Below are 143,006 nucleotides of genomic sequence, written 5' to 3' on the forward strand. Positions count from 1 at the left end.
GAGGACACACACACAGTGGTTCTGGGTGGTAGGATGGAGACTTTTTGTCCTAGATCTCTATCACATTCTCTGGACACCCGCCACGGAGGTGATTACTTTGCTCTCAAAATGGATTTTGGCCGTGAGTCAAGAAGAGCTCTCGCTTCCCAGCTAAACGATGGCAAATCAATTTGAGGACTCTGCTGGAGCTGCTGATTAGGGCTGGCAGCCAGGGAGCCCTCTGGCTGTCAGAGCCATGGCAGGACTCAGCTAGGCCTTTGAGAGGAGGTGGCAGGCAGGAGCTGGGACCAGCCTTGGGGTCCAAGAACCCAGCCTTCTCCTGGGGGACATGGGAAGCCTAGATGGGGCTGCTGTCCACTTTGGGAGTGCAATCTCCATTTATTTAGGACAGCAATATTAATAGTATTAGTCATCATTTATTAAGAACTTGGATGTGCTGGGCACTTTAATACATTTGTTGCCATAATTGGGCAATGCAAGTATTATTATCCTTTAGTATGGAGTCCCTGAGAGGTAAAATAATGTGTTCAAGATCAAATGGCTTCCACATAACAAGTCAGGCTTATAACCAGGTCTGCTTGGGAAAAACCCAAATGTTTTCTCATGATGCTCTGTTGTGTGTTCGTGTACATGTCTGGACTCTGAGCTCTCATGACCATATCAGATTCAGGTTTAAAAGGCAGCTCCTATCCCAGTGTTTGGCCATGGGGAGTTTGCTGGAGGAAGAAAGGAATGAGGACATGTTTGCTGAGTGGATGGATGAATGAAAGAGTAGTTGCTGACTAGGGGCAGAAGGTGGGATGAGGTATGCGTTGTGAGGTAGGCAGCCTCCAAGATGGCCTGCAGCCCCCAGTGATCGTCCCTCCTGCTGTTCATGCCCTGTGTAGTATCCTCCTACATTGAATCAGAGCTGGTCTGTGTGACCAGCAGAATACTGGAGAAGCGATGGTGTGACTTTCGAGGCTAGGTCATGAAAGACATTGCATCTTCCACCTTGCTCTCTTGGATTACTCACTCTGGGAGAGACTAGCTTCCCTATCACGAGGACACTTCAGAAGCCCTTTGGAGAGGGAGACTTCTGCCAGAAAGCCAGTGCCAGTTTGGCAGCAATGTGATGGAGGCGTCTTGGAGGTGGATCCTCAAGCCCTAGTTAAGACTTCAGATGAGACCTCAGCCCCAGCTGACATCTTTTTTTTATGTTTATTTATTTTTGAGAGAGAGAGAGAGAGAGAGCGAGCAGGGGAGGGGCAGAGAGAGGTGGGGACAGAAGACCCAAAGCAGGCTCTGTGCTGATAGCAGAGAGTCAGATGCAGGGCTCGAACTCATGAACTGTGAGATCATGACCTGAGCCAAAGTTGGATGCTTAACCAACTGAACCACCCAGGTGCCCCCCAGCTGACATCTTAATTGCAACTTTATGAGAGACCCCAATCCATAAATAGCCATGAAGCTACAACAGAATTTTTGACTCTCAGAAACTGTGAGAGAAAAAGAAATGTTTGTTTCACGCTACTAAGTTTTGGGATAATTTGTTATGCAACAACAGATAACTCATGCATATTGCTAAGTCTTTTGAGCTGATGAGAGCTTCCTGGAATAGGCAGTTTATTCCCTCCTGTCCCCTTTCTCACTTGTGACTCCTGCCTCTCAGTTTATTTTGTATGTATTACAGTAAAAAGACATGAGAGTTGGTTTTAAATCCAGGTTCCCAGTTTACTATTTGGATGACCTGAAGATTTTTATTGAAATTAATTCTTCTCCTTATCCCTTTTTACTTTTTATCCCTCCTTTCCTATCCTTTTTTCTTGTCTTCATCAGTCTTGCCATAGTAAGAGTAGCATTTTGTAGTAATGGCTGTCATTGTTTAAGTAACTGTTATGCACCAGGCACTGTTAGGGGATCCACAGACATTATTTAATTTAGTTCCCTTAATTGGTGGTGGTGGTGGGGTTAGTTATTATTGTATTCTATTATTTTGTTTTTTTATTTTAATTCCAGTATAGATAACATACATTATATACTCATTTATTTTAAATAGATAAGGAGACCAAGGTCCAGAGAGTCACATGCCCAAGACCGGACAGAAAGAATCAATATTCCAAGCCAGGTTTGTCTGCAAACCAAAGCCTATGCTCATTTCCATTATACGTCTCTACTTCTGAGCCCCAGTGTTGTAATATGTAACATGGGCATAATTCTGAGCTCACAGATCCCTGTCAGGATGAGCAAAGGTGGTGCCTTTAGAGCAACAACCCTATTATCGCATGGAGCGAGGGCCTAGTAAGTGGGAGGCTTCCTTGATCTTCCTATTCTCCCCTCCCCACTTATGTACTTTACAATGGGCTATCCTAGCCCTTGTATAGACAGGGTCATGTCATTGCCTGTCACTGCAGTACCAACAGGGAGTTGATGAGACCGATGGGCCTGCCCCAGGGTGGACGGGGTGCATGCCTGGGTCTGGAATCCAAGGAGATGGTAGCACTAGCAGCTCTTGCTCACCCACTGACCCTTACCTTGTGCTAGCCCTGTTCCTGCCCCAGCTCACACAGAGATGAAGGAAGGAAGGAACATGCATTCAAACCTAGGTCAGTACCTGTGGAGAGGCCATTGTGTAGAGATGGCTCCAGCTGGAGGATCCCAGCTGAGAAAACGTTGGGGGGTGGGGAGGGATATTGAATCATCTCTTAGATCAGGCAAGAAATCCCAATTAATTACAAGTGCTAAGTGAGTGGTCTGGAAGCAGACTTTTGCAGTCAATTAAAGGGATGCTGGAGGAAGCTTCATTAACCCCCTGCCTCCTGGCAACTTTTGGTTTAGGAGAAAGAAGGCATCTGTCTGTAATGAGCTCCCCCACACTGTGGGGAATGCAAGCAGAAAGTGCCCTCCACCAAAGATGGCACAAGAGGGACTCCTGGGTTGCATGGAAGGATGGATTCGTGATGTCCTATGCTTTGATCCCTGTGGTAAATGAAGTTGTAAAGACATTGCTCCATTTGGAGGCCAGCCCATGCACAGTGCAGTTTGTGCTTTTCTTGTCCTTCTCCAGCATGGACAGCAGAATGGCCACTAGACTCTCCCCAGGTGCCTCAAACACAGAAGCCCCAAACTAAACTCATTATCTTCCCCCAAACCTGTCTCCGCAAATTTTTCAGATCTTGAAGAATGGAGCCACCCAAGATGGAGACACAGGCTTTGGCCTCAACCCCTTCCTGTTCCATGCCCTACACATTCAATCCTTAAGTCCTGCCAATTTGCCCTCCTATGTAGTACCCCCAGTTTATCTGTTTCTCTCAGGCCCTTTGCCATTGCCTAAGGTCGGGCCTTACCATCTCCAGCCTTGACATTGTACTAGCTCCTTCTTGGGGCCCAGTTCATTCTCCTCCCAGCCCTAATGATCTTTCTCAATCTGCCCACCTGATCATATCACACCTCTGCTCAAGACCCTTCAGTGGCTCCCCATGGTCTGCAGGGAGAGCCCAAGCTCCATCTCCTGGCACCCTGGTTGATGTCCCCAGGCTTTCAGCTTTTCATCAAGAATTTAATAAGCTCCTGCAGATGTCCCCTGCTTCTCCCTCCTTGACACCCACCACCCATGCTCAGACTACTTTTGTCTCCTCCCTGCTTTTGCTCATGCCAGCCCTTCCGCCTGGAGTGCCCTCCTTCTCTACCAGGTTGACTTCTCATTTAAGACTCATCTGAGATATTGCCTCCTCCCGGGAGCCTTCCCCAAGCATCCTGAGTTTGCTTTTATCACTGCACATGTTATGGTGGCTAATTGGCCTATTTATCTGCCTGTCTCCTCCTTTAGCAGGTAGATTCCTGGTAGAAAGGGCTGTGTGATTGGTGTTCTTGGTGCTTAGCAAGTGGTAGGAGCTCAGTAAGTGCTATTGAAGAAAGGGTTAAGACTATGAGGGGAAGACCTTTGGGACTAACAGTGAGAGGATGCTGTCATTTCCCGACTGGGGCACAGGATTCTGTGGGGTGCCACTGAGTGTCAAGGAGGGGCAAAGTGGGCAGAGAGAAGCATCTGAGTGTCTGGGGCTGAGTTGTTTACTGAGGAGGGACCTGAGTCTTGAAAGGACAGTGTCTCATGTGCTGATAGAGCACACAGATGGACTTCTAGGGAAGCCCAAAGATCTTGTGTTCCATTTCTCTCCAATCTTCATCCTTGGAAGGCCCTCAGAGCCTAGCCACTGACTCTGGGAACGGTCTCAGTCTTGCAGAGGCCTGAGGGGAACCAACTGTTGGCCCTTATTCTGCTCTGACACATTTCCTCCTCCACTTGGGACCCTGTGGTAGATGAGGTTTGGTTCTGGCTCCTCTGAGGTCCTGCTCCACTCCTGCTTCTTTGTAGGGAAGGGGGGAGTTGCATCAGGCTCCATGGGGGCAGACCCTAAGATGCCCCCCCAGTGATCCCTGTCCTGTTACATCCTTGTGTAACCCTCTCCCTATGGGTGTGGGCAGGACCTATGACTTCTAACCAATAGAATATGGTAAAAGTGATGGGATGTACTTGCCCAATCAGGTTACATAACATTGAGGCTTCCATCTTATCAGCCTTCTCTGTTGCCTTCTTGGCTTGCACACTTGGATGAAGAAAGGTGCCATGTTGTGAGCTGCCCTAATGAAGGGGCCCACATAGTAAGAAATGAAGGACAGCCTCTGGCCAACAGCCAGCCAGGGACTGAAGCCCTCAATCCAACAGGAACTAAATCTTGGCAACAATCACGTGACCTTGAAAGTGGCCCTTGACATCAGTTGAGACCCAGCCCTGGCCTGCACTTGACTGCAGCTTGGTGAGAGACCCTGAAGCAGAGAACCCTGGCCTCCTGTGAGAAACTGTGAGATAATAAATACATGCTGCTTTAAGCCTCCAAGTGTGTGGTAATTTGTTATGCAGCAGTAGATAACTAATACAGCCTCCCAGTGCACACTGAGCTCCCCTGACTCTGAGAGGCAAGGAGACCTGTTATCCTTAGTGCACTAGCCCAGACTTATGGGGGGATCTGGGAGAAAGGTAGGATGAGTGATGTTAGGGCATAGGAGAGAAAGGGGTCAGGTTCTGCCTCCCCTCCCCCTATTGTCCAGTAGGTGCAGAGAGCTAGAGGAAAAGTGACTGTGGCCACCAAGCAGAGGAGAGGGAGATTGGTCGCTTGGATCCTGAGTTAGCACTGGGGTTCCTAAGGACCCACTACAGGCTAGACTCTGCAGTGGGTGCTGGGAGGCATTGGGGCACCAGACAGCATGACACCTAGAAGAGCTCCCAAGTTAGAGACAGACACTGCAGCGGCATAAATTGTAGTAGGATTTATAAGGTGCCATTCAGTGAATGGTTGGCATGCAGTGCTAAGAGTGTGCATGTGTGACCCCATTTCTTCCTCACAACTGTGGAGGTCAAAACAATTATTATCCCATTTTACTTGCAAGCACACACTCAGAGGGGTTAAGTGGCTTGTTCAAGATCACTCTGCTGGGTGACAACCCTCTGGCAAACCCAGGGCTGCCTGAGAACATAGTTGTGATGCTCTGTGTGTTGTAAGCACAGCAACAAACCCCGCTGTGGGAAGGGGGATGGGGGGCTGTGTCAGGGTGGGCGTCACACAGGAGGTGACATCTTGCTGGATCTTGAGAATTTCAGGAGTACACCAGGGAGGGGAAGGGTGTACCATTCATTCCAGGCAGAGGGGAAAGACTCAGCATGTGCATACCATGTGTGCTTGGCTCAGAGTTGGGTGTGGGTCTAACCTAGTAGGTTGGGGTCATATCTTACAGGGCCATTTTGACGATTTTGCTGTTGTCCTGACCACTGAAGGGTGCTGGGCAGGAGAGTGACATGGTTAAGTTTGTGTTTTGATGAGTCTTCTGGGCAAGGTGGGGTGATGGGGAGAGGATGGACAGAGGGAAGAGGCAGAAGCTGGGAGACTAGTATGTGGGGAATGGGAGGTGCCTAGACAAGTAGAGAAAAAGTGAGGCCCAGCTTAAGGCAGGGCAATGGTGGGGACAGCCGAGGGTGAAAGAAGGTTCTCGTCTTGTCCTGACTCAACAAGGTCTGGGAAGTGTCTGTGTCCAGGAACAATGCTGAGTGGCACCAGCTCCCACACACGGCCTGGCAGAGAGTAGGAACTCCCTCGGTGTTGGTGGGTGACCAGTAACAGACCTTTGCCCACCCACGGTTCTTGGCTTCATGTTGGCACACCATATCCCAGGGAGCTTTCAGAGAAGGATGGCCAGAGATGGGGTGTGGGGTATTGTGACCAGGCTGGAACACCAGCTCTGGGGGGTTTTCGTACAGTTGAACTTGAAGGGTGGGAGGTGAGTGGCGCTGATCTCTGGGGGCGAGCCCTGACTCTGCCCTTCATTTGTTTCCAATGTCCCAGCCAGAAGTCAGGGTAAAATGGGAGGTTTTCTGAGACCTCTTGAACATTGCAGGTCAGCCCCCCTTGCCTTAGCTGGTGCCCCATGTAACCCTGGTGGTGCCAACAGACAGAAAAGGACAGACAGACTAAGTTGCTGTACAAGGTCTTTTCTTTGTTGTCATGGTTGGTTTGGTACATCTTAGCATCTGCGTCATACAAAGGGGGGAGCAACAGCCATGGCTTTTGGTCAGGTTCAGGGGGCATGAGGGGGTGCCCCTCCCCTCCCCCCAGGCACTGACACATTTAAAGAAAGCAGAGCAACAAGGACACAGCACAGATGTGGGAAAGGGATTCCCCCGCGAGAGCAGGATGGTCGTCCTCACCTGGGTCTCACTAGGACCCCCACCCCCATCCCAGGGCCAGTGGGAGCACCTTCCAACCTCTCCCCAGTGAAGAAGGTGGGCAGCAGGAGCAGGGAGGGGAGTAGGGGACATGTGGGGGAAGGCATATCTTCAGGCATACCCTTATCTGAGCCATCTGATCCCCAGCTGCCTGTCCAGTCAAGGGCCTGTGAGGCCCTCGAAGGATGGAGCAGTTGGGCGGTGGGGTGGGCAACCCTGCCATCCAGGGGCAGGACTCTCAGGACTGGGGCTCTGGCCATAGCCTGGTGGGGGTAGCTTCTTTCCTCATCAGGCCACCTGAGAGGGGCCTGGGCTGCTGAAATACTTCAGTTCACTATCTCTCCCCTTCTCTGTCTCTCTTCCCTCTGTGCCCTCCCTCCCTCTCTCTCTCCCTTTCTGTCTTGTCTCCATGTCTCTCTCTCTCTCTCTCTCTCTCTCTCTCTCTCTCTCTCTCTCTCTCTCTCACACACACACACACACACACACACCCATACTTAAGAGGGTCTCTTGACTTCCTGCTTGCCTTTAGAGGAGACCCCACACAGTGTTGCCACTTCCTGGAGCTTCTGAACCTGGAGCTGAGGATGTGCATGTGTGGAAATCCTGGCTCGCTGCCGGCACCGGCATGGGCGATCCAGAGAAGCCTTCTCCCTCCTTTCTTGAGGATGAGCTACCAGGCACGCAAGCCTGGCAGTGGCCTTCCCTGGCAACCACGCATGCCCACATCAGGTGGTGCCCACTCCCTTGCATCTCATTGTTTGCACCATATACAAATGATTGCTCCTTCTTATTTCTCTAGCTGAAGAATGTCTCCCTGGTATGTTGCATGTGTGCACTGAATTCTGGGACTGCTCCCTCCCTACCACAGCCTCCTAAGTGTATCACATGCATTGCCCCATTTAGGTGTGACACACTCATCCCCCTCCCATCCAGTGGGTCACACACACCTCCCACCCCAGGTACATCACGTAAACATCTCTTCCCTGCTAGAGCACACCCCACACATATTTTGTACCCCCTCTCCCTCCACCTGAGTGTGTTGCACACAACATCTTCACTGGGTCACACACTAGCTTCTTTCCACAGGTCTGCATCGGGAATGACAGTCATCATGTCTCTCTGGACCTGAAGTTGATCACCTGGCAGTGGTTGGAGCCAGGTATGCCCCATGCCGAAATTCTCCCCTGCTCCTGCCTCCAGGAAGACCTCTAGTTCTGCTCAGGGGTAGGCCTGAGGATTCTGGAAGAGTCTGGGATGTTTGCCAGACTCATCCAGCCAGCCTGGAGGGTACTCTCCTATGGGAAAAATCCAGAGCCCGCTGGCGGTGCAGAAGGGCTGTGGAGACCACCAGGGACATTCTCTGAGGGGCTGGTGTCCCTCAGGTCCACCTGGGATATCTTGCATGGCTGTGTTCCCCTGCTCATCTGAAGCTCCCTGGGCCTCCGTCTCTGCTGCCCATCTGTCATTTTCTGTGCTCTGGCACCACCTTTGAGATCTGTGGGCCCCTGTCAAGGGGGAGACGTTTTCAAACACTTGGGATCCACATCTGTGTCTGGCTGGGGCTCACACACAGGGTCTGGGGAAGCCTGGGGCCCCTTGACTGCGCCCTGCCTATCTCTGTCCCAGGACCCCAGGGCTCTAGAGAATGACCATCCTGCCCAGGATTAGAGACACAGACAAGCAGACAATAGGGGTGCGAGGTGGCTCCCCATCACAGACACAGGCACAGACACAGGCCCCTTGGTGGGGCAGGACACAAGGGCACAGGGGAGGGGGAGGGGGCGGGGGAGAAGGGCAAGTCCAGGGAGCTAGAGCTGCTGGAGCCCTGCTCCCTAGAGAAGGGACAGACCAGGGGATTTTTCTAGTTCCCTAAACATATGGATTGTTTTGTCTCATCTTTAAAGTATTGCAGTCTAACTGATATGGCTTTAACTATTGGAAACGGACAGAGAAGACACATGTCTGTCTCTGAAATAAAAGCATAAATCCACTAAAATGGAAAACCTGCAGAATGCAAACTGGGGTCAATGAGGCAGGAGCTTCGGGGGCAGGCAAGTCGCCCCCTCCCTGGGCCCTGCTTTTGGGGTAGGCCCCGATGAGGGCCCAGCATGGCTTCTTGGGGCACTGCCAGGGTCAGTCCCAGTGGACTTCTGAGGACCTCAGGCAGGAACCCTCCAAGGGCGGGAGGACTCTAGGCCAAGGACAAGGTCTCCTGTTGGATGTGGCCACCCACGGCCAATGGTTTGGAGGCCAAGAAGGGGGTATGTTACCTATGTTCTTTCTCCCGAAGCACACATTCTGCACACAAGTGCCTATTCAGAGCCACACATGCACACAACACTCTCAGCACATCTGACAGTCTCTCAGACACACACTGTACAACTTCTAACACATACCCATTGCTGCAGACACTCCTGCTATTTTGAAAACACATGCAGATACAGGCTAACACATGCAAACTTGACCACCCATACAAGATGGCTAGAAAACAGATATGACACAATTTCAATTCATACATACCCCCTCAAACAAACACACATACACAAGGCTGCCTAACATATACAATCTCTAACACAAGGGTATGATTAACATACACATACAGTCTCAACACACACACTGACAATGCACCCATATGTACAATCTTTGGACGCACAATTGCTGATGCAGTCTCTGCCACATACACGCATGTGTGCATGCACACACACTTTCCTCTCTCATTTGCTCCGAGGCCCCCTGGTTCTCACACAACTGACTGAGCAGGAGGCCTTGACAGTTTGGGGTGGAGGGAACAAATGCCATTTTCACACATCCCAGAGGAGAGTTTGTTCTTGGCCAATGAGATGAATGGACAGATGCCTCTGTCAAGTGGGAACTGGCTTCTCCCCAAAGGCTTGGGGCTTTGGCCAGGAAGGGTCCTCCTGGGGACCATGGGGCCCTGGAAGCACATGAACAGGATGGGTTGGGGAAGTGGGGTGGATAGGAATGGGGGCAGCTTGGCTGTACCAATGGTGAGGTCCCATGGCATGGGCCATCGCTGCCCAATGGCTCCAAGTGTTTTCTGGGGGGCCTGGGAAGCCCCTTGGCTGAGCAAACTGGGCCCAGCCTGGCAGTGGGGCCCCAGGACCCAAGCAGAGAGCGGGGAGACAAGGGGCTGCTCTACCCTGGGGCCTCTCCACAGATGAGTTAAAGTCCAAAGAGGATCCGTTTGGAGGGACTGGCTTGGCAGGGGCCATGCCTCTTCAGGTGGGGGTTGGGAGAGGAGTGCTCCTGGGCTGGGTGTCATCTCAGGGGGAGGGAAGAAGGAGAGCCCCAGCCTCCTGCCCAGACCTAGGCCTGGCCAGAATACAACAGGGCCTCTCAGGCTGGGCCCTCACAGGGCAGGCTTACCCTGACTCCCTTCCTTAGAACCAGGCCACTCAGTGCCCCTACCCTGACCTAGAGGCCCACTGTGGGTCAGAGGCCAAAGGTCGGCATGCTGGGCAGGGCTGGAATGTGTCATTACTTTGGCTGGCTGGGGACAATGGTCCTCCTGGCAGTGGGGTGCATGAAGGAATGTATGGGGGTTACCACACTAGCATAGACCTTAGGCTTCCGGAGGGGGCCCTCAGTGCCTCTGGCACTGGATTCAACGCCCCCTGCTGGGGGAAGCTGTCTTCCCTTTTTCAAGCAACTGGGAAGTGAGGTGGGGGCTGAATACCCTGGGATGAAGGGGGTGTGAGGGAGTGCTGAGGGGGAGGAGTCCTGGCCAGGGAAGGGGGGCAGAGGTCAACTGAGGTTTTCCCCTTCAGAACTGAGACTTAACTGAATGAAAAGAAAGAACCAAAAAAAAAAAAAAAAGTAACAAGTGGAGTGGGAACAGGGCAGGAGGGCCGGTTACTTCTTGAACATGTCCTGCAGTGGCCCGGGGAGGTATTTGAGCACCGTGTCCAGGATGCTCTCCTCCTCTTCCTCCTCCTCATCCCCGCAGCCTGCAGGGATAGCCTTCTTGGGCCGGGTCAGGCTTCCCTCGCAGGGCTGCTCCAGGGCTGCCTTCTCCTCTGCCTCCTTCTCTTCCTTCTTCTTCAGCCCGTACTGGGAAGGGGGGAGGGCAGACATGAACATGAATGGGGCAAGGAGAGAGCTGGATCTCAAGGTCAAGCTGGCTCATCCGGGGCCGCCACTCATGGAAACTCCCCAAGCCTTAGTCCTCTCATCTATAAAATAGGGATAAGGATGCCTTCCTTATGGGATTGTGCCTGTTCTCGGCAGGTGTTCCAGAAAAGAGAGTCGGTGCGTAGGGTTTCCTTTAAAATTAATACCTGCCCATAATAACTTCTCTGCCCTTCTGACATCCCCCAAGATTTCACATCTGAAAGTCCTCCCATAGGTTTCGATGACAAAACTTGATCTGAGCTGATGGGAGGCTACTTATAGCCTTGTTTTTTTTGCAGTGGTGAGACTAGACATGTATGGAACTGCTTGGCATCAGGTGGCAGCTGCAGACCCATTGAGAGTGACACGTAACAATAACAGGTGCTTAGGGCACTACGGTACTTTCCCCAAATTCCCAAATTCTGGATTGCAAACATTTGGTCTCCAGTCTTGGGCACAAGACTGCGGACCATAGCAGCAAACATTCGGGAGCGCTTATCGTGTGCATTATCTTACTTAATCGCCATAACCCTCCTTTGAGGGAGGTGTTCCTGTGACACTCCTTTCTCCCTATGAGGAAGAAACCTAGTGAGAGTTAGGTCTAAGGTGAGAGCAGGGATTCAGGGGAGCCTGAGGCCGGGGTTTAGGGGGACCGGCTTGACCTCAGTTCCTTACTCTCCCACGCGGACGGATGGGTGATGCTGACCTTGTCTCGGATCTGCTGCCGGACCTTCTCACGCTCAGCCTCCATGCGCGCATGCTTGGCCTTACGCTCCTCCTCCTGCTGCCGCAGTGCTTCCTGTCGCTCCTCCTCCTTCTTCTGCGCGTCTGGATCCTTCTCCTCCTCTCCCCCCAGCATCTTCCCCATATCCTTGGTGGCCCCTAAATCGGGTGGGGTGGGGAAGGAGAGGATGGGGTCAGGGGGGACCAGGGCTGGGGATAGAAGGACTTGGTGCTCTGCGGGCCCCTCCCACCTGGATTGAGACCCAGGTCGGGGAGTGAAGGGTGCGGGACTCACCTCCAAGGGCCTGCTTCATGACGAAGTCCATGACGCCGGCTCTAGTTAGCGTGCCTTAGCTCGCAGCCAAGGTTGCATGCAGGGCTCCTGACAAGGCCTGGCTCAGAGATATGTGTCAACCTGCAAAAGTGGAGTCAGGGATCAGATGGGAGAGGCCTCTGTACAGACAGACAGCAGCCTCACCCTGGTTCGGGCCCCAGGCTGCGTCAGCCCAGGCCAAGACCCAGTCCTCTGGCACTCAATGGAAAGGGGCTATTTCCTGAGTACTTGCTGCGTGCCAGGCACATGTGTGTGGCCAAATATCTTCTGCTTCCGATTTTAAAACCTCATCTTGCCCTTATGGCTTTAATTGGATTGAGTCCAGGAGTGCTAGAAAGAAGGGGGAGTTTGGAGTCAGGCAAAGCTGGGTTCTGATGCCACCCTCATTCCTTATTCACCATGTGACATTCAGCTAGTTCCTGAACCTCCTTAAGCCCCAGTTTCCTCCTCCATAAGATAGAATGGCAGTGCCTCTTTTCCCAGGGCTACTGTGGAGACTGGAGAAAATTCCAGCCTGGGCCACTGGGCCAACCACTAGATGGAATGAGCAGGGGATTAGGGCCCCAGCAAATCAGAGGCCAGTGAAAAACTGAGAACAGTCAGCTTGGATGAACATATCCAGACTTCTGAAATTAGGCAAATGGAGAAATAAGTTACTTTTATTTCAGGAAACATGTAAGTTTTGTGTTTTATAGCTTAATATTGATTTTTATTTTGAATTACACATGGGGGTTGGAGACATGATAATCTTCTTGGGGCTTAGGGCCTTTAAAGTACCGAGCACGGGCCTTGTAAGCACTCAGCTTGTGTTAGTCCTCCTCTTCTCTCTAAATTACCAACTTTCAATTTTTATTATATTTTTTATTCTTTCCTTTTTGGCCTCAGAACATTTTCTCCAAATAAAATCTTAATGAGAATCTCAGTATGCAAGATCCCAATGTTAGTGGGGCGGGGAGGGTAGAGAGCTTGGAAGCTTCCCTCCATCCTTGACCTCCTTCTACCTCGTTCCCCCCACATCCTTGAGAATTTGAACCCTGATACTGTAACTCTGAGAGATTTCCTTTTTATTTTAACCATTCAGTTTCATCACTGGCTTTTCATAGACAAAGCCATCGCAAATCACTTTTTGTGTGTAGGTGGGAACATCCCTGACCTATCTAAAGGGTGATGTGGTCACGTGGGGTGAGGCCTACTCCCCAAGGCCTTTCAGCCCACACAGCCTTGGGGGCTTTATGATTTGCTGGGAGACAAAAGGGAAATGGTGGCAGAGAAGCAGGCTGGCTATCACAACCAGGTTGAGTTCAAGGTCACTGGCTGTTTGTTGATGATTTTCTTCATTTCTTTCAAAATGAGAAGACATATCAGCAGACTGAGATCTTTCGATCAAATGGGGCCCGAGAGTTTATTTGAGGATTTCTACATGATCATACCACCTGACAGGTTGTTTTGAGGAGAGCAAATCATGACGAAGTAGAAAAACATCCCCAGGGGCTTTGGCATCAGACACACCTGGTTAGAAGTCCGGGCTCCCTGGCTGTGGCCACCCTGGGGAAGTGTCAGTTTGCTCCAGGACAGCGAGGGAGTATTAAGCCTACCCTTGTACTGGTGTTTGAAGAAGAGGAGACACTGGTCAAGTGACTGGGTATGTAGCAGCTGCTCCTTAATGTTGGCCATTGCTGACTGCATATTTGTGAGGACGTGTCGGAGCAGGGTTTCCAGGAAATGTAAGAGAACCCACCCCGACCCAGAATTCTGAGTGTGAAGGCGGCTCAGCTCAGTCAATTAAGATGTTTTTGCTGGATTCAAAAACATTGTAAAGAAACTGCATTTCTAAGAAGAGGAAATGAACAATTTAATAATCAAATGATTTCAGGAACTATTGGGTTCCTCCTCTGTGTTTACATGCAGCTCAAGGAATTTGCAGGTGGTAGTAGAGACATGGGACTTTAATCTGAGATGCTTCAAATTGGTCCACAGGGCACCTGGGCTTTAAAAGGTTCAGTCTCATCCCTAATTTGCTGCTCTGGCAAGTCTTTCTCCTGAACCAGATGATCTTCTGGGCCCTCTTCCCAGTGGTTCGGTTGGAGCAGTTTTGCAGCCTTTGAACTGCTGGCCACCCCCACTGTATCCTCAAATCCTTCTCCTGTCTTGGCTCTGTGACTCAGTTCTTTCCTCTCCCCCATGTCCTACTGCTCTCTTTCCTCTCCTAGTGCTCCTCGCCCTTCCCCATCCCAGCTTTGCTGCCTCTTGTTCTTCTCCGCTCTTCAATAAGAGTGTTCCCCAGGACTTTAGCTCCCGTCTCTTTTTCCTCTCTAATGCTTCCCTAGGGCAACTCATCCTTTCTTGGGCTTTAATGATACCTAGACATCTTATGTGGGCTCTAGACCCCTGTAGTCATTTATCCAACAAATATTAATTGAGTATCTCCTATGTACCAGGCAGCGTGTTAGGCACCGGGGATATACGAGTAAACAAAACAAACAAAACCCTGCCCTCATGCAGATTACATTCTGGAGTGTGTGTGTGGGGGGGGGGGTGGGGTGGGCGGTGAGTGTGTGTGTGTGTGTTTGTGCACAGGGAAATAGACAACAAATAAATCAAGATATGCACTTGCCTTCCTCTTGGACACCTCCCTCTGGATGTCCCATGGCACCATTCAAAGTTAACATACCATGTCTCTATCACCACACCATCTCCTTCTCCAGACTCTTCTGTTTCTAAGCATTCATTCAGCAAACATTGATTACGATCCCTCCCGGCCCCCCAATATGCAAAGTACATCTACTCACTTGAGGCCTGAGTCTTCTGGATACTTACATCCCTGTCATTCTAGGTGCCCCCTTACCCTTGTTGAGGCCTGCTAGGATTATTTAGCAGCTTCTTGGGTCCATCCCAAAGTCCTGCTGCTCACCCCCAACGTGGCTCTCTCAGCTGTTAAGTAATTTATTGTTCACCCTGTTGAGGTTCTCCCAACCAATTTCTCAAGGCCCAGGGTCCTCCTACTCTGTCTCCTTCCACAGGTGCATTGGAAGACTTGTGAGCCCTGGGTCAGGCATACCTGACTCCGATCCTGAACCTGCTACTTTTTAGCTGTGAGACAGTAAGTAATTGACTTAGCCTCTTTTCTTCATACAGTGAGGATTACGTGCCACTTTGAAAGGTTAGAAATAATGTGTTTAGCACATGGTGGCAGTGGGGAGCTCAGTACATGGTGACTGCTATCACTCTCAAAATGATTAATGCCAACTAGTATGAGATCTTGCCACTTTCCCTCCTAGCTTCTGAGGACAAGGTCCCCCTCCTTCCTGCTGAAGTTAATCTATCCACCGGTACTGCAGATCTTCTCTCCTTACACCTCCTACGTGATCTTTTCGTGCTCTCTCTTCCTCACATCCTCAGTCTCCTGGATAGGTCTCTTTATCCGCTCCCTTAATCTCTGTCCTCTACCTTTGTGATGAAGGGGTGTCCATTTGGTGTCTCCACTTCTTCAGTTCCAGGTCAGCCCGGCAGCTCTGTGAGATCAGAGATCTGCTGCCTCTGCACTGCCACCGAAATTGCCCTCGTCGGAGTCGCCAGAGGCCTCCAGAATGCCAGATCCTGGAGTGTTTTCACTGCTCTGAAGCTCCTCCATCCATCCCTCTGTAGCATCAGATACTGGTGATGACTCTCCTCTCTCCTCATCCCTCTATTTTTCAGCCCTCTTCTTGAATCTTTTGAATTCTAGGACGGCACTCCTGTGGTCTTCATCCTACTTTTCAGACAAATCTTTTCTCCCCTCTACTGACTTCTTTTCTTTAAAATGTAGATGTTATCCAAGCAATCGCTCTCCCTCTTTCTCCTCCTACTGTCCCTTATTCCTCCACTGTCTCCCTTGGGAATCTCACCTAACCCTATTGATTTATGCCCTTCTTTAGTCACAGACCACCCCCAGCCCCCAGACTCACACATTTAACTTTCTGCTGGATATTGCCACATGGGTAATCTCAAATTCAGTCTATCCAAAGATCGATCTTATCCTCGCTTCCCTCACCCAACCACCTTTTCTCCCAGCATGCCTTGTTCCAATCGCCTCAACTGAAAACTCTAGAGTCAGTGACTTCTTCACTTACTCACTCACTCACTCCCAATATTCTTTGGGTATCTACTCTGCCAGGCACTGTTCTCGGGGCTGGGGCTGTGGCAGGGAACAAGGGAGTCACATTTGTTCTCACAGCATTCAGTTAGCTGGGGAGGTAGACGCCGGACAAAAGACCACACAAGGAATTGGTGAGTTAAAATTGGGATGGGATGCTAAAGAGGAGTCCAGAGACTGTAGCTTCATGGTGCTTCCTGCATCCACACCCTCTTCTCCTACGCTGCTAATGTCTTGGCTCAGGACTTCAAGGTTCTGGATTTGTGCATAACCTCTATGTCTGTCCCTCCCTCAGCTCTTACCCATCCTCCACATGGCTGTCCAATTAATCTTCCTAAAGGGCAGATCTGCTCATCAAACACACCCTGCAATGGCTCCCCATGGTCTTGTTAAACTGGCCAGAGGGTCCTTGTGCTGACCTTCAAATCCTGCACAGTCTAGCACCTGCCTGACTTGCCATTCATTTCTCATCTTTTGCATGTGGCTCTGCTTCTATTTGAAAACCACTGGGTATTTATTCATTTTACAGCCTGGGAACCCCTTAACTTCATCTCTGTCGGTTCTAATCCTGACTCCACTACTTACTAAGTGACCTTGAGCAAATGACTTAATCTTTTTTCATCTGTAAAATGGAGACAATACTGCCTATCCCCAAGACATGTTGTGAGCATTAAATGAGATAATGCAAATAAAGTGCTCAGCCTAGTGTTTGGCACATAGTAGGTGCTAATACATATTACCTATCATCACTGTCATGGTTATCATCATCACTGTTATCATCATCAGCAGCAGCAATATTAATTTTCAAAGAGCCCTCTCAAACATCACTGCCTTTATGAAATATCCTGGATCTCCTGGGTGAGATGTGATGGTGTCTTCCTCTTCTGAGACCCAGGGTACTTTTCTACTGCAGCCTTGCCTGCCTCCAGCTCATGTGCTCTGTCCAGCTGTGTGTGTTTTGTTTCCAGATCGCTCTGAGCTCCCTTTAGGGGAGGGCTTGTATCTTGTTCATTTCCCTTATGCCAGAGTCCACAATATCTCCTGGTTCATGGTAGAGCCTCATGACGTATTTGCTAGGTTGAATTTAATGTTGTGTGTCAGCGCGTATGTGAGAGTCTACGCGTTCAGAGTATGATCCTGCATGTCTAACTCTGAACTTAGGCATCGTGTGAGCCTGCGTGAGCGTGTGTGCAGGCGTGTGTGTAGATATTTTGCCATATGCCTGTAGGAGTGCTGAGGTCGGGCAGGTTGCATGCAGTTGAGGATTTTGGCCAGACCGCCAGGAGGCGCTCCTCAGCGGTTCTGCGGGAAACCTTGGTCTATCCCCGCGCGGGAAGGGTGGTGGTGGTGGTGGTGGTGGTGGTTGTGGGGTGGGGGTGGTGGTGATGCTGGGCTGGGGGAGGGGAGACAAAAAAGGGGAGAGGGAGGGATGCCGCCGCAGCACGTTTCCGTGCCTTTAGCGCGCCCAGGACCTAGGACCCATCTTCAGCTTTCCCTCCTCGACTTTCTCCAGCCTGTCCCAACCCGAAGGCACGGAGGCACCTCCTCAGGCTTGGCCGTCTGAGCCCCAACCGGTTTTCGGGACTGGGCCCCGCCATCCGACAAGCAGATTCGGGCACCTGCAGTGTTTGTCCTTGTGGCTGTTTTTCTGTTCTTATGGCTCAAGTCCAGCCTATATTCACCGCAACTCAATCCAACACTCATTTGCTTTTCGCAGGGGACCCTACGCTAATGGCGATGGCAGAGACAGAGGATGCCCCTTACTTCCCCCTCCACTCCCCCCCCCCCATACGCCCCTGGAAAAGAGAAGCACTGGGGGAGGGGAAGGGGCAGTGGAGGATGGGAGGGGATAGGGAATCGGCTCCCTCAGAAAAGCGGAAGTGGCAGGGACTTAGCGTTCCCTCGGCAGAAGAGGACAGGAATCTAGGCGTCCCTCTCCCGCTCCCCTGCGGAGACGAGCCAGCAGCTCTGCCCTGGAGCTCTCGGTTGGCCGCTGACAGCGCCCCTCCCCCAACACACAAAGCTTCAACCCCAAGACCCAGCCAGGTATCAAACTTTGATGGGGGAGGGGGCAGAGTGGGGCCTGCGAAGGCCTTAGAAGGGACGGTAACTAATTACCCCAGGCAGAGAACGTGCTCTGGCCAAACCTTGGCTCCTCCTCCTCTGAGGACAAATAGTCCCTTTGGCCCCTCACCTTCAGTTGACGTTTTAAGCTTTCTTCCCCTCCACCTTCGGCCTCTCCGCCCCCCTCCTGGCGCCCTCTGACTCACTCCAGGAGCCTGAACCCCTTCGGGGGCGGCTCCCTCCTCCGGGGCGAAGAGGGCTCTGGAGGGTTCCGGGTGAACCACAACCTGAAGTAGTTTAGATCGACTCCCCACCCCCCAATCCCCACCCCCGCGAGCTCGAAGTTGTTCTCTAGGTTCAGACTTGAGTCTCCCGCCGCCCTCGGGGCGGTCCTGGCTCTCCGGGAGCAGGGCTGTTTTGGGGTCTGCCCGGAGGTCTCCGACTCGGGGCCCACTCCTCCTTCCCAGTTTGCCCAGGTTTAACTCTCTTCCCTCCGCTTGCTCGCTCCACCCTCGCGGTGAGCTGTCCTTTCAGCACCACGGCGAGCGCGCCCAGGAGGGTCCCAGCTGCTGCCGCTCAGCCTCCCTTTCCGGCGCCTGGCCAGTCTTGGGGAGCTGTCCCCTCGAAAGCCGTACTCGCCAGCTTCCCAGGCTGCCCTGCAGCCTCACGGCGAGAGCCGGGACCCTGTTGCCCACAGCCCGGCTCCGCCCTCCCGGCCCGTGGTCAGCACCGACCTGGCGGTCCACGAAACCGTCTGAGCCACTGCAGGGCTCCGGGTGTACTCAGCGAGGCGGTTCCTTCTGCTATTCCAGCTCCCGCCGCCGCCTCGTGCAACTCCACCAGGCGAGCTGGGGCCGCGGCTGCCGCTGCCGCGGGCGGCTGCCTGAGGCGCCCTCCAATCACGCCCCTCAGCCAGGCCCTGACGTGCTACCGCTCCCCTTCCAGATGGGAAATTCAAACCTCTCTCTCTCTCTCTCTCTCTCTCTCTCCTCTCCTCTCTCTCCTCTCTCTCTCCCCCCTCTCTCCTCCCTCTCTCCTCTCTTCCTCCTCCCCCTTCCTCTCCCTTTCCCATTCTTCCTCCTTCTCCCCTCTTTTCTCTCTCTACTCTCCTTCCTCCTCCACCCTTCGCTGTCTCCTCCACCCCCGCCCCCAGAAGACACCCCCGCCAATCCCCGCCCCCCCCCCCCCCGCAGCCACTTGTCCTGGCCAAAGCTCTTAGGACCACAAGCTTGTTGCTTCAATGCACTGAGGGCACAGTGATGGGTCAGGGGATGGAGGAAGGGTTCTTTAAAGCAAAACTCAAAGATCACCTGCTTGGGAAAGTCTTCCTGATTCCTCCAGGAAGAATTGGTCCCACTCTTCTCAGGGTTTCTGCCATCCCTAGACACATGCCTGTTTCAGAGGCAATTGTTGCTCTATTTTGGCTTACCTCTTGCCTGTGAGCTCCTATAGGACAGGGCCACCATCAGACCATCTTTACGGCCCCTCAGCATCATGTCCTGCCACAGGAGTACTCAAGAAACATTGATGGATCATGTGGTAAGGCTCCAATAGGGGCTAAGGAGTCCTTCCTGTGGGCCCAGAGGGAGAAGATTGCTGCAAAATTCGCTGATTGCCAATCCCTTGTAGATCTGGTATCCTGTGCAGAATAAGGAATCTGTCGCAAACTTTATTCTAGAAGCCTATTTCTTTCTCTTGTAGGCCCAGGGCGGAAACGGGACCTCCAAGAGGTAGGGCGACATCTGTCCATATCCCTCAAGACTTTCCTCTCCCACTTACACTCATTTCTCATTTTATTACTCTCTCCTAATGAGTCTTTCCATTCTGCCTGCCATCTTTTGGCTCTAAAATGCTTCCTTTAATCCAGACCGATCTGTAAGAAAATGACTTAGGGGAGGAGGGGCCTTATATCATGCCTTTGAAAGATTTGCAAGAGTTTGTGCATCAATCAGGGTTATGTCAGAGTGTAGATGACTTCTGCTTCTGTAAGGGGATGGCTTCCTTCCAAGGAGGAAGCAGCAAGAGCTGCAGAGGGACAGGATTGGGAGAGGAAGGAGGTGTGATTTGTGTGATTTTTGTTCCAAAAGGAGGGGACTATTCCTTTACACAAGTTCACAGCAGAGTCCTCAAAGTGAGGGACTTCCACAGGTCAGAGGCCATTGGCGGAACCACCCTTCTTACCTGGAGAGTCATCTTCTGAAGCTCATCTCTATTCTCCCCTTATAGGCTATGGGGCTTGGTATAGGGAAAGCCCTTCATTTATGGCTGAGTTCTGTTTAACACTGTGTTGGGCCATCAGCATGCTCATTTTTAATTTTTTTCCTTTTCCTGAGGCAGACACTAATGGGGGGGGGCAGTGGGGAGGCTGTTTGATTAGAGTGGCTTAGACTTGCCACTAATGCCTGAGGGGAGTTCTGGGCAGGGAGATCTGATATTATGCCATTTTAAGACTCACAGTCCTCCTCCTCTCTCTCCTTCTCCCTCCTTTCTTCCTGTTCTTCCAGAGCAGAAGCTCAGTGAATGGGACCTGGCTGGCAGCCCTCTACTTACAGTTGGGGTTTTTCCACAATGGGCATTGTCTTTAACATGGACATCAACCAGGATGCCCTGGTGGCTCAGTCAGTTAAGCCTCCTACTTCATTCGGCTCAGGTCATGATCTCACAGTTCGTGAGTTTGAGCCCTGCATCGGGCTCTCTGCTGTCAGCACACAGCCCGTTTTGGATCCTCTCTCCCATCCCTCCCCCACTCTCTCTCTCTTTCTCTCTCTCAAATAAATAAAACATTAAAAAAATAGAGACATCAACCAAGCTGGGATAAACATCCAACTTAGCCCTCAGAAAAATACTGAGCTCAGCTCTGGACACCATACTTTAAGATAGTTTAGGGGTGCCTGGGTGGCTCAGTCGGTCCAACTTTGGCTCAGGTCATGATATCACCGTTCGTGGGTTCAAGCCCCATGTTGGGCTCTGTGCTGACAGCTCAGAGCCTGGAGCCTGCTTCAGATTCTGTGTCTCCCCCTCTCTCTCTGCCCCTCCCCCACTACACTCTGTCTCTGTCTCTTTCTCAAAAATAAACATTAAAAATATTTTTTAAAAAATGGATTCAATAAGCTTGCATATGCTTAGGGAAAAAAAGGGTAGTTTGGTGGCGGGTGTCTGGAAATCATGTCACATGGGTGAAGGTTGAAGGATTTGAGGGTGTTTCATCTGGAGGAGAGAATGCTGACGGGCCAAGTCTTGCTCAGTTTATAACTCTGGCACTTAGCATGGTGCCTGGCAAAGTAGGTGCTAAGGAAATGCTTGTGGTTGAATGAATGACCACTGCAAGCAAAATGGAGTACTATTGTTTTCATCAGCCCTGAATACAGAATTAGGGCAATGGGGGAAAGGTAAAGGCAGGCAGACAGAAGCTCTAAGAGGAAAAATCTTCTGTCAGTTGGAGCTGTCTAGCCATAGCGTGGACTGCCTCATGTTAGGTAGTGAGTTCTCCATTCCCTGGAAAATGACAGTTGGGTGGCAGGTGACAGCTAAAGCCCCCTTTGAACCCAAGCTTCTGTGAATCTATAAAATACTGTATGAGCTGACATGAATCATGTCAGCTGCAGAAAATCTTACTGGTGGATAAAAGGACAGCTCAGTCAAGCCTTGTTGGCTTCATCCTGTTGAATGATTAGGGGCAAATCAGGGCACTTTAGCTACTGATACTTTCTGTTGAAGAAAGATGGCGGACAGCTGAATACTTGCTCCCTGTTCACTCTTGCCAGCCTAGACATAGTTCCTAAATACTCCACTGTCAATGTAGAAAAGTCATTAAATATTATAACCATTTTCTAATGATTATAATACTACTAGTCATAGCAACCATCAGGCCCCCATTATATCTCAGGCACTTAGTTTGGTGCTTTGCATAAATTACATTCTCTCCTTTAGTTCACACAAACCTCTGTTTCCAAGATGAGGAAGTCGATCTCCTGGGAGATGCAGTGGGTCTTTGGCATAGCCAGGATTCTAGCCCAGGCCTGCCTGATGCTCAGCTCTGGGGTCCTTTAGCCCCCCCCCCCCCCCCCCGCTGCTTCTCTTCTGACACATCCCACAGCCTATGGAAATGTAACTTTTGCTCTTCAGATTTTTTTCACATTGACATTTATCGTCCTCCCTGTTCTCCAGTTTCTCACTTAAAAAAAATAAAAACACAAAAAACTGCCTTGAATTCACACCCAGATTAGGGTCTTCGTGTCATGTGGGTTGTCTGCATTTTCTTCATCTCCCGCATCTCTAATCCAGCCCGCTGTGAGTCCCCCTCCCCCAGCCAGCCTCAGGGTCTTGTGGAGCCTGCTCTGTAGACAGCTTCTAAGAGTCACCTGGTAAAATATGGATGTGGCTCTGCAAGGTGTCTCACCCTGGCTTGTGCTGGATCTCCACTTCTATTTGTGAGCCCTGTGGTCTGGGGCAGGGGGCCAGATTCGAACAGATTTTTAAAATTACGTGTACGTGCCTTGACTGTTCACTAGGAAGCCAATCAAGAGAGCTAATGTCAGTACTTTGTGTGAGGATCGAGGAACAGTGTGTGAAGAATGACAACTGTTACAGACCATAAATGCAGTGATCAGTGAGAACGGCGTTTGTCCAAAGGTCAGCCCATTTCTTCCCTGCAGTTGTCTCAGCCCAGAGGGCACTCTGGATGCAGTGTGGGATGTGAGGAAGAGATTGCTGGCTGGGCTGACCTCAGCTGGGAGTTGAGCTGGTGGGTGTAGGGAGGCTTCTGAGTGCTGGAGACGTTGACTCCACAACCTGCCATTCTAGCTTGAGCCTGGAGGGGCAGAATTGGTCTTGGTTTGAGGGGGTGGCTGTGTGCCAGAGGCAGAAAACAGAACTGTGGGGGTGGCGCACAGGGGAAGGGCTCTAGGCCAACTTGCTCATCTGACGAGTGCCTCCCATCTTGTCACTGATAATGGCGAGGGTGCCACGGTCAGGATGTAAGGCCAGGGGCCCAGTCTGTCTCTTTCAACATGGAGTAGCAATGTGAAGGCAAACCTGTTGTTGTGCAATGGTGCATAAGTGCGTGTGCCCACCAGTGTGGGACCGTGTAGGCGGCAGTGGACAGCATCCATGTGGAGGGACATAGGTGCTAGGAGGCCAGATGTAGGTCTGTTGCCATGTGATCCACAGCGTGTGGTGGTGTATCCTTCCGGATGTGGAGTGTCTCTGGTGTGACTGTATCATGGGGTATAAAGCCAAGAGGGTTGTTGTTACAGCGGGATGTGTAATGGCATTGTGTGAAGGTTTGGGTGTAAGACATCGTTGCCATGTATAGCTGTGCAGGTTGTGCAGTGTACAACCACAGAAGGCACTATTCACATAGACTGTGCCAGATGCGAAGGCTCTGGGGACATGCCACCATTTCTGTGTAATGACGTATGTCTAGGTGTCACTGTCAACGAGAGATGATACAGGTGACAGGATGTTACCGTCAACGTGAAATGGTGCCATCATTGGTGGGAAGAGTGTAAATGTAAGTGTGTCACAGTGGACTGGCACATGTGTCACTGTCGTTGTTGGGGCCGTACGGGTGTGTCTGAGCAGCCAGGAGTGTGTTATCCCACTGCGCAGGCATACAGGCGAAATGCGTCACTGAATATGACTGATCCCTCCTTTTCCATTTTCCCCCACCGGAGAGACCCTTGGTAGCCCAACCTGCTAGCTCTTGCCCCATGCAGGAAGCTGCATAAACCTTTGGATTCTCCATTATCCACTTTTGTTTCTCAGAAAGAGGGTTCCAGGCTCCCCATCTGAACCATGACTCATTGGTGTTGCACATAGTGTGTGTGTGGGAATCCCTGAGGAGCCCCTCTCTATCCCAGAGCCCTGCCCCCAAGTCAGAGCTCCTCCCCAGCCCAGCATCCTCCTGCCAGCTCTTTGGAGGTCCTCTGCCACCCTTCATCCCATCCCCACCCGGATCCAGGCACTCATTAGCATGTCAAAGCAGTCCTTTTTCAGCCCACGCATTGTACCCTGGGATATCCCCACACAGTTAGCTCCCTCCCATCTTGAGCTTTCCTGAAACCTTACATTTTCATGTCTGCCACACCAGTCTGCGGTTCCCCCACCATCCGGCACAGGGAGGATATTGTGGTGGTAAATCCTTCCTCCCTTGCCTGGTTCTTTTTCCAGCTCTCTACTGGGACTTCTGCCTCCCCTCGTCCAATCTGAGCCCTTCCAACTCTCGAGGATGTGGTTGGACCAATCTTTCCATCAGAAATTCTTCCCAATGACCCTAGATGCTCGAATCACCCCAGAGCCAGACAATGCATCCCACCAAGCCTCATTTGAGTCTTAGTGCTAGACTTGCTCAGTCATAATAGGTGAAGCATCAAAATTTGTTCTGTGTCCTCAGGAGGTTCCCCTTCCAGAATGTCACTCCATCCTTGTGACACTTGGTCCCTTTCCCCCTCCCCCCATGTGAAGCCCTGCTCAGAAAGACAGTTTTTTACACCTTAGAATCCTCTCCTTAGGCACATGGAAACAGAATAACAGAGCTCCAGAACACTAAAATCATAAGCCAAAGGCCTTTTTAGGAGAACGTTTAGAATCACAGAATCTAGAATGATAGGCTCTCTAACCACTATATGGCCCACTCTTGCTCAGAGCCACTGGGGTGGAGGGCTTGCTAAAAAAATGGCAGACTTTTGGGCATCTTCCCGTGTGGACTGAACCAAAATCTCTGAGATGGGATCCCAGGAGTTTGCAACAGTATCAAGCCCCCCAGGTGGTTTTGATATACCCACTAGTTGGAAAACCCTTGCCTTGGGCCCTAGAATCTGAGAATCATATGATTCCGGGCCGTAGTCTTATAGAAAAAAAAAATACTGAATCATGAAATCATAGAATATTTTAGGATTCACAGAAGCTTAGATTCAACTAATTACACACATTCACTCACAACTTTAGGATCTTAAATTCCATGAATCTTAACGCCTAGAATTATAGAGTTTGAAGTGACCCTGGAGTGCGATTTTGTTCCTGTTCTAGGAGGAAATTTTCTTTTTCAGCCTCATCGCTCCTTTTGGAATGGAAGGCTTTTTCCCCTGTCCCTTGCAGGGCTGCCTCCACGGTGTCGCCTACATTTGTGAAGATAAATGTTCTTTCCATCTTGGTGCAAAGGCAGCTGGCAGAACCCCTGCATTTATGGAGCAAGTGAGTTGGAAATGACTTCTGCTTTTCATTTAGGACCAGCACACCCTGGCCCACAAAATAGATCTTGCTCTTTGATAAAATGAATCTGAGGGGACATTATTGCTGTTTCATATTTGAGGAACATGGACAACAGAGGTTACTAAGCTCATGGAGCTTCTGGTCAAGGAAATGAAACAGAAAGAGCGCCGAGGGATAGCCGAATGCTATTTTGGAGATTGATGGGCATGTGTATGTGTGTGTGTGTGTGTGTGTGTGTGTGTGTGTGTGTGTGTGTGTTTGGAGGGGAATGGAGTGAAGGGAAGGGGTTGAAACATACATGAAAAATCAGCAACGAAAGGGTAACTTCTTTCTGGTCATTTAACCCAGTGTTCTCAATTTACAAGTGGGGAAACAGAGGCCCAGAAAAGGGAAGGGACTTTTTTAATGCCACACAGCTGGTTAATGAAATTCCTAACTCCTGGGTAAGTACTCCTTCTGAGTTACAACTCAGCATACAGCTCCACGCTTCTTAAAACATGTCCAGCGTGCCAAGCATTGTTTTAGGGATGTTACAGATGTCAGCACTTCCAGCTGCACGACAACCCTACGTAGCAGCTATTTTTTTTCACTCATTCATTCATCAAAACATGCCAGGCACTCTCCTAGACAGACAAAGATGTATAGGATGTTTCAGAGTTTCTCTTTCCCCTCTTTAGTCCACAACGAGAGATGCAAATATTCCACAGAGGGATAGCACATAGACAAATTCACGCGCTCAAGATCCCTTCAGATTGGAGCCTCCGATTCGAAGCACTCAGAAGCAAGCGGGGGAGAGATGGCCGCAAACAGTTGATGATAATACAACATGCTAAGTGCTGTCCTAGTGAAGAGGCAGCTCTGGGGAGCAGAATGAAATACACACAGCTTGCAAGCCAGATGGGACTGGAAGCCCGAAGTGGGGAAAGGACAGGGTGGCTGTCTCTGGGGCGGCCAAGTCATCTTGGGCTCTGGCCGCATAGGGACGTGGGTTCAAGCTCAGCAGCTTTCTGTACCCAGCACCACCCTCAAAACCAGACAGTGTGACTTTTCTCTCAGACTCAGTTTCCTCCTCAGTGAAGTGGGGGGATGATCCCGACCTCCCAGGGCGATTGTGAGGCTCAGATAAAGGCACTGTTTAGGAAACAGCAGCACAGTAGTCTCAGCAAACATTAATTCTCTTTCCTTCCAACAGCTGAGTAAGGTAGGCATTTCCTCTGGCGTTTTGGGCAATGCGACCATTAGACAAAACCTTTTAGTGATCTTGGTCAGAAAACTCTGCCTCATGATTTCCTCGAGTTTGTTTAAGTTGCAATGAGAATGAAAAGAATTGGAAGTTTAGAGGAAAATAGGAGAGATATTTCTTCTACCTGTTCGCCCCTTCTTTGGGCTTCCTCCCTTCCTCTGTGGCACACAAGGATTGGGATATTGTGTTCCCAAACGGGAACCGCTTGAAGGAAGCCCAGAGGGGGCTTGGACTTCAGGCCCAAGAACGGGAGGAATTTTCCACCCACAAATCTAAAAATGGCTGCTCTGTGCCACTCAACCTCCAGTTGTTTCTTTCTGGCAGGAAAACAAAATAAAACCAAACCACCTTTTATTTGGCAAACAAGATGTTGGGGAGGTCTTGGGAAGATGAAGCTGGGGGAAAAGAAGGGCTGAAGAGGAAGAAGTTTTCATTCACTGAGCCTCTCGCTGTAGGAGGTGATTCACAGTCTTCATTTGATTTAATCTCCACACCATGCCTCCATTACTTTAAATGTCATTACCTCTACTTCATATTCATATAGGGATATTCAGACTCAGAGAGGTTAAGCACCGTATTCAGGGTGACACAGCCAAGAAGTAGTAGCATCAGCATTTGAGCTTAGTGTAGCTCTGCAGCTGGCCATATTTCCGAAGGGAGATTAAATGGATTTCTGGAAGCTGAGCCTGGGCCTGCAGTTTTGGGGCAACTGGTCCCAGAGTTTGGATGACCCTGCTAGGACGCCTATATGGGGATCTTGCCATAGGCTGGTCCTTAATGAGCCTGAGTGTTCCAGGTCTGAAGGCGATCAAAAGGGATGAGGGCTGTAGCTCAGGACCCCTGAATTATGCCCTAAGGATTTATATAAGAAATCTTCTGTGGTAGCCCTCTGCTCACTTCTGCTCAGTTTGCTGCAGCCTAGCTCTTAAGATCAGCTATCTAACCATTGCTCCTGCCTCTGCTCCTGCCTTGAGATTGACTTTCTAATTGGCTTCCAGAACTGTAGGAGAATCATAGCTTTCCAAAACATGGGTCGGACTGTGGCATTCCCCTCCTTAAAACACATGGTGGTCACAGCTTATTTTGCCACTTAGCACCCACTCCTCCCTTATGTGGCATCAGCTTTGGAAGAGCCAACGTGTGTATTTCATTTGAACCTGTGGGTGGATCACATGACCTGGGCTGAGCCAATCAGCACATATGGTTCCCCTGGTCCCCCAGATCAGTTCAGCAATAAGCACAGGACCAAAATCAGATCAGTCAGGGCTAGAGAGACTCAATTTTGGGACCTGGCTTGAGCTAAGGGAAATGGACTCTCCTCTGAGCTCCACTGTGATGTGAACTGAGGTTCTCAGGAACCATCACATGGAGCCTTAGAATGGGGATCAACTTAGAGCCAGCAGAGTCAAGAAAAGGAGAGCAGGGAAATCTTAGCCTGGTGACATTGTTTATACCTTGGATCAAGCTGTGCCTGCAGCTCTCCTGGGTCCTGTCATTTTTGTGAGCCAATAACTAACCCTTCCCTTTTGTTCTTGTTAAAGCTATTTTGAGTTGTGTTTTTCTTTATGTGCAACCAAAAGGATCTTAACTGATACACAAATCCTTTGATGTGTTCACGTTGCCTTCAGGAGAGAGTTCAAGTCCTTTAAATTGGATTTTAAGGCTCTCGGTGATCAGACCCTGACCTCTCTCTCCAGACACCTTCTATGTTGATCCCTAGACATGCCATCACCTGGTGTTTCTGAGCCTTTGCCCATGCTGTTTGCCCCCTGAGGAATGGCCTCGTCTGCTCTGTTCTCTTGGTAAGCCTCTGCTTTGACCATAAAGGCTCAGCTAAGGCATAAAGAAATCCCTCCTGGGAAACAGGACTGAAGCAGAAGTTTCCTCTTTGCTCCCACGTGGACCTTTACACTGTAGCACCAATGAAACTAAACTTGACACTTAAGGTTGGATTCCTTGTCTGAGTTTCTCCCTAGATTTTGAACTCTTTGAGGATGGAGACTCATTGAGGATGAGGGAGTCATCCATTCAGCAAATATGGACTGAACATCTACTACATGTCAGAGGCTCCTCTAGGTGCTGGGGATAAACAGTGAACAAATGTACCAATTTCCCTCTTGTCTGGCAGGGGAAGCAGACGCCGATCGAGTAAACACAGGGGGTCTGGGTCATTTCAGAAAGCGGTAGGGCTGTGACATAATAAGACAAGGGGATGCCTGCTTCATGGTTTCTGGGCTTGGAGCCTAAAGGAGGGCCAGGCTCCAAGCAGGGCCTCAGGAAGTGACCATTTAATGAATGAATAAGGAACATCCCCTCAGCCTTTCTTTATGACTCTACCAGTAACTCAGGACTCTACCAGAACCTCTTTGATAGTCATTTATTTCCCATTTTCAGCCTACACCCCCTCTTGGGGTGTAGTTATATAAATGACATTTTTTTATGTGTACAACACACCTTTCCTGATGGGAGTTGAACAAAGGCCACATTCTCTTTGACTTCATGGTGCGGCTCCATCCCTGTCTTGGTCTGGCATCAGGAAGCCGTGCGCTCCTCTCCCTGACTTTGATCAAGGCTCCCACTGGCCTTCATCTTTCCAGTCCTCACTCATCTGTCTCCTCCACAGGCCTATTGCCAGCCCTTTGATCAGCTCTGTGACTCTTCTGGGCTTTATCTGGCACCATTAAGACGATGAGACTTCATCCTGTTTTGTGTCACTCCCATGCTCAAAAGCTTTCGATGACTCACTATTGCCTACAGCATCAAGTCCAGACCCACAAGGGCTTCCCTTGATCTGACTTCCGCCTCCTTTGCAGCCTGTTTACCATGACTGCTCTCCTACAGAGCACTCATTTGCTGCGGAGCACTCAACACCTCCGGTGTTCATTTATTCCTCTATTAATTTACATGTCCTTGGATGTCTTCTCCCACAGGATCATAAGCTGTTTGAGGGCAAGGATCATATCTTGCTCATCCCTGAGTCTCCAGCACCAAACCCAAGGCCTTCTCCACTGTGAATGCTCAACAAATCTTTCCAGAGGTGAAAATCTGTGCACGACATTGCCCCACCTGCTTAGGATTGAAGTGGCTTGTCCTGCCGCATCAGTCTTGAGGTCCCCATCTCAGGGCCAGACTTAGTCCCCTTATTGGGGTATAGACCACAATAATAATTCTGGCATTCTTGTTTAAATCTTATACTTGTTCTCGCCCCCCCCCTTTTTTTTTTCATTCTTAGTCCACACACCTAATCCCATGATTTCCTTCCATGCTTTGGCCTCATCAGTGTGGCATTTTGTCATTGGGATATTTTTGGTGTTATTAGCTGTGTTGATATACATTTTTGTCCTGTTTGGTATCTCTTTGGAGTCCCTGTCCTCCCGTACTCTTAGGCTTTATGGTCTGAGTGGAGTTAACTCCATGCCCCACTTCCATGGGTGAGCAATAGACCTATAGCAGCCAATTAGAACATTATTAGTTGTGGCCACAGTGATTGGCTCAGGGAAGGCAAGTGACACAAGCTAAGCCAATGAGAGCCAGCTCTGGGATTTTAGCTAGAACCAATGGGAAAGATGCTTTCTATTTCTATAGGATTTGCAGAGCTGGCAGAATGTGGGCCTGAGCAGCTGGGCTGTTTTGCCGTCACCCAGGGAGAGCCTGCCAGAGGGTGATGCCAACACAGAGAAGAGCAGAGCCAAGGGGAGGATAGGAGACAAATTTCTGATGACAGTGTCTGAGTGCCCAGTTCCTGATGTGCCTTTAAGCATCATCTTCTCCTGTACTTTTCCATTTTGTGATCAATAAATGTTGCCTTTCTACTTAAGTTTTTTTGAATGAGGTTTCTGTCTCTGCCACCTAGGAGAAACCTGCTGGAAACTGTAACTTTGAAGCTGTGTGTCCCTTCCTTCACAAAACTTCTAATCAAGCAGGACCTGACTCTGGAAGGACCCTTCGTTTAATAGTCTCAATGTTCCAAGAAGGAACCCATCATCCTGGTCCCAGTTCTTGATCTCTAAGCCGCCTCCTCACCTGTATAGCATGATTCCATGGTCGTGTTGATTTGAGGGAGAGAAGGGGCTCACACTGTGGGTCCATACTCAAAGCTTTGCCAAAGCTCAAATTTCATATCCACGGATCCCAGTTCATATATCCACATCCCCTCAAAAATGCACATATTTTTGCCAACAGCTCTGCAATTTCACCCTTGAGTGGCATCAGCATTCTTGGGCGGGTGCCATCCATTCCTGGCAATTTGTCTGCATCTTGTTTGTCAACTGGAGTTGGAACATTTGCCCGCCAGAGCAGTGCCTTTGGCGCCCCTACTTCCAAAAGACAATTTGGGAGCAGGAATTGCCCTGAGGTCCTCCTCAGTCACAGCTGAGGCTGAGGTTCTCAGATGTTCTAGATATCTTTTTTTTTCATCTCTGAGCTCTCTCCCAGAGCTGCGATCATCAAGCATCTCAACGGTCCTTTATCTGACCTGCTTTCCATTTGATGGACTTGAAAAATCTCTGATTCTTGGCCCTACAGTCCATCTCAAGGTGACTTTGGGGTGTCTTTGGACTGCATCATTTCAAAGCCTCACTGCCCCAGATAGGCTTCCTGATTCTAAGTCATCAGTTTTTAAAGATTTTCCAAAAGATTCCTTTTTCTTTGTAACAGCCTCTCCTTAGCTTGTTGCTTTGTTTTGTTTTCTTTCTCACTGCTCCCGTCAGACTCTGCTGGCCTGTGGTTGGGGGAGGGAGGAGGTCCTACGCTATCTTGGGATGCCACCATCTCAGCATGTAGGTTCTAGGGTCACTGTGGTGGGAAGAGAGAGTTGGAGTGTCACATAGCTCCCCACAGCCCCGGCTGGGAGATGATCTTACAGGTTAGCTTCTGTTTGCTTCTCCGGCTCTGCTCCCCCCACCATATCTGTGCCCAGGAGGCTGGTCTATATGGACCAATCAACAGGTTCCCTTTGTCCTCTGGCTTCTGGTTGGGTTCTATCAATGGGAGGCCCCAGCAGGGTTTGGAGGCAGGAGGACAACAAGATCAGAGTGTCCCTTGGCTGAAGGCCACTGCTCCTGGCAGTGGTCCTTCCTACACATGTCCCCTCTGCAGGCTTGGCAACCACTCCCTCCTCGTCCTTTAGGCTTAGAGGTGGTAATGGCTCTGCACTAATGCTGGCCCTGGAGAACTGTGCTAGCCTTTGTGAAATCTGCCAGTTCTGCCCGCCCCTTAATGAAGCTCTCCTCAAATGGTCCACATGGAACGTTCCGTGTTTCCTGCCAGGATTCTCACTGATATTGACACTTATGTTCACCATTCATTGGCCAGATCTAGTGCCCTGGGCCAGCTGATTGCAAGGGGCTAGGAAGCACAGAGCCGCTTGCGCTCAGGGAGAGGGTTACGACAGGTGTGGATGTGCTCTGGCCTCCACCACGGGCCAACAGCTCCCAGTCCTTGGCATGGAACACTCTGGGATTCCAGTAAGTTCCTTCCAAATGAGTCCCCACACCTCTTATAGCATACTGTTCTTTGAAGCTCCTCTCCCAGGGCACAGCAGAATGCAAGGAGCTTTAGGTTCCTGTCCTGACTTTGCTGGGTCCTCACTGTGTGACTTCAGGCAAGCCAATCTCCCTCTGTGAGCTAAGTTTCCTCACTTGCAAAAAAAAAAGGGTATTGCCACTTATGTTCCAGGTGCACTGTGGGGCTCAGATAGGGCATGCACAGGCCCTGGCACACCAGAGGCTTGCAGGAAATGGCAGCTAGAATTAACCATCACATCCATGCCTTGGAAAGATCAGCATCTACGCACTCTTTTAACACTGTTCCCTGAACACCTGCTCTGGGCTAGGCATGTCTTGGTGCGGAATACAGAGTGAACAAGACAGAGGAGGTTTCTGCCTTGTGCAGTGTTTCTGGCAGGAGGGGACAGGCAATTGACAAATAAATAGAAAGATAATTCAGGGAGTGGTGAGTGCTCTGGAGAAATAAAACAGGGTGACGTGAGAGAGAAAGATGGGGTAGGGTGCCTGGGAAAGCCTCCTGGAGATGACATTAGACCTTGACCTGAAAGAGTGGAAGAGGCCTGTGTGAAGGTCTGGGGCAGAAGGTTTGGCCCAAAAGGCACTCCCCCAAGCTGGGCGAGAACTTGGTCCATTCCTGGGACAGAGTGAAGCCCAGGATGGGGTGGTGGTGGCGTGGGAGGTGAAGGGCAGAGCGGTAGTGGTAGTAACGGAAGTCAGAGAGGTGGGCTGTCCACGTCCTGCGGGTCCTTGTCAGCCAGGGGGAGGGGCCCTGATGTTATAGAAGTGGAATAAGGGCCATCCATCAGGAGGTTTTAAGGAGCAGGTGCAACACACAGCGAGTCTCTGGGTGAATTCTCCCCATCTCCAGTCCCCAGTTCTCCGACCTCATTTGCCCAGACAGTCTCTTTAACAAATTGCCATTTCTGGAGAATTGCGAGCTTCTGTTGAGGATCCGAGCAGGTTCCGCCCTCAATTCAAGGGAAACGGCGGCCCACAGTCCCAGGGGTCAGGCTCCGATCTACCTGCGGGATCCACCCCCTTGCACCCTGAGAACCTGTAGCGCTCCCGGTGCCCTGCGGAGGCCCTGCGCATGCGCTCTCTCCTTTCTTGGGCTCCCTCTCCCGGGGAGGATGTTGTTGTCATCTCGGTTCTGTAGATGAGGAAACTGAGGACCCAGCATCTCCCACTCCCTGCTCACCTCAGGACGTGTCTCCCTCCTCCCGCAACAGCCCACACGGCACCCTGTAAATAACTGCATGTTCCCAACACCTCTCCTCCTTCTCCTTGGAAACCTGCTTTCTCTTTGGACTCAGGCTGCCGGGCTGTGCGATTCCCGGCTTGGCTCAGTGCGGAGCATGGCGGCAACTCGCATCTGCAGGCCTGGGCGGGCAGGCGCCTTCGTTCACTAGCTGGGTGACCTTCGGTAGGTCACTTCACCTCTCTGAGCCTCAGTTTCCTCACTGGGACTGCGGGGGGATCGTAGCTAAGGTCTGTGATGAGATTAGATGAGGACTTGTACACAGGTGTCCGGCTGAGTGTGGAACACGCTCGCGTGCTTAATGAAACTGGTTCCTCTTTTCTTCCCTTCTCTCGTTCTCCTTTCCCTCTTTTCCTTACCTAATCAGTTCTGCGTCCTAGATGTTTTGGAGGAAGGTCGGGGTCCACACACGCGGATGCCGGTAGGACCAGACACGTGACAGAGAGGGGACACTGCTGGGCTCCTTGTTAACGAAGGGCATGGGAAGAAGCCGGCTTCCCAAGCAGACCTGCACAGAGCCGGTAACCTGGGGGAGGCCCGTCACAGGGAGGATGTGGGCCTGGGTTGTCTAGGGGCCTCTGATGCCTTCTAAGGGCTCCCTCCAACTCAGGGCCGGATGCAGGCTCCCCTAGATTGCAGGAGCCACTTACTTAGATTTCCTGCCAAACCAAAGTTTCATATTTATGTTTCATTTCACCTAGAGGAAGGGAGAAGTCTAATGCGGTCTTTCGCTGGCTTTTGGTAGATCTTCTGGAAGAAGTGGGAAGGGGCTTTACTAATGGGGAGGGGCGAATCAATGTGACCCCTGACGTCCAGAGCCTGTGGAATGACGGTAAGAGCAGGAGCTAACTTTGCTGAGCTACTTTGTGCTATCCGCCCTGTATGCACTACCTTGCTTAAGTTGCACAACAACCTTATGAAGTGAGTAATTAGTATTATGCCCATTTCACAGAGGAGGAAAGAGGCAGAGAGAGGCCATGAATCTTGTCAAGGCCAGACAGCTAGAAGGTGCCATGGAAGGTTTGCATCCAGGCTGTGTGGCCCTCACCTCGCTGTTCTTCTGGGATCAGGAGGTCTGAATGGGAGATGGGACTCACTCTGCAGCCGAGTGGAGGGTGAGGAGACACTAAGTGATTATTGAGCACTCTCTGTGGGTCACTGCCTGCTGCCGTGTGGTCACCCTGTGGTCTCTGTGTAGTTGCTATGGTGGACAAAGGTTGTCTTAGTCTGCCCTGTAGCCTTTCTTCTGTACAGCTCCTTAATATTCCTTTGGAGATTCACCCTCCCCTTATTCTCTGGCCATGTGGTTTGGATAGAGTCCTCCAATTCTCCTTGTTCAAGTTCTACAGACTGGTGCATAACCCAGGCCTAGGATTAAGCTTTGGACATGTGACTTGAGATGGTCCAGTAAGACTCAGTCATGGAAATTATTCTGGAAATGTTAGGAAAATTCTTCTTCTGTTCGAGTTACTGAACTAAGAAAGTGTGAGCCTAGAGCTGGAAGGTCACAGTGTGGAAGGAGCCTGCATAAGGGAGAAGCCAAGCCAGAGAGAAACAGAACTGATAGACAGAGAGAGACTGAGCCCTGAGGATATTGTATGACTCCTGGATCAAGCTCTTCCTGAAATCCAGAATCTGCCATTGAATTTTTTAATTACATGAAGTAATAGAACCCTTTTTTGCCCTTGAAGCATTTTGCTGGCTTTTTCTATCACCTGCATCTATAATAGGATTGGCTGGCATTGTGCTAACTACTCCATGTATGTTATTACATTTAATCCAACGAGGTAGTTGATATGGTGCCCACTATGCAGATGAGGGAACTGAGGTTCAGAGAGACTTCTGCTGGTTAAGGTGTCACAGCCAGTACATGGCACAGCTGGGATTAGACCCCAGGCATTTTGACTCTAGACTGCACCTTGATCACCCTGCTGTATGGTAGGAAGGCTGGTTCCCCCTGCCCCCCAAATACCTCTTGAAATGTCCCCTCTCCAAGTCACATCCAACTGCTCTCCCTGCTTCTACTCTCATCCCCTTTAATCCCTACTTCCTTGGAAGTCTTCTCTGGCTACATCTTCAGACTAAACTCTGTTTCCTGGTAGACATTTTTATGGCCCAAGGTACTTTTCTTCTTAGCTCGACTGAACTTCAATAATGATTTGTTCCAGGTTTATTTCTTCCGCTGGGTGGGAGTCCCACAGGGGCAAAGATGACGTCTGTTTGCCCATTGTTGCAGCACTGAAGCCTGGCACAGTGCCTGGCCCGTGGTGGGCACCTGGTAAATGTTTGCTGAACAAATGGATTGTGCAGTTTTTCACTCCCACTGGGGCCCTGGATCATTGTACACCTGTTTGACTGCAGTGTTATATCATTCTGACACTGCAAAATTCGCTTGTGCTCTGCTGTATTGTAGGGTACCTGTGATCTCGGACGTGCCTTATCCTGGCTCTCCCTGCAAGACAGTGAGTTCTTTGAAGACTGGGGCAGGGTCTCCGACCATCATCCACTGAGAGTAGTAATAATACTAACAATGATACAAGGAATAATACTAATGAGGAGCACTTACTATCTGCCAGGCACAGCCCTGAGGCTTTACACGCATCGCCTTATTGAATCCTTACCTCAACTGCATGCGAATGTCCTGTTATGACCCCATTATACTTAAGGGCAAACTGAGGCTCAGGAGGTTATGTGGCTCTTTTGCTTCTGCCGTTTAAGTTAGGGGTCTGCCTGGTGTAATCAAAAGAGAACTTGTTTTTACCGGTGACTTTAATGGGAGCCTGTCAGGCCGGGCTGGAAGGCAGTGAGTATAGCATAAAGGCTGAAGGAGAGCTAAAAGGTTGACTCAGCAGCTGAAGGCCTGGCTGTGCCCTGCTGAAAGGAGGAGAGTCTTTGTTGCAAAGGTCAAAGAGGGGGGGATAAGCATCCAGGAGAGAGGGGAACCCTCAGGGCGAGGGAGGCGAGGCTGAGGGAGAGTTCAGGGGTGTTGGAGAAAGGGCCCTGGCTGGGGAGTCTGGGCTCCTACTCTGGCCTCAGCACCTCCTGGCTGTGTGGCCAGCTCTGGCCTTAGCACCCCACGGCAAGGCATTGGCACCTCTCTGAGCCCACTTTGCAGTGCTGACGCCAGCCTTGACCTAACACCTGGAAATTGCCTAGCCAGTGCCTGGCAAAGAGTCACGGGCACTGTGTATGTGGCATAGGCTACATGCCTAGGCGGCTGCGGCCTGTCATCTGCCTGAACTTGGGTCATCCTCGCAACAACCCCTGGGAGAGGGCCCCTTGAGGATCCCATTCTGCAGCAGAGACGGGGCAGAACAGGGCAGCCGTTTGCTCAGGGTCGCTCAGCACGTACGAGACAGCTGGATCTGAGTTCTGGCTGTGTGGTTCCGGATCTTCCGCCTTACCATTCTGGCCTTCTCAGGGTTGGAACCTGGTTATCAGTGAGAGACAGTTGCTCACTTTGTACTCTCGCCTCCTTTGGCCACTGTCTGTACTCCTGGTTTTACCTTTGAGGGACCGCTCCCCTTTCTCCCCCGAGCAGGTCTCTGGGGGCAGTAGACAGACATTTGTCTGCAAACCTGTGGTGGTCCGTGCTGGCACCGGGGCACGGCCCGTTCGGCAGGAGATGGGGGAAGGGGTGCCAGCGCCAGGTTTCTCAGGGGTCCCCTCAGCGGACCGTGGTGATGTCGTGCGGGGGGCTGGCGAGGGGCCCAGAGGTAAGGCACCGGCGCCTCGCTCACCGAAGTCACACCTCTGCAGCCTTGCCAGTCTCCACACCACCTCTGCTATTTACTTAACATTGCCCTCTAATTTCACGCGCTTGCAAAAATAAAACCCTTCACTGCGTTGACTTAAAAAGGAAACCTCAGCTGGCTACTTCACACCAGAAAACCAGTGTCACTTGCTGTAACAGAGGGTAACCAGGCGCATAAACACAACGGAAAGGAAACGCGTGCCGACGTCCAGCTCCCCGCTCTGGGGGCCTGACACCCGCCCTGGGTGTCAGGCCAGCACCCTTGTCATTGAAAGGGAGGGGGCTGATATCAGAGAGGTGTTAAGGATCCCCCGGCACCAGCCCGAGACTTCCTCCTGGATGCAACCGAAGTGTTGTAAAAGAACCGAAAAAGAGGACCACGTGTTTCCGTGTTTGACTTGCTGTCGAAAGCGGTACCTGCCAAGCCACCTGGAGCCAGTGGCTGAGGGACCGAGGCTTCCGTGCTCTGGAAAACGCACCCCTTTCCCTGGGGTCGGCCTCACTTCCCCTCCCGCCTGAGCTCTCCTCGGCCTCAGCTCCACCGACGCCGAGGAAGCAAGGCCTTTGTCTCTCTGAGGCTCAGTCTCCCCGTCTAGAAAACACGGATAATGACTTCCTCTTGCCAGGGCTCTTTGGAAGATTAGAATGAGACACTATGTGTCAAAGTGACTCCGCACGCTGGCTGGTACCCGGTACCCGGGCAGCGAGCCTTCCTGCCCTTTGATCCCAACTTGCTCAAATTTAGAAATTCTGTTCGCAGCTACAGCTGTCTGCCTCCATACCCTTTCCTCTCTTGCAGGCTCTTTCTTTTCACCTAGACAGTGTGACAGCTTTGGACTCAGATCTTCTCTCTTTCATCCCCTCCAGGGTCAGATCACCTCTCTGAGCCTCAGTCTGCTCATCTTCAAAATGGGAACAGTCACAGCCACCTCAGCAAGTCACTGTATGGGCAAGGAAATACTTTGTGATTGGTGACGTTTTGCGCACACGTAAGGACTTATTTTTCTGATTTGTGATCCTCTGGTGAGGGAGGGTTATCGGGAGTGTTGCCTGGGTGTGACCGCCTATACCCTCAGGGGAAATTATCTGAGTTTGAGTCCACAAGAAAGACTTCTGGAGTTCACGACAGGCGGCAAGCGGATGTCTCTGTCGTGGAGGGGAACGCTGTGGGCTCCAGCTGAGGCAGCTCTGTTTTTAGCTGGAATCATTGCCGCTCAGCCCCCCATGTGGAAAAAAGGAATGTGGTGCAGAAATAGCCCGTCCCAGGGGCTGCCCAAGAGAAGGGCTTATTTTGACTCAGGATGCTGCAGAAGCTGTGGCAGCCTTGTCAAAATACATCTGCCTCTTCTGGAGCAGCCCACGGCTCCTCAGACTCTCGCCAGGACCAAAGCACGGCTGCCAGACGTGCACATCTGGAACCGGGCCCCTGGGAGCGGAGGACAGCCCTGGCTTTGATTCCAACAATAACCACCTTCCGAGCACTAGAGGGCGGAAAATAGATATCCTATGTCAGTGGCACGAAGGAGCTCAGTTTGGTCTCCAGGCTCATCCGTCCCTGTGGTCCTCCGAATTGGCACGGGGCCTGGCAGAGTCTGGCAAGTGGAAGGGGGAGTGTCCACAGCCCTTCCTCTGTGGAATTTGCAGTGGGCGTTCTCATACCCATTTCACAGGTGGGAAGACCGAGGCCCAGTCCACAGAGTGGCTTCTGGGGATGAGCTCTCACCCCAGCCATGTGTTTTCTCTTCTCCAAGCCCTGCTCTGCACCTTTGAGCTGCTGTGGCCTCTGCCTAGGATGCCCTTCCTCCTCCTAGAATTGTTCCCAAACCAGGAGACCTGTCTCTTCCTCTGGGCACAGTCAGTCCCTGCCTCACTGGGACTCTGTGCAGGCTTCATGGTGGCCCTCATTTGCCTGCCCAGTAACTTGGCACAGCTGCTTGTCAGAGAGGGGGCGGAAGCACCTTTTGGCACAGGGCCAGGCAGGCGCCTGCCCGGCGTGGGCCTGAAACATGTTTAACGAAAGAGTGAATGGCGATGGAGTGTTTCACCGAGGGGCACCCCAGCTCAAACCACCCGGGTTGATTCAGCACTCAGTCAGGAAGATAGGATATAGGACCTCTTTCAGGCTCCCTAACTTGAGGGCAGCTTCAGGGAGACGAGAAAACCGGTTCATGGCTCTCGAGCGGCACAGCCGCCTGCTCGCAGCTCCTTTCATACAAAACGTCCTGAATCGGACTCATTCATCACCCACCAGAGCTATCACAGGTGGGGCTCTGCAACCTCCCTGGCTCCTCAGGTTCAAAGCCCTGGTCAGTGTGGATGTCCAGCTCCAAGTCCAGATGACTGGCCCCAAGCCATCTCCTGTCTCCCTGCCCCCTGCCCGTGGGTTCCTTGGGCCTTACCGGCTCCTCCCTGCACCACCGAGCCTCCCAGTCGTGTCTCCCCACCTCCACCGAGCTCTCGCGGTCCCGTCTCCATTCACATGCCTCGCATGGGGCTGACTCATAGATCCTTTGCGAGCCCAGCTCTGACCACGCAGTTCTGACCCTGCTCAAAAACAGTCGGTAGCTCACCCCTTTCTCTGCTGACATTTTCCAAAGTGGATTGTGCAGGTATTAACGGGGGCTCTGTGCATAGGAGGCCCTCGCTCAGGTGAGTGGGGACTGCTGGGCTAAATGAAGTCAAGCAGATTTTTCCCTTCAGGAGGTTTTGGGGCCTTTAATGTGCTCTTGTGGATGATGATTCTCAGAGAGGTGACACAGAGTGTAGCATTTCTAGAGCTTATCTGATCATGGAAGCTTTCAATGGGGAGCATCAAGGGAAGGGGTGTTCTGAAAAACGCGCTTCGGGAAATGCCGGCTTGTTGGCTGGAGCCTAAACTCCTGACCTTGGCACTCGAGGTCCTTTACGGCACGGCTGAGCCCACCTTTGCCACCGCCGCTCTGCCCATTCCAGTCGCATCCAGAAAGTTCCAGCCAAAAAGAACCTCCGGACGCTCCCTGTGCCTGCTGCTGCTTTCCTGCCTCTGTCTGCCGCCCACTCATCCTCCCGTCAGACTCACTCTTTCCCTCCATCCCAAGCCGCTCTTCCTTCCAGGCCCAGCCCAAATGTAACCCTTCCTCCAGCCTTCCCAAGTGATGGCAGGATGGGAGACCTCCCGCCTTCCTCTTGCCCCATGGGCCCCAGTCTAGCCAGCGTTAGGTCACTGAATGTGACATTATTATACAGAAATCTTTGGACCCACTCTAATTTGCTAAAAAAAATAAAATCACTTGCAAACCTGAGTGATTTTAATCAGCATCAGTGCGGGTCTTTCCTTCATGGTGCGCCTTACCACTGACATAGCTTGATGCAGCGGCTGTGGTCCTGCTGCATGGACTGAGCGTTCCCCAAGGAGCCCCCGAGTCCGTGGCAAATGGGCAGCACCCAAAGCTAAAATGGATGAACATGCTTGGTCCCGTGTCAGCTGCCCCCCCGAAGGGACAATTCCATTAATATTGCAGGAGGGGACTAATGTTTACTGAGCGGCTGCTTGGAACAGAGCACCGTACTCGATGCTTTACACACGTCATGTCCTCTGATGGGCGGAGCCCTGCCGGGGGAGGAGCTCCCGGGAGGAGCTGGAGTCTGGGAGGGCTTGGGGGACCTGCTGGGACCCACCCAGCTGGGAAGTGGTAACACCAAGGCAGGAACTCAGCTGAGAGCAGCGCCAAAGCTATTTCTCCTATTGGACCCCAGTCAGGACTCAGGTCAGAGGACTTCTCCTCCAGGAGCCCACCTCGCCTCTATGCGGGGCCTCCCATGCCGGGCCATTGTCCCCATCCAGCGTGGCACTCCCATGCTTGCTTGGGCAGAGCCTCTGCTTGTGAGTTATCCTCCCCGTCAGCATGGGAGCCCCTCAAGGTCAAGTCTTATTTGTGTTTGCACCTCCGATATCTAGCATGGAGTTTGGCTGCATGCATGAGGTTATGCGTTTGAAGTGAGGCATAGATGTTTTTTGGCCTGAGGAAGATTCTAGGTCTTTGTGGGAATAGCCCTAGGAAGATACAGACTGAGGTCCAGTGCTTTGAAACCTACCATCATGCATTCCTATGGAATCGATAAGTCCTATCGTCTTCTCGTTCAAAGGTGACTCCTGTTAGATGACTAAGCATCATTTTGAGCCACAAACACCCAACAGGAGGTGGTTGGTGACAACAGACAGGTCAGCACTATGCAAACAAGCAAACTGTTGAAATGTGGATGTCATTTTAGCTACACAGCAATACTAGTTGGCATTAAAACACACACCAACACAGTCTCCCTGCAGCATGCAGAGGAATCCTGAAAAAATGCAAAGTAGATCATGTCACACCTCTGTTCAAAACCCTCTAGTAGTTTAGAATAAAACCACCACACTTAGAATGAAGTCCAAAGTCATTTCCTTGGTCTCCAAGGCTCCACATGAGCTAAGCCCCCTCTTCCCTCTATCCTCCTTGCCCACCATTCTCCCCTTCCTTGCTCCACTTGAGCCACAGGCACTCTGTCTTTCTCAAGCTGCCAACCTTGTTCCTGCCTCAGGACCTTTGCACTTGCTATTGCCTCCACCTAGAACACTGTCTCCCCCCACCCCCGCCCCATCCTTACTTAGCTGACTCCTTGGTATTCACTTTCGGGCTTGAATGTCCCCCCTCAAAGAGACTGTCCCTCCTTTACTCTCTAAATTCTGTTTAAACGAGGATGTCAGTTCCTATCTCATTACTCTGTTTAATGGCCTTTAAAGCACTTGCCACTGTCTGAAATTATTTTGTTTGTTTAAATATGTTTATGTGTATATTGCTTGTCTCCCCAATTAGAATAAAATCTGCAGGAGGAGAAAAACCTCATCTGCCCTGTTCACTGCTGTGTCCTGCTGCCTATAACACCCACGGTGGCACAGGAGACTTGCTCTCTGAGTAGGAAGACAAGGAAGTGCTTTAGAATACAGGCTCGGGCTGATGGCTGGGGTTCAGATCCCAGCCCTCCCACTTATTGGTGGATGACATCCCCACTTTACAGATGAGCAAACTGAGGCACCAGGAGGTTAAGTGACCTGCCCGAGGTCACCCAAGGGCACACAAAGCACTCACAAACCCCACCTCCTCAATGCAGTGGACAAGGATCTCTGCTGCTCCCTCCAAGCTGCTTTCCCACCCACTCCCTTAGGCATGCTGACCCGCCTGCGATTTCCTGGAAATACCCTGTCCTTTCTTGCCTCTGCCCTTGTGCACCTGGCCCTCCCTTGGCCTAGAGCACCTTCACCTCCTCTTGTCAGCTGGCTAACTCTTCTATCCCTGGCAAGACTCACCTCAGCACCAGGTGCATGTCCTGACCCCAAGAGGTACGTTGGCCCTGTCAGTAGCGATCCCCACTGTTCTCATCCTTGCCTCCCCCTGCACCTGGCTAAGCTGAGTCCCGCCCACCCACCACCCCCCCCCCCCCCCCACCCCCCAGCACCGTCTCCTGCATCGTCTGTATCTCATGCAGCCCTTCCCGCCCTGCACCCTCCTGGCCTCTACCACCAGCCTGTGGGCTATTTGAAGGCTCGGCCACATCTGAATGTTCAGGGCCTGGCGCGAAGCAAGCATGGAAGAGGATTTGTTGCAGGAAGGGGCATGATGATCAGCCCTGTGAGGCAGCCGCCGGGTGGGACTAGAGCGATATGGCCAGTACCAGGGGCCAGAAAGCTCTCCGACAGGGAGACGCCCTGAGCCTTTCAGGGCAACCACGGATCAGGGACCGGGTGGGGCCGGTGGCCTCCTCTCCTCCGTGGTGGTTGCCTGTGGCTTTCAGCTCCCTCTGCTGTCTCGTGGGGCCTGGTGAAGCTGGGGTTGACTCTTTGTGACTGGTACCAAGTAACAGGCCCTGTCTGTGTCTGGGAAGTTCTGCAGTCAGGCTCCTCCTGGGGGAGAGGGCTGGGGCTGAGCAAGGCTGAGCCTCCCCCCGATCCTGCCCTGGACTGAGGTGGGGCAGGCGGTGCCTGTCTGAGGCTCAGACAGCTTTCCGGGGATGGCCTGTTTCCTCCCAGAGCACCTCTGACTCTGAGTGGAGGGGCACTGGATTTTGGCATCCTACAGCTGGGTTCAAATCCCAGCTTCCCGTTCTCGCTGCCACTCTGAGCTAGACGGGCGTGACAAAATGGGACACACAGGAAAGCACTTTATCATGGCAAAGGTGCTGACGCAGCTTGGAGGAGGAGCAAAGCTTGAGTTTCTCTGGAGCCTGCTGACGGCCCTGGGGTCGTGAGTGCAGTGTGGGTAGGGTAAGAGGGTAAGAGGGACCTCCGCACGCACGCACACCGCTCAGCTTCTCAAATCGCCTCAGATGCTGGAGGGCTGGGAGAGGGGCCTCATTTGCAAGTGTTTTCCAGGCATAAACGCCGCCCACACTCCTCCACACAGCTCCTCCTAGCCAACCTGTACTGCGTTGCCAGAAGAATCTTCCTAAAATACTCCTCACATCATATCACTCCCCTGCTCAGAAACTTCCTGCGGTGACCTCACGTTGCCTGGGATGAGCCTGGCTCCTTTGCTGGCACCCGAGGCCCTCCACAGCCCCCACATCGCTCTGTTTATGTGTTCAGGGTCCAGTCTAGAGTGTCCCTCTTGTATTCTTGTCAGTGAGTCATGTCAGGGTCACCCGAAGATAAGAAGTATCCTTCCTGTGTTATGTATGATGAAGACGATGCTCAGAGAGGTTGACCGACTTGCCCAAGGCCATCCAGGTGGGGCCTAACTGCACCTGGAGACCCCTGAACTTTGGGGTCCCTGAGCTCAGTGAGGCTGCAGGGTGGGGCTTGCCTTGGTGGGGCTCCGAGGACCTCCAGCTGTGGGCGGCAAACCACCCCAGCGACCCTGGAGGGATTCAGTGCAGAAGCAAGCTTTTCAGATGGAGAAGGCAGACGGCCCAACTTACAGGCACGAGGTCGCGGGCATTGAGGGGGGCCTGAGGCAGCGACAACACTTCGGGCAGCTGGGGAGGAGAGAAGTGGCAGACTGGTGCAAGCCCCAGCTGTGCCACCCACCAGCCGTGAGGACAGGCCTCTGTCCCTCTGCACCCAGGGCTGTAGCCATAGGTTTGCTGTGAGAGTAAAACATGGTGGTGGTATACAGCAGGTGTTTAATAAATGCCTAGCATCGAAAAAATTCTTTTCTTTTTTCTCTTCAGAGCTGGAAGAGTCCTCAGAGATTCTTAAATCCACCCTGATTTCCTTTTGCAGATGAGGAAACTGAGCCTTGGAGGAGGGGAGTGCTGTGTCCAAGGTGACACAGCTGGAGGGAGGTGGAGAGGGCTGGGGCCTGTGTCTCTCACTTGCTCATCCAGCTGTCTGTGTCCCACCGACCACATGTGCCCTTGAGCTCCTGGGAACCCACAGGCGTGGCCAACTGGTGTGATGTGCTTGTCCAGTGGAGTTGCAGACTGGGATTCTGGTGGCCCCGCGCCTACCCCCAAGGAGGACCGGCCAGGCACCGGGGTGAGGTGTGGGTGTGTGCGTGCACGCTCAGTAGTGAACGGCTGTAAGCCGAGCCTCAAAATAAAAGAAGAGCCATGACAGCCACGTGGCTGGCATGATTGTCTGAAGTCTGTCCTCCCCTGATTTCAAGAGGGCGAGACAGGCCATCATACCAGTCAGACTTCCGAGGATGAACACACTAGTGACTCCTTTCCCCTGGTACCAGCACCACCATCCTGGGTTCCCTCGCACTACCAGAGCCCTAGATTTCTAGGGGGGACATTTAACATTTCTAGCCCTAGGAGGCCAAAGGCCAGGGTGCAAATCATGGCTCTGCTGTCTACCTGTCATGTGACCTTGGGCACATCACCCGTGCATTCTTTCCATAAATATCCCCTGGGCTCTTATTCTGTGCTAGGCAGTATTAATGAGATCCCTACCCTCAGGAGGCTCACAGTCTAGAATGGGTAACAGATACTTAAGCAAACCAAAGACGAAATAATTCAGATGTCAATAAATATGCTGAAGAAAATAACACAGTGTGAGGTGGTCAGAGGAGGAGATGTGGGGAGGGGTTACTCTAGAGGGAGCAGCCCTCATGGGAAGGTGACATTTGCATGATGTATAATCTGCCAAGGAGAGGGAGAGGCAGGTGCAAAGGCCCTGGGGCAGGAATGAGCTTGGTGCTTTGGAGCTGTAGAGAGAAGGCTGATGTGGCTGGAGCTGGGGGAACAGGGGGCAGAGTTGGGGAAATGAGCTGGCAGAAGCCTGCAGAGGCCAGGCCACCCAGGGTCTTGAGGGTCCCAGTGCGGACTGTGGATGTTAGTCTGAGAATAGCAGATCTCTGCAGAGCTGTAAGCAGCAGAGGAACGGGTTCGACTGACATTTAACAAGACCCCTCTGGCTGCTGCGTGGAGGGCAGATTAGGGGAGAGGGCTGAAAGTGGGGGATGGGCTAGAAGGGTGTAGCTGCTCCCCCAGGGAGGTGATGGTGTGGACAGGGCAGTGGAGACATCAAGAAGTGTGCAGCCTCTTAACATCTTGGAGCTTACGCTCTGTGTTCTGGAAAGGAAAGAGGTCTGGAGTGGACTGTCACGCAGAATGGCATGAAGATGAAGGGAGAAAACCTCCAGGAGGGTGAGCTGCTGGCTGTGGAACCTGCAGGCATATTCTGTCATGGGCGCTGGGAAGGCCTCCTGGAGCCACTGCGCAGGCCTGCCTGGGGTGTCCCCATCTCTGATCCTCATCAGGGCACGCTCTGGGCAGAGGGGTGGCTGGGAGCCCACTGAGACTTGTCTCTGGGGTCCTGTCTCTGAGGCTGCTGATTGAAACGTGCTTCCCTAAAGGACAATCCAGCCCCCAAACAGAGGCCCATCTTCCTAATCCCTGCGGCTGACAAACATCCCATTGGTTCTCTTCAAATGCCCTACGTAATCTGGTGCCTTCCTCCCTCTGCAAAGGCACTTTTCTAGCCCCCTCTTTTGTTTTTAAATGTTTATTTATTTATCTTGAGAGAGAGAGCGAGAGAGAGAGAGAGAGAAAGCAAGTGGGACAGAGAGAGAGGGAGAGAGAGAATCCCCATCAGACTCTGTGCTGTCAGCACGGAGCCCGATGTGGGGCTTGAACCCACAAACCCTCAGATCATGACCTGAGCCAAAACCAAGAGTCGGATGCTTAACTGACTGAGCCACCAGGTGCCCTCTACTCTCCCCTCTTTTTAAGTCACTTGTGTTCTTTCAGCTCGGAGGGGTTTTGTTCCCTTCCTCTATGTGTAACAAGTTCATTCCCACCTCAGGGCCTTTGCATTTGCTACGCCTGGGCTGTTCTTTTTCTATACCTGGCTGGTAGCTTCATGAGAAGTCTGCAAATTGCCCCCTAGACAGCATTGCATATAACCCCATACCTCCTCTTAACAAGCTCATTAACCTTATCTCATAGATGAGGAGACCAAGGTCAAGAGAGATGCTGAGTGTGCCTGAGGTCAGGAGGGTGGTGAGGGTCATTTCTAGGGTGGGCACACAGGGCCTCTGCTCTCAAATCTGCTACACAGGTAAGACCTGAGATTAAAACACGCAGTAAAGCAGGGACTCCTGTGCAGGGAACGGTGCGGGGAGGCCTTAGAGGGTGAGGGGCTCCCCAGAGTCCTGTGCTCCCAGAAAAACCATCTTCATCACTGGTTTGATGAGAGGAGCCCAGATGAGAGGAAAAATCGGTATAATTTTGAAGAGTCACTGCTTAGCTCCCAAAGTATGTGACCTTGGGCCCCAGAGAGCCAGCTACCTGCTCCCTCGTTAACCCCTTGCTGGTGAGGAATAATCCCTTCCCCTGAAGGCTCCCTCAGTCCCCTAAGGTGACAGACTAGGCAGGGATTAGGGTGTTCCCTTGCTCAGAAACCCCCTCCACAGGGGAAAACCTGAGTGCCTTCATGACAAAATGTGAGTAGGAAGGAGGCAGTTAAGTGTGCGTGTGTGTGTGTGTGTGTGTGTGTGTGTGTGTGTGTATCTGCATGTGTGCTTGTGTGGACATGCATCACCCTCTGTGAGTACGTGCGTGTGCAATATTACACAATACGTGCGCGTGTGTATGATGGGTGTGTGCATGACTCTGAGTATGTGCTTATGTGTGACATTACACCATGAGTACACATGTGTTTGTGTATGTGTGTGCGTGTATGTGTGTGTGTGAGAGACAGACAGAGAACACAGTGTGTGCTCCTAGGGGCTACGGTTTCACTGTTGACAGCTCAGGGCTTTCTGGCTGATGCTCTGAGCTCCCGTAGGTGTTGAGGAAGGTCAGGCCATCACAGCGATGCCTTTGAGCTTCTTGTGTTCCCCCAAGGCTCACGGGGAGGCAGAACTGGGGAGAGAGGCCTCGAGGAAGGTGGGAGCCAAGTCCAGCTTGTTGAGGCCTGACCAACTGACCCCCCTGGGCTGATTCAGGCTGCCCGCCTGACACTAGGTGGCTGACGATGTCTGCCTGGCTGGCTGACCCTCCCAGTCACTGGCTGGCTGAACCTGTGAGGCTGGGTGACTCATCTCTCCCAGCAGCCTGTTCTCCGGAAAGCCTGCCTAAATCCTAGCTCAGCCTGTGGGCTATTAGCTGTTTGGAGCCATGACTCCTGATTCCCAGGATGCAGTGAGAAGGATCTTTAGGCCTTCAGACTCACTGCCTCCCCAGACACAGCCTCTGGCACTCATCTCTGGGGCCTCTGGTTTTATTGCCTTAGTCCCTCTGTGGAATGGTTGTCACAAGGTGGGTGTATAGTGAGGGTTTAAGAAGGGCGGGGCCAACAGATGCTCAGGCTGCTTCAACACCCGGAGGTGCAAGCCTGTGCTGTGGCCTCCGCAGAGCCATCTTGCAGTTGCACATGGGCAAGCCGGGCCACTGAGGCAGAGGGCTAGGCAGGGCCAGAGGAGGAGAGTTGGGAGCCAGGGAGCAGTGACTCCATGGCCATCCTTCCCCAGGCACTGCGAGTCTAAAGAGATGTTGGTGGTGAGGATACAGTGTGGCTTCCCGTGAACCGGGGAGGAAGCACCGTCGGGTTGTGGGGGGCTGTTTGTTGCAGTGGCTGGGAGAGGGGAACACGCGGAAAGAGCTCAGAGTTTGGAGTCAGGCTTGATTCCGATGTCGGTGACCTTGAGCAGGTCACGCCCCTTCTCTTAGTTTCCTTTTCTGTAAGATGAGATAATACTAGCTTCTTGGCTATGTCGTTGGGAGCAGTGATTCATCAGACAGGAACGTGTATGTAAAGCGTCTAGGCACACAGTGGGTGTTCAGTAAGTGTCAACACTGGGAGTGGTTGAGGAAGTGATTAGCAAGGGCGCTAAGACACCTGCTGTTCTTGATGGAAATGTGGCCCCTGCTCTGGGCAGCCTGCTCTGCCACTTCTTGCTCTGGGCGCCCATGTCCCCCTCCTTCACGGCACTATCTGCTGGACTGTCATTATCAGTCCATATCCCATATCTTCTCCGTAATTCCCAGAGTTCCTGGAAAGGAGGGACCTTGGGAGGAATGCTTGTGGCTGACTGAATGATGCCAGTCCGAGCAGTGAGCACTGGAAGGACTAAGGCCAAGGGGAAGATAATGAACATGTATTCCGTTCTTACTAGATGTTCTACCTACTTCATCTCATGTCTCACTAAAACTTTGTTTCATATCCCCATTTTGCTGATGAGAAAATTGAGGCTCGGAGAGAAGAGAGACTAGTTCACGGTCATTCACAGCTGGGCAGGAGTCCCACCCAATCTGTGGTTCTAGTCACTGTTCCATTCTGGTCTAAGGCAAAGAAGGAAGACCACTGCCCTGGCCCCCATGCCTGAGTACCAAGGTGCTCCCGGTGTCTGAGAGCCACTTTGGAGGATGCCTCTGCAGTAGAGGTGCCCATGTGTCCCTGCTGGTGGGACCTGGATCCTTTGGAACCTGCAGGGTAGAGGAGGCTTGGGGGCCCTGGAATCTAGGGCTTAGAAATAGGATTTTTGCCAGCAGCAGGAGCTTGGACCCCAGAAGCCCGCAGCACAAAGCAGGACCATAGTGGCTCCGTGCTCAGGTTTTCTCCACTAGAAGGCTCAGGCGTGTGTTCCGGATGCATCTCCTGTGTGTAGCTGCCGTTTCCATGTGTGCACCCGCTCCCTGGGTGGACCTCTGTGCATCACTGTGTTTGTACCCACATGAGCACGTGTGTAAGCCTACGTGTGCACCTGCTGGGGTTTGCACAAAGTGCGCACCTGTGCAGCCATGAGTTCTGACTGTGCATCTGAGCGTTTGTATCCTTGTACAAGTTTGCAGTGTAGGGGGGATGCGTGTGGTTGTGGCGCGGGGCGCGGTGGGGTGGCTGGGATGTAAGGTGAGAAGCTGCCAGAGGAGACAGGGGTGTCCAGCAGCCAGAGCCTCACTGTCCCCTCAAGATCTCTGCTTCTAGAATCATTCACGTAATGAAATTCAATGCTTTCCTTGTCTCTACCTTAAAACATTTCTGGCACAGACTTTGTAGTTAGAGAGTTCTCAGCTCAGATCCTAGCTGTACCATCTGCTGTGCGGGAGGCTGGTGAGTTACCCACTTTCCCGGGCCCAGGGTTCCTCTGTCACACTGTTGTAACGACCGGAGATGACACCTGTGTGCCCAGTGCACAGGAGTTTCTTTGAGCTGAACGTGCTATAGAAAGAAGTCTTGTCAAACCATGTGTGTAAGCAGGGGCTATTTCCTTGACATCATTACAAGACAGTCTCCTTCCTTCCTGGCCATGCTTATCCTTTTCTCTGGCACCAACTAATGCAGAAGAGGCGAGATCCTCTCAGACCTGCTGCATGACTCAGAATAACTGCACACCTTGGCATCGGGACAGCATGGCTTGTGTGGGCTTTCTAGACTTTGCCTTGAGATGAATTGTGCTGATTTTTCACCCTCCGTGGAAGGCTAGACACTAAGCTCTTAAACTAAAAAGGGAGGCATCTCCTATTTTAAAATGAATGGAATGCACAGAATTTTTGAAGCTGTAGGCTTTATAAAGTAAGGTGTTTGTTTTGCAGATCTTGTGGTCTTTTCAGGCAGGGCCCACCTGGTGGTGAGGTTGGGCATTGCAACCCAGCTCTATTCAGTTTAAAGCACGCCTGGGTGGCTCAGTGGGTTAAGCATCGGATTTCGGCTCAGGTCATGATCTTAAGGTTCCTGAGTTCGAGTCCCGCGTCAGGCTCTGTGCTGAAGTGCGGAGCCTGGGTCCTGCTTCAGATTCTGTGTCTCCTTCTCTCTCTGCCCCTCCCCCACTCGTGCTCTGTCTCTGTCTCTCTCTAAAATATAAATATTTTAAAAATTAAAAAAAAAAAAAAAGCCCGAGTGCCTCCATGGAGCCGAGTGTTGCACTGGGTTTGTCACTGTGTGGGCTCACTTCCCCTGGTCAGACGGCAGCCCATTTTATAGGTTAGGCATCCAGCCTGCTCAGGGCCACCTGCTGTTAAGCAAGAGACTCGGATTTGAGTGTTGGCCTTCTAACCTCAAGTCACCTTCACCAAGACGGCTATTTTTCCACCTCTTTTTTTTTTTTTAAGTTTATTTATTTTGAGAGAGAGAGAGAGAGAGAGCGAGCAAGTGGGGGAGGGGCTGAGAGAGAGAGAGAATCCAGAGCAGACTCCGTACTATCAGCACAGAGCCCAATGTGGGGCTCCAACTCATGAGATTGTGACCTGAACCGAAGTCAGATGCTTAACTGACTGAGCCACCCAGGCGTCCCGTTTTTTTCCACCTCTTTTAAAGAATGGAATCTAAGAAGGTTAGGATGAGGCTGCTTTGGCTGGGGTGAGGGTGATGGGCCTGAAAACCCCTGGGTGGGGGCCCTCTCACCTCCGAGTAGCCCCCAGGGGACTGTTGCAGAATCTTGTGGCTTCAACCGTGCTTCGCTGGAAATGCATGGCCCCAGCCCCAAGCTCCAGCTGCACAGGAAAGGCCCCGCTCTGTGGCCTGGGTGGGGGAACAGCCCTGGAGGCCCTGGGGAAGCCCAAAGGTGACTGACAAGAGGAGGATGTGAGGGGGTGAGAGGTAGCTGGACAGTGAGGGTGGGGCGCAGCTGGTGCCCTGTATTAGCCAGGATGCGTGAGGGCGCCCCCTTCCCCAAAACATTCCTGGACCCAGGATTCTGTCCGCTGCATTCATTCCCTCCACTTGGGAACGTATCTCTCATTTCTAAATGAACATTGCAAGAAAGAGAAGAGTCATTTCCCTACCCAGAAGCATTTCTGAGGGGTATTGTGGTTTAAGAAATATGTTTACAAATTGTTTGCCAACAACTTCACGATCACCAGCTGCAATTATCTTGTCTAATCTGTCTCCCCAACTAGACTGTGGGCCATGAGGGAACGGGAACCTTGACTGTCACACCCAGTGTGGGCTCCCAAGGCCCAGCGCAGCGGGGGGCACATGGGGGGTGCTTAGCAAACATTGGTCAATGAGTGACCGGAGCAAAAGGGAACATCATTTCCATTTCACAGATAAGGAAACCAAGGCTCACAGAGGTTAAGGCAGAGCATGATTAAGCAGCTGGTAGACAGCCAACCACAATTTGGATCCAGCTTCTGGCTTTATTGTTAGCTGTGCGGCAGCAATGAATTGGATGAATTTATTCACCCACCCCTATCCTGCTGAGTAGAGATGGAGACTGACCAAATTCTGGCCCAGTAAGCCGGGAATCTACCCTCCAGCCTCCCCATCCAGGTCCCATCAGTCTGTCTGCAGAATGGGGACACAAAGACAGGATCTCTCTGGGGCCTGGGGAGGATTAATCAGCAATTAGTGTGCAAAAACACTTTCCAGACAAATGTTAAGTATTATTAGTATTTAAATTTAGTTTCATCTTCTCCTGCAACCCAACAAAAGGGAACAGATGGTCCTGGCTCCAGGTGGAGAAGGGGAGGGCGGGGCCGCTGGGCACCAGCGGGAAGTTTTCAGCTCTCTGGCTTCCAATTAGCCCCTGCCTGATGCGAGAGCCCGGGGCGTTGTGCTGTGGGGCTGTGGGGAGGTCTTTCTCCTAAAAGCCAAGTGAGGTCAGGGGAAAGCACAGCTTGGGGGCTGAATTCCCCTTCCTAGCTGTGTGAACCTTGAGCAGGTCACGGCTCCTCTCAAAGTCTCAGATCAAGGATATCTTGTGACAAGGAGTACAAGAGACCCAACTGAGAAAGCGCTGGCCCTGGTGCCCCAGCCATGGTAAGCGCTCAATGAACAGGACTCCTTTAGGACACCCAAGCTTGGGGTCTCCTTTCCTCTGGAGAGACTCTCTGAGAATTAAAAACACCTTGGGGGGGGGGGGGGCTGCGGCACCTGGGTGGCTCAGTTGGTTAAGTGTCTGACTTCAGCTCAGGTCATGATCTCATGGCTCATGGGTTCAAGCCCCGCATCCGGCCCTGTGCTGACCGCTCACAGCCTGGAGCCTGCTTTGGATTCTGTCTCTCTCTCTCTCTCCCCTTCCCTCACTCAAGCTCTCTCTCAAAAAAATAAATAAATAAATAAACTTAAAAAAATTAAAAACACCTGGGGGTGGCAGCATCTTGCAGATCTGAACACAAGCTAAGGCTCCACCCCTTGTGTGACCTCCTCACGTTCCTTATCTGCAAAATGGGCAATACTGTGGTGCCCTCTCTGCCAGGCTGGAGATCAGCTGAGGTGATGGCTTTGGAAACTGTAGAGGGCGGTACACATGGGAATGACTGCTTCTACTTCCTTCTTTCTTCTGCCCCATGGTCTGTCTTTTGGGCTGTGGAGGGGAGGGGGAGTGTGGAGGAGATAGCATGTGCGGACAAATCCACCTGTAGCCCACCCTGGCTGCGCCCCACTTCTGGGCTCCGTCCTTGCCTCTCCTCCTGCCCCCATTCAATTAGGGAAACTCACCGCAGACCTGGGAGAAAGGCCTCACGTGCCCGAAATACCGGGGGAGCAGAGGGACCACGGGGCATGCTGGCGATGTGCAGAGAATGGGCTTGGGGAGTCAGGCAGCCCCGGGTTCATCTCTGGAATCTGCCCCTTTTTATCTCTGGGACCCTGGGCACAGGGCTTTACCTCTCTAAGCCTCAGCTTTCTGACCTGTACAATGGGCATTATAGCACCCTTCTAGAAAGGGCCATAGCAAGGATCAAATTAAATGAGAGAAAATATTGAACCCAAAGCCACAATGCCTCCTGGGACGACTTGAGCTTTCTCAAAGGAGAGCAGAAGGGGAAACAGCTACTAACTTGGTGGATTCTTCACCTCCTATTTTTGGTCCCCCTTCTTCCAGTAACAGCCCCTTGTTGTAGCAGCTGGGGAACTGCCGGAGCTCTGCGGTCAGAGAGCGAGATCGCTGTATTCCTCTGGTCGAAGGAGGCCACGTGACCTAAACCAAACCAATGGGAATGAAGTCTAGGACCTTCGCGGGTGCTACCGGGAGAGAGGTCCTGCCTTTGCAGGTGACTTGGAGCTGTTGGACGAATGGTGCCAATGGCGACATCTCGCCACCCCATGGAGAGAGCCTGCCCGAGGACACTGGACAGCCCAGCGGAGGGCAGGGCTGAGAGAGGCGGAGGGAACTAACTTCTTGATGACGCCATGAGGACCCAGGACCCAGGTGTGCGTGAGTCTTAGGCAAACCACCACCTTACCTTTTTCTTGTTACTTAAGGGCGGTTGGAGCTTTCAAAAACCACTGGCAACTTTTTGTCTTACTGACTCACCCACAATGAATAATTTGGTTCTAGCAGAACATTTTTCAACAAGGGGGATATGGCAGCCTCTGGGAATAAGGTGCAGGTGTTTATTTAGACTTAATTTGCTAACATTTGGTGAACATTTCTGTGTTTGTGTTGTTGAGGGATATCGACCTCGTAATGCCTTGTCTGGTTATGGGATCAAGCTGATGCTGACCTTGTAAAATGACTGGGAAGGTTCCTTCCTGAAAGATGTTGTGCCGAATTTGTGTTATTTCTTCCTTAAGTGTTCGGTGGATTTGCCAGTGAAGCATGATGCAGATTTGTGATGCTATAAATTATCTTAAAAAACGAGGAGCTGTTTTGTTCATGATTTCTGTCTGAGGTGGCTGAACTATTCCCCAACAATTTTGTGACCTGAATTCTTGTTGTCAGCTGCTCCTGCCTCTGATAACGTAATACAATCTAAATTCATGTGTCATGGTTTGTGGTTTTTACTTAAAAAAAAAAAACAAACCCAACAAATTGCCATCTGTTTTTTTTTTTTAAATTGACATAATGCATTTAATATTTATCTTCTCTTAAAGCTGACATACCCTGCTTAATTTTCAGCTCCATCCACCCCTTCACCTGCCTCCCGGCTTGCCCCTGCTTTGCTCTGCCTGGAGCTCTCTTCCCTGCCCTAGCCCTGGTTTGCTCCATTGGGATACCACTTCTACTAAACTTTTCTGGCTTCCCAGGCTGGGCTAGGTGATGCACCTGGCTCTGCCCACTCCCGGGCTTCCCCCTACCCAAGCTCGAGTCATATTATATTGAACTTGTCTCTGTTTGTCTCTGTCCCAGACTGCGAAGTGCTTGAGGGCGGACCCTGCATCCACTCAGGTCGTTGTTAAGATTCCAGCTCTGAGCACAGAGCCTGGCACGTGGGCCCTTGATAAACCCTTGTTGAGTGAATAAACATTTGTCGCTCTTTTGTGTCCACAGCCATAGCGATAATAAGCACCCCTCTACGTGCACACCCCTCTGAATAGTTTGCAAGCGTTTTTCATGTGCTTTGTCTCATTTGAGTCTCCACAATAATTCTGTGCTGTTGGTGGCATCACCCCATATTATATTTATGGGGACACTGAGGCCCCAGAGAAGCACAGGGACTTGCCAAGCTGTGCCAGTGACAGAGCTGGCATGCCAAGGTGGGTCTCCCTGACTCCAAATCCAGTGACTCCCCTTCCTCTCAGTCACATGCTGAGATGCTATTTGGAAAATGTTTTAGCATTTACCCCTAAGTGAAATCTTGTGCTGAAACTGTAGCCACTGAGAGAAAGGAGTGTTGGGCCATGATGGGGGCTGGAGCCACGTGCCCTGCAGAAGCCTGGGCTCCCAGGTTGGATGGGTCCACAGCTTCCCAGGAAAAGAGACAGGGGGCAGGGAAACTGGATTGGACAGCAGACGGCAGGCAGCGGCCCAGCCCAAGGTCTGGGCGGGGTTTCCAAAGCAGGGCCTGACTATGGTAGGAGTGGGTAGAGAGAGTTCCCTCCGGTCTGGGGACCAATGGACTGTGGATGTGGGCTCAGCTATCCCCTCCCCAGCCTCCCGTCCCCACGCCAGATCCTTGCTGCCAAAGCTTTCCCCAACACACTGACCTAATGCACGTATGAAACCAAGGTTCCTAAGAGCTCATGGAGTGGGGTTTGGGGCTTTGGGCTCAAAGCTTTCTTCCCTGGCTTACCATTTCTTCCTGTTTCCATTTGCCTGCCTACCTTTGACTCGTTCTCAGGTCTCAGCTTAGATGCCCCCTCCTCCAGGAAGCCTTCCCTGATTCTCTATATAGGAAAGGAGTCCCACTTTCCCGGCCACACTTCTTTTTATCACAGACTTAAATGCCTTAGAGGCTCACTGTGTGTTCATGTTTCTTGACTCTGCTTCTTTGAGAGCAAGGACTGTCTTCCTCATATCCACATCTGTAGTATGCAGTGCTTCTCATCTGTAAACTGGAGGTGGCAATTCCTAATCATGGGGTGGATTGTGGAGATTCAGTCGTAAGCGAGATTTCAGAAACCTCATGTTATAGCTGACATGCAATGTAGCATGGTCATTTTTTCTTAGCTGAGGCTAAAGAGGGCTTCCTCTGGGGCAAGCAGAGTCTCAGCACACACTTCCTTCTGTTGGTCTGAGCAGTGAAGAGTTTGGGGCAGAGGTGCTTTTCTGGAAGGTGTGGAAGACTGAGGGGTCCAGCCATGGGGACTGTGTCCCCAGTCCCTCCACACTCAGACTCCAATCTGCTGGGTCCACACTGGCTCCTCAGAGAGGGGCAGTTTGACCCTACCTTCTTTGAGCCCGAGGGCAAACACGCCTCCTGCTGTCTAGGGCCTTCCAGCTAAGCTGACATTTCCAGAAGGAGCATAACTGAAAGCTTAGGAGCCCAGTAAAAAGACAGCAACAGGCAAAAAGAACAGTAAAAATGGCAGTTTCCAAAGCCCACGTTTCTGATTGTGCAGGGAGGCAGCCGAGCCCAGTAGAAAGAACCTGGACTTGAGTCCCACAGACCTGGCCTCACTCTTAATAAGTTAGTTCATCTCTCTGAGCCTCAACTTTCCTGGAAACGAGGCAACCAGGACCTACCTTTCTGTGTTGTGAGGATGTGTGCCTGCAAAGCAGGGCACTCAAGAGTCTTCTCATCTCTCATGGCACTGAGCACAGGGCCAGGCACACAGAACATAAGGAGCCATGGGTGGTTGACTATTAACTACTACCATCTCCCGCTCTCAGATAGAGACAATGCTTGATCGCCATCTGTATCTCCTATACTACTTTTGGGGCCAGGTACATTTTGGTCTCTAGGACACATTTGCTGAAGGAACGGGTAAATTCCAAATGGTGGGAAAAACAGGAGCACAGACAACAGGTATGAAAGGAAGACTAAGCAGGGTGTTAACGGTAGACCAGGAAGGAGCTAGATTTTGCTAGAACAAACTATCAGGAAAGTGGGAAAGATGCCTTTGCATGAGTTGTGCCCCAGCTTGCAATCCCTTTGGCTTCCATGTCTGACATAACTTATCTGTCTCTTAAATCTCAATTCAAATGCCACCTTCTCACTAGCTCTGTTTTACCCTCTGGGCCAATGCCCTTTGGGATTCTGTACCTGGGGCGCCTGGGTGGCTCAGTCATTAAGCATCTGGCTCTTGGTTTCAGCTCAGGTCATGATCTCACAGTTCATGAGTTTGAGCCCCGAGTCGGGCTCTGCACTGACAGTGCTGGAGCCTGCTTAGGACTCTGTCTCTCCCTCTCTCTCTGCCCCTCCCGTGCTCACACGTGTGTGCACATTTACTATCTCTCTGAATCAATAAATGCATAAAAACTTAAAAAAAAAAAAGGATTCTGTTCATGCCTCTGTTGTGCACTTTTAATCCCAGGTCATAATTCTTGGTTTACCTGACTGACCTCCTGCCTGCCTGTGGGTTCCCTGAGGGCAGGGACCATGTCTGGCCTGTCTCAGGATCTCCATGGCTCTGGGACTCTGCAACCAGTAGGCTCAGCTCATTCTCTTCCCCAGCAAAGGTCTGTTGAACTAATGAATGTTCTACTCAGAGCCCAGAACAGAAGCACTGTGTCTGGATACTTCCTCCTTCTCAGCAGCCAATTCAAAGCCCAGTGGAGATGACAGGCCCAGATGGCCCTGCGTGCATGGCGCCCCGGAGGCTGCAGCTGCTGGCCTTGGAAGTGGAGTTTGTGTGGGGCGACTGTGTAGAAGGGCGGCTCTGACAGCCAGGAAGCACACTGGGTTCCAGTTCTCTCTGCCACTGCCCGACCCTGGGGTAAGTCCCTTCCCCTCTCTGGGCTCTTGACTTCTCCTTCTGTGACTAGAGGACTGGTGACAGAAGAGGACTGTCCTCGAGAGCTAGCTGGTGTTCCTCCTCCTTCTAAAGTTCTATTCATTTATCTCCTGGGCTTCTCAGAGACTGATAGACACACGTAAACACTCACGTGTACACACACCTACGTGCAGGAACAGACACAGCCTACCCAGATACATGCACACACACATACACACAGAGATTCACATCAATATACTGACTTTCAGAGACCCAGGACGCACAACGGCCTAAATGTCACGCTTGCACGGGATATGGAGACATTCGGGCTGCTGTGCACACACATCCCCCAGATACATGAGACTTGACTTTTCAATACTCACACAGATACGCAGTCTCACTGGTACCTGCAGGTGCGTGAGCACAAGCACACACGTTCCCTTTGGGGATCCAAGCTGCTTGCAGTGGGGGTGACTTGAGGTAGGACACGTATCTCTGCCCTGGCGGTGACATGTCTCTCTGGCCTCTCTCCCAGGCTTGGGCTGGGCAGACTAGCTGCTTGGCCTCGGGGCTGAGAGGTGAGCAGGGGTGAACTTGCCCTCGGCCTGCAGGGGTGAGGACTGGGCTGGGTACTCATCTCCCAGGTTACTGCCCGCAGATGCCGCTTTTAAAAATAGCTTCCTGCTGCTTCCAGGAAAGCTCTGGGGAATAAGGACTCCAGAGATTGGATTTTGCTTGTTCCTTGCTTGCCCATGGAGCTGTGTGCAAGTGTCTCCCCAGAAGACCACCAGCGCCGCCCAGACTCCCTGGTGGTGCCATGTAACCCGCAGCAAGGAGGAAGACACCTAAGGTGGTTGCATGGTTGAGGCGGGTCGGGGGTAGGGGGATTGCTTCCCAGCGGAACCTTCCGCTCCCAGAGGAGAGCTGCTGGCTCAGCCATCCTGGGTGGGGGCATCACGCACCTCCTGGATGGGCAGCATGACCTATTAGTGGTTTATACGTGGGCTGTGCCGCTCCCTGGCTGTGTAACCTGGGACAAGTTGCTTTATGTCTCTGAGCATCATTGTTTTCAATTGAAAAATGGGGCTAATCACCTCTTTCTTTCCCGTTGAGTTGTGAAAATTAAGCCACAAAAGGTAGGTGCAGACGTCTCTCTCCTGTTTGGCTGTGGGTCTCCCCCACCCCCCTGCCCCTAAATAAGGAGGGCCCTGGCTCACGTGGACATCCCCCAGGCCTGCTCTCCCTTATGTCCTTCTTTCCTGGCCTCCTCTGCCCATAGTGCCTCTCTCCTGGATAACCAGGAATCGTGTATTTCTGTATTGGAAACCCCAGAGAGTATAGTACAGAATGCAGCTGTGTGTGTGCGTGCGCATGCATGGTCGTCGTGGTGGTAGGGGGGGTCATAGGGACCACCAGGCAGTGACATGGTACTACCTCAGCACCTTTGATGGTGCAGAAATGAGGCTTCAGAACAGCTCTGGGATGGGGAAGCTGGCGGTGGGTGGCGCCCAGGCTGACAAGCGCATTGCCGGCTGAACCTTCCATCTGTGAAGCCTGTGGCCGCAGGCCCTGGGCTAAGTCGGTGCGAGTTCTGGGCAGTCATGGCCAGGATGTAAGGATCTGGGCCTCCTCCTTGGCTCTGAGACTTTCTGACTGTGTGCCTTTGGGCACAAGATACAGCCTCTTGTTGCTTCCACTCTAGAGTGGGACCTCTGTCATCATGTCTCAGGGGACTGGTGAGGGGGTGGGGGTGTGGGGGTGAAAGATGCTTCTGTCAGCCTGTGTACAGCCAGAAGGCATTATCCCCACCCAGATTAAGACCTGGAAGTAGTGTGGTCTCTCCAAAAGCTCCAGCAGAGTTCAGGGGGCAGGTAGGACTCCGGGCCCACCCAATCCTCTCTGTCCTCTGGCAAACACCGACAGAGGGACTGGAAGGTCTGATCTGGCTCCAGCCAACTGTCCTGGCCAAAGGGCACCCTCCTAGAAGGAGTTGATGCCTCTTGCCGGAGGGTGAGCTTCTGAGCATCATAGGAGGGGCCACCGTTGGGGCAGGTGACCTGGCCCAGTGCCCTCTCCAGTATTTACTTGCTGGCTGGCTTCAGACCTTCACCAGCCTCTCTGGGCTTCAGGTCCCTGACTTGGAGTGGTAATCCCTCCCTTGCAGGGCTGTTGTAAAAATCAAATGAGAGAAGCCTAAGGTCACCCTTGGAAAGATCCGTGGGAAGCACACTTTCTACCTCCTTGATGTTGGTGTCTGCATCTGCCTTTGCTGCCCTTTGCCCGACCTGGTGAGGTGAGGCCAGTTCCCAAGATCATCTGTGGATGTGGGCCAGTCCCAGGGCAGGGAGATGATGCAGTGTGGGGGGGCCCAACCAGGTGCGCGTGGGTGCATCTTGTCTTGGTGGCTGGTTTCTTTCCCTAGACCTCACTGTCTCCACCTGTCAGATGGGGGAGGCATCCCCATGGCTGTGAATCACAGTGTCTCTAGGAACAGAACATGCCTCACACCTGCGGGTTTTCGGGGCTGCTTCACTTAGGGATGGGAGCCTTGAAACATGCATGGGACAGAAATCATCTGAGTGTGCAGAGGCAGGCGTGAATGCCTGAGGAGAGGCATTTAGAAAAAGTAGGAGCTACAGGGTTATCTAGGTCACTGCGACTCAGAGAGGGACAGGGCTTACCCAAAGAAGACAGTGACTTGTTCACGCAGCAAGATTGTGACTGAGCCAGAGCTACAACCCACGGTTCAGGAATCTCTTGGATGGAAGAGGCTGAAATCATTTGGTTTAACCTCCCTGCTAAGAGTCTGTGCTTATACACCTGCTGGGACAAGAAGCTTACCATATTTTGTGGCAGCTTATTAATTTGTAACAGCTCTGGTCCTTGGACATTCCCCACTCACATTGAACTGAAAACCTACTCCCAAGCACTCCAACCTAGGCCCTCAGGATCAGTATGCATCGCTTCTACAGGTAGATATTCACCAACAGAGATCACACGCCCCGAATCATCTGCTGTCAGGACTCCCAATTTCGCAGCTCCCTGTTCTAACAGAACAGATTCTGGACCCTCGCCCTCTTGGTTGGTGAAGGCACCACCATACCTTCTCAGGACTCAGATTCAGATTTCCAAAGAATAAATCATGAAAACACCAGAGGCTGCCTCAATGAGAATGTTCAATAACTGTAATAGCAATTAGGAATTTTTATTAGTGAAGACAAAATTGACTCAGAGGTAAAAGGGAAATTTTAAAGGCCTTTTCAATTTGTGATTTTCATGGGAGGCAGTTAATCTAAAAGCAAATAAAAGCATCTGAGTGCCAGAAAAAAAAATATGCAGTGAAATGTATTTTTTGGAGAGTAAGTCTGACTCTACTTAATTATCAGAGAATTATTCCTAAAATAGATTCTACTGACCGTGAATCCCTCGGGGGCAGAGTCTAGGTCTTTCTATCACTCACAGCAGCCAGAGCTGGCTAGGACACACAGGAGATGAATGAGTACACAAACGAACAGGTTCAGTTTGTTGTTATTTGAATGTACAAAAGGTCAAGTGCCTCTCCCTGCTCATTCACCTCTGGAGTCTTAGAGGTATGGTAAGTGCTCCTGGGTTTAAGACCATGGTATGGATGTTAAACACTGGAAGGAATGGCAGCCATTCTGGACAGCCCCAGGCTACTGTGGGAAGGAGATGGAAAGGATAGCTCGTGGTTTTGCATTCCAAGCATCCATCTTGCTTTTTTAATAATGCCACCCAGTTTTCTTTGGGAGAACTGCTCCTACCCCAGTCTCCTTCCATGTGGTTTAGGCTTGTGTACTGAGCTCCCAGCCTGGGGATCCAAGAGGGCACATGACTAGGGTTTTACCAATCAGTGCAGTCCTCTGGACATACGATTGGCTCAGGAATGCGCATGTGACCCAAGAAAGGCCAATGAGACTCAGTTCTGGAATTTCTGCTGGAGCTGTGGGAAAGCCTCCTTTTGTGGCAGGTTGCTAAGCTAGCGGGATCTAAGTCTGGAGCTTCAGGAGCCACTGTCAGAAAAGAACTTGCCTGAACACGAAACCAACACAGGAAAGCAAAGCAAAGACGTGGAGAGAAACTGAGTTTTGCTCTCCTCATTTGAGCTGTGGGGGAAACCAATCATCCTTGAACCTTTCATCACTATGCCAATAAATTGTCCCTCTTGCTAAAGACGCTTAGAGTTGAGTTTCTTTCACTTGCAACTGACAGTGTGTTGACAGGTAGGAGAGTACAAGAGGCAAAGTTCTTCAGTATTGAGGGAGAGAGCTGATAGGAAGCTCTCCCTCTCCATGTTTCCCTGGGAACCTGGGTGGGGCTGCTTATCAGTGCATTCTGTCTTCCCACCCACACAGAGTAGAGGGGCAGGTAGGGCCCAAAAAGCATGTTGAGATTCCTTCCTCTCTCTCATCCACACACCCTATCAGCCACCAAATTCAATCCATTCACCCTCCTTAAATGCTATCACAGGGTCCTGTCTTTCCACCTGTCCCACTATCTGAAATGGCTTTTTTCTCACCACCTTCAGCATAAAAGTGCGTCTTCTGTGAAGCCTCCTCATGCTTCTCTCCCCACTCAGTCAGTCCTACCCTCCCCTGCATTCCCACAGCACCCTCCACATCCCTCCATCACAGTCTCCCAGTGGTCCTAGCCTGTGTCTTTGTGTCCATTTCTACCCTCGGCACTGGGAGCTCCTTGAGGGCAGAGCCAGGCCCCATTCATTGGGAGTCCTCGGCACTTAGCCGGTGCCTGGCACAAGGTGCCTCACAGACCTCTGATTCACTTCATTGTGTCCAGGGAATTGCTTAATGCTCCATCTCACTTGCCGAGTTTTTTTTTTTTTTTTTAAATTTTTGGTACTTATTCATTTAAAACCACTTCCAGGGGAAATGGGGACCACAGAGTCAGTTATTCAACCTCTACCGTGTCCAGAGGAGCAACTGTGGCAAGTCTAGGAGGTCACCTTCTCTAGTTGCTGGGAGCTGAGATTTCCATACTACCCTCATTAGGCTGCCTTGAGGAAATGAGTTTCCAGGAGGGCTGTGGGAATTTTCAAGGCATCCTGGTCCCAATGCCAACAAAACCAGATGTGGAAGCAGATGGTGATGACCAGGAGCACATCCCTGCTGGAGGGAGAGCCTCATCCAACCCTTGGCTCTTGTCTTAGAATTACTGGACCAGGAGAGGACAGTCCCTTTAATTAATAACAGAGGGAGAACACGGCAATGTTTTCCTTATCCCCAGCCCAGGAGATCCCCAAAGACATAAGCAATCAAATCTCTCATCCTGGCTTCTGCCAGCTTGGAGTCTTTTTAACAAGGAGAGGGGAGACGAGAGGGAGAAGGTGCCATCCCTACAACCTGTGCTGGGTGCCTGACCCCATCATCTCTCCTTACCCTTCATGATCACTCAAGGAACAAGGTGCTATCCCCATTCCCAGGTGAGGGACTGGAGGTTCTGAGAGGTGAGATCATTAGTGAAATTCACACAGCTGGTAAGTGGTGAGCAAAACTTCAAATCTGGTCTACATGACCACCTCACCTTCATTCCAGCCAGGCCAGAGAGGTGAAAGGAGTGTGCTTTTGGTGCTCTTGGCAAGCCTGCTGGAATCCTGGTCCTCCACTTTCTGGCCCAGTGGATTATGTAACCCACAAAGCCTCTCTGATGCTCAGTTTCCTCATATGCTCAATGGGAATGACAGTCCCACCTCTCATGGCCCTTGTGTGAGAACAAAGTGGGAGAATCTGGCTCATAGTAAAGGTGCAGTGAAGGTGCTGGCTCTGATGGCTTTTTTCTTGTCCTTCTCTGGACTTTCGGATCCCGTGGATGACCTATCAGAGCTATCATGTTATTAAGTTCTAAGTCAGTTGAAACAGGAGAGGTCAGATCTCAGCCTTCAGATCCTACTGATCCTGTGACCTCAAGCAAGTCCATTCACCTTTCTGGGTCGCAGTTTATCTTCTCTGAAATGAGAGTGCTGGGCAGGATCACTGTTCCCCAACCTGGGGTCTTCCAAAGACAGTAATGAATGGGGATAGGGAGAGAGGGCATTTTCGAGTAGCAAGGTGGGCCTGGCTAACAGTGTTGTCATATTCCTTAGCCTTGGTTGGAGTGATATCACCTCATGGCTTACCTCTTGCTGATCAAAGCTCTGACTGGCAGTTAAGTGTCTTTGATTAATAAAAATGGAGGAAATGAATTAATCATGACTTAAATGCAGTGTGTTTGGGAAACAGAATCTTTAAAAACTCAAATCCATGGGGGCCAGGAGGGGGGAAAAAAAAAGGTGTCCTTGATGGAGAGAGGTTGGAGATCCCTGTGGTGGATGTCCATGGAGCCCTCCAATTGTGGACAGAAGACCTGTGTGGCCAGGGGTCTGTGGGTGCCACCACTAGGGATAGGAGGCTTGGTCCCTTTAAGGCTCTTCTCCCTGCAACCAAGCCCCAGGCCTCTGCGGGGGAGGACATGCATTATTGAAAGCGCATTTCAATACCTATTCACTCTCCTCCTCCTCCTGTGGGTGGCAATCACAGTTTACATAATCTGTCTCTCTGTCCTCCCAGGCAGCTGCTCCCTTCTGGCTGAGTGTTTTGAGGAGGGGGAGGGTGGGGAGAAAGGAGAGACATTAACTGTGTGCTGCCACCTCAAGTAGTGGCCCCGTTGCCTTGGAATGAAGGAATGAGATCAGGACTTTGACATTGCACAGCCTTGGGTTCAAGTGTCACTTACATGATGTGTGACCTTGGGTATACAGTTTTGCCCCCTCCCTAGTGATCTTGATCCGTTCCCATGGCTCTATTATAGTCTCCATGCTAATAGCTCCCAAACCTCGGTTCCAGCCCAGACCTCTCTCCTCAACTCCAGGTCCACCTGTCAGCCTCTTGAGGGATAGCCGTGTTTGTGTGTTCACAGGGAGCCTAGGCTTGGTATGTCCCAAACTGATCTTACCAATTTTCTCCACACCATTCATCCACCCAGCATCCATAGATCCATCCATCCCATTACCAGGTCATTCATCAGGCACACCAGAGCCAGCCAAGCAGCCAGCCAGGCAACCAGCATCCAGCCAGCCAGCAGCAAGCCAGCCACCCACCCAGGCAGGCAGGCAGGCACCAGCGAGCCAGCAGGCAGCCAGCCATCAACCAGCAGCCAGCAGCCAGCCATCCAGCCAGCCATCCACCACATTCAGGCATTCATTCATCACCCATCTAGCAGCCAATCATCCATCCATCCAGCCATCCATCCATCCATCCACCCATTCATTCATTCACCCATCTAGCCATCCAATCCATCCATCCATTCAACCATCCATCCATCCATCCATCCTCCATCCATCCATCTACCCATTCATTCATTCATTCACTCACCCATCTAGCCATCTAATCATCCATATCATCCATCCATCCATCCATCCATCCATCCATCCATCCACCATTTCCTAGGTGTCTAGCATTTGTCAGCATTGTGGGTACAACAACATGCAAGCCAGGCACTGTATCTGACCTCCCATACTCTCTTGTGAAGGAGACAGATGAGTAAATGGAAATGAGAAATAAATGCGATGAGTATGATGATAAGGGCAGTATAAGTTGCTGCAGGAGAACAGAAGGGGGTACTCAACACAGCCTTGGGGGATCAGAGACTTTTTGGAGAAGACAGATTGCTTTGGATCTGAGAGATAAGAAAGTGTAAACCTTCTTTCCCTATGTGTTCCTTGTCTTCATTACCCAAGGTGATTGACACCCCCTCACCCATTCCTTCTTGTAACAGTGTAACAGCACCTCTTTGGGAGTACCTACCCCTTTCCTACTCATGACCCTAATGGATTGGGTGGGAGGGCCATGTTGTTACCAGCTCCAGGGTGGGCGTGTGACCCAGGCCTGGCTATGGGGACAGATTAGGGCTCTGTCCACTGAAATTCAACCCCAGAACTTTGCTGGCACCATTGGGGTTGCAGTATTCTATTTCTACTAGACTTGCTCAACTTGTGGGCAAGTAGTTGCTGTGTTTCTCCTCTGAGCAAGAGAGTCTGCCTGAGAGTAGAATCGAGAGACATAGAGTCATTTAAACCCCTGGATCCAGGTGTGCCTGATGCCAGCAATGTCAGACTTTTCTTTTTATTTGAAGTCGTTTTGTGTTAGGTTTCTGTCACTTGCAGTTGAAAGAGCCCTCATTAAGAGTAAAGAGTCTCATTAACAGTAGGAAAGCATTTTCACATCCTTTGTCTTATTTGATTTTCACAACAGCCCTAGAGGACTGTTTACAGATGGTGGAACGAAAGCTCAGAGAGTTGAGTCTGTGGGACGCATGCAGGTCTGTAAGACACCAAAGTCCATGTTTTATTAAGGGTACTTTGGAGATTAAACAAGAAGGATGCTGGAGAGTAGGATTTAGCTTTGAGTGGAGAGGGCACTTGAAGAACTCATCCACAGGAGAGGACCTTCCTCTGCACAGTCAGCCCACATTCCATTGCATGACCATGTTTCAACATCTGACTGAAGAGACACCTCTTCCATGAAGCCCTCAGAAAACCCCCTCCTTGATACTCTTGAGCCCCCATCGTCTCTTTTATAGCTTCAGTCACTTTCAGCCTCTCCATTTCACTTCTTTCCGTGTATGACTCATCTTCTTTTCAGGGAGGTCTATGCTTTACTCATCTTTGATTAGACCCAAGCTCCTTGCCCCATGCCTGGCACCCAGTGGGGGTTCAATGCATTTTTTTAAAGTAAGTATTTGAAGTAAATTAACGTCCAGATAAGAAGTGCATTTAGGATGTGAATCAGAGTGATAGGGAGACAGAGGGAGGAAAATTGAGATGAGACACAGAGACAGAGAGAGATGCACAGAGAAAGAGAATGAGTCAGTGAGAAGGTGAAAGACAGGGATAGGGGAGGCCTGAGAAGGAGAGCCAGAGAGAGAATTCTGGGGGTGGAGATCTGGGGAAGTCTGCCAGCCTTGACTAAGGTTCAGATGACCTTACTCCTGGTGTTTTTTGTTTGTTTGTTTTTAAATGTTTATTTTTGAGAGAGAGAGAGAGAGAGAGCACAAGGTGGGGAGGGGCAGAGAGAGAGGGAGGCACAGAATCTGAAGCAGGCTATAGACTCTGAGCTATCAGCACAGAGCCCCATGCAGGGCTTGAACCCACGAACTGTGAGATCATGACCTGCGCTAAAGTTAGATGCTTAACTGACTGAGCCACCCAGGTGCCCCTGTTTTTTTTGTTTTTGTTTTTTTAAGGAGAGAAGAGCTCTGTCCTCTCTTTTTCTATGTATGTATGTATGTATGTATGTATGTATGTATTAGAGAGGGAGAGAGACAGCATGTGAGTCAAGGAGAGGGGCAGAGGGAGAGAGAGAGAGAATCCTAAGCAGGCTTCACACTGAGTGGAGGAGCCTGACACGGGGCTTGATTCCATGACCCCGGGATCATGACCTGAGCCGAAATCAAGAGTTGGATACTCAACCGATTGAGCCACCCAGGCACCCCACTCCTGGTATTTTGTAAGGGACCCATCTGGAAAGGGCGTGGCTTGGTCAGAACCCAGTAGGGTTGGAGGACAAACCCTATGGGATGGGTGGGGAGTAGCTGGTAAGTCAAGGAAGCGTCATGTGACCCCTCTTGCTGCTCAGGAGGTGGGAGAGGACAAGACAATTGTGCGGGCTGCTGGATCTGAAGGATCTGGCCGGGCCTCTGCAGGGAGGGAAAGGAGGGGGTGGGATAGGTGGGGGTCAGGGCAGCTAGAAGCTTGTCCAGCAACCTCCTGGGACCTCCTCTCCAGTGGTAACTATGCTGTGACCCTTCCCTCTAGGAGCTGACTTTGGAGCCCAAACCCGAGAAGGACACACCCCTGCCAGCAGCAGGCCTGTAAATTTCTCCACTCTGTTCGGGGACAGGGTGGTCCATTACAGCTTTGGACTTCACCATCCATAACCCTGAGCACCATCCCAAAGTGATCCTATGTCTTGTATCCATCTGCTTGTTTCTTACCCACCTCCCCACACCCTGCAGGGGAAGCCCCAGAAAGACAGGGACCTTGTGGGTCTCCTAGGGCTTAGCAGGGTGCCTGGGATGCTCACCAAATACCGTGTAGATTAATGAATGGAAGATCAGGCAGGATGGCAGTGTGTGGTGTGTGTGCGGTGGGGGTGGGGATGTTGCTCGGAGGTAGCTTTGACAGAGCACTTTACCAAGCAAGGCTCCCAAAATAAAGGGTCTGGGCTCTGAGATGAGAGCCCTTGAGAAGAGAAGGCCCTTCTGGGGCGAATTGTCTGGCTGTTGGCCAGAGTGCAGGGCAGCTGCAGGGAGGTCCTGGGGGAGGGGTGCTCTTCCTGCCCCTGCCACACCTGCTCTCTGGCAGTGACCGAAACCGCTAGGGGCCTGCTGTCGCTGCATGAGACAAAGGGTGCTGCCTGCTACTCAGGGAGGAGAGAGCCAAGGACAGGGCCTGCAGGCAGACAGGAGCACACCAGTCCTGGATGTGGCCAGGGAGGGAACGAGCATGTACCAACTAACCAGGGGCTGCTTTGTGCCAGGCCCCATGCTGGCTCATTGGCTTCTCTCCATAGGCTCTGAGGAAGGGACTGTTGAAACAGATAAAGAGTCGAAGACCCAGGGAGGTAAAGTGACCGGTTCTGGGCCACGGAGTGAGTGGTAGCAGGTCAGGCAACTCAGGTTGGCCCCAGTCCTCCCTTCACATCACTGGGCATCCAACAATAATGGGGTTGGGGGTCACTAGGCTTCTGATGGCTGTTCACCTCTGGTAGGACTTTTGGGGAGAGGTGGGGAGAGGGGAGGGAAGAGGAAGGAAGAGAGGAAAGGGAGGGAGAATCTCCTCTTGTGAGATAAAATATAAGAGTGCGATAGATGTTCTTGGCGCTGTTTCTTTACCTTTCTTTTGTTCCTTTCTCTTCTATTCCTTCCCAGGCTTCCTGCTCGTGTCTGAGATTAACGAGGAAGCAAACCCAGGGCTGAGGCCCCCCATGCTGGGGCTCTACACTTAGCTCCGATTGTGAGACTTTGTACAAGTAATTTCCCAGTCACCTCATCTTTGAGGTGTTGAGATGTTGATAACAATTAAACAATGTTTTAACATTTATTTATTCTTGAGAGAGAGAGGCAAAGAGAGAAAGAGAGGGGGAGACACAGAATCCAAAGCAGGCTCCAGGCTCTGAGCTGTCAGCACAGAGCCCGACGTGGTGGGGCTCAACCTCATGAACCGTGAGATCATGACTTGAGCTGAAGTCAGATGCTTAACCCACTGAGCCACCCAGGTGCCCCTGTTGGTAACAATTTTGACCTCTCAAGGAGGCTGTAAGAATTTAAAGAGGCAGAGGAAGCAGATGAAGCCCTGTGCCTAAGTGAGATGCCATTGGTATTAGCCAGAGGTTCAAGAGAATCTACTTCTACAATCCCAGTCACCCTACTTAGCCGCCTGAGATGACTTTCTAAAATAAAATGTACACCTTGTTCCTCAACTTCCAGGGACATGAACAACCATGTCAGGAAAGGGAATGTCCAAATGGCCAGTAAGCACATGAAAATGTGGTCAACCTCACTAGTCATTAGGGAAATGCAAATCACCACTGTGCACTCACCAGAATGGCTAAAATGGAAAGGACAGAAAATGTCAAATGTAGGGGAGGCCATGGAGCTTCTAGACCTTTCATACAGTACAGTGCAGAGTGTAAATTAGGACCACCATTTTGGAAAAAACATTTGACAGTAGCTGCTAAAGATGAACCCACATCCCCTATAACGTACTGATTCTACTCCTTGGCATAACCCCCACAGAAATGTGTATATATGTTCATCCAAAGACACAAGCAAGAATCTTAATGGAACCATTTTTCACGGGTCCCAAGTTGAACACAACCCAAATGTCCATCAACACTAGAATGGATGAATGCATTTTGGTGTTGTCAAATATGTTATGTATTAATATTATAACATAATATATGTAATTCCAAATATAATTATATTTGCAATACAATTTAGCCATGGGAATGAATAACATGAGAGAATGCCACACATAATGAGTGAAAGAAGTCAAATACCAAAGAATGCGTGATTTCATTTGTGCGATGTTCAAAAATAAACCAACTAATCGATGAGGTTAGAAGTTAGAATAGTGGAGAACAGTGGTTCTTTTTCAGGGAGGGGGCGATGAAGAGAGGAGCAAAGGGGCTTTCTGGCAAGCTGGGAAGTTTGTTTCTTGATCTGGGGCTGGTTACATGGGTATGTTTACTTTGTGAAAGTTCATTGAGCTGTAAATGTATGATGTGAGTACTTTTATGAATGTAGGTTATATTTCAGTAACAAACATAGGTTTGTTAGGAATGTAGGATATGTTTTTCTGCAACCTCCCCCCCTCCTCCCCCCACTGCCTATGGCTCTCTCCTAGCCTAGGCCAGGGTGCCAGCTCCCTGGCAATTCAAGGCCCTCTGCTGCCTGCTCTGGCCTCCCTGTCATCACTTCCTGCCTTAAGCAACAGGACAGTGGGTAGGTCTTCCCACATGCCAGGCTATTTCTCATCTCTGGGCCTTTGCCCTTGACCCGCCATCCTTTTCTTCCCATTTTGTCTGCCCCCTCATCCTTTCCTGAACACCCCACCTCCAGGTAGGCCAGGTACCCCTTCTCTGATCTCCCATAGTCTCCATCCTGCACTTTATCTCAGCCATCCCCATATGGGTTTAATATTATTATTACATGCCTGCCCATTCACCCAAGCTCAGGGCCTGTGACTGATTAGTCTCTCTGTTCCCAGTGTTCAGCATGGGGCCTGGCACAGTAGACAAACTGTGAATGTTTGCAGAACGAATGAGGGAAAAGACATTCTTTTTTTTTTTTTAATGTTTTTTTTTAACGTTTATTTATTTTTGAGACAGGGAGAGACAGAGCATGAACAGGGGAGGGTCAGAGAGAGGGAGACACAGAATCTGAAGCAGGCTCCAGGCTCTGAGCTGTCAGCACAGCCCGACGTGGGGCCTTGAACCCACAAACCGCGAGATCATGACCTGAGCCGAAGTCGGCCACCCAGGCACCCCGGGAAAAGACATTCTTATTTGGGGATCTTATTTGCCCCTCTGTTGCCCCCCTCATTTAATCAGGCTGGACCTCCATCACTGTCCTGTGACAGTTTCTCAGAGACTCTTCTCTGGGATAAATGTCTCTGGTTCTGATCCTATCTCCCATGTAATGGATTTCTGTCTTCATTCTATGAACCAGAAATGGACACATATTCCCCTACCCTGAATGCCTCACCTCCTTCATTCTACTTCACTCGGTTCCCCAGACAGCTCCTGGGGGTCAAGGCAGTGATTGGTCAGCCAGAGGGGTGAATTGGGCCAGGCACTTTCCTCAAACACTAGTCCCTAGGGACATCGGATCCTGTCACCACAAACACCATGGGAGTGGTCTGAAAGCGAAGCAGGATGGTTTGGGGGTGGGGGTGGGGTGGTGAGCTTCTTGTCACCAGCAGCATCAAATGGAAACTAGAGGGCTGCAGTTGGGGGTGCCATTGGCTGAGGTTCTGGGCAAGGCTGACAGCAGGGGTCAGGATCCCTGAGTGCACTGGCTTTTGATCGCAGCAGAGAGGCCCTGTGAGCAGCTGCAGTCACTCCCAGGTCGTCACGGGGCCAGGTGGCGATTTCACTCTAAATGGTTTGCTCATTGGCATTTGACCTCAATTTTTCCATCAACTTGATTTTCATTTCCTAATGTTTACTGATTGGAAAAATAAGGAGAGGTGGAAAGCTCAAGCTGGTGAAATTCTCTCCTCACTCTCGTCCCAATTTTCCAGATGTCTTGAGTTAAACATGACCTGTGGAGTCCTGCTGCTTCCCATGAACGATGGGCCTTGGCTGCCTCTGCCCACCAGCAGCTGGAGTCTACCTGTTGGACCCTGGGGTTCCTTAGCACTGTCGCCTGCAGCCCAGGGTTTGTGCCTCTTGGAGTGAGACGGGTCATGGGACTAGTTCTGGCCAATGTTCTGTGAAGGGAGCCGACAAAAGGCACTTGTAGGCTGAGGTTTGGAGTGTGTGGGAATTCTCTGCTCGCTCTCCTCCCCTGCCACCGAATGGTGGAGGCAGCCTGGGTCTCCCAGTCACCGCTTGGCAGGAGGCTACCCAGAGACCTGCTGGGCCCACAGCAGACTTTGCATGAGGGACGCCCACTTTTGTTGTATTAAGCCACGGAGGTCTCAGGATTAATTTTCACCATTGTTTAACCTAGCCATCTTGACAACCGCAGTCCCTACAGTTGTGCCCTGTGCCTCGAATGTGTCAGGCACTATGCTGGGCATAGATGTCAGATGTGGTGGGCACCCTCACCCTCTGGGAAGCACAGTTAAAGGGCAGCAGATGGAAGCAAAGGAGTTTGTATAATGCAGAGTGTCGTTACTGTGATAGGAGGAAATATTGGGTCTGTGGGAATCCAAACAGAGGGTGGCAAGGCAGAGGGAGGGGCAAGTCACAGAAGGCTTCCTGGAGGAAGTGACTTCTTAGCTGTTGAGGTGGATGAAGAGAAGTTAGTCTAGTGGTCACAAACTGGTGGTTTGCATTGTCTGGTCAGCACAGTATTTAAACTTTTTTTCGGTAGTTAACAATACTTGGAAAGGAGGAGTCTCACAAAAAATCTGGATTTGGGGATTTACTTAAATTGGGGTGCCTGGGTGGCTCAGTTGGCTGAGCGTCTGACTCTTGATTTTAGCTCAGGTTATGATCTCATGGTTTGTGGGATTGAGCCCCAAGCAAAAAGCCTGCTTGAGATTCTCTCTCTCTCCACCCCCCCTCCCCTCATGAACAGGTGCATGTGTGCTCTCTCTCTCTCGCTCTCTCAAAATGAGTAAATAAACATTAAAAAAAATCAGGATATCGATCAACACTGGGGCCGTGAGTCTGTATAGCAACAGTTGGCTGGACCCAGCAGGGGCTGCCCCTGTAGACAGGCATATTCCAGATCACCATAGTTCCTTTCATGTATTGATTTCTGGCCAGCCCTGCAGACAGTGAGTTTGTGGCCCCTGAGTGAGTATTCTCATTAGACTTCCTCAACCCAGCAGATCCTTTTCAGCTCTGGGGTCAAGGAACAGCCTTATCCAACTTTCTCCCTCCCTCAGCTAATTGGAAGATCCAGGAACGCCTCACTGGAAGTCTGATGGGCTTCTGTCTTGGCTATGGCTGCCTACTGGCCCTAGGTCAGGACAGTGACCTGGCCCTACCAGTGTGGGGAGAAAGGAAGCCCCAGGGATGGCTCCGAAGAGTCAGGCCCGGGGGACCACACCGCCTGGTCCTCCCTGGCTCCTCATGGTAGACATTTGCTGGTTGGGATTCTGGCTAGAATCATTTCTCCTCCTTTAATAACAGTCCCTTGATTTTCTTTTTGAGAATCACCCCTTCCTCAGTGTTCAAGTCTTGGAGGGAATCTGATCAAGCTCCATGCTCTCTGCTGGCCAAGAAGGAGGACACAGGGACCCAAGCCATGCCAGCTAGTGCCCCTCCTGTGGCTGTGAATCATGCGTAGAGTGATGCAAGGAGGAACAAACACTGTAGCTGATGCGTCCCCACAGGGGAGACTTGAAGAAACTGGCCTCATTCCTGCTACCAGACCCCAGGTCTGCTTTGGTTCCTGTCCCTTTCCTGAGCCTGATCGCAGGCTTCCTTTTGTTTCTGGGTGTTATCTGATAACCTCTCAATAACCCCTGCTTCTGTTTGATTGGGGCAGATTTGGTTTCTGTTGTTTGCTACTAACACCGATGCACAGCACCTCTCATAGGCTGGTGTGGACTGTTTGGGTTCACACTGGATTCCCCTGAATGCCAGGCCAAGCTTGCACAGGCTACAGAGTCAGCTACAGAGAAAAGCTTTGGCTTTTCCTTACCCTCAGCTCCTTCCTCCCCTTCTTCTGGAGCTGCTGGGTCATCCTTTGCAGCCACCAGCCTCGCCAGAAACCAGAGGACTGAGATTTCTTCCAGACACACCCTCTGGGGGCAGCCCTGACCATAATGACTGCTGCTGGGCCACTGTCGTGGTCCCTGGACTCCCAGCTCAGTCTGGAGGCTCCAGGTCACCTGCACAGCAAGCTGGCTCCTTAGGATGGGGCCACCTTTGCCTCCCCAGGACAAGGCTTGACCTGAAGCCAGCGGATGAGTCTGGAGACATCTTTGTTGTGGGCTCAGCATGGGCCCTGGAGCTGCAGGACCCCTTTCCATGCTTCTGCCAGACTGGCGTTTCTCTCAGTCATGATCACCTTTACCTTGTTTCCACGCATGTATTCTCTTGTACGATTACTCACTTTATACTGAACAATAACAACACCACTCACTTCTTAACCTTTAATACATGTATTCCTAAAAGGAACATGACATCATTCGCAAAAACAAGAAAGCTCTATCCTATTCTATAAGTGGAAGGTAATGGTAAAAACGAGGACTGGAAAATACAACATGTGTTACGTTAATTTCAGCTAGAAGCTGCTAGAAACTACGGCTGGTGCCCACTCTGTGGAAAACATTGCCTCTTCAGCCTGTGCCTGCTGCCGAGATCCTATGGCTAGCTGCCCGTCTGGACTTGACCATGGCTGCCCGCCTGGACTTGGCCATGGTTGCCCACTCGTACCCACCATACACTGTATTCCTGGCTGACTAGGCTTGGGGGCCTATCTTGTCCCAGTGGACGAGCTTGGTTCTAGGTCCAGCCATCTCAGGGAATTGAGAGAAGGATACAAGAATTAACTCTTTAGAGCCCTTCCTGAGTGACAGACATGGATAGGTATTTTACACAGATTATCTCAGTTTTCCCCACATTTCAGTCATTCCTGTACCCCCTTCATGATTCTGCCTATAACTACTATTTCATTTACTTTTGTAGTTTTCTTTAAATTGATTTTGCCTTTTAAAAAAGCTCTGAATTTCTTTTAAAAGGAAATGCTATATTATTTCCATAAATCACAGAATTTGGTGTGTCAGTTATATTTTTCTAACATGCACAATTGTGAGCTATTAAAATAATAAATGTTCATCCATCTACTACCTAAAATCATCGTGTACACCATCAATCACCCATGTACAGCCCTTGGGACATACTGTAGCTCCTTAGTTAATTCTCACCTTTTTCTAGAAGGATGGTTTATAGATAAGAATATAGAGGCTCAAAGGGGTCCCTTCCTAAAGTCCCATAGGTGGAAAGGCTTGAGGCTGAGATTTTAATCCAGACAGTCTAACTCCAAATGCCAAGGCTCTTTCAACACTAGTCCTTTCCAAATAGATTTTTTAAAAATCCAATGAATCTGTTAAAAATGAAAATGTGTTTGGAAATCTAATATATGAAACAGATAAAATTGGAGCTTTTAAAAATTATTCAAATAGGATTGTTGGGTGCAGAGATTCCTTTTTAAAAACTTCTCTTGACCAAATCCATTCTACAATGGCCCTTGAGAACTGTCTCAGAAGCCCAGGACTCTGAGGAATGTTATTTTGACCCATGGCATCACTCTGTCTCTTGACTTCATTTAGTCCAACTTTCCCTGTGAGCCAAACTCCTGAGGGGCAACTTCTGGGTCTATGTTATCTTTCCTGGCTGGCATCTCTCTCTTGGACCTTTGCCATTTTAAAATCTTAAAATTTTCCATCTTACTCTCTTGAAATCTTCCACTGGCATTGTAAGGCTTACTCTGACCTAATTATTCATTCATCAAACACTGATGTCTAACCTGTACCCAGATTTTTAGATGACACAAGAAGAATAGATGTAGTCCCCTTGATGGGTTCCCAAGCCAGTGTAGGAGACAGACAGACACAGCCAAATGCAGTAAGGATTGGAGCAGCCCCTGTTGACCTGAGTCTCATTGTTGCCTCTGTTCCTGGCTCCTTTCGGGACCTGGTTGCATCCTGTGATGAGCAGTGCCTGAGATGGGGCCAGTGAAGGGACCCCATTGGTGCCAGAGGTCTTGTCTGATTCCTCATTATGATTCCTGGGTCACCGTTCCCTTCATCAACTGATGCCTGATGTAAGTCTGGACTTTGAATCGTACCTTAATCAGACCCCCAAACCCTTACTCCAATAGAAGGATCAATTTACAATTGTGTCAGCATCTGCAATATGGAGCTCTGACTGGCTCCTGTCAGGCTGCTTTCTCCCTTCATGGCAGCCTATGCCCCCAACCTAGAGATCTTCCACTGAAGTGGGTACCACTAAAGGGCCCTTCTCTGCCATGAAGAGAAGAATCTGTTACTCTAAAGATAAAGTAAGATCCAGTCCAAATTCTGATAAATTTTAAAGATTTCTAAAGGAAATTCAGCTTTGTGGTGCCCCCCACCAAGCCAAGGTTTCTACCTTTTTTCTCAGTCCTATCTATGGTTCTGGTTATCTCTGAGATACCTCGATCTTTGGAAGGCCCTGAATGTTCCCAGGACATCATCCTTGGGGTCTCCCCTGTGCTGTGGGTCCCAGTCTAAGCTAAGCTTGAGTTCCAGGAAGCTTCTCCCTTGGTAGGTCCTAGAGTTGGGTCCATTAGCAAACTCAAACAACTCAAGTCAATTAAAGCCAAGTCAACTTAGCTCAACTCAACTCAACTCAACTCAACTCAACTCAACCCAATGCATACTTACTGTGTATCTCTTTGACTATACATACTACCCTATGGGTAGGGTAGTTTTGGAAGAGGTAGAATACAACAGCTGCCTATCCATCTTTGCCTATCTGTACTACCCTATGGATAGGCTCTAGTTTTGGGAGAGGTAGAACCCAACAGTTAACAGCACACAATGCTTATTCTCAAGGAGCTTTCTGTTTTCCTAGATTCCAGACTCTGACTTTTCTTTGAGCTGAGGGAACTCCTTGTACAAGGAGCTGGAGAAAAAGCTTCATTTTCTGGCCTGGAGACATCCCAACCAACAGGGTAATTCTTGGGGTCTGCTCTTCAAGACTTCTCAAACTACCCTTCTGGGGTTGTTTGATTTTAATATTTCAGATTGCAGAGTCAGTTGGTCCCTTACTCTTTAGGATATGGTTCATATGGGTCCTGAGTCTTGCATTTATTCACAAACTTGCACTGAGCCCTTACTATGTGCCGGACACTTTATAGATTATCTTATTTAATTTTTATAGCAATCCGTGTGGATGCAGGGCCAGTATGTGGTCAGTTGGAATTTAACCCAGCCCTAATTCCAAAGCCCATACGCTTTCCATGTTATTCCATGGTCTCTTAGAACAACTGGATAAAATCCATAATAAAGAATAGAGATCACCGAATGTTTAAACGAACATATTCCATATGGAAGGAAGGAGTGGATTAATGAATATTTTATGTAAAGCAAAATCTCATCTGACCAGTTTATTAGAATTCTTTGAGAAGAAAACTATATAGGGAGATAAAGGGTGACTTTCACAAAAAGCCTTTGTCAAGTTTCTATCCTAAAGCCTATTAATAAAATTGATTCATTATAGAATTGGGCAGAGGTGGGTGGTGAGTGGGAGGGAGTCTATTTTTGCATGGATAGAGAACTGGCTTAGAGACAAGAAAGAGAGGGTGGGGATAAATGGGTGCTTTTTCAAATGGAGAACTAGGGTTCCCCAGGAGTTGGTGCTGAGTTTGGTCTTATATACCCAATGCACATGTATTGAGTGCCTAGTGTGTGCAGTTCCTGCAGTAAGTATTGGGGATAACCCCCAAACCAGACTTAGTTCCCCTCCTGGAGGAGCTCAAGGAAAGAGGTGCTCAGTGACATCTCCAAGGTTTCAGAAGACAGGAAGCTCCTGAGGGGCTGAAATGCCAAGACATTGGAGATAAAGCTGAAGAAGGTGGCTGGGAAAGGGGAAAGAGCCCCAGGCAGCAATTAGAAGTTTCGAGCTCTCGGACCAGCTCTGTCACTGACTCGCTGTGTGACCCTGGGCAAGGCCCTTCCCTCTCTGGGTCTCAGTTTTCTCTCCTATCTATACAAGGAAGGAATTGGACTAGATGCTCTGTAAGGGTGTGGTGTTCTGGATGGAGGACAATGATTTGAAATAGAACTTGGTTATGAGAAAGTCTCTCTTTCCTGTGGCCAACATGTCTCCTTCTGTCCCTGCACTGAGATGGGGGACCACTCTCTCTCTCTGTCTCTCTCATTTGTGAACAGTGAGGATGAGGCAGAGAGCCATGAGGTCTGTGATGCTGGGGCTCAGAGCCCAGCCTGGAATCCCTCAGTGGCATTCATTGCGAGTGACTCAGCATCATAAATAGCTCCCATCTGGATGAGCAACGATATCTATAGCGATCGCGATCTCTATATCCACACACCTCTCTCTGTGCAAATATGTGGCTCACTGTATGCTAAATACGAGGTGGCCTGGAGACGTTCCTCCTCTTAAAAGACTATTTGGTATGAAACTCAAGACTGTTTATTTAAAGAAACAAGTTTACAACTATGCACATTGGATTACTGGTAGTGGGTGGTGGGGAAGAGGCGATGTGGATGAAGGGCTGCTGGGTGTGATCCACGCTTGGGGGCCACCCGACAGAGAGGCTGAGGCCAACCACTCCACCTTTATCCTTCTGTCTGCAGCAGGAGGGGTAGTGGACACCACACATGAGATGCTTGAAATCCTGGGGTGGGGGTGTAGGGATTGGTATAGTGTTGAGCTCATCAAAGCAGAAAGCCACAGTTAGCAGAAAAAAACATAGGAACTGGGGTAACAGGAGAGCCAGATTCCAGCCTGCTCTGCCCTGCCATTGATCTTGGTCAGTTCATTAATTCATCATTCATTCATCAAGCATGTAGCAAGCACAGACAATATGCACAGGCCATATGGGGATAACAGACAAGAAAATGTAGGTTGGAATTCAGGCTTAGCCACCTGCCAGCTGTAAGTGCTTTCCCCTCTCTGTGCGTCTGTCTCCTCATCTGTAAATTGGGGATAATACCCCCTAAGGTTTTTTTGGGGGGAGCATCATGGAAGGAGATAATGCACAAGAAAGTGTTTCTCTGTTGTAAACAACTCTGAAAATGCAAGCTAGCACCATTCCACCATATTGCCCAGTTGATTCAGCTCCTTTCTAATTAGGAGTGGTCTTGGTGATCACAGAGGGGAAATGTCATCATGACCCCTTCACTGGGGCCCCAGGAGTGGGGAGGCCTGAACACCATCCATGGAATGACCCTGGACAGTACTCTTACCTTTGCTTCGTGGCTGAGCTGAGATGTAGGGGCCTTCAGTCAATGAGCAGAGCAGGTAGCATGCCAGAGATGCACAGATCCCTGGAAGAGAAGAGAGGGTGTTGAGGGGTAAAGGGAGAGGACTTTTGGGGTGGTTGGCTTTCTGAATGGGCACTGAACCCCAGGCCCCACTAAAGACATACTCTTGCTTCTCCTGAGGCCACTACTGATCCCCTGGGTTTCATCAAGGGGCTGGGCAAGATGGGACTCTACCTGGCATCAGACCCAACCCCGGGCCCCACCTCACCTACTCCCCTGACACCAGTTGCCCATCTCGGTCACTGGTTCAGGCAACTCTTGTATGGTACCACTGACCACACTGCTTTCTGGCTTAAATGTGATCTCTGACTATGTCAATGGATGGGATTTACTGTCAGTCATACTTGGGTTTGAATTCTGGCTTTGGGAAAATCCATTACGTCTCCCCAAGCCTCAGTTTCCTTATGTATAAAATGGGGCTACTAACTGCACCAACCCCCTACATTAAATGCCGTATAAATGCTGGTTGTAATTACTGTTGTCAGTGTTGACTAAAAATATCTGGGAAGATACCTATTACATTGCAGACCCTCAAATTTTAGTTACCTGCCTCTGCTTTCTCCTAGGAGGCACCAAGCATTCAAGGGTACATTCCATGACTGTATCCCGAGCCTTGCACAAGTCCTGACAGAAAGTGGGCACCCATTAGACATTTGTTGACTGAGCGGTGCTCAGCAAGTTTGCTAGGTCTGCTCTCACAAAGCTAGGGCTAGTGAAGTTGATGTTGTCCCATTTTACAGACGAGAACACAGGCACACAGAGGGGAGGCCATTCTGCTCCACCTCCCACCAGGGGAGCCTGTGGAGCCAGATCAGAACCCTCAGTCCCCACTCTGCCCCCTGCTGCAGTCAGGGCCTCTCCTGGCCGGGCACCAAAGCCTCGGCAACTTCAGGGGCCTGTGTACAACCTGGTGCCACCTCCTCGACTGTTTTCCCCCTCCCGTAACCACAATCCTGCTGTGACTCAAGAAAGGGGAGATTCTTGTCGTTTCCAGAGGTGGGGACTGAGGATTTGCCCTGGATGATAGACACAGTATAGGTAAAGCAGGGACTCCAACAATCAGCCCACTCAAGCCCCTTTCTGTGACCGGTCGTCTTCTGGGACCACCTGGGACCACAGTACCTAGCCCTTTGGCCTCCACTGCTCCAAGGCATTGCTGCCTCCCGACACAATGTCCTCCACCCCCAATCCCACCTCTAGAGTAGGAGCTCAGCGAGGCAGGGCCCCGCTGATTCCCAGGCCTGGCACTTAGCGGGACTTGACAAATATCTGGTGGGTGAGTGAATGAATGAGTAAATAGTGGCTGAATGGCTGTGTCAGGCCATGTTCTAAAGCTGGGGACACCGCAGGGAAAAGGACAAGCATGCTCCGGCTCTCAGAGCTGAATTTAAAACGAGCAACTGGATTAGAAACAGGGCAGATGTTACTGTTTTCTGACTGGCTAGGCGGGGAAGTGGGCCCCCTGACTGCCCACGGAGCATCTTAGAGCAAAGAGTGACCTCCCTGGCCTCAGGCAGGGCCACAGGCACGCCAGGTGGGGAGGCCGACCTTTAGAAGGCCAGGAGGAGAACGGTGGCACAATTAAGTATTGAATGTCTACCTACTGCTAAGTTGCAAAACAGCTGGCACATTCCTGGCCCAGAGTAGATACTCTTTTGTGCAGTGAATGAACCCGTTTGTTCAATGCCTGGGCAGAGAGTATGTCAGGATGACTCAGGTCTAGTGGGCTGGTGGGAATCAAGGGTGCTGACGATCAGAATGATGATGATGTACACTTGAACGGGGCTTCACTGTTCTCGGAGCCCTTTTGCACAGCGGTTACTATTCTCCCGGCGCAGGTGACGGATACACTGAGCGTGCACGTGTTAGCGAGCACGCCGGGCTGGGCACGGGCGGCACTGACATAAACAACAGGGCAACGGCCGCACTTTTGCTGTATCTGTGATGTACCAAGCCCTTCACATCCACGATCTCTAATACTCCCATTAGCCTGGCAAGGCCAAGGTCACAATCCCCATCACACAGAGGAGGGCACAGAGGCTCAGAGAAGTCTTGATCTTGCACAGTTGGAACCTGGGTCTTGCTCTAGGAGTGAGATGTAAAAAAGCCCACAGTCTAATGGGGACACAAACAGGAAGAGGATAGTTAACACACAAGGTGACATCCCCGGAAATGCAGGCTCGTCAGAGGTGCCTCACTGCCAGAGGCCTCAGGGAGGGCTTCCCTGAGAAGGTGAGTCTGAAGCTGAGGCTTAGAGGACAGAGGAGCAGGAAAGGCTTTGCAGGCAGAAAGAACAGCATCTGCAAAGGTGTGAGAGAGCATGGTCCCACTTGGAGGAATTTGGCTTGGCTATATCCTTGGGGACAAGATGAAGCTGGGAGGTTGTCGGGGTCAGTTATGAGGAGCTTTAGGGGACATGGACTTACCCAGAGGGTGATGGAGAGCCACTGCAGGGCTCAGCTTGTGCCCTAGGGAGCTCCTCCTGAGGGCAGGGTCTGGATTGGGGGGATAGGTAGCAGGACCTGTGCTTGATGAGGTCTGGGGTTAGAGGGAGAAGTAGACTCTGCCTCGCTGGGTGCGGTGCATAGAGGTGGAAGGTCTGCGAGGACTCAACTCTCCCATTGGCTGACCTACCCCGCTGAGTTAGAGGTCCTCCTCCGGGCCCCAGTGAGGAGCCTGTCCTGACGACAGGTCCTCATCTTTACCCCAGGCTCAGCAAAGCCCTCTTCTGCCACCCTGACTGCCTCCCGAATTGTGTCCTAGCAACCTCACAGCTCTCACCTTGGCAACACCAGCTTCTACACTACCTTCCTCTGATTAGGCCTGGAAAGGAAGGCAGTAATGGGATGCCTACTGTCCAGCAGACATGCCCAGGGAACCAGCCAGGGCCGCCACAGTGGTGCCACTGGCTTCATCAGGTGGAGCCTGGCCATTCAGATTCAGGAGGTGGGTCTGGACACAGGACGGGACTCTGGACAAGAACCCTTGTGAGCTGGCTTCTGACCCAGGGCTGTTGCTCTGTCTGAGTGACCTTGGACAAGTCTCTTCCTCTCCCTGGGCCTCAGGTTTCCCTTCTGTAAAATAAGGGGGTTGAATAACACTATCTCTAGAGCATAATATTATCTTATTCCATTTTTAACCTTTCCCATGGTTATTGTTAGATGCTCTGTTGCTGGCACAGATTTTGGTTTCAGACCCTAGGGGTTTACATCCTGGTTTGCTTAGCCAAATCACTACCTCTCTGAGCCTTGATTTTTTTCCTCTGTAAAATGAATATATTTCATGCTATGTTACCCAGGGAGTTATAAGAGTCTGTTTGAAACGGTATAGATGAAAGTGCTTTATAAATGGCAAAGAGCTATACAAATGTTATCTATTTCATCATATGGGCTGTACTCAGTAACCATTACTGAACCCCCTCCACCCCTCTCACCACCAGCAACAATCGCAAGCAATTTTATTGAACACTTACTACGTGCCGAGCTTTGTGCTGAGGTTTTACCTCATATTATCTCATTTTATTTTCACAGCAACCGTATAAGGTATTTGCTATTATTTTTCCCATTTTCCGGATAAAGAATGGAGGACCTAAATGGTTTTGTATAAGAGCCCAGCCAGAACTCCCTGGCTTTACAACTTGACCGTTTAAAATGTACTGAGTTGGCCACCTCGGGATCTCTTCTCCCTTCTTGGGTTTTTCCTCTTGCCTGAAGTCAGGATCTAAATCAGGGGTGTGGGAGCAAAGGGGCAGCGCTATCATTTATTGAGCATCTTCAAAGTGCCAAGAATTGGCCAGCTTCTCAGGGCTTTTACATGCTTGCAATCCCTTGGGGTCTCATTAAAATGCAAATTCGATTCAGGGGTCTGCCCTGCGGCTAAGGTTCCGCATTCATAACAAGTCCTAGGAGACGCTGATGTTGCTGGTCCAGGGACCACACTTGGGAGTAGCAGGTGCTAGAGGGCTACAAATCTTATCTATGACTCTTGGGGACCAGGTCTTCTTAGCCTGGGGTCACAGATGGGGCAGATGAGACTTGAGAGGCACTGAGACTCACTCAGGGTCCCAGAGCATACAAGGGGTGAGTTTGAACTTAGGTCCACTTGGGGTACGTGGCTCCAGGGCTGCCTGCCAAGCCGACACCTCCTGGCTGTGGGTCCCCGCTTGGGTTCTTCTGTCCCCACAGCCGGGATGGAGTGTGGTCTCTGAGGCGCCTACTGGGGACTGTTCTTACTTTCAGTTTGTCATGAGCCGTCCCATTCTGGATGCTGGCTTCCGGTGGGAACAGGGCCCCGGCCCAGGAAGTGTTCCTGCAGTTGAGCGAACATCTCTGGGTCAGGATTAGATCCTGCACGTGTCTGATTCACCCCATTTGTCTTACCCCCGAGCTGGCTCTTTTAGAATCCTGTCCTCATTTAACATTTTAATATTTTCTTCATTATGGATTCTTTGGCTCCAATTTTGTTTATAAAAAATACCGCACAACATGTTATTTATCTTGACGGCTGCATTTTTTGGCACGCTTCTACATTTTGCACCTGATGCAGGTGCCTCTCTCCCTCGCCTCACCCCCATCCAGCGGCCTTATGTCTTCTCCCTCCCCTCACTGCCTCATAGCATTAGGGATGCCGCCTGCAAGGTACGGGGCAGTGCCCACCCAGCAGCCAGCCAGCCGACCGATGTCATTTATTTCCCAGCAGGGGAACCCATCACTTTTTTGCCCTTTGGCTGACTGCTCTAGAGATGGCAGCAGGAACCGTAGGCCTAAAGGGGTCCAGGTGATCACTTTGATGTGGGCTTTGCCCCAGCAGGCCCCGTACCGGTGATGAGATGGAGGAGAAGACTCTTACTACGATTTAGATGATGCCACCCCTCTGCTTCACCCAGTCGTCAAGGCCCTGCCTGCTCTGGCCCGGTTCACCCTCTCTGCCCTTATCTCTACCACCCTTTCCCTTGCTGGCTCGACTTCCGTCATGCACCTTTGTCAAGCTTCTTCCTACGTCAGGGACCTTTGCACTTGTCCATAGCCAGCTGCTTCTCCTTGTCCAGATGTCAGCTTTGATGCCTGTTCCTTCAAGCCCTGCCTGCCTTATGTAAACAGCCCAACAGCCCCTGCCTCCTTGACACACCCCTCTCTTATTTCCTTCCTAGCACTTATATAACTTGGTGAAATGATTTTATTGTTGACTTGCTTCTTTTCTGTCTCTCGAAAGAACGTGAGCTCAGGGACAGCCTGGACCTTATCTTGTCTGTCTTATTCTTCGTTGTCTTTCCAGCTCCTCCAACAGCTACTGGCCCATCACAGGTGCTCAGTGAGTATTGAGGAACTGGTGAGCCATACCCTGGGCTTCAGTTTCCACATTTGTGAAATGGGATTACAACCCGAACCCCACATGGTCAGAATCAAAAACAAATGACCCAGTGGGGCCAGCGGTATATCCCCATTTTTTAGATGATGGAACTTGAAGCTCAGAGAAATGATGGGACTTGCCCAAAGTCACCGGCAGGATGTGCTGGGGCTGGGGCTCTCTCCAGGATGCGCCGGGCCCCACGCCCTGCCTGGAGCAGGCAGGCATTCACGAATGGATAGCTGCATCCGAGTTCCTCTGAGTGTCCTGCCATCTGCTGCTTGAACTGCAAGACCCTCCTGCCCACCAGGCTGTCACAGCTTTCGTGACGAGTCAGAGACAGGAATTCTAATGGCTGTTTTTCTGGTGGAACACAAAGGCCTGCCTCTTGCAAATGTAGAGATGCATTTTCTCCGCAGTGGCAATTACCACACTGGATGTCTGGGGAACGCTTTTCATCTTCCAGGCACTTCACCAAGATTAACTTCTGAACCTATGCAGCAATGCTCGTTGTAGCTTGAGTAGGTGTCTGGGGCAGCGTGGGCGCAGTGTCTTCGGTCACAGGAGGACCTGGGGTTCAGAGGGCTGGAGGCCCCCAGGTCAACATCTCTAGGAGTTTGGTCTGTTTTCTCGAGAGCAGCTTCTCCACGATCCAAAACGCATTGACCTTCTTGGGAATCCAAGCTTCTGACTTTCCCTGCGTGATTGTATTTAGTCGTGTGCTCCACAAACACTTACTGTGAGTTACCGAGGCCTCCTTCTAACCCTGAGAATGAACTGGGGAACAAAATATGTACTGTCCTTCCCTTGCTATGATATTGAATCAGTCATGGAGACCGAGGACAGCATCCCTCCTATAACTGGCTGTGTGACTGTGGGATAGGTCCCTTTCCCTCTCAAGGCCTTTGGGCTTTAGCTTATTCTCCTCCCCACGATCCCCTGCTTAAAGTCCTTTAATGGCTCCTTGTTGCATACAGAAGAAGGTGAGCATGCCTGGCCTGGTCTTCAAGGTCCCTCAGAGCTGGGCTCCTACTAGACCTTTTCCACCAGAGGCTCCTGCTCTCGGACGTGCTCCATGTTTATTTATTCATATGTCACTTTCTAGGTGCTTTCCAGGCACTGTCTAAGTGCTTCCCAAATTTAACTTGGCTAACCCTCACAGAAATCCCTTGAAATTAGTATTGTGATTCTCATCGTCTCCACTTCAAGATGAGGACATCGAGACACAGAGTAGTTAAGTAACTTGTGGAAGTGCACACAGCTACTGAATGGCAGGGTTGGATTTGAACCCGGACAGTCCGGCTCCCATTTCAGGCACTCTGTTGCTGGTAAGTTGCCTTTCTTGTCCTGGGCACCAGCCCTACCCTCTCCTTTTCTAAGTGCAATCCAACAGCCATGGCCCACTTCCACAAACCCCTGCCCAGTGCCATCCCAGACTGAATGAGTTCTTCTTGGCTCTGTGTTCCCGTAATGCCTTGCACATCCCTCCCCATGGCCGCCCTTCCCGCAGGGTTCTGCATTCTGGTTTCATGTCCTGTCTCCTCTGCTGGATGCTGAGCATCTCAAGGGGTGAAGCTGTGTCTCACCTTCTCTCTGCCTGCTCGATGCCCAGCCCAGCATACTTGTATCACCCATTCCTCAATGCAGTAACCAGAGGTATCTTTTTAAAGCAAAAGCAGTTTTTTATCACGCTCCTGCTTAAAATCATCCAGTGATAATCCACTGAATTTAGAATAAAATCCCAAATCCTGACCATGGCTTAGAAGACTCTGCATGATGGACTGGTCCCTGCCCCCTCTCCACCCTCATCTACACTGGCCCTCTGCCTGTCCCAAAGAGTCCAGGCTCACATTTAGGGCCTCTTCCAGAGCTCTTTCCTGAGCCTGGAATGTTTGGCCCCATATCCTCATGTGATTGACTTCTTATTATTTGGGCCTTAGTTTCATGTTTGCCATTTCAGACAGACCTTCCCTATCTGTCCTTCTGTATGCTTAAAGTCTTCACACTTACTTTTTAATTGTTATTAATGACTGTGTCTACTGCAAGTTTATAAGCCCCATGGAAGCAGGGATCTGAGGTGTCTTGTTCAGTACCTGTAACCATGCCTGACAAGAATAGCCACTCAAAGAGTAAATGTTGGAGGAAGTATAAATGCTTATCTGTTGAAATTCACCTAGGCCCAGATAATATAATACAGGTTTCCCCTGCTATTTGAAAGTGGAGCATTCTTATGAAACCTTTTTAAAACCCAAATGGTGTAAAGCAAAGAAGCAATTATCTTTCTGTAAAAGTGAAATCCTTTCAAATTCTTTTGGCTAGTGAAAACAGGTACTAACATAGGTCTTCCATAAAAGTGATATGACATAAAGTGAACTTTCAGAGAGTGTGGAAAAACCTGTATTAATAATATAATATAGTATAATATAATATAATATAATATAATGCAATATATATAATGATATATATAATATAATATAATATAATATAATATAATATAATATAATATATCTGAACTGGTCTCACCTCAGGCTAAAAGCTGGGATAATTTCATAAGCTGAAATTCACTATCTTTATCACTTTGCCTGCAATCATACTCCCAGACATAAGGCAATTTTATTGACCATTCTCTGCTGACTTCCTTCACGAGGGATGCTTAGAACTCCTTACATGTGCCTTAATTGTCCACCTAAGACTCAGGGAAACTTGTGAGATACTGCCTTCCCCATTTGCAGGCAGGGACATCCCTGAAAGCAAAATGCTGACTTGTGAAGTGCCCAGAGCCTGATGGGAGCACACATACCCGTCACATCCATCACATTTCATCAGTAACAAGAGAGACTTCATGCTCCAGAAAAGGCACAAGAATTCTGCGTCCTGCCAGGACTTGGGCCAAACACTGCTCATATCTCAGAGAAATGGCGGTCTGTCGCTAAGAGGAATGTGCAGCCCAGTTGGGGGCAGATGGAAAAGAGACTTCATATTCATCTGGTTAAGACAGGCAGGATGAGCAAAAATGCAGAAATAAGGTTTGGGTGTCTGACTGCAGAAATGTGTTAATGAGAACCAAGGGGAGAGACAGGAGATGCACGCAGTGGCCAGAATATAGATACCACCATTGTAGACTTTCTGTGAAAGGATATGGAAGGGCAATGAGTCAAGGTATCTCAAAGACCAACTGCCACACATTGTCATCCTCTTGAGAACCAGGAAGGACATTTCTTGCCCCACTTTCCCTCCTCCTTCCAGCCTCTTTGAGCTCTGGAAGGAAATGGCATCCCAGTTTAGGGGCTGAGAAACTCTAAGACCTAATCTTCTAGGCAGAATGGTGAACTGACAAAACTCTGGATTATGAGTTCAAAGGTCTTGGCTGTGGTCTCAGCACTGTGGAGCTTTGGGCAAACTCCTTCCTATCTCTGGACCCTTGTCTTTCTCATCTGTAAAAAGTGGCCTGTTGGGTTTGATGATTTCCAAATCCAGGATTTCCATGACCTTCAAGCCTTCTGTCCTTATAAGCTTATAGTTTCAGATTACTTTGAAAGAGAAGCTCTCACTTTTGTCTTTTTCTTTATGGGCTCAATTTGTCTTTTGACTATTGTCTTGCAATAGTACTGGCCTCTAGTCACAGTGTAGGCAGTGGAGATAAACATTCTGGCTTTGTAAAATCTGTTGAGGGCTGATGTACCCTCCATTTTTTTTCTGAAATAGTTTCTCTAATGCACACTGGCTTATCATCTTAGGGTGGATCTCTCGCAACCACTTTTCTGCTAAGGACAGGGAATGTTCAGAACAGATTGAGGAATGAAAGTCAGAGTTTGAGGTAGAGACTTCTAAGGTAGAACAACATTTGAATGCAGGTGTTGTTGTTGATGGTAAATCCTTCTGCACTAAGTGATATGATGTCTTGGGTTTGCTTCAAGATATGTCTCTCTCTCCCTCTGTGTGTGTGTGTGTGGTGTGTGTTGTGTGTGGTCTGAGTGTGATGAGAGTGGGCATGGGTAAAGATGAAACAAATTGGCCACCGTTGAATGCTGGATGACGGGTATGTGGGGGTTTATTATAACTATTCTTTCTATTTTTTAAAATATCATTGAAATATTTCATCACAGAAGAAGGGCCCTTTGGAGACTGGCTTCAGCTTTTCTCTCTACTCTCATTTCACACTCCCCATCTTAAGGACTTTCTGGCGCAGTGACATCACCCTGGTGGCTCTGATCTCACACCTCTTGGCCTTTACACACAGTTGCAAGTGTCTGAGGTACCTTTCCTCTCCTTTCCCCACAGCTCATCAACTCCTGCCTCTGAGATCCTATATAGCCTTGTGTACTCACCTTGGTATAGCACTTATCACATCATATTGCAACTGTTTTCTGCTTCCTTTGCTGCTCTGTGTCCTCCTCAGGACACGTCTCTGTCTCCCCAGTGCACAGCCAGTGCACATAAGAAGTCTTCAGCGTATGTTTACAGAGGGAATAGTAGCAGAAAGGATAGCTCATTTTTGAGTACTTATTATGTGCCAGGCACTTCCCTAAGCTTATTATATAGGGTATTTCATTAAATCCTCACCACAAGTGGGTACTATTAACCTGTCTTATCAGAAGGTCACTCTCCCAAGGTCACATGCTAGTAAGTGACAGAGCTGAGATTTGGACTCAGAATGAAACAACTCTGCTCTTCTCCTGGCATCTGGGGTTTTAAAACACTTCCCCATGAATGTTATACAACAGGCCCAGGATTTGGGAGCTCGGGCTTTAGGCCCAATTCTACTTAATTGCTAAGTGACCTTGGGCAAATCACCTCTGCCCCCTATACCGGGACTCCCGGGTCTCTGGTTGAGACTACCCGGGATTGAGAGGGTCACGTGAGGCAAGGGCCCTCCCAGCTTCAGCTCACAGAGAAAAGGTTTCCTCTTCCACATTTGGTTTTCTCCCGCTGAACTGGCTTCTCTGTTTGGGAACCTCCCAGCTTCTCATGTTCCTTCAACCTCTTTTCTTACTACTGCAGCCTCCCAGAGCCAAGCCTAGTTCACAACCTGCTGCTTCTGGGGTCTCTCCCTTCCCCCATTCGTTCCTCTCCGGCATCACTCCGGAGGTGGGGAGCGGAGTAGCTGCCCAGTTCGTGAGGCTTCCCCGCGGTTTCCTCGGCCCCCTCCCCCCACGGAAACTCAGCCTCACACTTTCTAGGGATGTTCCAGGGACAGCCTGAGTCAGTGATTGCAGCTGTCAGCCTCGGGTAATCTGTGTTAGGCTCTCTGAAGGAAGTCCATGGTCCTGAGTTAGGGTGGAAGTGGGGGTCTGGAGGGAAGAAGGGGCAGCGCACTCCTCCCTTCTAGCCTAGGCCCAGCCGCCCACTGGAGTCCTGGACCCTTCTGTGCCTGTCTCTCCTTCCACCCTCTTTCCGACTTCCAACTGGACCCGCCATTGCACGGCCAGGCCTTGGTGAACTGCAGACCCAAGCCAGAGACCGCGCGATTGTGACTGAGCTCCCCTCCCCAGCTCGCCCCAGACACTGCTCTGGGGAAGCCGAAATCCCCGATCGATGCAACCACCCACCCGCAAGGAACGCGGGAGGCCCCAGCCCCTCGGCTTTGTTCGCGGCTCGCCAGGAAGCAGGCGGCCGGTAAGAGCTGTCTGCCACCGCGGTGTTGACGCGGGGAGCGGAGTCCACGGGGACGAGGGACTGTCCTCGGAGGCCGTGGCACTGAACCCGGACCCAACGAGGAGAGGAGCCGGCGGATGGCCGTTGTAGGCAGGTGCAGTGCTGACCTGAGGAGAGGACCCAGCTGGGCGAGGGGAGCTGTCCCCGAGGTGGTGCTGAAGCGAGAAGGGGCCCGTGGCTCCCTCCGCCTCTCCCCGGAAAGAGCCGTGGCGGCTGAGAGCTACCGGGAGAAGGAAAGAGGACCGGAGGGAAGCCACCCTCAGGGAGCTCGCCGGCGCGGGGGCCTATGGCTAGTGTCTCTCCGGCGAACCTGCCTCCAGCGGAGGAGGTGGCGGCTCAGCAGCAGAGAGCGAGCGTGCGTTCTACGAACCTGTTGGAGGCTGCAGCTCCTCCGCGGCCGACCAGGGCGCCCGGGACCGAGATTCTGGCGCGCGTCCTCTCCTTCCCCTTCCTGCACTCCTCCGCGGAGGCGCTCCCTCCTGCCTGGGCTAGCACATGTGCACACCGGGGGCGCCCAGCCCCTCTTCGGTCCGCCCCGAGTGTCAGCCGAGCTGCAGGGCACAAAGCCGAGAGGCCTCCCCCAAGGGCAGACCCGCTCCAGGGAGACCCAAGCTTCCTGAGATAGGAGGCGGGGGCTGGCGACGGGGACCAGAGAGGGCGCCAGCAGTGAAATCAAGAGGGAGACATGGGGGGAGCTCTCCATAGAGTCAGTTCTGCCCTGAAGTTTGGGAACATAGGGTTCTGTCACTTAGAGAACAAAGGGCTTCCTGCCTTGGAAGTCTCTCTTCCCTGCCCCCCTTTTCTGTGACCAGTTAACCAAAGGCAGGTTTTGTACTTGCTCTGTTGAAGTACCTGTAGTACCATGTCCTAGAGAGGGCTTTCCAAGCCTTCCATATGTACACCGCATTCATAAAAAATACAAACTCTTTGGTGTGGTACTGAAGATCCTTCACCAGGAAGACCCAGGCTGCCTTTCCAGCTGTTTCCAAAAGGACAGAAAATCACTTATTCTGAACAGGTTCACCCCAGTGCCTTATCATCTGCTGCTCCCTGGGGCTGGAACATTTTTCCCCCTTACTACTTACACTTATTTGTAAGTTAAGTGTCCTCATTCTCAGTGAGAACTTCCCTGATTCCTAAGGCACAGTCACTCCCTCCTTAATCTCCCTCAGCCTTTACATCTCTCTAGGAGACTTCTTATCATATTGTATTTAATTACTTAGGCATCTATATTCTCAGTTACCAGGCTCATAAAAACTGGTTCCATATTTATTTTTCTTTGTATCTCCAGCTCCTAGCACAATGGCTGACATACAAGAGATGTTGAATTGTGTCTGCTGAATATATGCACACGTGAGAGGCAGAGGTCAAAGTAACTTCCTTTCCTTCAGTGTTCATTTGATTTCTCCCAATCTCATCTCTCTCTCCCTCTCCCCACTCCCATGTCTCTTTTAATCACAGCCTGTAAACCTCACGTGGGAGCATCTCTGTCTAACCCTCCTGCCTCATCACTACCAACTCTCATCCTGACTTAGTAATTCCATCTGCGTAACCACCATTTTGTACCAAGTGCTTAATTTTTTTTCCCCCTGTTTCTCTACTTAGGACTCTTTTAACCTTGGTCTTTACATGGCTAAATCCTTCTTGTCTCTTGGATTTTGGCTCAAATGTCAGCTCCTGAAAAGACCTTTGGCCACCCTATATAATATTTGCTCCCCCAATTACTCTGTAACATTATCTACTTCTTTTTGTTTAGTAATTACTACTCTCTGAAATGGTTTTATTTATGGATTTATTTGGTTATCATTGGCTTTCCCTCAACTAAAATTAAAACTCTACTGGGGCAAGGATCATGTCTGTCTTGCTTGCTGCAGTATTCTCAGTGGCTGGTATCCTGAGAGGAGCTTACCTCACACCAGGGCATCTATAGTCCCTCTCTCCCTGGAAAGGCTGGAGCTATTATGCAGGTCATTGTGGGATTTACTATTAGATATACACCAAGTAAGAATGTTTGAGGAAAAAGGGTCACACTGATATTCTATGGGATGAAAAAGAAGAGGAAATGGAGGGCCACAGGTATGTGGCTGTGACATGACAGCCCCTTCTCACCCTGGATGGAATGGCCATAACGACGACAACTCACTTCACAACATGCGAAACACTTTCACATCCATAATCTCATTTGGTATTCACTGAAAACCTCTGAGGCCAAAAGAGGCAGGCCGACTTGACCAAGATCACACAGCTTGCAAGTGGTGATGCTATTCTCAGAACTGTGCTACGTGCTGGGCATCTAGAACTAAGACATGCCTCCTGCCCTCCAGGGCTCACATTAGTGAGAGACACAGGTGCATAAACAATGGATTATAGTACAATTTGATGAATACTCAGCAATGATTCTCAACCTGGAGATGGGTAGGGTGGGGAAGAAATGGATAGGCTGCCAGGGTCAGAATAAACCAAAATTCTTTCAATAACCATTACAATTTGTACACTTCCCAGGTGTCAGGTGCTGTACTAAGTGTTTACATACTTTGTCTTGACCGATCATTCCTTCCTATTTCTATTCCCACTTTGTGGAGTTAACAGAACCTTGAGAAGGTTAAGTAACCTGGGCAAGGTCATGAGGCTGATAAACAGCTAAGGTTGGGCTTAATCTGAGTTTGTTTGACTTGAACCCTGAATTCTAGCCATTAATGCACCCCAAACATACTGAATCCAGATGGCTGGTGAGCAGGGTTGGCACAAGATTTGAAGGTGATTCTTAGGTTATTCTGTTGTATCTTAACCTCTACTGAGAAACAACCATACGGAGAGTGCTGCAAAAAGGAGAAGAGGGAGAGATAAACCTGCATGGAGGGAGGAGTTGCAAGAGGTTGGAACTGGATCTTGAAGGATTAAGTGGGAGTTTGTAGGCAGACAGCAGGTGAAGAGTATTTCAGGACAGAAAAAAAATGGAATATTCAAGGGCCTCGGGGTGTGGAAATAAAGGGACTCTCAGTGGTTTGGTGAGTATGGAGTATGAGACTGAGGTAAGGGATGGGGGCTAGGAAATGAGGCTGGAATCCAGTTTGGACTTGGCTTATGCCTTTATCCTACAGGCAGCAGACAGCCACGTGAAAGGCAAGAGCTCTGTTTTAACAGCTGCTATCATACCTTGATTATCCTACAGTAGCAACATTGGACCAGTGCTTACAATTTGTAAAGTGCTTTCTAGTAACAGAAATATCACTCTGGAGTGATGTGGACCTGAAGCTCCACGAGGGCATCATACCTATGGGTTTGTTCTCATTGTTCCCCTAGCACCCAGCAATGACCACGGATGTAGGTGCTAAGGAAGTATTTGTGGAAGAGGAAGAAATTGGAGGAGTTCAGTTTAGAGGCTGCTGCAATAATTCAAATAAGAGAGGGGCACCTGGGTAGCTCATTGGTTGAGCGTTCTACTCTTGATTTTGGCTCAGGTCATGGTTCATGGGTTCGAGTCCCACGTTGGGCTCTGCGCTGGCACTGCAACGCCTTCTTGGGATTCTGTCTCTCCCCTTCTCTCTCTGCCCCTTCTGCACTCTCTCAAAAAAAAAAAAAGAAACAACTAAAAAAAATAATTCAAATAAGAGAGAAGTGATGAGAAGTATAACTTAATCCAAGAGTGCAGAATTCTTGACTACTGACTCTGGAAAGTAAAACCTTATTGCCCTCTACCTTGGAGCACCTTGGGGAAGCTGGAATTTAGCCCTCCAAAATGGTTGCTAAATAATTGCAACAATTTTCTTCTCCAACGTAAAGAAAAGCGTATTGGCCCCCAGGTGGCCAACACCCATCCAAGCCAGGATTTCCTCTGTTGTATGCACTTTATGTCTTTTGGCTCTTGGAGGTTTTGTCCCGATGGTCTCTATTATGTGGCAATAACATTATATGCCGTCATTTGTTTCAGTGTTTTAAAGCTCTTGACATATATTAACCCTATGAGGAGGGTATGATTCTTATCCCCACTTTACAGATATAGAAAAGAGAAGAGACTTGCTGAAGGTTGCATGCTGACAGAGGCAGGTTTAAATCTGGCTGTTTGACTTGAGTCTGCAGGCTCCAACACTTTATCTGACTGTCTCCTGGGTACCGTCTTCCCATTCTGTTTCCTCCTAGACCTGTGTAAAGCCTGGATAAATAATTTCATTTCTGAGAGCCTCAGCTTCCTTTTCTGTAAAATGGGGATAAAAAATAGGTACAAGGAAGGTTCCTGGGTGAAATAAATGAGGTAACATATGAAAGTATATCAATGGTGCTGATTCCTTTCCTGGTCTTCCTCATGTGGGCGATTGGTTCCACATCTGCCTAGACACTGGGGCCACAAACCCAGGGGGCAGTATAGAATTCCTTCCTTTCTCTCAGCATCCAATCCGTCAGCAAATCATTTAAGCTCTTCCACCAAATACATCCTAACTTAGTCTACTTCTCTCCCTCTCCCCCACATTCCTCCCTTCCATGCCATCATGATCTCCTGCCTGGACTGCTGTTAAGTTTCTTAAGTGGTCTCTCTGGTTTCATCTTGCTTCTCAAAGTGATTTTTAACCTATATATCTTATAAAGAAAGAGCACAAGTCCTATAAACAGTTTAATTAATTATCACAAAATGAGCACAATTGTGCAACCAGCACCCAGATAGTAAAATGGAACAGTATGAGTCCTCATCATGGCACCCCAGTTGCTACCCCCTTACTCCTCCTCAGAGGTAACACAGTTTTGACTTCTGACACTACAGATTAATGCTACTGATTTACGAAATCATGGAGTATGTATGCTTTTGTGTGTGGCTTCTTTTGCTGATATCGCATTTGTGAGATTCATTCATGTTGTTGCCTGTGTCAGCAATGTCTTACTTTTTATTACTGTGTAGTATTCCACTCTATGACTGGATCTCAGTGTTTTGATGATTTTTGGGTTGTTTCCAAATTTGTATAGATCTTTTGATACATATGGGTAAGGGTTTTTGTTGGGTGTATTCTAGGAATGGAAATAAACGGGTAAAGTGTGCATATATACAGCTTTAGTAGACACTTTCAAACAGTTCTCTGAAGTGGAGGAATACCAATTTGCACTCCCATAAGCTGGATATGAGAGTTCTGTTTTTCTACATCCTCACCAACATTTGGTATGGTCAATCTATTTTACTTTTAGTCATTCTCTGTATGTAGAGGTTTAACTTGAATTTATCTGATGACTAATGAAGTACTTTTCCACATGTTTAATGACTATTTGGAAAACTTTTTGTGAAGCGCTTACTTCTGTCTTTTGTCAATTCTTTTATTCTGATATGTTGCTTTTTTATTGATTTGTAGGAGCTCTTTGTATGTTCTGGGTAGGAATCCCTTGAAGCCATATAGATTGTAAATATCTTCCCCCAGGCTGCGGCTTACCCTTTCCCTTTGTTGTTGGTGTCTTTTGATGAACAGAAGTTGCTACTTTTATCATAGGTCAATGTATCATTTTTTTCCTTTACAGTTAGTGCTTTTGTGTTCTGCTTAGAGAACTTTTGTCTCTCCAAGGTCAAAAAAACATTCTCCTTGTTATCTTTTAGAATCCTTATTGTTTTACCTTTTATATTTAGATTTACACTCCATATAGAATTGATTTTAATGTGGGTATGAAACAGGGATTAAGATTAAGTATATTTTGGCCATACGGCTACTCTATTGACACAGCACTCTTTATTGAAAGGAAAAAAAAAACTACCCCCCCCCCCACCAACTGTTCTGCTTGCTTTGTTATAAACTAAGTGTCCATATTCATTTGGGTCCAATGTAGCTTTTAAAAGTATAAAACAGGAGTGCCTGGGCGGTTCAGTCAGTTAAGGGTCCAACTCTTGATTTCAGCTCAGGGCATGATCTGGTTTGCGAGTTTGGGCCCCGCATTGGGCTTTGTGCTGATAGTGCAGAGCCTACTTAGGATTCTGTCTCCCTCTCTCTCTGCCCTTGCTCACTCGCTCCTCTCTCTCAAAATAAATACATAAAAAATTTTAAAAATAAAATAAACTAAATACAAGTATAAAACAGATCAAGTTGTTAGTCTGCTAAACTTCTAATGGCATCTTTCCTGTTGAACTCAGAATAAAACTCAAACTCCCTTTAAGGTTTTTGCACCCTCTGGCCCCCACCTATCTATATGATGGTATATTCTACTGCTTAACCTGTTACTCACTCCACACCAGCCACAAAGTTTCTTTTCATTCCTTAAACACACACCACTCACTCCTAGCTAGAGGCCTCAGCTCCCAGCTTGCAGGCTTTTGTGCCAAATGTCTTGTCACACAAGGCTTCTCTGCCCACATTCTCTAAATAGCCCCTTCTCTTCCCAAGTTACACTGTAGATAGATTACCTTGTTTTGTCTTTGATAACACTTGCTCCTCTTTGAAAACATCTTATTTATTTATTATTTATTTATTTATTTATTTATTTATTTATTCGTTCTGCTTCTCTCACCGGAATGTAATCGCCGTGAAGACAAGGATTGTGTCGATTGTGTTTTTCACTGAAACCACAGGGCTGCGGAAAGTGGCTCAATGAATGTTTGTTGAATCGGTGAGAATATGGCACCTCTCCACTCTGTTTTCCGTATCGTCTAGCTCTCATGTCAGAGCAATGCACAGCATCTCAAAAGTTGCAGAATTATGTGACACACTGAGTAGGTAGGTAGACAATTCCAACATTATCAATTTCATACCTGACTTCTTTTCCCGTTTTTATTGATGTTAAGTCCCAGTTGTCATTATTTCAACAAATCAATTTATATTAATTTTGAGAGGAAAAGAAGGAAAACCGATGTTTCTTGAACTTTTACTATATTTCACTCAATCCTCAAAACAGCCATTTGAAGGGAAGTGTTATCACCTCCAGTTTATAGATGAAGAAACAGGGACTCAGAGAGGCAAGTATGGCATGTGCTCATAAAAGTAGTTCAATCAGATTGCATAAGATTACTCTAATGACACCAGTTCAGGCCCCCAGCAGAATATCCTACAGAAATCATGGCATATGCCATTGAGACATGTAGCAGAGAGTTTAAATATTGGCTTTAGGGAATAGAACTTGGTCCTCCGTCTGGTCTTCCCCCTCACCGACTTTGTGACATTGGGAAAGCTGCATGAAACCAATTTACTTGCATGAAATAGAAGCTATTTTTAAGCTTATTGAGAGGTTTAAATAGTAACAGGCCTGTAAAGTGCTTGCATATAAGAAGCTCAGTAAATGTTGGCTGCTCGTATGATGTTGTTGTTTTACATAGTAATTCAGTTTGCTCCTTCAAGACATTGTTGAGGAGACGCCCAAAGGGGATAAAATGCTAGAAGTAACTGATGTAGAGCTTTGCAGTTGTGAGCACAGTCCTTCAAACCAGAGCTTTGGAGAGTGATCCTCTTCTAATGTGGAAGAACATTCTTAGCATGTCTCCATTTCCTTGTACAGAGAAAAGTAACAGGTTCCGGGAGGTGAAGTGGTTTGTCCAAGGTCACAGAGCTTAGATCCAAACGCAAACCCATTTGACTCTCGAGATTTGGTGCAATTCAAGTCATGAATGTTCTGGTTATTCTGGGTTCTGAAATCGTAGCCCCTTCCCCTCTCCGTTGTGCCTGCCACAGGGATAGAGAAAATCCACAGATAATCCCCTAAACCTCATTTGAGGCTAATAATCACAGCATTTATCTCCCACCAAGCTGCTTATCGAAGCGGTGGACAAGAGGTCCAGCTGATCAGGGTCAGCAGTTCCTCTGGGTGCTGCCTGGTTGGGGTTAGAGAACTGGGTGAGAGGCGGAATCCTACAGAGAACACAACAGACTACCGGATCCTGAGAACAGCAATACCCATATCGCTCTAGGGCAACTGAGAGAAGAGGACTTGTGAACATTTCTAATCTCAGAGGCCAGAGAGGAAGGACTCTCTGAGCCTTAGTTTCCCTATCTTCAGAATGGAGATAAAGACATCTGTGTTGCAGGGTCATGTGAACATTCAGTGACATGATGTATGTGTAATAGGGTGTCAAAATGGATTGTTTCTATCTTAGTTTCAGCTAAGGCCACAGAAGCCAGAAATAAATATAGGTGCCAGGTCCCCTTAGGCAAAGTGAGGCTCCATTCTACCCATGAAGGTTATACTAATCAATTCTGAAGTAACCTTGATCAGCCTTGAGGGCATAAAAAGGTTGAAGTTAAAGAGGAGGAGAGAGAGTTTGTTTGAAGTTACTGGTGTTCTGGTTATCACCCCGCCCTGCCACTGTCATGGGGGAGAGAGAGGAACACCTTAAGAATGAGAAGGGCTCTGAGGACACCCCCCTGGAAAGTCTTGTCTGAGTCTTCTGACACTGGGGGGCCTTTAGGTTGGTATTCATCCATGTCTGGAAAACTCTAAAGGCAAGAGAGTGTGGCTAGTTGGCTGTGTTGATAGCATTCACTATTTCACAAATCTTTATTGAACGCTTGCTATGTGCCAAGAACAGTTCCAGACTCTTAGAATCAATGAACAAACAGATAAGATCCCGGAATTTGAGGTACTCACCTTCTCGTGGAAAGGGAGACACAATACAGATATAAATGTGTAAGACATTTGACGTGATAATTATTATGGAACCAATTAAAACAGAGATGAGATTAGGAAGTGCTGGGGATGTTGATATTTTTTTTTCTGAAGGGTCAGAGAAGACCTCATGATAAGGTGATGTTTAAGCAGAAACTCAAAGGAAGAGGAAGTCAGTGAAGAGAAGTGGTTGGAGGGAGGTCAGAGAAATAGAGGTAGGGGAGCTTGATTGCTATGGTGAGGACTTTGGGCTTTAGTAGATATTTGATTAACATTGGATGAGAGAGGCAGGAACAGAGGAAATGACGGCGCTGGCTTGGATACGACCAGAGAATCTGCCCAATGGGAAACATTAGTACTGTCCACAGGGCCGTAGGGGGACTATGTCATCCCCTTGTCTCACAGATGGGGAATTCAGGATTTCCAGAAGCATGAACATCATAAAACAGGCTGTCCTGGTGGGCCTTTTGTTGTACTGAGTTGGAGGGTTAAGAACCTGGGCTTGGACCGTGTTTTGCATTTGGGGGCAGCTTTGAATATGCTTTCTAGAAACTCATCTCCTAGAAGTCAGTGGCATTACCATGAAGAAATACAGAATTTAGGAGTTCTGCCACTGACCAGTTATGTGTCCTTGGCCTGAATCTCAGTTTGCTTATTTGGACATCAGGATTACTAATATTTATCTTTCAGAGAAAATGTGAAGCTCGAAGGAAGTAATGGATGGAAAGAAACTGGCAAATTGTGAAAAGGTGTGCAGACACATATCGTTATTGCCATCTTGGGGACAGTTAAGTACCTTAATATGCCCTCCATCCAGGAAGTATGTGGGACTTGTGGTCTAGAGTCTGTTTTTAGCCTTCCAACATCCATTCTGCCTTCCTAAGAGTAGCTTGCTTCTCATCCATGTGGCTTAGTTGGCATTGACTTCAACATCAAAGGGTGGGCCCAGTTAGCTTAAACCAGACAGTATCTCTCATTTTTCTGGCACAGAGATTACAGGAGGATCAGCCAATGACATAATTCAAGTCAGCCAATCAGGGCCAATTAGACTCACTTCTTTGTTGTGTTGTTGTTGTTGTGTTGAGCAATCCCACCCCTTGCTCCCCACTTTTATTTATTTCTGGAATTTTTAAAGTTTATTTACTTTTTTTTTTTTTTTTTTGAGTGAGACAGAGAACACAAGCAGGGGAGGGGCAGAGAGCAAGGGACAGAGGATCCGAAGTGGGCTCCATGTGGGGCTTGAACTCACAAGCCGCAAGATTATGACCGAAGTTGGATGCCCAACCAACTGAGTCACCCAGTGCCCCTATTTCTGGAATATTTTAAAGCAAACCCCAGATATCTTTATCATTAGAATAAATGAAATCAAATAAATAGAATAAATAAATCAAATAAAACTATCATTGATTTGTCAGTATGTACCTCTTAATCAATAAGGACTTTTTCTTGCTTTTAATATGACCATAATACAATGATCACAACTAATTAAATTAACAATAATTTTTAAAAGGTTTTTTTTTTTTTTTTTTTTTTTTCCTTTTTTTAAAAGCAGATTGAAGCACTGGCAAGGGATTACAAATAAAAATACTGGTGGTTAGGAAGCCTTCCGATAAATGCTGATTGCTGATTTGAAGTTAGATTGTTCTGAGATGGTACCATTAGAAATTGTATTGTAGGGGCGTCTGGGTGGCTCAGTTGGTCGAGTGACTGACTTCGGCTCAGGTCATGATCTTGTGGTCTGTGGGTTTGAGCCCCGCATCGGGCTCTGTGCTGACAGCTCAGAGCCTGGAGCTTGCTTCGGATTCTGTGTCTCCCCCTCTCTCTGCCCCTCCCCTGCTCATGCTCTGTCTCTCTCTCTCTCTCTCTCTCTCAATAATAAATAAACGTTAAAAAAAAAGAAATTGTATTGTAAGAGAATATTAATTAACATAGGGAAAAGTTCAAAGTGAATGTGTAAACATTTTGTTGTGTATAAAGTATGTATACACGTGAAACTAATATTGTGTGTCAACTATACTTCGATTAAAAAAGCATAAACTACATATAACGGTTTTATGTATAATCATATATAATCAACCTTTCTCTGTATCTAGCACATATAGATATAAGTATATGGATAGTTTTAAAAGGCTGAAAAAACATTCTAATATGCCAGGATTATCTGAATGGTGAGTCAGGTGTTTGTATTTTGATTTTCATCCCTGTATTTTCAGGGTTTGTGTGCATGTATGCTTGGGGCCAGGGCAGAGGGGCAGAGAGTATTGGGGGAAGGATCATGGCCTCTCTGGTAAGCCTGAATTAATATAATGATAATGACTCATTTCTGAGACTTGTGTTGATCTGTTGGTAAGTGGACTTCACTGACTTTTGGAGATACTGACAGCTATCTTGTGGCCAGCTTTAGAGTGAAGATACTGTTGTACTAGGCAGAGGAGAGATAGAATAAAACTGGATTCTTGGTGGCATCAGTTGAGCGTCTGGACCAAACCTTACCTGAAGCTAGGCCTACCTCTGTCCTTTTCAGGTATATGAGGTAACAAATTCCTTTTATTGTTTAAACCAGTTTGAGTTGGATGTTCGGATACCTTCGACACAAGGAATTCTAACCACTAGGACGTGGCTTCTGAGCCCCAAAGTTTGATGAAAAAAAGATTGCATTTGAAATTTCCTGGTGGGAAGTCCCATCCACAAGCTTCCCTCCCCAAGACCCAGCTCCCCAAAGGAGTGTGAGGTTTGTCAATCTCAGTTGCCTTTGAGAATGGGTGGTTATTAATCGCTGCTTCTTTCTCTTGGTGATAAATGAGGTGAGTCTGGCAGAAATGCTGGCGTTATGACCTGGTGTCGGGGACCGAGTGGCATTGGTCTGGGCTATTTCCTCGAAGAGGCTGATATAATCCAAGTATCCATCTGGAATGAAGAGGAGAGCAGAGGACAGCAAAGGGAAGAGGGTGAAGAGAGACAAAAACCAAGGAGGTGGAGACACATGGAAAGGCACGGTGGGAGGTGGGGTGAGGTAGCACTGGTGTGGTTGGGCCTATGGGAAGAAGCAGCAGCCCTTGATGCCTTTTCTCAATGGGTGCAAGTTGAGTCTGGTAATTTACTGCAGAATGGGCAGAATGGGGCAGAAGGAGATTCTGGAAGGTTGGGGAACATTCCCCTTCTTCTGGCGCTAAGGCAAAAGTAAGTCCAGCAGTGAAAAGACACAACATTGACATGGTTATGGTCCAGACATATAGAAGAGAATCTCAGTTTCCTGAGAATAATTGGGGACCAGAAAAAAATATTCCACTCAATATGAACCACTTCAAGGACGGACTATAATTTTGTCATAAATGTAAGTTAATAGCTTTGATTTGGACTTTGTCAAGAGTTTAAAAATGAAATAAAATTGATGATAACCTATATTTAACAAACCATAGGTCATAATTGAAACTATGTACTAATTTTAAGGACAAACAGAAATTGAATGAAGTATTCAATTTTTTCAGGGTGTATGTTTTCCAGTAAAATTGGACAGCTCATTACAACATTTGTTATTTTCCATTTGACTTTTGCAGTACATTTATCAAGAGGTTTCTTTAGAACAAATATTCATGGATTAAAAAAATTTCCCCGAGGTGTCTCTTAATACTTTGATATCAAAATTATTCTCTTTTGAAGTGCCTGTGCACCCATTTGCATGGTGTTCCAGCTACTTTTGCTACATAATAAAGCACTCCAAAACTTAAGCTGGTTCAATCAAATTAATCTGTTAGAATTATGCTAGGAATTCTGGGACAAAGAACTATTCTTTCCTTCTGGCTATAAAAGTGGAAACATAGAGCCTGGGAGCTACTTGAATCTATCTTGGGACCACTAGGGAAACAGCTTTGGGATGAGGTCAACATTGAGACAACAGAGTTAACAGGGGGAAGAACCAGATCCTTGGAGATGTCACTGAGCTGCTAGATCTTGCTTTGCCTGAAGCTTGAACTACTTCTGGATTTTTTGTACTGGCCCCTCAGCCAACACATTTATGTGGTTTTAAAAAGTCAGTTTGAGTGAGCGTCTCTGTTTCTGCAACCAAAAGTTTGCTGATATACTCATCCAGTGAAGATAGCCAGATAGGAACTCAGGATATAGGCCAAGGATAGATTCCAGCGATGAAAACAGGTCCTAATGTCAGGGGCAGAAGTGTGGTACTCTGTGTGATGGGGTCTGGGGTTCTTTCAAACTTCCTGATTTTGTCCACAAACTGGAGCAGAACTGGGTCCACAGAGTGGTCGTCAGGGGTCTCAGCTATGAGGAGATGAGGAGAGTAAAGCTGGGGTCTGGTGCAGGTGAGAGCAGAGCCCATGACTGGGGCAGGTCCATCTCAGGATGCAGAGACAGGATGAAGGCAGGGACTGAACAATTTCTGGGGGCAGGCAAGCAGAAGAGCCTCAGGCTCCCAGAGGACCTGCCTGAGTGCCAAGAGTCTTCTAGGCACAGAATGATCGTGGAAGAAGCCACGCGGGGGAGGAGTGGGTCACAGGAAACACACAGGTGAGACACTGTGACCCTGTCACGGTGGTGACTGTGGCGTTGATGTGCTCAGGATGTTGTTTTGGGAGCCATATCCAGGCAGTATCCATTGCCCTTTTTATCTGGGACAGCATCTGGATTTTCCTTTGGATACTTCTTTCTCCACAGTCAGTCCTTGTTATCTGGGTGGAGGTGAGCCAGCCTGGAATCCAGCATTCTAAACATGGACAAATGGTCCAAGCTGGCCAGTGGGAATAGGGTATCTCCCTGGCCACAGTGACTGGTTGAGGGGTGGACTTTAACCTAAAGAGGGCCAAGCAAAACCCAGTTAGAGGCAGTCTTAGAGGCAGACCACTGGTAAAGAAACACTCCCTTTCTGCTGAGGTCGAATGTAAGCCCAAGGCTGCTTCAAAGGAAGATTTATATGAAAATAAAGCAATTTTGGAGGACAGTGGAAGAGGAGAGAGGGAGAGCGAGAGTGGGAGAGGGAGAGGGAAGGGGGGCAGATTTCTGATGTTTGTTTGAGCACCTGGTTTCTGAAGTTAGTTTCACCCTTCAACTTTCCAGCACACCTCGAACCAATAAATGCCCCCTTCTTTTTTCCCTTAAGCTGGCATTCAATGAGTGCCTGTCATTTTCAATGAAAAGGCTCCTAATTATGTGTCTCCTATGCAATCCTCACAAATGTGAGGTAGACATTTATTATCCCTCTTTTGTAGTTAGGAAAACTGAGGTTCAGATTGAAAAGTAACTGCCACAACCCATATGGCTGGCAAAGGGCCAAGTTCGCTGAAAATCCAGGCCTTTTCTTGTTCCAGGTTGAGCGAGTTGCACATCCCATGCCCTGGATGAGTTCCACGTTCCTTCCCAGCTCTCCGATTCTCTCTGCCCTCCCCGCCTCGCTGTTGGACAGGTGCCGGGTCAGGGGCAGCAGGTAGTGGACCAGCTGCCGCCTGGGTCAGGAGCCCAGCATGTTCTCAAGGACACAGATGGGCTGGCAGCCTTGTGCCTGGGCAGGGAGCCTAAGGCGGGGGTGGACACTGGTTCCTGGAGAAAAAGCTCATTCAAGACTCACCGATGCCCCTCACTGGGCTCTAAGCCCCCAGGGCACAGGTTTGGCGCGACTTTTCTCTATGTGCCCAGTGCCCAGTGTGGACTGTCTGTTTAACACAACTCTTCAGAGCTCCTACGCAATTGGGGGGAACCCCCCTCCTTGGTGACCGTGACTGTCTGTTTGGGGCGGGGGAGGGGAGAGAAGACGGCAAACTCTGGAAGCTCCTCCTAAATTCTCAGCGCCTATCACAGGCCTGGGAACCCAGGAGAGCCCCACAAAGTCGTGTTGAACTGAGATGAATACCATAGCTCTTTCTCAAATCCCTTGGAGTCACTAGACCTTCCACTCTGGAATTGCAATTTTTTTTTTTTTAATTTCTGTAGGATTAATAAAATAATAGACGGTATTTTCTAAATTACAAGAAGATGCCTCCGCTAGTTCTAGTAACACCATTTACTGAACACCTACTATGTGTCAGGCACTAGCTTGGTGCTTACCTCCACCGTCTCGTTTGATTCTCCGTATAGCTCATGAAGAAGGTACTTTTATGCAGTTCCACTTCGCAGATGACGGAACAGAGCTCAGAGACGTGAAATCACACATCCAAAGCCTCACAGGACGCATACCAGCAGAGTTAGGAATTTCTGCCCAGATCGGGATGATCTCAAAGCCATGGCTTTCGCCACCCTACCTGTTCTGCTGCCAGTTATTGAGGCCAGTTACGGCCTCAAGACAGAGGGGTGCTTTGCACCTGATTCAAGCAGCTAGAGCAGCTCGTTTCCAAGAGCCGTCCCCTCAGTAGGTCTGAGTGTCTCTGGGCTCCTGGAATTCTCCTTCTGGCAGCCTCTCAAACAACACATGCCCAAATGGCCAACACTGAGGGCTTCATCTTGCTCGAATTCCTGTCTTCTTTGTCTCTCTGGGTGGGGCCAGTTGGCCCAGACACACACCTAAGCCTCGTCAAGAGTCTTTTTCTTCCTCATTCCTCATGTCTAATCCATTGTGAGGTCTGGTCGCCACCTGCCTCCCACCTCCACCTGGGCTCCCCGTATTAGTTTAGACCCAGGTGACTGTAGCAGCCTCCTTGATGGTCTCCCTGCCTCCATTCTCCACATCGACTGTCCGAGTGACTCTTTCTATAGCACAGATTCAACCTCAGTCACTCCTCATTGCCCGTAGGATCAAGTCCGGATGCCTTAGCCCGGTGTCCAAGATCTTCACAGACTGATGCTTGCCCACTTTACACCTGTATCTTCCACCGGGACCTCCTCTCTTGCCATCTCCTTGCAGCAGATGCTCTTATGACTTCCTGTCACCAGTACGAGACATGAGACAAGAGCGGAGAGCACGGGAAGGGAAAGGAGAGAGAGGGCCGTGGCAACGAGCTGTCCCTTTCTGGCACAGTGACCCAGCCCACTAGGAAACTTAGTATGTTCAGCGTCATAGGATCTTGCTAGTTAATTCCTCCCTTCCTTTTGGGAGAACCAGAAGGGGGACGAGGAGCAAGCTAGAACACGAACAGGTCCCCACCCCTCATGGACACTGTGGGAGGGGGCTCGGAATAGAAAATTGTCTCTTTATGGCCTCTACTCACCTGCCTGTCTCGATAAATGACACTTCTTTATCCCCTGATGCTGGGAGCAGGTGGAAGACAAAGGCCGGTAGGTTGCTCTCCAGCGGAGGTGACACAAGTCTTTATGCTCTGCCACCTGAGCTGCAGTTTACAGGAATCAGTTATATTTGTTGCCTTGCAATAACTCATATTTATGGAGTATTTCCAAAGCACTCAGCTGAGCTTTCTTCAGAACAGCCACCTTCTCTTTTTTTTTGTGCTCATGTTCCATCGGTTCACATCATACTTAACTAAATAACATAATTACAATCATGCGTTCAATACAAGTAAAATATAGGAAAGAAAGCTCTATTTCCATGAGAACTAAGTTGAATGCTTTGAAGACACTCCATAAAGGTCAGCGTTAAAAAAAATTCTGTCGAATTACGTGTGGATGAAAGACCCGTGAAGCATTAGGGAAATGAGCATAAAAATCCAGAAGGATTCTGCACTCAGGCTGCATTTTCTTGTTCTACTTTGAGGATGTCTGAAGTGTAAATGTTAGATGTCTTGTGGCTGTGTTTTGTTGGGAAAAAAAGAGAAGGCAGAACTCCATCAACAGACCTCCTCTTAAAGGCCTCGAAGGCTTCCATCCAAATATTGCTCAGATTCGTGCACATTTACATGCTTTATGTTAGAATAGGATGTTTAGGTAGTGCTATGTTCTGAATATTTGTGTCCCTACCAAATATTGTGTCTCTACCAAATACCAGATTCGTATGTTGAAATCCTAATGCCTAATGTGATGCTTTTAGAAGATGGGGCCTTTGGGGGAATGTTAAGTCGTGGTGGTGGAGCCCTCATCAGTGGGATTTGTGTTCCTATAAAAGAGACCCCAGAGAGCTCCTCTGCCCCCTTTCGCCAAGTGAGGACACAGAGCGAAAGTGCTGACCACGAATCAGGAAGTGGGTCCAATACTCATGACCTCTCTGCACCTGAGCTATGACCTTCAACAGGAACACATATGAAACTCAGAACAAATAAATGGCAGCTGTTATAATCCTTCTTTGTTATGCAACATCTTATTATTTTGCATATTTCCGTTGGTGCTGTATTTTCCTCTGGAGATCCCCCAGGGCAGGACCATGCCTTGTTCAACTTTGTATTCTCAGCACCCCTGGATCAGAGTAAGAATGCATTAAGAGTTTGTGAAGTTAAATCATCTTGTACTTTTCTGATGTAGGTAACTTTTGGATCATGGTCAGATGCCTTGGGGCTGCTTCCTTGGAAGTGTCAGGGGTGGTGAGAGGTAGGAGAGAGGAATCAGAGTTGAGAGAAGGATGGGGGAGAGAAAGAGAAAAAGGCAGGACCTGGCGGGTTTGGGCTGGGCCCGTCCCACCCCCCCCAGTGGTCTTATTAGGTCTCTGTGTTGGGGAGGCTGGGCAGGGAGGCTGGGGCAGGACCGTGGAGAAGAGACTGCTCTGTCAGCCAGGATGTCAGGGGCCGTCAGTCACGCAGGTCCCTCCGGCTGGGAACGAAGCTGGTGCCAGGCTCCCTAGGGGAGGCAATGACAGATGCACCGATGGGGCAGGGGAGGGAACGGTGGCATTGTCGGAGCTCTCGCTGTGCTTTTGGCACGGTGTTGGGCACTTTTACACCCATCCTCATTTCCTGCTCACAGTGACCCCAAGGACTAAGGCAGTAATTAGACTGCCAAATTAAATAGGAGAACCTGAAGCCCAGAGACGCTCAATTCCAGCCAAAGTCACACAGCAAGGCAGAAGGTTTGAAACCAGATCAACGTGAAGCTGTGAATGAGCCCCCCCCCCCCCCCCACAAGATGTCTTCCAGTCCCTCTGTTTGAGCAGAGCTGACCAAGACCACAGTGTTCTGTTGAATGGAACAACCTTAGGACTCTTATAATAGACAGAGCACTGACCAAGTCAGGAGCCCAGTGCAGAGGTCCCAGCCCTGCCATTGTCAGGCCGTGTGACCTTGGCCTAGTCATTTTACATCCCTGAGCCTCAGTTCTGTCATCTGTAAAATGAGGGCAAAGGTACCTATCCTGACTACCAAGCAGGCATGTTGGAAAGATGGCAAATATTAACAACGACAGTTATGGAACACTTGTCCCGTATCAGTAACTGTGATACGTCCCTGCGTGCATTTTCCCATTTAAACTTCACACCCACCCAGGGGTAGGAGTTATTGTTAGCCCCATCTAAAAGACGTGGAGATGAGGAATTAGAGTGTCATATGACTTTCTCCCCAATCATAGGTAGTCACAGTTGGAGCTGGGCCGTGTTGCCGACAGTCTACTCAGAGCCCAAATGCTCACCCTGGCCTGTAGTGTATGTAAGAAGGGCTTTTCGAATGTCAAGGAAGAACAGAAATCTATTGCTTCGTAGGGCTGTAACAGGCAGGGTCTTCTGCTGTGGTTTCACATACATCATCCCATAAACTCCCCATCTCCAGTGGCCCTGGGAAACCAGAGCCCGGCACATTGCAGCTCAGAGGGGCTGGTTACCTGTCCAAGGTCACACAGCCAGAACTCGCAGAGCTGGGCTATAGACCAGGGATGCCCGACCCCAAGACTCTAGGGATGATGCTGCTACTGTTGATAATGATGGCCAACGGGCTGGTCCTGGGGTACCGGAAATACAGAAGGGGGCCCTCCTGGGCACTGGGATGAGTTTGTGTCCTCAGCCGCGCTCCTATACTCCCGCCTGGGTGTCTCTGTTGATGCTGTTGCTTTGTTTTCCTTTCTGTATTTTCATGAATGTTTCAGCTCAGCTTTTCTGTCCCGAGGCGCTTTAATCACCAAGGGCCCTGTTCCAAACGTGCGGTGCATAAATAATGAAGGAAATAAATAACGCCTACTGCTTCCATCACAAAGCCGGAGCCCCGGGGCAGTGTGGTGGGGAGCCCAGGGGGTGGGAAGATGCAGAAATTTCCCAGGGTTTGAACCCAGCTCTGCTTCTGTCCTGCTGCGTGACCTCTGTGACCTCCAGAAGGCCTCTTAAGTGCTCTGTGCTCCAATATCCTAATTTGCCAAAGGAGGGGAAAAGCTGTTTGGCAGTCCTCATAGAGATGGCCAAATCACATGTTCCGGAAAATGTGAGAAGGTGAAGACGGCGGGTGATGTCTGTTGACTACCGTGCAGCTTAGTTACATGACATGCAGCTGCTCCTGGCCATAATCCAGCAAGGAAGCACTAACAATCCATTTCTTGAGGCTCAGAGGGGACGTGTCCCAGGAACACCCCAGAGCTGGGATCGTGGGCCATACCTTGTGTCTCTAAAGCCGACGCTCTTTTCCGTGCAGAGGAAACCCATGGAGTGCGGGTACCTGAGGCCCTTCCTCACAAGCCCAGCTATTCTCCCAAGGAGGAGGGTATTCTTTTGAGCCGAAACCAGCAGACCTGCAAAGCTCCCGCCTGCTCAGGAGACAAACAAGGGTTTGTGGATTTGGAGTGGGAAGGGCCTGCTGCCTCCCTGAGCCCTGCACATGTAAAGCAGGCATCCTTGGTGACACTCGGGGTGGATGGGGGTGGGGGTGGCCTCGGAGGCAAGTGTGCAGCAGCTAGGCCCACTGTGAAATGAGCAAGAACCACCCAGGACCTGTGGGTAGGAGGGGTTGTGGGACAGGAGAGGCCCTAGGAGAGCATCCCGGTGCAGTGTCAGACCTTGGGGGTCCTGGTGTGATCCAGCCACACCCCCATGTTATCAGGATTGCAGGCTCTAGAGGCTAGTAGTCTTGGGATTGAGTCCTGGAATTGTTCCTTCCTAACTGTGGCCTCGAGCAAGTAAGCTAACCCTTCTGGGCTTCTCTTTCGTCATGATGTCCCTGCCCCATGGACTGGTTATGGAGATTGGGTGAATGGTACATAAAGGCCTTGGTGCCATGCCTGACAAGCAAGAGAGCACTCAAGCAATTTCAGCTGTTATTAATGTTTGCAAATCAGAGTCTGTATGTCTACCCATCCATCTAACCATCTACACATTCATCCATCTGTCCTTCTGCCACCTGTCCTTCCATCTACCTGTTCTTTGTTCATTCATCTTTTTACTCAGAGAGCTTTCACTCGGTAGGCTCCCATACTGAGAGCATGTTCCAGGTGCCATCAGTGCTGACCCCTGGGTATCTGAGATTAAAACAACACCAAACACAATAAAAACACACAGCCCTTGCACTCAAGGACCTCATAGTTGAGTGGCAGGGACAGATCTGTGTATCAGATCAGGGCCCTGTCAGGGTCCCCTCAGGAAGGGCAGCCGAGGAGGGCTTGGTAAACGGTGAATGGAGCATTTACAAGGCGGGAACCAGGTTAAGGTGCTAACAAGAGATGGTCTGGTGGCAGGGAAGCTGTTACTACCCTCCTGGGGACAAAGGACAAGCTGTTACTGGATCCCTGCCAGAGCTGTGGTTGAGGAGAGAGGCTGTGGCCTTAGTAAGAGGACCTGAGGCACCGGGGCGCCTGGGTGGCTCAGTCGGTTGAGCGGCCACCTTTGGCTCAGGTCGTGATCTCATGGCTTGTGAGTTCGAGCCCCGCATCGGGCTTTGTGCTGACAGCCCGGAGCCTGAGCCTGCTTGGGATTCTGTGTCCCTCTCTCGCTCTGCCCCTCCCTCGCTCATGCTCTGTCTCTCTGTCTCTCAAGGGTAAATAAAACATTTAAAAACAAAACAACAACAACAAAAAAAAACAGAGGACGTGAGGTCCTGCGGTGGGCGGGGTGCCAGGTCTCAACACCCGTCTCACTTTCCTCCCTGTTCCATCCACTGCACTCACCGAGCCTACCCGATTCAGAGGGCCAAGCAGCACAGCTGAGAGCAAGGGAGAGAGGGGTGGGTGAGGAGGGGCGGTAAATGTGGAATATGCACCGTGGTTTGTAGACAGGCGAACGTGATGTATGTGGTGAACATGGAGGGACGATTCTGTGGCATTGCAGCAGAGGGCCCTGCAAAAGCTGGTGGGAGGGAGGGAGGGCTTCCTGGAGGATGCGACACCGGTGGCCAGTGGGGAGTAAGAGTTTGCCAGGCAGAGGAGGGACAGACGGTGCTCCTGACAGAGAGCTGCCTGAGCATGAAGGTTTGGGAGCAAAGCATGGAGAATGGAGGAGGTGGAGTGTCAGGGGCTGATGTGGGTGCAAGAGGAAGGGGAAAAACAGAGGCCCCCTGAGGAGTTGGGGAGGGCTTGGTGGTGGTTCTAGAGCAGACAGAGAAAGGCGTGGGATCAGACGCTGGTCCTGGGGCCAGCCAGGCCTCCTCCCTGTTCCAGGACCGAATTTCCCAGCGAGAGCAATTTTTGAAAAATTAATTTTTAATGACACCAGTGGGCCCTGAATACATTCTCCTTGTCAAAAATGAAACCGTTACGATCCATCACTCTCACCGCACAGCCCATCCCCCACGGCTGGAGTTTGGGGTACGACTTCTGGTCCTTTGTCTGGTGGTTCACAACTGGGAGTGATTTTGCCTTCCAGGGACATTTGGCAATGACTGGAGACATTTTTGATTGTCACACCTGGGATTTGGTGCTACTGACATCCGGTAGGTAGAGGCCAAGGATGCTGCTGAACATCCTATATTGCACAGGACAGCACCCCCCTACCCCCCAGCAAAGAATTGTCTAGCCCAATATGTTAACAGTACAGAAATTGAGAAATTTTGGTCTAGGCTAGGAGTTCTTAACTTTCCACCCTCCCCCCTCCAAATATTGCCTTTCTGAAGAGTCTTTCAGACAATTTTTTCCTAAACACAGCTTCCCAATGAAGTATTTTAATACTATAGATACATCGATTATTTGCTTATGCACTCTGTATATCTGTGCTTTATATACAGGAAGGGTAAGATTTCTTAAGTCGTGAAGAATCAACTTTTGACCACTTGGAGGCCATATAACCACCATTGAGGATGTAGGGTGTGGGTACTAACCCAGGAAACACACTGTTTATGTGTGTACATTTTAACACTAATGGCACCACATTGTATAAAGAGTTCTGCAACATGGCAGATCGTTTGCAAGTCACAGATCGTTTTTCTTTTGGTTCTGCACACTATTCCATTTTACGGCTGACATTATAGTCAACCATTCCCCTACTTAAGAACATGTAGCCATTTCCAAGTTTTCCCTTCTGAATATGAGCAATGCTGCAAACAGATTGTTTTTTAAATTAAACTATTTATTTTGAGATCATCGTAGATTCACATGCATTTGTAAGAAACAATACAGGGAGACATCACGTACCCTTTACCCAGTTCCCCCAATGGTAACATCTTGCAAAATTACAGTACGGTATCAGAACCAGGATGTTGACATTGATACAGTCGAGATACAGAACATTCCATCACTGCCAGGTCCCTCATGTTGCCCTTTTATGGCTACACCCACTTTCTTGCTACCCCCACCCTACCTTAAGCCTCCGCAATCACGAAACTGTTCCCCATTTATAACATTTCTCATTCCAAAGATGTGACATAAATGGGAGCATACAGCATGAAGTCTTTTGAGATTGACCTTTTGCACGCAACAAAATTCTCCGGAGATTCATCAGTGTGTCTGTAGTCGGTTCCTTTTTTATTGTTGGTAGTTTTGCATGGAATGCATGGATTATAGCTTAACCCATCACCTATGGAAGGATGTCTGGGTTGTTTTCAAGTTTTGACTCTTATGAACAACGCTGCTATAAACATTCATGGGCAGGTTTTTGTGCAAATGTACGTTTTCATTTCTCCAGGGTCAATGCCTTGGAGTGTGATGGCTGAGTCATATGGTAGCTGTACGTTTCGTTTATTAAAAGGAATCGCCAAACTCTTTTCCAGAGTGGCTGAGCCATCTTAGGCCGCCACAGCAGTGAATGAGTGGTCCAGTTTGCTTTGCATCCTCATTCGCGTTTGGCATTGCCACCGTTTTTATGTTAGCTCTTCTGATAGGTGTCTAGTGATACCTCGTTGTGGGTTTAATTTGTATTTGCCTGACGGCTAATATTGAACGTTGCTTCACGTGCTTGTTGGCCACCTGTATGTCTTTTTTGGTGAAACGTCTCTTCATGTCTTTTGCCTGTTTTCCAATTGGATTGTTTATTATTTTACTGGCAAGTTCTGAGAGGTGTTTGTTTGTTTGTTAGTTTTTGGTTAGGTTTACTGAGGTAAAATTTACATATAATAAAAGTTCTCTTTTTAGGCATACAGTTCTTTGAATTTTGACAAATGCAAACAGTCATGTGACCACCACTACCACAATCACTATGAAAAACAGTTCCATCACTGCCCAAAATTCCCTCAATCCCTTTCGTAGTTAACCCCACTCCCAGCAACGACTGACCCATTTTCTACCCATATAGTTTATCCTTGCCTTTTCCAGAAATTCATATAATTGGAATCACAGAGTATGCAACCTTTTGAGTCTGCTTTCTTTCACTTAGCATAATGAATTTGAGTTCTAAAAATACACACACACACATGAATGTATATATAAACTATATCCTAGTGTGTGTATATATATATATATATATATATATATATATATATATATATACATACAAGATACTAGTCCTTTGTTGGATACACGTGGTTTGCCATATTTTCTCCTAGTCTGTACTTGTCTTTTCATTCTATTAACAGGGTCTTTCATAGAGAAAAACCTTAAAACGTTTAATGAGACCCAATTTATCAAAGTTTGCTTTTATGGATTGTACTTTGGTGTTAAATCTAAGAACTCCTGGCTAGCTCCAGACCTTGAGGTTTTCTTCTATGTTTTTTCCAAACAGTGTTATAGTTTCACATTTAATATTTAAGTCCATGATCTTTCTTTCTCTTTGTCCCTTCCTTCTTCAAGAAGGGGGGAAGGAAGTGAAGGAAAGGAAGAAAAGGGAAGCAAAGAAGGAAGGAAAGAAAGAAAGACAGGGGGGAAGGAAGGAAGGAAGGATAGAAGGAATGAAAGAAGGAAGGGAAAGAAAGAAAAGGAGAGGGGGAAGGAAGGAGGGAAGGCAAGGAAAGAAGAAGGAAGGAAAGAAGAAAGAGAAGGGGGAAGGAAGGAAGGAAGGAAAGAAAGAAAGAAATGGAAGGAGGGGAGGAAGGAAAGAAAGAAAGGAAGGAAGAAGGAAGGAAGGAAGGAAGGAAAGAAGGGAGGGAAGAGGAAAGGAAAAGAGGGGGGAAGGAAGGAAGAGGAAAGAAGGGGGGAAGGAAGGCAGGAAGAAGGAAGGAAGGAAGGAAGGAAGGAAAGAAGGGGGGAGGAAAAGGAAGGGACGAGGGAGGAAGGAAAGAAGAAGGAAGGAAAGGAAAGAAGGAAGGAAAGCAAGAAACGAAGGAAGGAAAGAACGGAAAACCTTGGTTCCTATCCTGTCCTTCCTTCCCTCCTTCCCTCCTTTGTTCCTTCCTTCCTTCCCTCCTTCTCTCCTTCCTTCCTTCCTTCCTTCCTTCCTTCCTTCTCTCTCTCTCTCTCTCTTTCTCTCTCTCTTTCTTTGCCTCTGGATGTTCACTTGCTTCAGCACCACATGTTGAAATCCATTGATTGCTTTTGCACCTTGTCAAAAATCAGTTGGGTATATTTGTGTGGGTCTATTTCTGACTCCTCTACTCTGCTCCACAGATCTACATGTCTATTCCCCCCACCAATCCCACACAGTCTTGATTACTGTAGCTTTATAATAATTCTTGAAATCAAGTAAGACCTATTCCTCCCACTTTCTCCTTCTCTTTTTAAAAATTGCTTTGTCTATGGGGCACCTGGGTGGCTGAGTCAGTTGAGCGCTCTACTCTTGATGTTGACTCAGGTCATGATCCCAGGATTGTGGGATCAATCCCTGCTCATGCTGTCTCTCTAAAACAAACAATAAAGTAAAATTACATTATCTATTCTAGTTCTTCTGCCTTTCCATATAAAATTCAGAATAATCTTGTCTATATTTGCAAAAAGCATTGCTTGGATTTTGATAGTAATTTTGTTAAATCTATGTATTAATTTGGGGGACAAATTGGCCTCTTTACTTTGCTGAATCTTCCAATCCATGAAGAGAGCATGTCTTTCCATTTATTTAAGTCATCTTTGATTCTGTCATCAATCTTTTGTAATTTTCAGGATGCAAATCCCATACATGGTTGTTAGATTTATACCTAAGAATTTCTTTTTTTTTCTTTTAGTGCTTTTACTTGGTATTGAATTTTCAGGTTTACCAGCCACGTGTGCATAGTTAATATATAAATAAATATATAAAACTAAAATTAATACATAATTTATTTAGTATATAATTAGTAATATATAATATATATTATATATCATGTAATATAATATATATTATATATGATATTATATAATTTATTAATATATAATTAATATATAAAACTAAAATTAATATATAAAACTAAATTTTGCATGTTCATGTTCATTTGGTATATCCTGTGATCTTGCTGAACTCACGTATTAGGTCTAGGGCGTTTTGTTTTGTTTTTGTAGGTTACTTGGAATTTTTTTTACATATGCAATCACATCATCTATAAATACTGACAGTCTTATTTATTCCCTTGTGGTCTGTATGCCTTTTATTTCCTTTTTCGTTTCTTTATCACACTGGCTAGAACTTCCAACACTAGGTTGAAGAAGACTGATGAGGTCAGACATCCTTGTTTTTTTTCCTGATCTTAGAGGAAAGCATTCAATGGCCTTTTGCCATCAATTATTATGTTAGCTGTAAATTTTGTGTAGATGCTTTTATCAAGTTGAGGATATTTCCCACTTCTATTTTTCTGGGAGTTTCAATCACAAATGGCCGTTGAATTTTCTTAAATACCTTTTTTGGGGGGGCATCAATTAACATAACATGTATTTTTCTTCAATCTATTATTACAGTGGGTTTCATTGACTGTTTTTTAAATATTAGACTAATGTTTCATGGCATTTAATTCTTTTCATATATTGCAAATTCTACTTGCTAATATTTTATCAAAAATTTTTATGTCTATATTCACGAGATATACTAGTCTGTACATTTTTTTTTGTACTGTCTTTATCTGATTTTGGTATCAGGGTAATACTTTATAAAACAAATTGTGAAGTCTTTATATGTTCCTTTTCTATTTTCTGGAGGAGATTTTGTAGGATTGGTGTTAATTCTTTAAACATTTGGTAGAGTTCTCCAGTGAAGCCATCTGGGCCTGGAGATTTATTTTTTGGAAGCTTCAAAATTATGAATTAAATGTCCTTGTGACTAATTATGAATTAAATAGCCCTAGTTTTAGGGCTATTCAAATGTTCTATTTCATATTAGTGAGTTGGGGGGAGTTTGTGTTTTTCAAGGAGTTGATCCATTTAAAAAAAATTTTTTTTTAATGTTTATTTATTTTTGAGACAGAGAGAGACAGAGCATGAACGGGGGAGGGTCAGAGAGAGAGGGAGACACAGAATCTGAAACAGGCTCCAGGCTCTGAGCTGTCAGCACAGAGCCCGACGCAGGGCTCAAACTCATGGACCGTGAGATCATGACCTGAGCCGAAGTCGGACGCTTCACCGACTGAGCAACCCAGGCGCCCCATGATCCATTTTATGTAAGATATCAAATTTATGTGTGGAGAGTTGTTGTAGTATTCTCTTATTATCCTTTTATCCTATTATCTCTTATTATCCTATTATCTGAAGGATCTGTGGTATCCCTAGTTTCATTCCTGATATTAGAAATTTGCGTCTTCTTTCATTTTTCTCTGTTAATGTAGCCAGAGTTTTGTCAATTTTATTGATCTTTTCAAGGAAACTGTTGTTTCATTGAATTTTATTTATTGTTTTACTGTTTTCAATTTCATTGATTTATGCCCTTTTGCTTATTATTTCCTTGCTTTGGGTTTATATTTGCTTTCCTGTTTCTAAATACTTGAAGGGCGAGCTTCAATGATTGATTTAAGACTTTTCTTCTTTCCTGGTGTATGCATTTAGTGCTATAAATTTCTCTCTGCCTTAGTTGTGCTCCCAAATTTGATATATTCTATTTCCAATTGCACTCAGCTCAGTGCAATTTTTGATATGAGATGAGACCATCTCTTTGACCCATGGATTATTTAGAAGCATGCTGCTTAGTTTCCAAATGTGTAGAGATTTTTTCCTGTTATCTTTTTGTTACTGCTTTCTATTTTTACTTCATTATGTTTGGACAGCATACTCTTTATGATTTCAGTTGTCTAAAATCTGTTGGCTTTTTTTTTAATGGCCCAGGATATGGTATATGTAGTGTTCTGTGGGCACTTGAATATGTATTCTGCTGTCATTGAGTAGAGCGTTCTATAAATGTTCATTAGATCTTGCTCATTGTTGGTGATGTTCTTTAACATTCTTGCTGCTTTTCTAATTGTTCCGTAAGTTATTGAGAGGGTATGTTAAAGTCTCCAAGTATAATTGCAGATTTAGGGGCACCTGGGTGGCTTAGTCAGTTCAGTGTATGACTCTTGATTTCGGCTCAGGTCATAATCCCAGGGTCATAGGATAGAGACATGCACTTAGCGTGGAACCTGCTTAAGATTCTCTCTCTCTTCCTCTGCTCTCTCCCCAACTCGTGCGCACGATCTCTCTCTCTAAAATAAAAACTAGGGGTGCCTGGATGGCTCAGTCAGTTAAGCTTTGGCCAGGTCATGATTTCACGGTTCGTGAGTTCGAGCCCCATGTCAGGCTCTGTGCTGACAGCTCAGAGCCTGGAACCTGCTTCAGATTCTGTGTCTCCCTCTTTCTTTGCCCCTCCCTTGCTCATGCCCTGTCTGTCTGTCTGTCTCTCTCTGTCAAAAATAAATAAACATTAAAAAAATAAAATAATAAAATAAAAATTATTAATACGTTTGGATTTGGAGCCTGGGTGGCTCAGTCAGCTAAGCATCTGACTCTTAATTTCGGCTCAATTCATGAGCTCATGGGCATGAGGTTGTTCTTAAACCCCACACTGGGCTCTGTGTGGGCATAGAGCCTGCTTAAGATTCTCTCTCTCTCTCTCTCTCTCTCTCTCTCTCTCTCTCTCTCCTTCTGCTCCTTCCCTGTTCATGAGCATGTGCGCTCTTTCCCCCGATAAAATGAAATTAAAAAAAATAATTGTTATTTATATATTTTTTGCCCTTCAATTCCATTATGTTTTGCTTTATATATTTTGTAGTTGTGTTTTTTGGTATATACACAAAAAGCCTTCTTCTTGGTGGACTTACTCTTTTATCATTATAGGATATCCTTCTCTGTCTCTCATAATTTTTTTCATTCTGAAGTCACTTTGGTATTGTTATCACCACTCTTGCTTAACTTAGAAAACTCGACAAAAGAAAAAAATGTATATTGTATTTACCCATAATTTTGCTTACCCTGCTATTCCTTCCTGATGTTTCAAGATTTCTTCTTTTTCTCCTTCTTCTTCTTCTTCTTCTTCTTCTTCTTCTTTTTAACGTTTATTTATTTTTTATTTATTTATTTATTTATTTTTTAATTTTTTTTTTTCAACGTTTTTTATTTATTTTTTTTGGGACAGAGAGAGACAGAGCATGAACGGGGGAGGGGCAGAGAGAGAGGGAGACACAGCATCGGAAACAGGCTCCAGGCTCCGAGCCATCAGCCCAGAGCCTGACGCGGGGCTCGAACTCACGGAGCGCGAGATCGTGACCTGGCTGAAGTCGGACGCTTAACCGACTGCGCCACCCAGGCGCCCCTCATTTATTTATTTTTGAGACAGAGAGAGACAGAGCATGAACGGGGGAAGGTCAGAGAGAGGGAGACACAGAATCTGAAACAGGCTCCAGGCTCTGAGCCGTCAGCACAGAGCCCGATGCGGGGCTTGAACTCACGAGCCGTGAGATCATGACCTGAGCCGAAGTCGGACACTCAACCGACTGAGCCACCCAGGTGCCCCTCAAGATTTCGTCTATCATTTCCTAACTGTTTAGGAAACTACCTTTAGCCATTCTTTTTTTTTTTTTTTTTTTTAACGTTTTTATCTTTGAGACAGAGAGAGACAGAGCATGAATGGGGGAGGGTCAGAGAGAGAGGGAGACACAGAATCCGAAACAGGCTCCAGGCTCTGAGCTGTCAGCACAGAGCCCGACGTGGGGCTCGAACTCACCGACTGTGAGATCAGGACCTAAGCCGAAGTCGGATGCTTAACCGACTGAGCCACCCAGGCGCCCCTAGCCATTCTTTTAAGGTAGCTTTGCTGGTGGCAATTTCCCTTAGTTTTCCTTTATCTGAGAATGTCTCGATTTCCCTTTCCTTCTTGAAGAACATTTTTGATGTATATGGTTTTTTCCCTCCAGCACTGTTGTGCCTTTTCTTTCTTATACTGTCATTAAAACTGCTTTTCCTCTATGGGTAAAGTGCTATCTCTGATTTCATTCCTGTGTCTTGTTTGGGGTTTGGTCAGCTTCTTGAAATTGCAGGTTTATGTTTCTTGCCAAGTTTGCCAAGTTTTTACCCATTATTTCTTCTAGTCCTTTTCCAGCTCTGCCCTCCTTTTCTTCTCTTTCTGGGACTCTGCTGATGTAAATGTTCAGTCTTTGTTTATAGTCCCATATGTCCCTGAGGTTCCGTTAGTTATTTTTCAATCTATTTTCTCTCTGTTGTTCAGCCTGGGTAATTTATATTCTATTTTCAAGTTCTCTGACTCTTCTGTATTTTAAATTCTGTTGACCCATTCACTGAGTTTTAAATTTCAGTTATTGTATTTTTTTGATTCTCAAATTTCCATCTGATTGGTTTTTTATACTTTTAATCGCTTTGCTAAGACTTTTAATTTCCTTGCTCAACTTTCTATTTTTTCATTTACTTCAAGCATGTTCACGATTGCTTGTTGAAACATTTTTAGGATAGCTGCTTTAAAATCCTTGTCATACGATTTCAACATCTATGTCATGTTAGTGTTGGCACCTGTTGACGACTTTCCTTTTTCAAGTTTAGATCTTCCTGATTTTTAGTATGACGAATAATTTGACTGAAACTTAGAAGTTTTGGGTATCATGGCATGAGACTCCACATGTTGTTTAAACCCTTTATTTTAGCGGACTTCTTCTGAAGATTCTCTGGCAAGGGAAGTGGGTGCTGCCTTGTTATTGTCAGATGGGAGTAGAAGTCCAGATTCCCTATCCAGCCTCCTTTGATACCCAAGGGGGAGGGAACTCCCCATTACCGCTAGGTGTGTAGGGGTTTCTGGGTTCCGATGTGGTCTACACTGACACCTCCACTGACCCATGGGGCAGACAAGGGGTTCATAAATGCTCCCTGCGTGGTCTTCTCTGACATCCCCTAGGGTTGATGGTTGGAGGATTGGACACCTTCTTCTCAACTGGTGAGGACGGAGCTCTAGGCTCCCCACTTGGTCTTTGCTGGTATGGGTGAGGTAGGACTACAATGTTTATGGAATAGACTGGTTATTGTCTAAAAGTTCTCTGTCTTTCTAGGTTGCCCATTTCCTGATCCTTTAGCTAGAAAAAGCAAGCTTTTGTTGGACCTTTTTTGGTTTTGGTTTAGTGGAGTTTGTAACTTCAAGGCTATGAAGCTAAAAGAAAACCCCAGAACTCACCACTCTGTTGCTCCTTGAGTCTTGAGGTCTCTCACCAGTCTTCTTTCTTCTCTCCACCTTTCAGAATCTTTTAATGTAATATATATAAATATATATTTAATGTAATATTTCGTGCATCCAGAGAAAAGTACACGTACTCCCATCTTCCTAGAGCTGGAAATCCTCTTTTATTGATTTATTGATTCATGTTTTTTAAGTTATTTATTTGGAGAAAGAGAGAGAGAGGAGGAGGAGGGGCAGAATGAGGGAGAGAGAGAATCCCAAGCAGGCTCCATGCTGTTAGCGCAGAGCCCGACGCGGGGCTCCAACTCACAAACTGCAAGATCATGACCTGAGCCGAAGTCGAACGCTTAACCGACTGAGCCACCCAAGCGTCCCTTATTGATTTATTTTTTAACATTCCTCCTTGTGCAGACCTGAAGATGAATTTCTAGGGTAAATAATGAACGGCGAAATTTCTGTGTCATAAGCTATGTGTATTTGTATGCGTGTGCACGTGCATGTGAGTGAGTGAGGGGAAGACAGAGAGGGAGACAGGGGATCTGAAGCTGGCTCTGTGCTGTCAGCACAGAGCCCAGTGTGGGGCTCGACCTTACCAACTGTGAGGTCATGACCTGAGCTTCACTGACTGAGCCACCCAGGCACCCTTAGGCTCTGTGTATTTTTAAGTTTTGAATTAGCCTCCAAGATGCCAATTTTTACTCCCACTAGCAGGGTGTGTGTCCTTCTCCCTCCCCATACTCTTGCATATGTATGATTCAAAATGGTACTTTAAAAATTTTACTAACTTGGGTGAAAAAATAACATTTCATCGTTTAATGCTGCAATTGCTCTGGTTACTAGTGAGGGCAAGTATTCTTTACATGGACTTATTGACTGATTACATGGATTTTACATTATAAACAGGAAGAGAGACAAAAAAACAAGCAAACAAATTAATCAGGTATTTTTATTTTTTATTTATTAAAAAAAATTTTTTTAATGTTTTTATTTATTTTTGAGAGAGAGACACAGAAACAGAGCATGAGTTGGGGAGGGGCAAGGAGAGAGAGAGAGAGAGAGAGAGAGACAGAATCTGAAGCAGGCTCCAGGCTCCGAGCTGTCAGTGCAGAGCCTGAAGCGGGGCTCGAACTCACGAGCTGTGAGATCATGACCTGAGCTGAAGTCGGACGCTCAACCGACCGAGCCACTCAGGCGCCCCAACCAGGTAATTTTAAAGAATGGTAAATATTATGAAGAAAATCAAACAAAGTAGTGGGTAAAAGTATAGGGGGCTCATCAAAGGAAAAAATACAACCATGAGAGGTAGTAACACATCAGTTTTTTGGGTGGCGCCAGGGTTGCCTAAGGGGGAGATGTCCCTCATAGCAGGAGTCTGTTCAGGGGCTAATGGAGAGGGGGCCACATCCAGAAGTGGGGGAGTAGGGGGCCGGAGATGGTGCTTACATGTCTAGGTGGTGTCACTGAGCAGCCCAGAAGGGAGTCTTTAGGTCCGAACTCTGGAGAGCAGTAGCAACTTGGGGTCTTATAACCACAGTTCTCTTATCAATGGCCAGCAAATGCTGCATGTAGTTTTGTGGGGTATGCAAAGCAGGCAGGTCCTAAGTGATGGAAAGTCTGCTTGTTTGGACTATTTAAATTGTTTTTTTTTTTTTTTTAAGGTTTTATTTATTTTTGAGACAGGGATAGACAGAGCATGAACAGGGGAGGGTCAGAGAGAGGGAGACACAGAATCTGAAACAGGCTCCAGGCTCTGAGCGGTCAGCACAGAGCCCGACGCAGGGCTCGAACTCACGGAACACAAGATCATGACCTGAGCCGAAGTCGGCCGCTCAACCGACTGAGCCACCCAGGCGCCCCTTGTTTGGACTATTTAAAATTTGAGTTTGACGCTGGCAGGCTTTTGGGCTAATGAGTCTCAACCTGCTGTGAAGAAATGACCTAGAAGCCAATAGACAGGGGCATCTTTGGGTCATATAGATAGCAAAGAACTATGGGGGTTGGGGAGAGGACTGCTTTAGATGGAGCAGTCAGGGAGGGCTTCTCTGAAGAGGTGACGTTCGTTCAAGCTGACACCCGAGGAATGATGAGGGGGCAGGTGTGGGAAGGTACAAAGGCTTTGGAAGTAGGAAAAGCTTAGCATGTGTGTTCAAGAGACAGAACGAGGCCAGAGGGGCTGGAGCTGAGTAAACAGAGCAGGGACTGCGATTGGAGAGATGAGGTGGGGGCAGGGGCCAGATGCTGCTGCCATGCCAGAAAAAAGGGTGGATTTCTATTCTAAGCTCAGTACAAAGCCATTGGAGGATTTTGATTAATATTTTAAATATTCCGGTTTATATTTGGCAAAACTCAGGCTGTCATGTGGAGGGCGGAGGAGTGGGGGGCAAGGAAAACAGGGAGACCAATGGGGAAGCTCTAGGGAAGAGAAAATGGCGGTCTGAATTGGGAGGTCGTGTGGAAGTGGAGAGAAGTGGGCAGATGGTGGAGGCGGAATGGAGCTAGCTAGCATCCTTGGTGATGGATGGGATAGGAGACGTGAGGAATGGAGACAATTAAGGATGGCCCAGGGGGGTGGGGTTCCATTTCTTGAGATGGAGAAGACCAGGAGAGGAGTGAGTTCGGAGGAGATTAAGAATTGCCAGTGGGAGTCTCATCCGCTCTGTGGGGCCGAGGTCAGAGGGCCAGATGATCCTGTACTGGGCCGTCTGCTCTAGAGATGACCTACTCCCGTTTGTAGGTTTAATGGGGGCCTTTTCACTACGTGCAGAAGACTCCAGGGGACTCTGTGTAGCCAACCAAGAAAATGAGAAACCAGACTTTAAAACGTCATTTAATCAAGGAGCAAAAATAAATTCTTAATTAGCCTCCGCTGACTGCATATCAATTACAGTTCTATTTAAACAGCTTTTTCCTGATTGCAGGGTGGTGGCGGGTGGGTGGGGGAGAGAGAGAGAGAATGAGAAGTGGACGTGCCATGCGCGGTGGGGGGACATTCCCTCGTCTTGCTCTCCTTGCAAGTCCATCACTGTAGGTGCCGTCATCCTCACCTTACAGATGGAGAAGCTGAGTCTGACGAGGTGAAATGACTTGTCCAGGGTCTCACAGCTTATAAGCAGCAAAACCACGATCAGACTGTGGCTCTTTGGACTCCAGAGCCTCCTGCATTATTCTGCCACTCCTCTCATGTGACTGCAAGTAGATAGTTCTTCCTTTTCTTTCCAGGGACTTAAATTAAAATCCAGACCTGACAGACCAGAAGGTGTCAGCCGTTAGGGAAGCAGCCTCCCCACGGGTTTAAGGCAAAGGCCATACCTTCTCAGGCTTTGCCAAGGCCTCTGAGAGGTCCTGCCTTTGGCATCGGCGGTGCCGACCGGTCACCACAGAGATGCTCCAGGCTCCGGCAGAACTCACGGTTTCCATACCGCTCTCAGTTCTCCCAGCTCTTCACTCACCCATCTTTGCCTTCCCACCCTGCCTCAGCCTTCCTGCAAGTCAGGGAGCCGAAAGTTGCGACCTTGTTTGAGACGCGGGAGGAGAAAAAACACAGGTACAAAGCTCAGACGATTATCTCCATCAATTATCCTGAAACACTTCTCACCCCCCAGCCGGGGCTGAGGCTCTCCCAGGTTCTGGGGCGTAGCGTGTTGAAACATGTCAGAACAGCCCACACTGATAGCAAGCCAGGGGGTTTGTTTTCCTTTTGAACGTTTTATTATGGAAATTTCAAACTTCTGCAGAAGTAGAGAAATAGTATAATAAACCCTCATGTGTCCATCATCCCTGTTTCGACAGCTCCCAGCCAATTCTGTTTAATCTATACCTCCACCTACTCTCTCCCTTCCATATCATCTTGAAGCGAATCCCAGGCATCGTATCACTTCATCCATAAATATTTCAGTTTGTGTCTTTAAGAAGGAAGGAGAGAAAGAGTTTTAAATGGAGAAAAACATCCCAACTGAAAACCGTTGCTTATTTGAAAATGGGAGACTGTGACCCTACGGTGAGGGGTGAGAGATTCCAAGCTCTTCCTGGCCCGGCCACAGTGCATGTCAATCAAGTCTTGTCCCTCACTGCTTCCCTTTCCTCATAGCAAATGCAAATGGGGGTCCTCACTTCAGAGAGGAGAAAACTGAGGCCCAGAGAGAAACAGGATTTGTCCAAGGTTGTATCAGGTTTTATAATACATGGGTTAGCTGGAGACACGTGGGTCACTTGTGCAGGTTAATACACCGGGTCCTTTCAAGTCAGTATTTTCTAAATATTTGGTCAATGTTTATTTAGAGGTGAGGCTGGGTACTGCAGGGGGAGAATGGAGAGAACAGAGTCTTGTGACAGCCTCAACCAGTCCCCCATTCTTGCAATTCCGCGCTGGTCCCAACTTGCACAACCCGCAGAACCAAACCCTGAAGTTAACCTGCCCACTCTCCTTTGAGGCCAGTTCAGCAACCAATCTGTTGTTACTCGGTTTCCCCTCGGAGGTGAGCGGGGGGGGGAGGGGGGACCGTCTCACTTTTAACCCGGGCTGCTTCTTCAGTGATTCCTCCCAACCCCACCGGGTTTCCTCACAGAGATGAGTTGGGGTGAACCAACCAGGACTCATCCAAGTGGCACTGAGGAAACTCAACTACCTCAGCAAAAAGGGATGTGAGTCCCAAAGATTCTCTCCTCCAGGAGTGGCTGGATCCAGGGGAAATCTGTACTCCCCTTCTTGGCCTTGCTTAGCCGGACGTCAGCTACCTTCTCAAGCAGGCTCTGCCCCCGTGGTGCAAGACGGTGGTCAAGTTCTGGCCTGTATTGTCTCCTTTTATGAGCCCAGCAGGAGAGATTCTCTTTCCTGACTCTCATTGGCTCGCTTTGGGTCACGTGCCTATGCCTGAGCCAATCATCATGGCCCGGAGTTGAGATACACCGGTTGGTTTAGAGGCAGGTTATCTGGGGTGGGTCAGCATCTTCCGGTCCCCGGTGGAGTGAGACTAGAGGGGTTTTGGCTCCCCGGGGGAGAATCAGTAGACTGTTACTGAAAACGGGAATGGGTGATGAACTGGCAAGCAACAGATTTCCACTGTCCAGTTATATTTCCTGGGATATTTAGGCGTCCCTTAGTTGTGCTCTGGCCTTGGCGATCACCAGCTGTTTGTCCCTGATTGCAGCAGTGTTCGTGTCAGAGGGCGTGATTTAGAACCCGAGGCTCCCGGCTCTCAGCCCGGGCTCTTCATGTCATTTCCGTCCCACGCTCTGTGGTGTGGTCAGTGGACCAACTGCCCTGTGCCTGCATCCCTGGGGCAGACCTGCCTCCCATCTTGGCCAAAAGCAACTCCCTGCCTCCTAGCCTGAGGATCAGGAGCCGTTTCCTACGGGATCAGCCATCCTGTTTGCCTATGATCTCGAGCAGGCTCTTCGTGTTTCTGAGCCTCAGTTTCATAGTTTGGAGCATCTGTAAAATGGAGCTAATGGTGATGCTGACCTTCCAGGGCTGTGAGAGGCTGAAATGAGCCTGTGACTTGTAAAATGAGTATCACAATGGAAATAATAATACGATTACCATTGATTGCCCCCTGCTTCTTCCTCTGAGGAAGTATCCTTTTTTTTTTTTTTTTTTTTTCTCAATCCCCCTTCTCCTCCATTCCTCCCAGGGGAGCAGCGACTTGCTCAGGGCTTTGATGGAGATGAGTGTTGATGGCTTGGAAGCTTTCAGAGCCGCCCACTCTTCCTCCTCCCATCCTGCTGAGCTGACAATTTCGCATGACATCAATTCCTCTGACAGCCGTGTAAACAGATGGTGGTCCCTGCTGCCCGGGGTGCTGGGGAGCGATACCATGGTAACCTGCTAAACCGTGACAGGTGCCAGGACGGTGGGAAATCCAGGACCTTCAGACAGGCACACACATGGCTCAGGCAGCAGGGCCTGAGTTGTGAGTTTATCTCAGACACCGTGGGCCAAGCCTGGGCTGGTGTGGCAGCAAGGCCGTAGGCTTGAGTATGGACTCTACTCCTTCTTAGGTGTGTGACCGTGACTGAATTTCTTCCTCTCTTCTGGCCGATGGTGGGTACTTAGCCCCACCCCAGAGTAGCAAGGATATGGGCCTGGAAGTGCCTTGCTCCAGGATGGGGCGTTGCTGGTGCCCAATAAATGTTTGTTGAATGAATAAACAAATGAATGAAAGGGACCTATAGGATCAACTCCCTGGAAGCTGGCTGGAGACAGGGCCCTTGCAGGTCCTGGTTGGAAAGGGTGCCAATGGGATCTGAGAGTGCAAGATGCTGGGATAGCAGCTTCCAGGCACCACCCCTGCACCTTCTCCGAATAGTTGGGACCTAATGATTTGCAAGTGGTGGGCTCTCCATTCCCAATCCCCACCCCTCCCCCCTCCCAGAGCAGGGAGAGTCAATTAGCACTCCCAGCTGGGAAACTGGTGAGTGGACTTGTGGAATCATAGCTTTCACTAACTCTGCCTGCTTGCCTCAGTTTCCCCAACTGTCCTCTCATCCCTGCTGGACTTGGAGCTCTGGTTTAAGCCGTGGTCTATTCCAAGTTCAGAACGGGACAGTGACTTGACTAAGGCCATCCAGTTATCCATACAAACCAACTGGGGAAGGGGCAGCCTCCAGCTTCTGCAGTTAGGCCCTTTTGCTGGAAGGGTCCTCCCCAGCTTTCCATCAGCTTCGTGAAAGCTGCTCTGTCCCATGGCTGCCCCAGACCATCCCTACTCCCTCTTCTTTCTCATTGTCCTCCTCTTATTCCACATGCCTTGTGGCTGGGTCTGCCCCCTGCTGAAACAGGAGTACTTCAAAAAAACAAGAAGGCTTGGTCTGCCACTCACTGGCTCTGACCTCGGGCAAGTGACTTCACCTTTACAAGTCAATTTCTTCATACAGCAAAGGGGAAAGTTGATTTGGATGGATTAAATGAGATAATATCTGCAAAAAAAAAGTGCATAAAAGAGTGCCTGGCACATAGCAAGCTTTCAGTAAATAGTGATTTTTGGTATTATGCAGAGGAGGTCCTCATCCTTTATGGGAAGATTGCTTTCCACAAATGGGATTGACTTCAGGCAAGATTCAGAGTGGAAAAAGCACTGAAAGGTGTGGGAGGCAGCTGGATATGGGTCAAGGTGTATGGCCCTGGATGAGCCACTTGCCTTCTCTAAGCATCTGGAAAATGGGGCTAATGAGCCCCAGCTGCAGAGCTGTTGAGGTTGGATGGGCACAGGTTGGGTGGGCATCTGGAGCAGGGTCTTGGTACGTGCTAACTTGGTGTCGGTTGTAATAAGCTCTCCTGGAATAAGGATTATTTCAACGCCCCTGAGTGCCAAAACCACCAAAGGCAAGGATGGCTCATACTGCATTCCTGGAAGGTGGCGGTTTGACTTCAGCTTGCATACCTCTAATGATGGGAAACTCATTCCTGTTGAGTTGGAAGCTCTGCTAGAAGCTCATCTTCTGTGGAGTCCAAACTTGCCTCTGTGTAGACTTCCTCTCTGGAGTCTCCAGTTCTGCCCTCAGGGCCGCCAGGACCAGCTTTCCCTCAGCTTTCTCGCTTGGCAACCTGCTCCTCTGAGCCAAGGAGAACCAGAATGAAGGAGATGGCCCAAGCAGCGTCCCCACCCCCTGTCTCCCAAAGAGCTTTCTGACCTTGTTGGCCAGGCTGGAAGGTTTAAGAGCTGGCAGGCAAGCATGAGAGATTGTCCTTGGGTAGGCTAAGTGGGCCATCTGTCCTGGCTGAGTCCCAGGGCGGACCCACGGTGGAGGACCAAAATATGGCTGGGCCCAGCATGGAGACCAGAGCGTGAGCTGTCACAGTCTCACAGGCCCAGGTGTGGGTCCAGCTCCCCTGATTATGGCTGGGTGGGGGGCATGACACCAATTTCTGCAACGAAGCGTTCTTCTAAGAATTAAATGATCAGAGATATTTTAATATCTCACATGGTTCTTGGAATCCCCTAATAATCATCTTTTTTGGAACCTGTAATCAGTGAAAGGGTTAATGTGTTCCAGAGAGAAGCTTCAAATGAGCCAAGCTTTTAAACATTCATTATTACTCTTTTAGCTTCAGAGTTGTTTTTTTTTTTTTTAATTATTTTATGCTTCTTTCAAAATTCATCAGTTTAGGGCAAGTTGGCTGTCTTCATAACAGCGCTAAGAAAATGTTGATAAGGTTCTTCTAATAACAGATACTTCTCTGGCAGGGAGGCAGCAACAAAACCATTTCTGGAGCATTCTGTCTTCCCTTTTGGCCTTCCAGTGAGGTCAGCACCTCTAGACCTTCTTCCATGGCTGTATTAGCCACCCTGATGTCTTATGGCTCCCGCCTTCCCTATAGGAGACAGAGCTACTGAAAGGGCTGCGAAGACCCCTAAGAAAGAAGGAAGAAGGCTGTAAACCCACCCTACCTGTGTCCCAGGTTTGGATACTATTTAGATGCTCAGACTATTTACTTTCCCCACTTTTGTCCTCATTTCTATTATACATTATTAAACTCACAGGCATCACAGGAACAGAGACAGGGGGACACATGGATGGAAGAGGATAGGACTCCCAATCCTTTCTCTTCATTCTGGTCCTGAACAAGCTAGGGAATCCTGAACTTGGAAGAGAGCCGAGAGGCTGTTCAGCTGAGCTGGCTGCCCGGGAGAGGGACGCTGTGGTTTGACTGTTTGTGTCTACCCTAAATTCACACATGGAAATCCTAATCCCCAAGGTGATGGTATTGGAAGGTGGGGCCTTTGGGAAGTGGTTCAGTCATGAGGGCACAGCTGTCATAACTAGGAGTAGTGCTCTTCCAAAAGAGACCCCAGAGAGTTCCTCATGCTCTTCTGCCATGTGAGAACACAACAAGAACACTGCAGCCCAGAAGAGGGCCCTCACTGGACCATGCTGGCTTCCTGCTCTTGGACTTCCAGCCTCCAGAACTGTGAGAAACAAATGTTTGTTGTTTATAAGCCCCCCAGTCTGTGGTATTTGGTTACAGCAACCTGGGTGGACTAAGACAAAGGATCACTGCCAGAGAGGCTCCTGGAGGGGGTATGGTCAGCCAGGGCCTCCTGACCACTGCCTCATTTCCTTGCAAAAGGGATCAGGAAGATAGGAAAGATCACAGGCAAAAGTGAAGAAATGAGCGCTCTAGTCTTGCCTGTACTGCCCACTGGCTACAGGACTTTGGACAAGGGGCTTCCCCTCTCTGGACCTCCATTTGCACACATGTCAAATCGCAGGGTTGGACTAATTGATCCAACCTTAGGTTAGGTTGGACTAATCTAGAAGTCATTGTTATTTGCGTGCTTTGCATGGACTGGATTCTGCATTAAGTGTACAACATAAATGATCTGTTTTTATTCTCCCACCAAATCTAAGTTTCTTTGGAGAATCCAACTGTCAATAAAGATCATATTAAATCTTAGGCCTTTTGTGTATCTGAAAGTTATTCTAGGCACACTTTTGTATATTTGCAGACATCAGCCTCTTGACAGAGAACAAGGAATTTCCAATTAGATACACTATCAGTTAGGATTAGGTGTTGCTGTGTGTAATGGAAATCCCAAAAGTAACAGGGGCTTAAACACACAAAGATTTACTTTATTGCATAAAGGTAGTGCAGTGCTGGTATGCGTGCTCCAGGAACTCATTAAGAACCCAGGCTCCTTCCATGTTTATGCTCTGCTGCACACATCTTCTGTCCTCAAGGTCACCACATGGCCCAAGAGGACTCCAGGAGCTCCAACCATCACAACTCCACTGGAAGCTCAAGGAAGAGGATGAGAGGAAAGGCTGAAAGGGCTGTACTTTGGCTGAGTCAGTTCCCTTTAGGCAGTCTTCCTGGAATGCTTACAGTTTGCTTCCACTTGCACATCATTGGCCAGAACTCAGTCATGTGGTTACACCTACCTGCAAGGGGAGGATGGGAAATGTAGTCTTTTACCTGAGCACATTGCTACCCTGAATAAAATCTAGGTTTTGTTTGCAAGGAAGAATGGGGGAAGGAATACTGGTTGGCCAGTGGGAGTCCCTGTTGCAGATGCTTATGCGCAAAGGACTGTACGTATAATCACAAACCAGGCAGACCATTTTGCAGATGTATTGATGTAGCTATTTAACATAAAATACCAATGTCTGTATTAGTTAGGTTTCTTTTGATTGCAAGTGACAGAAGCCACATCTCAAACCGGCTTAAACAATAAGGACATTATAACCCCACATATTTCACTTACAGAGATAGGGTTAGCTTCAGGGCTGGTTGATTCAGCAGCTCAACAAATATCACCAAACCTGGGGGCTGTCCATCTATCATTTGTCTTTTATTAGTGTTGGCTTTATCAGAGGCAACTGACTACAGTGGTTCCAAGAATTACATCCAGACTCAATAATACCCAGGCAAATACAAGGGACTATTATTTCCGGCGGCTCTCTCTTAGAAGCTACAAAATGTCTAGAAAAGTCTCTCATGCCTCAGTGGCCAGCATTTGTTTATAATCTACTCCTGGACAAATCATTGGCAAGGAGGAAGGGCGACTGGGCCACTGCTGGAGCTGGGATCAACTTCCATGAAGCTCATGGCTACTTGGGGGGGATAGTAGATACCTGAATAAAATTGGGGTTCTGTTAGTAGGGGACAAAGAGGAAGCATGCTGGTTGATAAGTGCTATCTCCATTTTGCAGCAAGGGGATTGAGGCTCAGAGAGGTGAAATAATCTGTTCAAGGTTAAACAGCCGGTGAGCAGCAGAGATAAAGCCTGAGCCAGGGAAAGTCATCCCAAATTTAACATGCTTAGCATCATGCTCTGCAACCAGAGAAGGGAGGGGTTTCAGAAGTCATCTGTATCAGTGCTTCCCAAACTTTAGCCGTTTGGCCCCCACTTTCGTGATTTTCCCCATATTTATTTACACCTGCAGGATGATATACTCAATATTTTTTTTAATTTAACTAATACCGCCTTTATAATTTTTCTGAAAATACACTCATGATTTTTCCATCAACAGTTGCAGGACAAAAGCACTGACATAAATGAGAAACCAGTCTTGCTTGACAGAAATAGAAGATAAATCATCAAAAGGAATACAATGAAAACAACTCTCTTATCCTTTCTAGAGGGATACCATTACCTGACAAATTCCTGAATTCAAAGGGTGCTCTGTCCCTGTTATGAATAAATGACCAGGAGTGAGGAAAGCATTAAAGACTTACCAGCACCAAGCTGAAGCTCCCTTCTTGATGAAATAACAACTTAAAGAGAAGGGGGGAAAACAGCAATCCTTTCTCATGATGCAATTCAATGCCACGTAAGGCTCCTGAACTCATCCCACACACCATTCTTTGAGAAATCTTAACTTACATCAAAGCCCGAATGTTTTGTGACTGCCACATTACACATAACAACAAAATCTCAGAGGGTGTAACAGCAACAAGCATTCATCCCAGAGATCTGTGGTTCAGTTGCCACTCAGCTGTTCTAGGTGAGAATTGGCTAGGTGACCCTTCTGTCTATCGGCAACAGGGTTGGCAGACTTTTTCCGTAAAAAGTCAGGGAGTGAAGAATGTTTTAGGCTTTGTGGATCCCACAGTCGCTGTTGCAGTGACTCAATGCTATCGTTGTGGTGTGACAGCAGCTCAGGCAAGATGTAAGGGTATAAGCAGGGCTGTGTTTCATAAAACTTGGTGAATACTGAAATTGTAATTTCAGTAATTTTCACATGTCACGAAATAGGGTTCTTTGGATTTTTTTCAACCAATAACAAATGTAAAAACATTCTTAGCTCTAGGGCCAAACAAAAAACAAGTGATTGACCAGATCTGACCTGAGGACCCCAGTTTGGTCATGCCAGTCTCAAACAACAACTGTCACTGCCCCTGCCAGGACTGGCTTCCGAGGTGTGGGACCTGTGAAACTGCACGTGGTCCTGCGCAGGCATAGAAGGATGCGCTTGGTTGAATGCTCTGTTACAACCATCTTGAAATGATTAATAATTTTTGAATAAGGGACCCTGCATTTTCATTTTGCAGTGGAACCTACAAATTATGTAGCCAGTCCCGGTGTCTTCTCATTCGATGTGTGGAGACATGGAGGATCACACCCCCCAACAGTGGTCTCATCGGAACATGTTCTCCTTATGGTGATGGCAAGAGTGCTAGGAGCTGGGTGGAAGCACCTAGGTCTTTGAAGGCCTAGGCCTGAAACAGGCGGATTGTCACTTCTCACCTCCTGTTGGCTGAAGCAAGTCACCCGACTGAGCCCAAAGTCAAGAAAATGGGACACATTTTAATGTGAGGGGGACTCTAATGTCCCTCTCTTTTAATGAGAGGGACTCTAATGCCACGTGACAAAGGGCTTGGAAACAGGAAGAGGTGATGAATTGGTGCCAATAAGGCCATCTATCACCAACTCCCTAAGAGTGTGTTAATCATTCTGGCCGTTTGCATACCACTAGCGTCAAATAACTCATTATCTGGTCCTCTTGTCTATCAGCTTTAATAGTCCTTTGATCCATCAGCTGAGGCAGAGGCAAGGACAGAAGACTTTTGTGGAGTTAGATTTCAGGGGGGAACAATACACGAATAGTCTTTCTTCCCCTTCTATGGGATCAGAGCGACTGACAGCACAGTCAGTCCGTGACAGCTGAAGCCAGGGGCTAGAACTAGTTGGCATTTTGAATGTACAAGCCAGCGTGCCAATCTCCTCCTAAAGATTCAGCCAGCTAGCTCCCTTTCCTGGAAGCGTCCTCTTGAGCCCTCAGTGCCTTAGATAGCACCTTCGTGCTGAAAAACTGGAGAAGAAAAATGTCTGGCTCGCATTCTACTTGGTGGCTTCTTTCTAGGTTTTAAACACACAGGAATAAACAGAGTGGGTCCGCAAACATCCATCTGACTATATCATTCCTCAGCTTAAAGTCCTCTCCCGGCGCCCTCAGCCCAGCTTGGCTTCACATCACGGCTCTTTGTGACGTGGCCACAGCTGCCCACACAACTTCACTTCCTGCCACAGTCTACTCGCCATAAGCATCTAGACACACAGCACATCTGCCACCTCTAGGCCTTCGCACCCACTGTCACAATCTGGGGGGTCACCGGTGTGATAAGCCATCTCAAAGGCTTTTAAACAAGGAAAGGAAAATTGTTGGCTCATGTAATGGAATATCCAGCGGTGGAGGGAGCTTGAGGCAAGCAGAGGTACTTAAGTCATGCTGTTTAGAATATTCTTTCCTCTGTGTTGACTCCATTCTCAGGCAGGCACTCCCCTCATGGTGATCAGGGGTAGTAACTTCAGGAGGAAAGAAGAGTCTCTTGGGGCACCTGGGTGGTTCAGTCGGTTAAGCGTCCGACTTCGGCCCAGGTCATGACCATATGGCTCGTGAGTTCGAGCCCTATGTTGGACTCTCGGCTGTTGGCACAGAGCCCGTTTCAGATCCTCTCTTCCCCCTGCTCTCTCTGCCCTTTCCCCACTCATGTGCTTCCTCTCTCTCTCTCTCTCAAAAAAAAAAAAAAAAAAAAAAAGAAGAGTCTTTTCTAGATATTCCAGCAAAGGTCCCAGGGCTGACTCCCGTTGGCCGATTGGGGTCACGTGCCCAGCATTAAACCAATGGTTGTGGGGGCTGGGGTGTACCGATTGGCCAGGACTGGACCATAAGCCCATTCCTGCATCTGAGAGAGTGGCATTAGCTCCACCTAAACCACGGGGACCAAGAGTGGGGATTTCCCAGGGGAAAGTCAGGAGGTGGTTACCAAATGAAGTGTTGAACAGAGGCGGGGAAGCCAAGGCAACAGACGTCCCCACCCTCTGGTTCCTTTGCCTGAAATGCTTCCCTCCTCTCTGCCTGGCAGACTCAAACTAATCTTTCTGGCTCCACCTCCAGTGTCATTCCTCCTGTAGACCCCTCACCCCACCCTAGAGTAAGCCACTCCTTTCTCTGCGCTTCCTTCCCTCCCATCATTCAGTGCTAGGCTGCCAGGGGTCTCTTGGGGCCACCCGCTTCTGGAAAATGTCGATGAACTTTGCCAAACTCCCCCATTTCAGAGCCTGTGCCAGTTCACACCTTCCCTGATTTCCACACGCCCTTGGCTTTCCTCCATGTGACACTCAGCTTCCACATCTGTGTGCACCGCCTCAGGTTGGCTACAGGTGTGCACATCTTGACACCCTCCCCATCTCAACAACAACAACATCTCATTACCTTTGTGACTTTGTAAGTTTCATAGCTTGACTGAGACCTGAGGGTGACAGAGGAATCCCATGGCTCCCCAACTAGCCCCGCCCCTTCTAAGAACACCCTTCTCCGCAGGGTGGCTCCCCCACTGGGCACAACCTTGACTCTTCCTATCCCCCCTGCAAGACACTGACCTGCCAGTCTGGTCTGCAGCGACCCTCCCCCACTTCCTTGCTCCCCACTCTTCCCGATTCTGCTGAATACTTGACGTCACGGCAATTCCAGAGTCTGTTTAATCTCTCCCCTCTCAGCAGCATCTGAGCTCCTTGAGGGCAGGGCTGTGTTCAGGTCATTTCTGCCCCTCAGGTGCCTAAGACAGGGCATGGCACTGAGTAGGGGCTCAGTGGAGGCTAAATCCAAAACTACGTTCACCAAAAGGCTGCATTTAAAAAAAATCAGCAAGGATTTCTTTGGCCTCTGCGGGAAGCACAGAGAATGTGGGTGAGTGATGATTTCAGCAGAAATGCCACAGGACGCACGGGTTCTCCATTATTTATGGGACTAAGGAGGCATGTTCCCAGAGCGCTGCGATCTATTCTGAAGATGTCTGGGCAGAATGTGAGTGACTTTGTTCCCTAGAGTCCCTGCAACCCTACTCTGCAGCTACCAGACAGGGGGGCTTTCAGCTTCTTCTCGCAGCAATAAAGAAGTGTCTGGGGACTCAGTGCTGCTCCTGCCTTGTTGTTGTTGCCCAATGTGCGGGCAAGGATGGCGAGATGAGAGCAGGACAGCCTCTGGGAACAGAGGGGTCTGGGTTCAAGTCTTGCTCTGCCCTGGATCACTGTATGTTTCCGCCTCGCTGGGCTGCAGTGTTCTCATCTGTGCTATGGAGGCCAGGGCTACGTCCCTGCCAGGGGCCTGGGTGCATTCAGCGAAGCAGTAACCTGTAGGCTTACAGCCTGACGCTGTGTGCTCACAGCAGGTTCTCATTCGATGGTGGTCCCAGCTAAACTAGGTCCAGCTTGACCCTGTGTGGCTCTGAGTTCCTGAAGTCTCCCATCAGGTGGAGTTTGTGGATGGAATTTTTAAAAACATTTATGAAGCATTTGCTTTTCATTAGAACTGGTGGTTAGAGAGGCTGTGTAATTATTTGCAAGGGATTTCTTATTTATAGAAGGAAAAGTTGAAGGGTTTCTAGACGAGGTTATCAGCGCTTTTCTCAAGAGCAGAGGGAGTATGTAAGTTCTGAGCACAGGGGAGTTGTGCTGGTCCTGGAGACACAGGGTGTTCTGTCTTAGGGCATGTGCAGGCTCTACAATCAGATGGACTTGAATTTTCCCCTTGTACTTGGTGACCCAGAAGTGGTTGGGGAGGGAGGTAGCCTCGTCTTCATTGGTGCTGGCCCTGATTTTCACAATGGATTTCCACTTCTGGAAGCCTTCTATAATGTTCTGATGGTGACCACCAGTGACTGTGATCACAGCGCTATCCTAGGGTGTGGTATTCCACAGGTGCTTAATAAATGCTTCCTGAGTGAATTATTTGATGAGCAGATAGCCCTGGACTCTGGGTGAGATGAAGCTCGGTGCCAATTTTATGTGGCCTTGGCTAAGTGTCTATTTCCTCTGAACATCAATCTCTGCATTTGTGAAAGTGGGTATAAAACCACTACCTAGGCTGGGTTTTTGAGGATGGAATGGATCAGGTCAGGAGAAGCACCTAGCACATAGTTAGCACTCAATCCATGATGGTTTCTCCCTCTGAGTGCCCAGATGCCTTCTTCAGAATTTCAGAAGTCTCCATTCCCCTCCCCCCCCACCTTTATTCTTTCCTAAATAAATAATTCTCTCTTTAAGTACTGCCTTCTAGATAAATAAAACTCTCTTATTTAATTTGATTGTTTTCCTGCTTGTTTAATTACTACCATTAAAACGTTAATGCTTTCTTGTATTTTTGTTTTTCATGGCAAATGTGATATTTTAGCTCCACTTGGGGTTGTTTTATTTGTCAAGTTTCTGCTGTTGCGAGTATCAGAAGCCGGATTCAAAGGGGGACTTGAGAAAAGAGGGGCATTTACTGGTTTTTGTAATTAAATCTCCCAAGGGGTTGCTTTAGCCAGAACAAGGCTGCCCGCAGATGATCAGATGGTGTGTCAGGATACAATGTCCAGTTCTTGGCTCTGCTCTCCTGTGCCACGCTTACTCTGGGGCAGCCTTGGCCTCTGTCCTTTCCTCCCAATGGCATTGTTGAAAGACCTCTCCCTTCCCACTAGAGACACCAAGACCCTTGGGACTTGGGTCCGAACACTGCACCCGGGGGACTAGCCAGCCCTGCTGGGCTCCACGCCTGGAGCTGGGGGTGGGGATTTGGTCCCATCCAAATCTCCCGGGCTGAGAGAGGCAACGGGTGGGTCCCGCACGAAAACCAGGATGGATTCTGCTATCTGAGGCAGGGGACACCGGGAAGGATTATTATCATTTCTGTTTCACAGGTGAAGAAACAACCAATGCCCACCACTGTTCTATTAGCAGCAAATTCAACCCCCTCTAATAAGCTTATTTCCTCTGAGAATTCGGATCTGGGTATCTCAGAGTCAACCTCAAAGACCCTTGTGGGACCACGTTGTTTGGGTCAACTTCTAGGTATGTCCAGGGCCACATCTGGAGCCTGGTGGCAGAGGTACTGGCGTGGAGAGCCAAAGAAGGTTGAGGTTGGCCTTCGTCATGGCCCCTTGTCAAGCCACACACACCCCCCTCCCCCCCCCCCCCCGCCCCTTGATGATCTTGTGCAGGTCCGCATCCTGGACCTTCATTTCTTCATCTGTGAAATGGAAACAAACAACGCCACCCTCCCAGAGATGTTTGGGGGATTCGCTGAGGTGATGAGCACTTAGTAAGCGCTCAGTGAATGCAGAGCTGGCGGTGAACCTGTGCCACCTTAGGCAAGTCCCTCAGCTGTTAGAGCCTGAGCATCCTTGTCTGCAGACTGGATGATGATAATCTCCCATCCTGGGCTGGGCATGCAGGAGGCGCTTAAGTAAGAGTTTGGAGACTGAGATTCTGCAGCCTATAAATTCCTACCAGGCGCCAGGCATTTTCACCAACGTGATCTTGCTGTTACTAAGTCCCCTGCTATTTAGATGAGGAAACGGAGGCTCAGACTCTTCACACGGCCGAGGGGCAGACCAGGCTTTAACCCATGTCCTTACCACTGTTCCAGCTGCTTCCCTGAGGAACTGGGGGGCTGCTTCCATGTGTAGCACTCAGCCCTCAGGGCCTGGCTAAGAAGTCACCTCTCCTGTGTCTCCCCAGGGCTCCCCAGTCTGGGTGAGGACTCTCCTGGGTTTTCCCCAGCTCCCTAGGTCCCCATCACAGCTCTCCCTCCCTGGCAGTGCTACTGTCTGTGTGTCTGTCTGCCTCCACTGGACCAGGGATCAGAGCCCCTGACCCCCGGTGTGCTGCTGGGAGTGACAGTGGAGTCCCTAAGTTTGGACACAATGGCATGGTGGAAAAAGGGCTTCTGGCCTCACCCACAGTTCTCCCTGCTGGACCTTGAGTGGGGTCGAGAGCTTCCCTGAGCCTCAGTCTCCTCCTCCCCTTCTAGCTGTGTGGTGGTCAGGATAGAAGAAGTGCGACAGCAGCTGACATTATTTGAGGACTTACTCATTTCATTCATTTCTGCTGACAATCCTTTAAGGCAGAGACGAGGATCATGCACGTCTTACAGGTAAGAAATAGACTGAGAGACGAGAACTGATTTGCCCAGGGTTGCACAGCCGGAGCCTACAGCATGCACAGTGGGGACTCATAAGTGGTGTCTATAATAACAATAAAGGTTCATGGAATAAGGGGACGGGGGCTCTCTTGACCCCCCTGCCGCTGTGCCGTCATGGGCCTCGTGGCCCTTGTTACATACCGAGCTTGGCCAGGCTGTGTACCCACGCAGCTTGCTGGGCTGTGCTGGCTGGGGAGGAGAGCCTGGCTCATACACACCAGGTCTGGGAGTAGCTTCTGGAAGGTGGGTGGTTTGCGGCAGAACAGAGGCCTCGCCTAGCCTCCCTGAGAAGCATCGTCAAGTCTGATGCTCTGATCTGGAAAACGCACTGCACCCCTGCAGCACCCCACATTTTCATTGCACCTTCCTCTCAGCAGCGACATCTTCCTTCTGTGGGAAGAGCTGTAGCAGCCACACGTGTTCTCTTCAGAGGCAGCCTCGATGGTGCTACAATGTTTACAGTGCGTGTTCCCATCGAGGAGGGGCTGAGAGAGGTGTGGCATGAGGTGGCACGGGACCCCATGTCAGAGACTCCCCAGGAAACAGCTAGAGATACTTGGAATATAAGGGAAGGGCCTGTGGAAATGTGGGTATCAATGGTAGGGGACCCAAGAGACTGTCCTCCTGAACAGCCAGCGAGTGTTGGGGCTGAGGCCAGCACTGGAAAGTTGGGGGGTCAAGGCCAGGGGGAGAGGTGCTCTGTCAGCTTTCCCAGAGGGCTGGAGGGAAGTAAGTTTAGAGGGCAGACCTGGATCCACCGTCCAGCAAGAGAATGATTTGCCAGAGAAGTGGTGAGCTTCCTGTGTCTGGAGGTATTCAAGTTTTAGTATTTTGAGCTCCTAAAGGGAGATTTTTATGGGGTAAAAAAAAGTAGCCCAAATATCTCAGAGTTCAGCTGAGGAGGAGTCAGTCCTATAGGAGAGAAGTGTGAAGAAAGCCTTCAAAGATCATAAAGTTTGTTGAGGGATGGCAGTGGTCCTCAACCCTGGCTGTGCATTAGATCAGAATCAGAGAATCAGATCAGAATCAGAGGTATGGAAGGATTAGGGCACCGGGATCTTCAAGGAGGCTTCCTGATTCTCTGTGTCCGGGGGAAATGATTGATGATCTGACTGCTGCTCTGTTGGGGATGGCCTTGGCCTTGTAGAGAAGACCTCAGGGTGAGAAGCTCTGAGCTGGCTTTTGGGGCCCTGTCAAGGACAGGGCGCTGCAACCCTTGGCGAAGGACCAATAACGCTTTTCTTTCCCTGCTCTCGAGGATGGCAGCTGTTGACTCTCCTGTAGCTTAGCATCTGGTCCTTCCAGATTGGTGGAAGGTCATGTCCCAGCAGATGTAAGTGACCAGAGGGCAGACAGGCAGCTCATCCCTAAGGCTGAAAGGACAAGGAAGGTCAAGGGGGCAGTGGGAAGGCACTTGGCTGAGGCGGCCAACTGGAGAGCTTGGGATCCTATGGGGAGCATTCTAGGTAGGGGCAGGTGAGCTGGGAGTATGGAGAATCAGGGAGAGGTGGGGTGAAACAGTCTTGAAGGATGGGGAAGCCTGGGGAAAGGGAAAGGGACATTGCAGGCGGTCCCTAAGCCTGAGGCTAGTGCCGGAGACTGGATTTATCAGTACCTATTTGGTTGCAACTGGTAGAAATGGAATGGAACCCAAATAGATTTTGTTTTTCGTTCATGTAATTGAGAAGTCCGGAGTTGGCTTCAGGCATAGCTAGATCCATATTCTCAAACAATGTCATCATCTCTTTCCATTACTCAAATCTGCTTTCCCCATGTGTGTATTGCCTCAGAGGGATTCTCCCAAAGATAGCTACCATAGCACTTCTTCCCCGATAGCTCTGTAATAAGTTCCAAGAACAGTCATTGCCCTGGTTTGGGCCGTGCCTAGCCCCGAACCTGGCAATGGACGGCTCTGGTGGGCTTCGACAGGGTCACGGCCCAAACCCTGGGTTAACAACGTGCAGAAGTATTTCCACAAGGAAATGAAGTTAAGAGCCTTGAGACAAGGGGACAATCCTGGATTATCCAGGAGGGTTCCATATAATCACAAGTGTCCTTATGCATGAGAGGGAAGCGGGAGAGGCAGAGGAGGGGCTGTGAGGGCAGAAGTAGGGATTGGAGGGATGCAGTTGCCGGCTGGGGGCCATGAGCCAAGGGATGCAGGTGGCCTCTAGCAGCTGGAAAAGAAGTAAACAGATTCCCCTCTGGAGTTTTCTTGAGACCCATCTTGGACTTCTGACCTCTAGACTGGTCAGTGATACATTTGTGTCGTTGTAAGCCAGTAAGTTTGTGGTCATTTGTTACAGCGGCCAGAGGAAACGAATACACCCCTTAGTACTTGACATCTCACGTTCTGGATATCTTGCTCTGCACTGGCCTCCCTCCATCACCAAGAGAGAGTCATCTCCCAGGGGCTCACTGCTGAAGGAGGGCTGGGGTTCGGGTCTGTTCCTCTCAACCAGCCCCGCCCCACCTGGCAGGTTGCCCCAGGCTCAGATTGGCTGCTGCCTGGGACTTACTCTGAACCCTTCCTTCTCCATCAGGACAGTGCCTACAGCTGACTGGCCTCAGTATAAACACCCCCCCCCCCCCCAAGAAGTCTTCCATGTACAACTTCAACACCTTAAAACCCCCCTTCCTTGCACACTCTTCATCAGCTCGAACCACACTGGGGTGGAATTGTACGTTTCTGGTCTCTCCATTAGGCTGTGAGCTCACTGAGGACACGCATCAGTGTCTGATTCATCAGTCACTGCCTCCCCTCACAGGGCCTGCACATAGTAGGTGCTCAGTAAACATGTGTTGAATGAATGAATGACCATATGTGCACCACTAGGCATGAGGGGTGGGTCAGAGAAAACCCTTCCCAAAGATGGAGCTGGACTTGACTCCTGGCCGTTCCCCCCAAAACCCATTTTCTCTTCTTCCTGGTTCTTGCCTCCCTTGTAAGTTAGATGTGGCCATGGGCTGAGTACTGAGTCCTGGCTGGTTGGAGGTGAGGCTTTTGAGGAGCAAGCATGTCCCTTCTCATTGTCTCCCCTTCCCAAGGCTGGCAAGAGAGGCGGACAAGACTACAAATGGCGAAGCCTCTCCCTGATCCTGATGAAGAGGAAACCCCCAATGACTAGGAATACAGACTCAGGTCTGTCGTATGAAGAAGCAACCAATTCAGACGTGTCGAGCCCTTATTCAGTTTGGAGCTACATTTCTGCAGCTTGTATTACTCAAATTAATACAGAAATTGGTACCTTGAAGTGAAGGTGTTGCCATAACAACATACGTGGCATGGTCTGGGATTGGGCAGTGGGTGGGGAGGACGCAGCACTCACAGGCGGGAAAGCTGGGGACTCCTGGTACGCAGTTGAGAACATCTAATGAATCGTTGCCCGAAATGGAAGAGGAAAAGAGCCTGACAGCTAGAGTGCATTTGTTCCTTTTTGCTGCCCACAGCAAGATACTACCAGAAAGCCACATGCTCAGGCAACAACTGTCCCGGCTGCAGGCTGAAATGAGACAGAACTCGGAAACGTAGGGCCCCTCTGGATGGGTTGGGTTTTCCTGACTTGGACTCTTGCTCGAGCAAGAAATAAACTCCTACTGGGTGTGAGTGTTCCCAGGCCTCTGGGGCTATTTCTGCAGCAGCTGGCATGACCTTAATTACACAGGTAGCCTCGGTAAGTACCGCCCTTAGGTGTAGACAGGGGCCCTGACACACACTTTGGCTGAGTCTCTGATGGCAGGAATGGGCCGCGTGGACCGCCCCTCCCCGCCGCCCAGGATGGCTCACGCAGGACTCTGTGGCATGGGTCTGCAAGCAGAGGGCTGGACCCAGGTGGCTACGGGATTCCCAATGAGCCAGTCTGCAAAATGCAGGGAGACATAAAGGGCTCTGTTACCCCCAGATAAAAATAAAAGGGCTTTTGCCACTGAAAAGTAAAATTAGTTCCCGGGTTCTACAATGTACAAAGTTCTCCCACATGTGTTGCCTCATGTGATGCACCAAACCTATGAGGAAGGTGTTACATTTTTCAGAGGAAGACACTGAAACTTCAAGATTAATGACTTGCTTAGGGTCACACAGCTAGTGAGCAAAAGAGCTAATTCAAGGTCAGCTTCCCATCTCTAGAAAGTTGCTGTTTAATGACTGAGAGAAGGGACCTCTTCATTACTGGGGTCTGGTGAGTGTGTGTGTGTGTGTGTGTGGTCCATGACCATGGGTTCTTTGTGTCTCTGTAGGCCTCAGGGACCCACGTACTTGGATTCTGCTGAACAGAGGGACTATGGAGGACAGGGAAGCTTGCCCAGAACGATCTTCAGTGATGATATAACTGAGGCCCAGAGAAGCCAGGCAAGCTGAGATGAGCTCCCAGGACTTGTATCTGAACTGAAGGCTTCTCTCTGTCACTCACTCACTCTGCCCTGCCCTCCAAGGGTCTCGCCTCCTCGGCCGGCTCTCCCACACTCTGAAGGAGGAACCTCAGTCTCACCTGCTCCACCCACACACGGCCACCTTCCCATGCTCTGTGCTGCAAGGCTGGGCTCTGGGAACTGCAGGGGAGTTCCGGGGACTGGAGTCCCAGCCTGGACTTGCTGTATTGGATTGGGTCACGGACCTGATGGCCATTGGCCATCCAGCGTCCCTGCCCCCTTCACTGGGGGATTTGCCCCTCGTGCACTGTGGGTGGGGCTGTCCCGGGGCTATCCAGCCAGGTGGCTATGTTCTCCAGACCAGGCCAATGAAAGGCATGGCCTTTCTCCAGGAGTTTTGAATCATAGGAAGAGACTATTAGAGGTCATTCATCGCAGTGGTGGCAACCTGGCAGAGAGGAGAGTGTCCCCCACCCCCCCCCCACCCCTGAGCTGCTCTGACATTTGCTGAGCTCAGTCCTCTGGCTTTCGTTTCATTTGGGGAGCTACCTGACATCCTTCCAGTAGATTAAGTTCCCTCACGTCAGGGTTTAGGGCTTGCAGCCAAGTACTGTTGATGATGCTGACAGAAACCCAAGTGGATAGTAGGAAAGGAAGTGTTCTCTAAAGCCTTCCTTAGAGCAACACAGTGTGCATTAATTGAGCACCGACTGTGTGTTAGCCCTTGTGCTGGGCACT

General features: G+C 49.1%; 1 protein-coding gene across 3 annotated transcripts; it reads right to left on the reverse strand.

The window, feature by feature from the left end:
- Positions 1 to 10,496: 10,496 nt before the first annotated feature.
- On the reverse strand, positions 10,497 to 90,379 carry CPLX2 (complexin 2). 3 transcript variants are annotated; one of them, XM_030327318.1, is made up of 6 exons: positions 90,171 to 90,379; positions 78,722 to 78,802; positions 19,571 to 19,712; positions 11,907 to 12,026; positions 11,595 to 11,770; positions 10,497 to 10,828 (listed from the first exon to the last, which is right to left on the reverse strand). In XM_030327318.1, exons 4-6 carry the CDS (start codon positions 11,935 to 11,937, stop codon positions 10,631 to 10,633), a joined length of 405 nt encoding a protein of 134 aa, XP_030183178.1. In that variant the 5' UTR covers positions 11,938 to 12,026; positions 19,571 to 19,712; positions 78,722 to 78,802; positions 90,171 to 90,379; the 3' UTR covers positions 10,497 to 10,630. The 3 variants fall into 3 exon arrangements, with proteins under 3 accessions (XP_030183178.1, XP_030183161.1, XP_030183169.1); XM_030327301.1 differs by lacking the exon at positions 19,571 to 19,712; XM_030327309.1 differs by lacking the exons at positions 19,571 to 19,712; positions 78,722 to 78,802; positions 90,171 to 90,379 and adding an exon at positions 18,876 to 19,004.
- Positions 90,380 to 143,006: the final 52,627 nt, after the last annotated feature.

Source organism: Lynx canadensis, chromosome A1 (genome assembly GCF_007474595.2).
Source record: "Lynx canadensis isolate LIC74 chromosome A1, mLynCan4.pri.v2, whole genome shotgun sequence".
Taxonomy (NCBI): Eukaryota; Metazoa; Chordata; class Mammalia; order Carnivora; family Felidae; genus Lynx; species Lynx canadensis.

Coding starts and splice junctions, on each gene's coding strand:
- CPLX2 (XM_030327301.1), bottom strand. CDS start 11,937: ATGGACTTCGTCATGAAGCAGGCCCTTGGAG. Junction 11,771..11,906: donor CATGAAGCAGGCCCTTGGAG/GTGAGTCCCGCA, acceptor CACCCGATTTAG/GGGCCACCAAGGATATGGGG. Junction 10,829..11,594: donor GGCAGCAGATCCGAGACAAG/GTCAGCATCACC, acceptor CCCCCTTCCCAG/TACGGGCTGAAGAAGAAGGA.